The 106065-nt window shown below is 30.1% G+C and overlaps 4 protein-coding genes across 6 annotated transcripts; 2 read left to right on the forward strand and 2 right to left on the reverse strand.

The window, feature by feature from the left end:
* The first annotated feature begins 5584 nt into the window (after positions 1-5584).
* Positions 5585-12174, forward strand: LOC136973226 (protein toll-like). The gene is given in 3 exon segments (XM_067267930.1): positions 5585-5695; positions 8688-9630; positions 9633-12174. Coding segments are annotated over 2 exon segments (2580 nt in total). The 5' UTR covers positions 5585-5695; positions 8688-9372; the 3' UTR covers positions 11955-12174.
* A 2865-nt stretch (positions 12175-15039) lies between these two features.
* On the reverse strand, positions 15040-56263 carry Mms19 (MMS19 nucleotide excision repair protein). Its single transcript, XM_067267931.1, has 25 exons — positions 56159-56263; positions 51037-51088; positions 46764-46867; positions 46583-46668; positions 41796-41940; positions 41590-41715; positions 41428-41489; positions 41173-41334; positions 40408-40485; positions 39231-39320; positions 35958-36003; positions 35732-35886; positions 32316-32394; positions 30848-31055; positions 30658-30755; positions 28268-28384; positions 27946-28174; positions 27800-27869; positions 26441-26797; positions 26234-26314; positions 17688-17793; positions 17527-17609; positions 17284-17451; positions 15301-15461; positions 15040-15167 (listed from the first exon to the last, which is right to left on the reverse strand). Exons 1-25 carry the CDS (start codon positions 56226-56228, stop codon positions 15140-15142), a joined length of 2961 nt encoding a protein of 986 aa, XP_067124032.1. The 5' UTR covers positions 56229-56263; the 3' UTR covers positions 15040-15139.
* Positions 56264-57908: 1645 nt separating this feature from the next.
* Positions 57909-59615, forward strand: LOC136973230 (zinc finger BED domain-containing protein 5-like). Its single transcript, XM_067267935.1, has one exon. The coding sequence runs from the start codon at positions 57909-57911 to the stop codon at positions 59613-59615; it is 1707 nt and encodes a 568-aa protein (XP_067124036.1).
* Positions 59616-70502: 10887 nt separating this feature from the next.
* LOC136973231 (major centromere autoantigen B-like) lies at positions 70503-94743 on the reverse strand. 3 transcript variants are annotated; one of them, XM_067267936.1, is made up of 7 exons: positions 94151-94743; positions 83083-83139; positions 82928-83011; positions 82776-82838; positions 79818-79901; positions 71008-71075; positions 70504-70926 (listed from the first exon to the last, which is right to left on the reverse strand). In XM_067267936.1, the coding sequence occupies exons 1-7, from the start codon at positions 94615-94617 to the stop codon at positions 70676-70678; spliced, it is 1074 nt and encodes a 357-aa protein (XP_067124037.1). In that variant the 5' UTR covers positions 94618-94743; the 3' UTR covers positions 70504-70675. The 3 variants fall into 3 exon arrangements, with proteins under 3 accessions (XP_067124038.1, XP_067124037.1, XP_067124039.1); XM_067267937.1 differs by lacking the exon at positions 82776-82838 and having other exon boundaries at positions 70503-70926; XM_067267938.1 differs by lacking the exons at positions 82776-82838; positions 82928-83011 and having other exon boundaries at positions 70505-70926.
* Positions 94744-106065: the final 11322 nt, after the last annotated feature.

Below are 106065 nucleotides of genomic sequence, written 5' to 3' on the forward strand. Positions count from 1 at the left end.
TTCGCACGCCCCAATGCCCCGACAGATTGTTTTCGTGAACAGCCTTAATCACTTCCCTAGCAAGATCCTCCCCTACGCATAATTGGCTAACATACTTGTCACGGGACTTCAAGAGGCTTCTTCTATACAGGCATTCGCTTATTACTACATACTGGTGCATATAGCTCCCAATATTTCTATTCCCGGGGCTTCTCAGTAAATCCCTTTTTATGGGGCCAAAAGTTTCATCGCGATCCTGTGATAAACCAATCTCGTATCTATTAGGGATTACAGCCCTTGTAGATTCAACATCGAAGTGATGAACCCCGTTAACGTTCCTCGAAAGGAAGTCCGCTACTTTATTGTCAACGCCTTTCACATGTTGGACTTCTATATGGTAGTCCATAATCTCCATTATCCAACGAGTCAGACGCTTGCTCCCATTTTGAATGTTGCTAAGGAACACAAGGGGTTTATGGTCAGAGAGTATTATCGTTTTTTGGCCTAGAATTAAAAATTTGAAGTGTCTTAAGGCTAAAACAATTGCTAGACATTCTTTCTCAATTGTGGAATAATTGATTTCTGCCCCTTGAAATCTCCTACTAAAATAGCCTATCGGAGCCAGTCCCTTTTCGTGCCGTTGTTCGAGCACCGCAGCTGCCGCGTTGTCAGATGCGTCAGTGTGCAAATAGAATGGTCTATCAAAATCCGGGTGAGCTAGAATTGGTGGGCTTGCTATTGCCTCTTTTAACTTTTCAAAACCTCTCTGACATTCTGGGCTCCATAAAAATCTCTTCCCTTTCTTGGTGAGTTCTGTTAATGGAGCAGCGATATCGGAAAACGACGGGATAAAATTCCGAAAAAATCCAACCACACCGAGAAAACTGCGGACCTCTTTTACACTACGAGGTGTTTCCACTTTCTTGATCGACTCAACATTGTTGGGATCAGGTCGCACACCCTCGCTATTAATAATATGTCCTAAATATCTCACCTCCTTTGCTAATATTTGGCATTTACTCGGATTTAATTTTAGGCCCTCATCCCTTAATGTACTAATTACTCGATCGACAAGCTCAAGATGATCCTCCAAACTTTGTGAAAATAATACAATATCATCTTGAAACACAAAGCAGCTATTTCCGACAAATTTTGCTAAGATCTTCGTCATAATGTATTGGAAAAAACCTCCCACTATTCTTCCCACCCTGAGGCATCCTACAAAGTTGGTATTTTCCCCATGGTGTGGAGAACGCAAATATGTGTCTTACCTTGGGATCTAGAGGAATCTGGAAATACCCTGCTTTTAAGTCCAATACCGAGAAATATCTGTTCCCATTAAGTTGGGATAAGATGTCGTCTATTCGAGCCATCGGGAATATTTGGGGTTCTGTTATATCATTAATTTTTCGCAGGTCCAAAGTGATACGAATCTCACCAGAGCTTTTAGGAACAACATGTATAGGAGAGTTCCACTCCGATGAGCTCTCCTCACATATACCTGCTTTTATCAGCTCACTAACTTGCTTCTTAAGGCCAGGTAAGTAACTGTACGGAATTCGGTACTGTCTAACGTTGACCGGACGTTCCGACGTCAGGCTAACAGAGTGCATATGTCTGCTAGTGCCAGATAACTCGGCAATTTCGCTAGCAATAGCGTCCGGATACTTTCTCAAAATATTTATTATTTTCCTCTTAACCGGTTCATCTAGGTGATCCAATCTCCACACCTCTCTTTCTACCTCTGCCACCCCTACCTCACTATTTATATTAATACAAAATCTCCCTTCACGACCTTGCTTATCTGCCTTAACCACTGATTCGATCCCCACCAACAGCCCAGGGTGCTGGCAAATAATGTCCATCCCGATGATCATCTCGTAACCTGCCCTTTCAGGAAACCCAACACTTGGTGTTGTCGTGCATACCTTTTTCCCATCGTGGAAACAGCACTCGATTGCTACGGCCTCATCACTGTTTATGAGTGCTCCCGACATCCCACTAATACATGAATTGTTTGGGACCACCCAATTCCTATTTTCACGCCTGATATATTCAGTCAATTCATTCTTAATTACGGTCCTTTCTGCACCTGTATCTACTAGACCAGCAATTTCACGTCCTAGGATTACACCTCTTACAATCGGTAACCCCCGGTCTGACAAGTGGATCTTTCTGGTCAGTTCTAATTTAACTAACCGGTCATTCGCCTGACCTTTCAAATGACCTCTGACTAGTTTAAACCTCTTCTCTTGTTGCATTTTCTCGAAATATGGCCTATTTCACCACACGTGTAACAACGGCGCTCTTTTCCCCACCTCTCGCGGTTATTGTTCCCCTTCATGTGCTCGAGTAAAGATGCCATGGACTCGGTCAAACTCCTTATTTGAGTCTCCAACTCCTCTACACGCTTACCCAATTGTACTTCCCTTCTCTCCAACCCCCTTTCATGCTCAACATTTGCGCATACCTCACTTATCCCACCTCGTTTGTTGCAGGCCGATTCGATTTCCTCTTCTTCTTCGGCCTTTACTATCGCCTCATCCAAGGTGTCCGGCCGCCTCTGCATCACCTGCCTCCTAATCTCCGCTAGTAGTCCTTTTATAAAGCATTCCTTAACAGCATTGTCGCGAAGCGTCGCTAAATTAGAATTGCGCGTCACCGCTCGTGAAAACAACGACTTAATCCTAATCCCGTATTCGCAAACCCTCTCCCCTCTTCTCTGGGAGATCTTTAATACCTGATCAAACGGGTCCTGTTCTTTTTCTTTACGACCAAAGCACTTTATAAGAGCCCTCCTTATTTCATCATAGCTCATGACGCCCTGGTCCCTTAAATCGAAAAATAAAGACAAGGGCTCACCTTTTAGGCGGGCTTGAACTACGGTGACCTTCACAGTCTCATCCCAGCTTGCCAACGACGCGACGTTCTCGACGGTTTGGAAAAACCTACTCACATCTAAAATATCTCCGGGCAGGTTCGAAAAACATGGGATCATGCCCATAAATCCCGTTACAATAGGCACATTGCCCAATTCCCCTGCCCCTGAAGATCCGCTGGTAATTTGTTCATCCATAGTTTACCGAAACCTTTTGGTTTTACAATAATATAATTTACAATTCCAATGGCTATAATTACAGATATAAGCGGCAGTAGGATGAGGGGTTAATACAAGATGCACGTTTGGTCGGTCCTTTTACAACAAACAACCCGATCAATATCCTGTCGCGGACGCCAATGTTGATTATCCGATGGATCTAAGTCCACGGATGTAATAAGGATGTATGTTAAGGACTCAAGTAATGACCAATTACACGTGCACGAATTTGGCGAAACAACAGTAATTTATTCTAACAGTACAATAACCGCGAGATGCTTCCTAACCCTCAAGTTTACACGATACACGACTTAAAACTAACGAAATTTACAATACTCTATATACATATATACATACACATTTTCCTTCTATACAATAATTGCATATATTAGCCTTCGACGAATCACGGTATTATGTTAAGTAAATGCAACACGATCTCGAGTTCCAAGCGTTCCTTTTCTTTACGTTAATTCACAAAACTAATAGTTCTTTCCGATACCTGAACGTAATTTACGTCACCAGAAGTACGTCCCTCGTTGATACTTCTCAATTACACTACGATGGAAACGGATTGTGCTTCCCGACTGAAAGTGGTCGCCCTTTCTAGACTCCTGTTCTCCCGGTCTAACTCCGACGTCCTTGCTGACCCTTCCTCGGCAACCTTCCTCGACGAATCCAAAAGCAGCCAAAAAGTGTCCTCAATCGTGAGAGTCCCTCAATTTATATTTCCCGCTCTCCGGAAGTCCGCTTCACTTATTGTCCCACTCTGGACCAATCAGAAAGCTTCTCACGTATCCTAAGGTGACATCATAAGAAAATTCCACGCGACACGGTACAAACCAAGAAAACCCGATACATACAAAAAGGAAACCGAGAAAATAATTAATAATAATAATAATAACAATAATACATAGTTGCGTAGCACTACAACAATTACAATGGTATTGATTACTTCTGAAAATCCTGAAGAAGAGAGAAAAGCAATGGACATTAGACAGATTCTTTAACTACGACGTCGGAAGGCATCACTGTACTAATTACAGTGTCTTTAAATTTCAAAACATCTCTTTATAAAGCCTGTGAGACTAAATATAAGTACTGTTTTACACGTAACGGATAATTTAAAGAAGATTAAAAATTTCAGCCCAGCGTTGAGATGAATATTTGCTCTCCTGAATATTAATTATTTGTAAAATTGAATGTAATTAAATTATTCCTTTGTGAATAAAATATAAAATTACAAATTATTTATAATAATTTTAAGTTATTTTAATTTATTTTATAAAATTTTATTGGACTTACTTCATTATTTGCTTCAGTTTCCCGTCTGTTTCAGTATTTGAAGATATCTGGCCATAGGATGTTTTCTTTTTTTATGCATCTGTAAATATATTCTCATCTTTGACCGTAGCCAACTTCTAGACAAATAAAATTCAGTTAATTATTTTACAAACACTTAATAATTTGTCATATTTACTGGGAGCATCTCTACTTCAAGTAAGAAATTACACAATCTTAAATATGATACAAGTGAAATTAATTTATATAATACTTGCTGCTTGCAGATGCACTACAAATATTATTGTACAGCATTTTCTGTTAAGTTAATCTTATACAGCTTACCGATCAATAGCAGAAACACTTAACTAAAATCAGCAGAACGAAATTTTTAATATTTGCTAAGTTGGACACTTGGCAAATATTAAAAATTGACTGCTATAATTCGTGACGATCTTCGTACTTCATTGTGCAAAAATCTAACAAAATTATCATTTTTATCAGTCCATAAATCAGTTAATGATATAAAAGTTATTTTTTTAAAAATAAAAACTCATAATAGCCGGGAAAGTTATGCAACACGTTGCTTGACTTTTTATAATTGAGAAAATAAATTTTTTTCTTTATAAATCGGTATTTAGATAATTTATTTTATAAGTTTATTTTCTATATTTAAGAGATACAGGTCTGATACAAATATACAACATTTATGTATATTTATACATGTTTGAGCTATATCTATTATAATACAGTATGAATCTGCAAATTTGTTTATTATTATAATAAGGTATCCACGACTTTCATTTTTCTCTAATAGTCATTCCGTTAGTAGCCTATTTTGTATTGAAGATTTTAAAAATAAACTAAGAGACCCTAAGTTTATTTTTATTCGGTTTATCGGTAAATATAAATGTGAAATTTTTTCTGTCGTTTTTCAGAATCAGAATTCAGGATAAATTTCAAACGACTGATGAGAATGTTGGCATAATGGACCCCATTGACATTAGGATTTCTTTCAATTTTCACTTATCTTTTGCTCTTTTATTTATTTGGGTCAATTAAAAGATGAGACAATTTATATGATAAACAACTGAATTAGTTATTTACTATTTCACGGAACCGGAGATAATGGGAAAAATGATTTTTTTTTATAGGAAATCCTTTTTTAAACTAATGTAAACGCACTTTTCCCGGAAGTTTCTAACGGATGTTGCATTTCAGGGTAATTCCCACAACTTCGTAAATCCAAACTTCCTTCAAAATCTCGCGTCCAATTTCTGTTTGGATGCTGGAGGAAGCCATTTTAACATCTGCTTGAGGAAGATCTTGTTTTACAAAAAGGTAAATTTTCATAAATAACTATAAACCAGTAAAAAAAACAGTTATTCGGGAATGTTTGGGTTTCTTAGCAAGAGAATTACTCTGTATTTTGAAGACAGTCTTCATAAAGTAAACCATTTTTTATTTAAAATTTAATGAAGACAAATTCTTAATCTTGTGCACGTCGCTTCAATTTCTACGTTTAAAGTTCAAAATTTAAATGCATTTATTTCGTAAATAAAATCGATTTTGTTTATTTTTATGATTTAATAAAAATATATGTCCTACGAGATAATTTTTGTAAATTCTACGCATTTGATTTAAATATACAGTTGAACCTGTCTATCTTAAATACGTTTCATCTGGAAATTCTCTGTATCTTAAAATTTATTTTTCCCCCTGAATTTTCAGTCGAAATCCGATATATTTTCCTCGTTTATCTCAAATAATTTTCACCCATCTAAAATTATGGACTGAGGTGTCAATTACAAATTCAAAGCTCCGCGACTACATTTTTTATAGCATAAATTGTACTTGAAAAACATCTCTTTCGATACAATTGGCCTATATAGTTGCAAATTTCTCGAATTGGCTACGAATTTGGCTTGCATCTTATTGGTTGAAGAAAGTCAGGCATCCCTAACTTTTTCTGTTAAGGTATGTCAAAAAGGTTTTACTTATACCTAATACAGGTGTGTACTGCACTTACTATTTTATTTATAAAATACTATACCTACAATCAAAACCTATTACTATTCACTGTATAGGAACATCTATATCTGAAAACCTATCTCAAATTTTTTCCCTGGTGAGATTCGAGATAGACAGATTCAGTTGTATATAGTTTTTCATGGTTATTCATTTAATTTCTATCGTCGAACCATATTTTTTAAACCATGCCATTATATATTTTAATTATAAAAATTTATATAGGCCCATTCTTTAAATTTTTTTTATACTCATACCGAAAACGAATTTTTTATTTTTTATTTACAAACAGGAAAATAACTTTGCCAAACACTTTTAATGTATACAAAAATAAAAATGTTTTTAAAAAAAGAATTAAACAAATCCGGTACAAACTTCCATTTTGATCACAATTTATTTATTTATTTATTTAACAGAGGATCGATCACATTTAATTGAATTTTTATCAATTTCATCCGTAGATGTTGGGCGCATTAGTAAAGCGGCTTGAATACAGCTGGATAAGCAAGCTAATGACATTCTTCATTTTAAATGAAACGTTGTTTATCCAGCTGTATTAAAGCCTCTTTACAAGGAAATACAAGTTTGTTGCTTTACATATGTGTTATACAGAGATGCCACATTTCTGCAACTGGATTAAACCTCGATGATTCGCTCTTTATAAAATGAAATGGTTTGGATGATCGCATTATCAAATCAAACCAAGATTCGTCAAAATCGATGAAGAACATGGGTGTGGTATTCCTTTTAAGAGAACTTTTCCACCCATTGCGACGTCGGCCAGGCCGACAATGAAATGACTGGCAAAGACGGCCTACATAAAGACAAATATGATAAAGTATAGAGCTTCAAAACTTGGTAGCATATTATTTTAGTAGTTAAATCATCAAACTAGTACTGTTGGAAAATAATAATTGTATTGGTATCTGTTATATCCACAGAACGATCTATTTTAAACTCAAAATTGGCCCAGTGGTTCCATTCCCTGAACACTGGGAGTTCGGTCGTGGGTCGTGCCTCGCCAGGACGGGCTGGCCAAGTGGAGTTTTCCGGGTTTTCTCCAAGTCTGTAACGCCTGAATAAAGGTCAGTTACCCTCAAAAAAATCACCCGGAAGGCATCGCCCAAGTGTTGCGTTGCCGTAACTTAACTAAAGAAACAAAGTTAAAATTGATCAAGAAGTACCGCCAATCAACGATGTGCCAAGAGAGACTTTCGATCTTGTCCATTGAGAGAGATAATGCTGCACAACTAGACTATTCCTCTAATTGATTAATTCAGTACTGCTAAAAGCAGCTACAGCAGTTTTGTGGAATCTCCATTTCTATTAGTGATAGGTGTACTGTACAAACTGCTATAATTAATTGAACACTCAAATCAAACTTTATAATTTCTGTGAAATTAAATAATGAATTTAAATTAATAATGTAATTATATATGTGATAATGTATCATTGTTACTTCTTATTTGATAGTTATTGAATTTAAAATATATTGATACTGTCTATCCCTTCTAATCTTGGCCCGCTTTCATATGGAACGTATCAAAAGATATTTTTATTCATGTTTATGTAGAAATTTATACTTATCCTTGTTTACACTCAAGAACCAAAGAACATTTTTATGATGCATTCTGTGCAAAATAAAAAAATTAACTATTCAGTTGAGACTAGGCTAACAATATAAAATTATTATGGAAAGTAAATTCCAAAAAACAGGACATTGCCAATGAGTTTCAATAACATTAATTTCTTAAATTATTATTTTATTTCAATCTTTTATTATAAAAAGACATTAATTATTGCTTCTCCAGTTAAATTTTGGCAGAAATTCTTTCACATTTTGTAAAATACAGAAAATACCTGTCCTTGTTTTCCATACCCAATAGTAACTCTAGAAGGGATGGCCAGGGCAGTAAAGGAATCAACCTTGCTGCCCTTAGGAATCTGAATGTAAGTCTGGATCAAAAATCTCAGGAAGTTTTCATAAGTAGTCTGTCCTAGAAATGTTAAGCCCAATCTCTCAACCACCTTCATTGTATGCCTGACTTGATGGGTTTGATTAAAAAAAGCCATTTTACTGCCTTCAGGGTAGAAAGTCAAAATAAAAAGACAAGAACTATTCAATTCTAATTGAGAAGTTAATTTATTTTAATGACAAACATATACAGAAATACATTATGTCATTGTTTGTTGTTTGTTTCTGTTTTTATTATTTATTATATTATTTATATTGTCTTAAATGTAAATGTAATAACAGTTTACAATCTTTAATACATAATAAAATAATATAGAAAACTTGTTGCAGGTTAAAAAAAAATGAAATTCTCTTTGTTGATATTTTTACTTTCTACACTTCTACAATATGTTCAAGAGTGCAAATTTATAAATCTTGGTAAAAATTGCAAACTATTTTTAAAACTTTAATATAATGATGAAAATAATGCAAGGCCTTGACAAAATGCCAGTATTATTTTAGCTTATTTTTTTGCAAAGGGGATTCCAGAAGACACTGTGATACACAGTGATGTGCATTGTCTAGATATTGCAGACAGAAATATATACCAAACAAAATTAGAATCTAATATTATCAAAGTGCAGTATACTTTGTGGTGTAACTTTTATCATAAAGAATGGATTTTTCATTTGTTTAAAAATAATACATCATCATTTGATGTGCAATGTGTGAAAGATACAAGACTGTCAGAAGATGCTAGAATAATTAATCACTCTAATAACTGTTTTCTGCAAATTTTAGAGAATGTGTTTCAGTTTTTTCAACAAAAAATTAATTACAAAGCATCCATAATTAATTCAATAACAGTTTACTGTGATTTGATTCATGTATTACAGATTTCACCATCATTAAAAAATATTAAGACTTTAAATTTATCAGAAAATAAAATCTCTGAAATTACATGTGAAGCATTTGTTTTTTTCTAAATTTGACTCATCTATATTTAGGAAAAAATGCAGTTCATAAAATTTGCAATATGTCTTTGCATAAATTAGTTCAATTACAAGAAATAGATCTATCTTTTAATGTATTAGAATTCATTCCAGAACAATTATTTCAAAATAATAGTCTGATACGCAGCATTAATTTAAGTTACAATCTCATCAAAGAACTTTCTCCTTCTTTGTTGTTTTTTGCTTCCAATTTACAAGTGATAGATCTTAGTCATAATCATTTATCATTTATAAGTAAAAAGAGTTCTTTTCCAGGATCCCACAAGAGAAAACAATTAATTTAAGTTTTAATCAACTAAGATTTTTGGATGAGAATTTGTTTTCTAACAATCATCATTTAACTGTAATAAAGTTAAACAATAATTATCTGAACAAATTTGAGTTTAAGATGATTTCTGATCCACCTGAAATAACAATAGAAGAATTGTTTAAAGTCATTCCCTTGAAGAAAAGTGAGCAAGTCAATAGTATACTTAAAAATTACATTGAGTATAAAAATGTAACAAACTATAACAACCTAACAATAAAAAGTACAAGACTGACTCATATTGATGTAAGTCATAACAATATTAAACATATTTCACAAGATATATACGATTCGTCCATCCTTTTGGAATATTTTGATGCCAGCGAAAACCAAGGCTTGAAGGAGCTGAAAAGCTCACACCTGTTTCTTTTCTTGAAAGAATTTCATGTTTCAAAATGTGAAATTTTTCATATAGATGAGAGTTTTTTTAAAAAATCTAATAATTCCTCACATATTACTACTATAAATTTTGGATGGAATCAACTGACTATTATTCATGTAGGAACCTTTTCAAAATTAGTTTATTTGAAAAAACTATTGCTGAACAATAATAAACTGACATTTATCAATGCTAAAACATTTTTAAATTTAAACGAATTAAGACATCTAGATTTATCTTATAATCATCTAAAAAGCTTTCCGTTAAATATTTTAGCATTGAAATCTCTTCAGATTCTGAATCTTAGAGGAAATAAAATTGAAGATTTTGAAAATCCAGAACTTGTCCAGTTTCCACTGGAAAGTGCATTAGAACTATTGGATCTTTCCAGAAATTGTTTGACAAAGAAGAAACTTCTTAAAGGCAAACTTACTTTTGATAAGTTTCCAAACTTGAAATTTGTCAATCTTCAATATAATGCCCTTCAAGTGATACCTGAATTACCAATAAACAGGACAAATTTTACAATTCTTCTGGGATATAATGCTATAAAAAATGTCAATTTGCACAGAGAAAGGGATTTTAAGCAAAATCTCCATTTTATTTATAATTTTCAAATTGATTTATGTCCTAATCCAATTGAATTGATCTGCATAAATACCTGCATTCCTGCATCTAACATTGACAAGAACTTCAGTAACATAAAGATATCCTGCAAGAAAACTTATAATGTCATGTCCTGTCCATTTGTCAAGAAATGTTCTGATAAATTTTACAGAAAAGCATTATTTCTGGAAAAGTCAAGTCCTAAGCTATACACTTTCAAATGCCCAATAACTAAAGACTGTCCTTCTGCTTGCACTTGTTTTATAAAACTAATTCAGCAAAAAACAATAGTGAATTGTAGTCATACAGGTTTGACATCCCTTCCTACAACAGTTCCAGGAAACACCAGTATATTATATTTCAGAAATAATTTGTTAAAAGATCTTAAATCATTTTTCACTTACAACTGGACCAATCTGAAAGAATTATATTTAGAAAACAACAAGATAAGTTCTCTAGACAAATGGCAACCATCTGACAACTTGTCCAAAGTCTTTTTAAACAATAACAAGTTAACAAGATTCAATATCCGTTTCAATAAGAATTCATCGCTAGAAGTGAAACTAGGTGGAAACCCGTGGATCTGTGACTGTTCTACTTTATCTTTTAAATCAATGCTACAGTCATCAAACTTTGATGTGAAAGACATTCTTTGCCAATCTTCAGGGAAGCCCATTGTCAATACTCCAGACATTCATCTTTGCCATCCATTAATATCTAGTTACAGCTTTATTGGTTTAGCTATGGGAGCTTGCACTTTATGCATTATATTTTTCATATGCATTATGTTTATTTATAATAAGAAAGAAATGCTTATGATCTACACTTTCACTCATTTTCCAAAAGTATACTCTCTAATTTGGACTGAAGAAAACGAAGAGGAACATAAACAATTTGATGCATTTCTGTGCTACTGTTCCTCAGATAGGGATGTAATGCTGAAATTGAGTGAAGAACTGGAAGAGAAAGAACCAAGATTTACTCTGTGTATTCATGAGCGAGATTGGTTGGCAGGATATGAAATCTTATTTAACATTACTAATTCAGTGTCCAATAGTAGAAGAATAATTATCATAGTATCTGAAGACTTTTTACAAAGTATATGGTTTCCGGTGGAATTTAATCAGGCTTACTATCAAATGCTAGAGGATAAGGTGAATCGAATTATTCTGATTATTAAAGATAATCTTCCACCAACAGAAGATTTAGACAGAAAATTGCAGATGTTACTAAAAAGAAAGACCTATTTGATTTGGAATGAAAGATGGTTTTGGGAAAAACTAAGACATGCTCTTCCACATAAGTCTATCTAATTCAATATTAAAACAAAGGTTATTTTAAAGAAAAATATTAAAATATTCTTAGATAAATGAATAGAATTTTATTAACAAATATAAACTTGTCCTATTCTTATCTATTATTTATATGAAAAGCCAGTTTGTGTTTATAAGAAAATTGAATATTTGATGTTCTAACTGTAAAAAAAGCATAAGTAAAATTTACAAATAAAGTAACTGAAATATAATAACTTTTATCAAGAAAATAAATTGTAATTCTTGATTTATGCACTACACAGAAATTTAATCAACATTTTTTGAAGTTTGAATGCTAAATTTAGCCTATTTTAAAAATTCAAATTTCTAGTAAAGATGAATATTCAATTCAATTTTATATCAATATATTTTTCAAAGTGCTAAAAACAAAAATATTAACTCAAGAATAACATCCATAGAAAATATTTTAAAAATTTATAGTATTATTATTAGACAAAAAATGATTTTAGCATATTTAAATGTATATCATTTTGACTGCAAATTTATGTAAACTCTTTCATTAAGAAATTGAATGTACATTTTTAAAATTTTTTTTATACATTTCAATTAAAAATAAATAAATATGTACTGATTAGACAGCTGTTTAAACAGAAATGGTAGGAAGGAATGATAGGAATGCATATGAAGACATTAAATTTGTAAAAGTTTTATGGAGAGAAATTATTCTCACTGAGTTTAACTTTAATATTTAAGAACTGAACAGTATTTTTTTTTTATATTTACCATAATTACATGTGAAGACATTAAAGATTTTTCTTCTATTAAAATCATAAAAATCATGCTTATAATCATATGAAACTATTTATTTATTAACATGCAATATTATCACTAATATTGTTGCTGTGAATAAAATGATGGTCATTGTAAAAGTAAGTGAAACACATTTTTGGTAATGTGCACATAGTATAAAGGCCATTCTTCCACATATCCAGATATCTGACTTTATAGCCTAGGAGAAATAAATTTGGTTAACATGTTCAAATGCAATCTTCCAACAATTTGTCAGACCATGGATTTTTAAGGGGGAATTTTTAATGAAAGGAAACCTTTCTTTTTTTTTCATTGTTCGAAATTGTTGTAAACATCCCCCTTAAAAAAACTCTTTGCAGAGTATCAAAGCAGAGGTCTCCTCCAACTATCAACAGTTAGGTGGGAAAGTTGACACTTAGTTGTCAAGAATTACAAGGTATTGTCAACAACGGACTGATTTCCCACACTAATGCTAGAAAAGCACGAGCTACCGGAAGCTTGGTGCACATCTGCACTCTGAAGTTATTTCCATACTTGTGCCAGTCGATCTCTATGCAACGGACTTGGATCCCATCTGAGAAGACATTCAACGGCTACAGACTCTTCCATACCGTCGATGTCCGCCATACAACGAACTTTGATGTATACCGTCCATTCTCGCAGAGAGGTATTGTTTGTTAGTGATCTGTAAACTCTCGCTCCCCAGAAACAGGATTAGGCATAGCTAACAGCTTCCTTTTGTATAACTTCCATTTAACTGCATTTAATCGAGTATCCTTGTAAATAATCTTGTATGTTAACCCTAGATAACCAATAAATGTTTTATTTGTTAACCTGTCAACCTTTTTCCGGAAGGACACCCATTGACTTACTAATGCACTCCCCACTCGATTTGCCCTCCTAGCCATCTAATGACTCTGAGGTCGGGCTTTACCAGCCCGTGCAGATTAAGTGGTCAGAAGGGATTAATTAATATAATGTCATAATCATCATAATAATATAATATAATTATAATAATGATAAATAATAAAACCTAAAAACTAGTGATGAGACAATTAATTGGAACTGGAGTCACAAAAATCTTATCACAATTTACAATTCTTAAAATAATTCTTTGACATTTAATAAGAAAATTAATTATTTGTTTCAGTTTCAGAAATTTTTAAAATTACAATATTAAGTATTAGTGGAAAATTTCATGTTGACAAAACCAGAGTATGAGATGACCATGAACGAAGTGATGTTTGTCGTGGTGAACTTCTGTCTTTCATTTAATTAGTGCAATGAAAGATTACACTTAGTCAATACTAACTTTTCCATTTTAGAGGAGATAGGGTGACATGATAGGCTGTTTATGAGTTCTTTGAATAAAAGGAAATTAGCTGTAATTTCATTCAGGGTAGTGTTGCAATATTAACCTTATCAGACATAAGATTACAAATTTGTTTTTTAGTACATGAAAAAAGTAAGCATTTCTACAATTAAATGGAAAATTTTCAGGTTTCTTTTGAAAAATTGAATCTAGATTTCCCAATCATTTTCCATTCTTATGCTTGATGTTTGTTATTTAATGAATATACCATGCCCATAATGTAAATCATTTATTTTTCTAAACTAAACTAAACTTTAAAAAAGGTATTCAAAAGAATTAGAATCACATTGGAATTAGGAGTTTTCAGCAGAATCAGAATCAGGAGAAATTTTGGTATCGTCCCATCATTCTAGTTTCATAATCTTATTAAAAATTTAATTTTTGTATAATTATTAAAATAAGATGTATTGTAAAAAATTTCTTAATACTCAAACAAAAAATTTAGGCTATGGCTATGCAGATACAAGCAAGAAATTAAAGTGCAAAAGTGCAAATTGCATTGTTCTCATAAATAAAACTGCAAAATGAAATAAAATGAAAAGTAAAAACATTATTTTTACTTAACTATTCCAGTTTTATTTTATTATGAAAATTATAAAGCAATTCCTAATTATTCATGATATAACTGAATTTGACTTAAAACTAGACTAAGAGTAATATCATTTAGAGATTTTAATATGAACTAAGACTTTCTTCAACAGCAATACCGTGAAATCAATATTAATAATCTTTACTGGTGATAATATCATTCTGCAGTGGCATGTGATGTATCACTAACACAAATCAAGTAGCATTGGCTATCATCAATGATAGTTCAGAATAAAAAACCTCTTTACTCTTCTCTCAATTAAATGTTTTAGTTAATATTAATCTAAAATTGATTTATTCATAACCCGATATTTATGCTATGTTTATTTTTATGTAATTTAAATGTCCATAAAATTAATAAAAAATAATTTTATTGTGAAAACATAATTATCTTTTTATCCAGCAGTTAATTATATACATCTATATTTTACATTAAACCTTTATATTATCTTTCTTATTTCCCAGCTTGTCCTATCAGAAACCTGTTATAAAAATGAAAAAAATGTTATATACATTTTTAAATAATAATACAAGATTATTTAAAAATTTTAGAGTTTCTTATTGAGTTTATATTCTTATATTACAGTACATGTGTTCCACTGATATAAAATCTACCATTCGCATCTGGCTGCTACAGCTTCCTTTCGAACTAAACGTTTCTTATCATCTAGACATGGTGCTAATTTTTTAACAACCTCTTGTCGGAAAGGTAGGAGAATATGTTGAGGCAGAACTGTTGCTGCCTTTATACATCGTAAGGCCAGCATTCTTACTTTCTGAAAGATTAAATATATTGTATAAGAAAAATTTATTTTTATCGAGAATTTTTTCAATTATGAAATATATCATCCTCTTGGTTAATATTAACAAAAGTTATACAAATATACAAATTTCAGCTAAACAACCTGTGGAAAAAGTTTGGAATCACCACTCATGTTTTCTCTTATGTCATTACTGCAATTTTATGTATGCTTTATTACAGAAATCAACTGGTCACAAAATTACATTCCAATATTCAAATAAAAATTAAATGCAAAACAATAATTTACTTAAGACAAACATAGCAAACTCATCTTGGAAAAAAATTTGGAATCATATAAGACTGGAAATAAATAGGAATCACAAACATAAGGCTGATATTTAATAATTCGTATGGCCTCCTTTAGCTTCAATTACAGTTGTAACTCTTTTAAGTATTATTCCACAAGTTTTTTTTACAGGTTTCTGCACTGATGTTACTCCAAGCATGATTAAGAGCACTCTTCAGCCCTTCCTTGCTTGATGGATCATGAGAATTCACAGTGTTTCAATAAACATCATACATTTTCAATCGGATTTAAATGAATTTGGAAAGTAAGTTTATCCTTTCCAAATTCATTTAATTGAAAAATTCCAAATGACAAAATATCTTGGAAGATGATGTGTTCATTTCCAAACTGATCTTCAATTGTTGAGATAAACATCTCCACATAGACTTCTCATTTACACTGACATTAAGAATGCAGAGTTTTTAGATGCTCATACTGAGATAATGAGGAAACTTGACTTTGCATTTTGGTACTTATCTTGGCAGTCCTCACCTTTCCTTCACTATACAAATGAATGACCATCATCACCATAGTTGATGTTGATCTTTGACTCATGCTGAAGATGATAACTCTATTCTTCTACAGTTCAGATTTTCATTCTTTTGTCTACAATAGACATTTCTGTTGGTGAATTTTGGTTAACCTTTGCTTTGCCTTAATTTTCTTATTGGAATAGCCAAAGAAATGGGTATAAATTCTTACTGTTCTGTCAGAGACCAGTATTCTGCCTATCTCAAACAAGGTTGTTTGTAGCATACTGCTGCAAATTTGGCAGACGTACTATCTTGGCATCCAGAGATTAGCCATGGATTTCCTCTTCTGGACAGAATTTTTACAATTTTTGTTTTTGTATACTTCTTCCATATCTTACTTACAGTGGATTGTCATTTGAACAACACAAATATTGGGAATATCTATTCTTCAGTAACACAATGATATGAATTTTTACGTCTTCAGTTCAGCCACTGAAGTCAGTTCAAATGCCAATATCAGGAACCATTGATGGCAATTCAGGCACACCAAACAGGTTTGGATATTTAAGTTAGAAATTTTGAATTAGACATGCAATACCTAATTTGCACAAATTCTGCTTATTTTAAGTAGGTAAGCAGAAGATTCTATACTTATTTCTGCAGCCTTGTATAATTTCAAACTTTTTTCCAAGATGAGTTTGTTATGTTTGTCCTAAGTAAAGTTTTGTTTTGCATTTAATTGTAGTTTCTTTGTTTAGGATTTACATACTGGAACTTTGTCATCAAGTTGATTTCTGTAATTAAGCATATATGAAATTGCAGTAATGACACAAGAGAATTGTTTGTCAGAAATCATGAGTAGTGAATTCAAACTTTTTCTCAGGGGTACAACTATAACCAACTATCATCATAATTTAAGTATACTTAGAAAAAAAATATGAAACTCCTCTTTATATTATTTTTAAAAAAATGGTTAGAAAGTCAAATATTTTTAAGAATAATATATATATATTAAGAAAATAATTTTATTGACAAACCATTGAATCCATGAAAGATGACAAATACAATAATTTAGGAACTAAAGTCTGTACATAATTTTCAAACAAATGAGGTGATGCTTCCATAACATCCACAAGATTACTCAAAACTGAAACTAAGAGTAATGGATCTTCACAACACAGTGACCTCACAATGATTGGGAGTAACTGAAATAAATTTTAAATTAAATTTATATATTTTAATATTTTTAAAAATACAGTTTAAACAAAACAATGACTTACTGATGGTAATTCTGCAACAAGAACAGGTTTGGCTTGGAATTTCAACTGATGGCAGATTGCAGTCAAATAATGACATCGCTGATCTTTAATTTAATAATTTCATGTAAGTTTTTATATAAAATTTTTTAACAACATAATAAATAAATAAGTTTCATTTGTACCTTCAGATGAATTTTCAAATTTATTTAGTAGCTGAGGAAGTGTTAACATAAAGAATTTTTGCCTGTATAATAATTTCACTTTGGCGTGACACTCTGTAGTCAAAAGCTAGGAAAAAAAATCAGAAATATATTTTAATAAATTAAATGATAACTTACTTATCATTTATATTATTACTTTTGCATAACTTGTATTGATAATTTAGCTGTAATCATTTTGAAAACATAACTATAGCCAATAATTATCAATTATAGTTGTTTCATTCTTTACATATTCACTGTTTTAATCAACTTCTATTTAGTCAAAAAACATTGCATTATATTACGAAATGTCTATTTCATAATATTTTTGACATTTCTTTTTTAGGTCAGTATTTTACATTAAATCACAGAAAAGAAAACAATCAAACTTTATATTAATTATCATTAAACTCTACTTTCCATTTTGTTTAAAGAACACTAGCCTCATAGTAAAAGAATTTTCAGGAATATAATAAGAGAAATAAAGTACCTAATCCATAAAGTTAAAAACGAAGAAGAGACAGAATAATTGTTAAGAGAAAATATAATACATATAATATTAAATATGTGTAATTCTAATAATCCTCATTAATGAGTTGATATTAAATTTACAGAAAGATTATATTCAATTTCTTTATTTTATATTTTAACTTCAAATTATTTAAAATAAGTGAAAAATTTGAACTATTCAATGTTATTTTCCTGACTTGTTATATATATAACATGGGAAAGTATTGAAATCATGTCAAGTTTGACTCTCTAGGTTTTTGTAATTCCTAATATTTTTGAATCTCTAAACCAAAAAAAAAAAATCTGTGTGTATGTATGAGCATTTATTTTGTTTGATATCTCAGGATGAGGAAATGTTGAACCTTTTAGCAGTGGGATATTCAGGTATGGTGCTATCCCTTAGTTGTGGAGAATATACCTGGGAAATTTTTAAAGTATTTTTTCACACAATTTTTCTCATTACTGTTTTGGAAAAAGATTTTGTAAACAGTTATGTCTAGTAAAAAAAAGTCTTTTTTTATTGTTATGTAATTCATTTTTTATGTGAATTTTTTTCGTGGTAGTTTTTGGCGATACCCCCAAAAGAATTTAGCAGATATATACGTCCCTCACCACTACCACACGATCGCCCTCGATGTATATATATACGTCCCTCACTGTTGAGTGGTTAAGAACTGAAAGTTGGCATGGTAGCTTGTTGATGCTACTAAATTTTGGTGGTTAAAGCCCAAGAAGGTGAAGAGATAGAGGGGATGATGTATCATATCTCAAATGGGATTAGACTTAATGAAGATTTTACTTGTTATTAACATTTAAAATTTTTATAAAACTCAACTCTACCCTCAAAATTAAGCAATTTGCCATTTTATAATAATTAATAATATAAAAGTTATTTTTCAACAAAATCTCATAACAGATGATGTCACAGACAATTTTTATTTTGTGCTAATATATCTGAGTGTTCTTTGCCAGGAAAATTACACAACTTGTTGCTGGATTTTTTTTATTGTTTTTATAACACAACGATTTTTATTATTATTAAATTCCAAAATATTTAAAATGGCCCTGGCAGCTATTAAGATATTCTAAAAGGTCTACAGCAGTAATTCTCAAACTTTTTCGATCCACCGCCCCCTTTGTTCCATAAAGTTATACCCAATGCCCCCTAACTCATTTTCTCTTGTGTGAGAAAGGATTGGAAATATTCTTAGGAAAACTTTTTTATGAATCTCACACTTTGTGCCCTTACCGTACATTGTTCTCAACATCATATGGTTGCATTTTACCATTAAACGCAATGTTTCCTCTTATCCATTTAACAGAGGAAATGGAACAGCTGTCAGTGACCCCAACTTTTGCCTTTGGTCACCGTTCAGTAGCCTGCCTCCAGCGTTCCCCTAGATTCACTCACTGCCCACAAGGGGGCATTATCACCCACTTTGAGAAACACTGGTCTACAGCATTGATAAACAACCTTTTCTGAATATGGGTCATAAGTGAACTTCATAGGCTTCTGATGAGCCATATGCATTTTTTTCTTATGAAGTTGCAGCTTTTAACCTTGCTAAATATCAACATATTCCATAATTACTAATACACTAGGTTCTATAACGTAATACGTAATAATGATATGCAAAGTAATATCTAGTTTAATCTTATCATCTCATTGGTCAATTTTAGTTTGAATACTCCTCATTACAAATATTAGCTTAATTGGGATTGCATAATGGCACAAGGAACAAAACAGAAAAATAAAATTACTTTGACTAAGCCTTGGGGTACATATTAAGATCTCTTGCACTGTGAGTTGCTTATGACTGGTCTACAGTAATGTCAGTGAGAATAGTTACTTTTAAAGAACATTCAATCTTTAATTTAGTTAACAAAAAGAATCTATACCAGAGGTAAAAAATCCAGGTATGTATAAAATTCCACTTGCTAAAATGTTATTGGACAACAAACTTTATTATATATAAGCATCTCAATAACCCAATGTATTATTAATCATCCAACTATCAGCCAAATTAATCAGGCAATATTATGCTACAATTAAGAATTAGAAAATAATATTGCCTGATTAATTTGGCAGATAGTTGGATGATTAAACTTTATTATATAAGCGTTACATTTAGGTCACTGTGAATGAATTAAAAACAGGAATAATATAAGAAACAAAAACACTATATTTATTTGCAGAATATATTTAAGAGAAGAATTCAAAAATTGACTGAAAATAAGCATTAGGGGCCGTCCATAAATTACGTAAGGTATTTTGGGGTGGGTGGGGGTCAAGGATTTCTCACAATTTCTTATTCAGGGTTAGGGGTAATAGATCTCGTCTTACGTAATATTCTTATTTTTATTTTTTGATGTCGTTGAGTGGTGGAGTTTTGAATTTGGCTTTAATTTGGCAGTTTCTATTAAAAACGCTCGTTGTACTAACGCCATCAAGTGTGACATGATAGAATAATAACGCTAGCAGACATATTTTTTATCATGGGAGAAAGGCCGTGTAGTTGTTACTATCTCTCTCTCTCTGTTTTTTTTTTAATTTGAATAAGTGCACCATTCCTATGGGTGTATAACACTAAGTATACATAAACCGAAATACATGATACAAAGTAAACATAAAATTAGTACTCGGTTTTTAGTAAAAACTAAAATGTAAAACTAGAAATTAGAAATTATAAATAATCTTATCTTCCATATTTTTTGAACATAATTGTAAAAAGCATCAAACAGTGGCTTCTGAACAAGCTTATTGAGTGGATATGGCCACCTAAAACCAAGTGTAAAGATTTCTAATTTCAGAATAAGTCTATCTTGATCAGAATAAGTTGGAAAATAATAGATCATATGGTGGATGGTGTCTAGGTTTTCTGGAGAGCAAAAGCAAGAGGCAGTTTCTGTCCGGTTATACATGCTCAATAAGTAGTTGAGCAGTAGCAAATGTTAAATCTCTAAGTGGTGATGAGAACCTGCATTCAATGCTAGGAAAATAAAGTTTTGTTATTCTACCAGTTTTACTGCTCAACTATTATTGATTCCACTTTTGCATAGCATTGTCATAAATATAATTTTTAAGGTTGCTGCATGAGAGAAGGATGTAAGTGTAGTCCAAGTCAGTGTCCTTTGCAGTTGACTTAGCCTCAAAGTCAGCTTTTTCATTTCCTAGTATGTCAGTATGGCCACGAACAAACACAAAAGTTATCTTATTTACAAGATTTTTAATATGGTGCTGGATATATGTGATTTTATTGCTATTGTAATTGGGATTTAATAGAGCTTTTAGAACAGACTAAGAATAACTGTAAATGTTGGTAAACAGAGTTTTGTTTGGTAGTGAAGTGGCCCACTGAACAGCTTGGTAGACAGCATCTTCTTCAGCTTGATATGTGGAGGTATCAGTACCTTCTAACATATTTTAAGCAAAGTATGTTAGTTTGGAGGAAGATACAGATTCTTGAGCCAACATGAAGGGTGCTTTTGACCCATCTGTGTTGATATTAATGTCTGCATGGTTATTCCATGGAGGAAGCAGATGACACCAAATGTACAGTACCCTGGAGATAACCTTGTTTACAGGGTGATGATCAGAAATAGGGCAATTGCAATTTGGTAGCATTTGAACAGCCGTAGATAAGACTAGAGACTGTTGTTGAGCCTTGATGTTTATAGTTCTGATGTAGTAGTTCAGAACCTTTTCTACATTACTTAGTGGCAAAGGAAGGAGCTTTGCTAGAATCAGAGAGGCATTAGTAGAAACAGTTCTGCAGCACTTTGAAATTCTGATGGTAAACTGTCTTTGAAGAGAGAGTAATTTACTTGCTACTGAATTTTCACTAGTTACATGACTCCAGCTATGGGCCGCGTAAAGTAGCATTGGTTGTGTTGCCCCATTATATAGAGTTTTATAAGCTTTACGATTTAGTGCCCTGGTGCACCGAGCACATTTTAGCAGCATGTAGTTTATTTTCTTGGCTTAAGCCAAGATGTAACCAATATGGCAATGGAATGTGGTTTCTATTATCTCTTGTTTTATTTTGTATGAAGTTTCTGTTTACATGTGCAGTAGCTGGTCGATTTGTCAATGTTTTTTGCGTCGTTTTGTGAAAATTAAAATTAATATGAAAATGAATATTATGACGTTGATTAATGATAATAATAATAATAAGATTGTTAATAATGAAAAAATAAAGTTCTTAAAATAAATTGTTCATTTGAATTTATTAAATTTTTATATTTTTAAATTTGTTCACATAGTCTTTTATAAATAATAATGCAAGTACATATTAATTAACTAATTAATAATTATATATTTTGGACCTAAGATTTTTAGGGTTTCATTAAATAAATTTATTTTTGTTAAAATCTTTCTATAAAATTATGCCTAAATATTATGTAAGATAGAGAAGAGGAGGAGGATCAGAGAAAATATTACGGTTACACAGCGGTGGGTAGAGATCCAAAATGGCTAAAATCGCCCTTACGTAATTTAAGCATGGCCCCTTGGGGATATATTCTGTATGTACAGTTCTTCCTTCTAGAACAGCTGAAGAGTTGTTCATAATGAATAGCAGCAAAAAAATTAATTAATATATGGTCAGAGAATGCTACACTAAACACATGGCACTAAAACAAATTTAATTAGGCTTACACATAGAAAAGAGAAATATAGTCATATAATTCAAAAGTCAGACTCATAAATTGACCAAAAAAAAACCCCCAACTTATAAAATGTTCAAAAACCAATGTAACCATTGTTCATGTTTGATAAATATTGGATAAATTTCAAAAATTTCAATTTGGTTTTCAATTTGAAGATCTTAAAGACATTTGTCAAAATTAACAGATTTTAGTATGTGGCTATGACATCAGGATGTTTGTAATTAAAGTTTTCATTTCAAGAAGATGTAATTTGGAAACTAATCAACAGATTGACATTATATTTCACATGGAAACTTCTGTAGTCAAGGGATTTTATTTGTGAACAACAAAAAAAATACTTACAAAAGTGTTTACTAGAATAAATGGTGCTGCAACACCATAGTATTAGTTCAAATTGTCTCAAAAATTACAATACACATGGTACACTGCATAGTTACACAGCAGCATGATTGATATGCTGGCCTCCATTATTGGCAACATGCTGAAATTGCCAAATCATACATTCAACAACAACATTAAGAGCTTTGGAGGCCAGCATATCGAGCATGTTGTTGTATAAGAACACTGTTTACTGTAAGTATTGTTGGTTTTCAGATTATTTGAGTTATTCAGTATGGTGTTGCAGCACCATTTACCATCCTAATGAATGTTTTAGTAACTAACTTTTCTCATTTACAAATAAAATTCCATCATAACAGAAGTCTTCAATTGAAATATAATGATGTCATCCTGCTGGTTAGTTCCTGAGTTACATCTTTTTGAAATGTAAATTTTAACTATGACTTTCTCTGTGCATATACAGTAGTGGCCAAAAGTAGAGCTACCCTCAACATATGTTTTAAAAATGCCACCTCTATTTTCTTCACTACCTACTACATAATTAATATTGTGATAGTTGAAAAGAGTCGAAATACTCAATTGAATCAAACAGATTTTATTTTAAATCTGATTTATGAAAGAAAAAACAAAGTTTTTATATTTACACTGTGATAAAAGTAGAGCTACCAATGGAAGTATGCAAATTTGTGCAGTATTTTTAGGACAAAATATTAGTATTTTGTGGCATAACTCAGAGCTTCTAATCACTGCATCACATCTACGTTCCATTGAATCAACTAAGTTGTCTGGAGAAATACAATTATCAAATGACATCAAAGAAAGAATGGTAGATATGTGTTTGAAGGGAAAAAAGACCTTTATTGAAATTGGTTAAAATCTTTAATGTGCATAAACTGTTGTTGTGAAAGTGGTAAAGTGTTTTCAAATATATGGGATCATTGTTTCTGCCAAAAAGTCAGATAGACCATGAAAAACACCACCACAGTTGAATCGTTTGAACAGGTATACAAGTGCAGCCAATCCTTGTTCGACTGCTTCACATATTAAACGTGAAGTGGGTAACCCAGATATAAGCTTAAGAACTGTACAAAGACATTTGACTAGTTTTGGATTACGTGGGAGATGACCAGCAAAGAAACCACTCATCTCTGCAAAAAACAAAACGTTGGGATTAGAGTTTATACATGAACACTACTTGGACCAAACAAATATGGTCCAAGTGTTATGGAGTAATGAATCTAAATTCAATGTCTTCTCTAGTGATGGTGTATAATATGTCAGACAATCAGTGAACATGAAATATGACCTGAAATACATAGTTCCTATAATAAAGCATGGTGGTGGCTAACATAATGGTATGGGGATGTTTCTCTGCAAAGGGAATTGATCCAATTCATAGAATTAATTAATGGAATAATGGATCAAACCATTTATCAGGACATATGCAAAATCAAATGCTTCCTCATGCACATTGTTCAATGCCAAGGAAATAGATCTTCCAACAGTACAATGACCCAAAACACAAAGCAAATTTGATAAAGCAAATATGATAAAGAAATGGTTTTAACAGAAAAGGGTGAATCTTATGACATGGCCAGTCCAATTGCCAGACTTAAACCCCATAAAGAATCTTTGGGATGAAGTTGATATGCCAGCATACATATTTGAAACTGGATGAATTGTGGTCTACCATTCAAAAAGCATGGTATGAGACTCCCAAATCACTGCTTGACAACTTAATTGATTTAATGGAACATAGACGTGATGCAGTGATCAGAAGCTCTGGTTATGCCACAAAATACTAATATTTGTTCTAAAAATACTGCACAAATCTGCATACTTTTTTGGTAGCTCTACTTTTGTCACAGTGTAAAATACAAAATCTTTGTTTTTTCTTTTGTAAATCAAATTTAAAATAAAATCTGTTTGATTCAATTGAGTTTTTTTGACCCTTTTCAACTATCACAATATTAATTACAGTATGTAGTAGGTGGTGAACAAAATAGAGGTTGCATTTTTAAAACATATGTCAAGAGTAGCTCTACTTTTGGCCACTACAGTGTGTATATATATATATATATATATTTTAACTATATTCATCTATTATTTTTATATCAGAATTATTTAAATAATTCAATATATCATTTCTTGTTCCTTAAAAAGTACAGGGTTGTTGAAACAAAACTTACCCAACTAACAGGGCTCTGGAGAGTGTTCTACAATAAATGGTACATCATCTGAAGTATCCATTGTCCAAATGTTGTTTCATTTCAAGCAGTAGAACACCCTCCAGAACCCTCTAAGTTAGAGAAGTTTAATTTAAAATAATTTTCAATAAATATGCATATGATAAAATGTACTAAAATCCTTTCCCAAAATTTCTCTCATATAAATATAAAATTTTTTTATAGATTGTCAGAAACAGTAAATATTCTAATACATAAATCTTTTTAATTTATGTGATTTGAATTTTTGGCTGATAACTTCAAATTACATTCTGTGGTTGAGTTTAAATTGTCATCATATGAATCTATATTATTTATCAATGCAGACCAGAAGAACAATAACAGAATACTGAATTGTAAATTTTGAGATTCAACAATGAGATTCACCAGCTCAGAACATACATTCAGCAACCCTTCAATATTACTAAATGAATGTATATTCAATTATCAATATCTAAGAATTACATTTTAATTGCTAGAAATAATTTAAAATTTCAACATTCAGATGTAGAGTAAAAAATATGCAATATATAGTAAGTTAGTGTTCTGAATAAAAATCTATAGAAATAAAGTAATTATTTGGAAATGCAAATCACATTACACTAATCAGGATATATATATATTTTTTAAAATAACAATTGTGCTGTTAGTTGAAAACATTTAATCCACGTAAATAATGTTTTACAAAATACTATTTAACTGATTATGAATTTAAATAACCATACACATTTTGACTATATAAAAAACTCAAAATTAATTGAAAAAAAAAAATGTAATATTGTTTACCTCTGGAATTTCTTCTAAAATTGTTGAAAATCCATCAGCAATGATTTTTCCAATTATTTTGTGACCAAGCCATGATATTAACTATTAAAATACATAATGCAGATAAATTTTTACATTAGAATTGATAAACTTTTTGAAATTAAAATATTTTACATATCTAATCCAATTAAAATTGAATTTAAATTTTTACTTTTGTTTTTTACTTACATGTGAAATTAAATAATCAATTTGCAAATATCCTCTGAGAAGTAAAGCTTTGGTAGTCCAAATCCACATTACTGCTGCTTTGTCTTGATTAGAATTCCTCTCTTCATTTAAAATAGTTATTAAATTGGATGTTATTGACTTAGTCCATTCAGTTAACTGTGCTTCATCATCCATCTTATTTAATATAACAGCAATACACTGAGTGACTAGTAAATAAACTTTTTCATCTTGAATTTTCTCTGTTGCCATTAATAATGTCTGAAAATGACGTTCTGATATCCCAGTAATATTACAAGAGTTAGCAAACACTGCCCTCAACATTACTGCAACATTATATTGAAGTGATTCTGTCAAATGCTGTTATAAATAATTAAAAGATAACCATATATTTCTAAGAAACTTATTTGAATAAAATATGACTATATTCTACTAATATACAAGACCATATATTTAAAACAAATTCAAAACAATGTTTAAACAAAAATGATAAATATTTATTCATGCATCATAAACTGAAAACAGCAATTTATTAAATGAAAGTCAATGCACAAATCAGTAGAATGGAAGAACATACGAAAATTGCATACATTTATAAAAATAAATATTAAGTAAAATATTTTTATTAAAAATACTCAATAAAACATATTTGAAAATAATATCTGTAATCAAGATATGCACAGTGTCCAAGAAAGATCTTTATTATTATACAAATTCATAACACAAATACAAAGCAGTCTACTGAAATGCAGTTTGCAGTAAAAGAAAGAACAACTTAAAAAGTTCTTTTAGCACAAATGTTTATAATAGTGCAAAAAGCCTGCAGAATTAAAAATGATGACAATACAGGAAAAAGCACAATGTATATTGTGGTTAGCTGAAACAAAATCACTAAGTGTGCAAAGAAAGTATTGCATAAAGTATGAAAAAGGCACACTAAGTGTCCTTTTAATTTACACTTGGATGCAGAAATTTAAACACAGGAAGTGTTCAGCACTAAAAAAATTACAATCATCCTTTGACATCAGATGAATCTATGAAACAGATTAGAAAAGTTTTCTGTAAGAATCTATGGAATTCATGTTTATTGAATGTATACTAATAAAAAACGTTTAGATTTATTCTTCATTTACCACAAACCATATTTTAATAGATCATTTTGTTTTTGTGTTATGAATTTGTATAATAACAAAAATCTTTCTCAAATACTCTGTATTGTATATAAGAATTAACACTAACATTCCTTAATATCTATAATTAAAACAAAACAGTCTACATAAATAAAAAATATATATTTCTAATAAATTAATTTATTTACAGGAGAAAATATATTTATTAATTATATTTTGAAGTATAACTTACCTGAGAATCATAAGAATTCATTAAGAAAGAAAGATTCTTCAAAATATAAGACATTAAAATTTCTGTTGAACTGTATAAAATAAAAACATGTTAATTCAGATGATAAAAGATTAAAAATAATTGAAAGAGTAATTATTTATACACACCTTAAATCTAACTTTTGAATAACAATTTGTACAACTCTACCTAATATATCTGACACAGCAGAACTAAAACTTTCTTGCTTCATTTTATAAGTTGTAATTACTTTCTCTTGCAACATTTCAAAATAAGATTTATATAAATAATGAATTTCTTCTGGAGATTGTACAAGATTTTTAGTTATTTGTAATAATGAATTTGCAATACATTGCAATACATTTTCAGTATGAAGATCTGAAATTAATTTTTTTAATATCATAAATTTTATTTGAAATATATTCTAAAAATGTAAAATATTGCTGTAAAAAATATAAGATAAATTCTTACCTCTCAAATAAGTCAAAAATTTAGAAATGATTTCAGATGATGTAATGTGATGAATACTTGCAGCAGTAACAAATTCTAATAATGTCTGAAGTCTTGTAGTTTCAACCTCAGAAGTGACTATAAATTGAATGTAATTGATTTGAAAGAAAATACTTTAGAATATTAAAATTACTCACATCTAAATTACATTAAATTATCACTTATAAAATTGAGTTTTCTACTCTATTTTTGTCATCATAATTTGATAATTTTCTACATTTTCTTAGTTTAATTTATATAATTGATGGCTCAGATAGATATCAACAAAGGTTAATTAAAACATTAATACTGTAATGAATTTATTACCAAAAGTTATGTACAAACATGGTTACTTTTTGACATAATCACTGTGAAGATTGAGGCATTTGTCATATCTGTGGACAAGCTTTTTCATCCCCACATCATAGAATGTTGCTGCCAATGATTTGAGATGGGCCCTAACGTTGTTTTCAAGATATTCATTAGTCTCGAACCTCTGCCCTCCTAGCCACTTTTTCTGTTCAGGAAAGAGATAAAAGTTGCTCAATGCTAAATTGGGGCTATACACTGGGTGTTTAAAGGTGGTGAAGACTTCCACCCAGCTTAAAACTTTTCAACGTGTGAAGACTTCCACCTCTTTCCTGAACTGAAAATGTGGCTAGCAGGGCAGAGGTTTGAGACTAATGATGATCTTCAAAACAATGTTGTTAAGGCCCTCTCAATTCACTGACAGCAACATTCTATGACAAGGGGATGGAAAAGTTCGTCCACATATACGACAAATGCCTGAATCTTCAGTGATTATGTCAAAAGGTACACACATGGTTACTTAACTTTTAGTAATAAATTCATTTTTTTATTTACACTTGTCTTTGTTTTATGGACCATCATGGCTTGAAAAAACCACCCTCGTACTTTTAATTAATTTTAAACCATGTTTTCAGCTCATTTAATAACTTTTAAATTTTTAAGTTAATTTTTTGACATATAAAAATAATGTTTTAGTTAAATATATGTACTTGAAATTCTGTATTTGTATATCATTACTTAATAGTCATATCTATATCAGTTTTCATTATATTTGAACTTTTAAAAATTTCATTCAATTGTAATATTTTTAGTAATAAAATATATCAGAAAATTAATTTAAAATATGCAAATAAAACATCAAATGCTATACTATTAAACATTTTAAATGACAAAATATGCTCATGTTTTCCAAATATAGTATCAATTAATTACAATTAATCAAATATCATAGGAGGTTAACTTATTTATTTCTAACTATTACAATTTAAATAATCATTTTAATTATCTAATTTAGGGTACATTGATGAAGTCATATGAGTTAAACAAGAATAATGTTAATTAGAAACTTCTTGAGAATTCCATAATGCTACATCTGCAGGTGTATAGGAATGCATGTAATTCAATGATCCAAAACTTAGAGTTTAATTACATTTATTTGGTTGATTACACACACAACCACATGCATTTTTGGGTCAACTTACATTTTATGGCCTCTAATCAATAATTTGTATTGAATCAACTGTCTCCTTAAAAACAAAAGTACACAAACATGATATGAAACATAATTCACACTGATACATACAGAAAATAATAAGGACTGGTACTGTACAATACATTAGATGTTTTGTGCTATCATAATATGCCATTAGTCTTTAAAAGTGAACTTCATGTTGTGTTAAAGTGTAACTACCTTGTGTAAATTGAAATATAGCTAGTGATTCCAACAAGAAAATAAAAGAATAATGTTGTTGTTATGGTTTGTTTGCTGGACATTTTGTCCAGTTTGTGTACAAAATGGCTGGTGTCTAAGGATTGAAGCTGTGAATGTTATTAGTGCAGTCATATTTGAAATGTTTTTCTCTGATTGCTTCACAAGGGCAATTATTCGTGTTAGTTTGCCTTTTAATCCATATTTTGTACTTCTGAGTGAATTTAGAAATATCAATATTGTCAGATACCATTTTCTTCATGATAAAATTCACAAAAAAAAGAAGTTAGTTTATATTAAGGTTTCATTTGAAATGTCTTCAATACAGAACATGGGCAATGATGATAAGAAATATTTTATGACTGTGTCATCAGTAATTTGTTTGACTCATTCAACTTTATGAATATCCTAGTACAGTATTCAAATTAAATAGTTATTCTATATATTTGCATATTGGTTAACATACTAGTTACTGAAATGAAAGGTTTACTCCAAACCAAATTAATAGTAGCGAATTACCACTTCTCATTTAAACAGTTCATAGATGACTAAGCCCAATCTAATATTTACATTCAGCTTACACATAAAAATAATGCACATGGATATTCAGGTCTGACACAAGAATAGTTCTTACCTTTTGCAACTTCATGGAATAGATGAGGAAGAATGTTTTCTTTAACTTCAACTGGATAATAAGTTGAATAAACAGATAATAATTCAATACAGTTTGTCCTACAAGAAAGAAAATATTCTTAGAACACTTCTCATAACAATAATTTTTTAAAAATTATATATGCATACATACACACAAACACATATCTGACCTTGTTGTAGAAGGTTTATTAGAAATTGCAATTGTTAAAATGCATTCTGTAATGGGATTTAGATAATCTTTTCCAATCATATCTTTTATTGATAAAATTATTTTCAATCCTTTAATTGCTGATGATAATAATTGTTCATTATTCATATTAAGTGAGAAACAATATAATCCAACCAGAGACCCTTGATGCTTCTTATATGGATTATTTTCTGTTAAATAATAATCATTAATTATTTTTTATTAACAAATTTACATTATTAACAGTAATTAGCATTAAAGCCAAGATCAGTCGGTATATACCAAAACATTTACTATACAAAAAGAATTTAAGATTCACAAATTAAAATAAATTATATATTTATAATATATAATATATATTATATTAAATAATACTCTAAATTTCATTTTAGAAAATAATAATTAAAAAATTTTATTAGACAAAGTAAGTAATTTAAAATAAAATAATAATTAATTAAAGTTTGTTTTAGAAATCATTGGAAATATAAGTTTAAATAACTTAAATAGATACATCTAGAAACAAAAATTCAAAATATGACACTGTAAATAACATTAAAATCAGAGTGTAAAAGATAAATTGACTTCCCTCATTACAATCTCTCCTAAAATTTCCAAAATAGAAAGCTTATTAAAAAAATTTGTTTTTCAGATAAAAATGTTGTTAAAATGAAAGTAACTTGTAAAGTATATTAATTTTGAAATTTCTTGACAACTAGTTATTACTATACAAGTCCATCATATTGAAAAAATTATTATTATTTTGAAAGTGGAATAGAAAGAGAGTGAAACAAATCAATCACATTTTTAATTCATTTAATGTAAAGTGTATGCTCTCTACTTCAAATTAATAATGTCTTACTCCTGTATATCATACTCTTTCTGCTAGCAAAGAGTCGTGCTAATCTATCTAACTCCTTCCAGGGAAAATTGAATTGAAATAACGTGACTTCTGGTGCAAACCAGAAGTTCATATACAGTTAATCGGGGCTTCCTGCCCCTAAGCTTTACATATCTGGTTTCAATTTTTATCTATCTAACTCCATCTTGAGACTAAGAAAGAACAGGCAGGCAGATGGATGACAGTGGGAATTTATAGGTCTACAATTTTTCAAATTGCAGCCCAATTATCAGATATTTATCATATCAATAAAACATTTAAAAGAATTACTGCAAAGTATAATTTTTATTCTATCCTTAATAGTTTCAATTATTATCATTGCACAATAGATAAATGCTTTCTTTTAAATAGCAATGTATTATTATTATTATTTTTAAACAAACAATGAGTAATTACCACAAATTTTCATTAAAAAATTCTTAAATCAAAATCTAGAATAACAATTTATATTAAAAAAATGCTTTAAAATATCACAATTATTATTAGTTTTTTCTGTTTAAATAAAAACTCAGTTATTTAATAATCTAACAATCATGCAAATATTAATACATACCATCTTGAAAATCTGCATATTGTTTAGTGACACTCAAAAACTGTGTTAGAATTTCAAGAAAAAGTTGTTTCTCAGTTGTCTATAAAAAAAAAATAACAATGTCTATAAAAATTTTGCATGTTTAATTTTAAAACATCTTTTGGTACTATATATATTTAGTATTAAATAATTATTTACTGACATAATGCAACATAAAATTATGAAATTTTATTGACCTAGTAAATAAATTATATAACTAAAAACATTATTTTTATACTTGTTATTTGTAAATGCAATGAATACAGTAGACCCCCCCTATAACAGACGTTGATATAACATGGATTCCTATAACACGGCAAAAAAATTGTGATTGTGTTTGTATAACACGCTAAGAGAGACTCGTTTAACATGGTAAAACATCATCGCCGACTCGTGTCACGACAGGATTGGTCGAATCTGGACCAATAGCGGATTTTGTACAAACCATTTAGTTTAAACGAGCACTGGACCTACTAAAAACATTTATTATTCAACGACCATAAAAATTATATTTTTATTAATGATGTCTCCAAAGTTAAGTTATTTTTTTGCGAAAAATTCGCTGATCAGGAAACATGTGTCCGCCGTTTGATGAGCCGCTCAGCGACGAAAATGAGCTTAAGCAATGGCGTCGTCGAACAGTTCACACTCGGTAAGTAATCCTACAATTTTTTGTTTATAGCATAGTTTACATGGATTATTCTCAAAAACTTATACGTGATTTGGAAATGTTGAGTCAAATTAGTCTAGAATCGATTAATTTTATGGAAGAAAACCTTTCAAACAGCCATAGCCTTTAAACTGAACACATGCCAGGCTATGATTGGTTCATGTTTTTAAGTGACTTGTACAACACTGATTCATATAACACATTATAGGGGGGTCTACTATATTTATTATCAAAAATTCAAACTGAATGTAATGTATTATTAAGTAGTTTGTCAAGAAAGTAGGTAATATTTGTTAATTTGTAAATAATTTACAATTAAAATTCAGTTAAACAAATTTAAAAACATTACTGATTAATATTAATAATAAAAAATAATAAATATTAAAGAAAAACAAAACTAGGAAACATATTTACTATAAAATGCCAATAAAATTGTTCAGTTTCATTGTTAATGAGTAACGAAGAAAAATATATGTATTAACAATTATCAAATTTATCCTTTCCACATTCTCAAAGGATAGAACAACAGAAATAAATAGAATTATTAAACTTGCAAAAATACATGGTTTCTCAAAGGAAAAAGAAGAAGGAATTATAAAAAGCATTAAAGTTAACAAAAGAATACATAAAAGAAATACAACTAAAGTAGAGAAAAGAATTATTAAGGGTAAGGCCTTATCCAATATACTTAACCAAGTAACGAAAAATTTGCAATATTGCATTGTTAGCAAAAGGGATCCCATAGTTATGGATATGATTAGAAGAGATAAACACCCTACAGTAGAAATAAGTAAACCAGAAGTTTGTTGTAGGTCTGAAAGAGCGTATTAAGTCAGCCTCTTATATAGATTCCACATTGAAATCTGTAGCTATAAGAATTAAAGAGAATCTTAGAGCATTTAGAAATCCTAGAACATACTTATCTGCCTTCCACTATGCTCACATAGTAAAAGGCAAATAATTAATTAGAGCTAATGTTAAGATAAGTTGGAATAATGCTATATTGCTAAAAAACGAAATAAAGAGTCCCACTCAGATTGTTAGAACAGGTTCATATTTTAATTTTTAGTAAGTATAGAAGAGTTTTACAGTTGTATTTTAAATTATCTTGCATTCTTAGAACATTTTGGTGTTCTAAAATGAATCGTTCAAATGTAGATACTGAAGATAACCTAAATTAAAGTTGAAAATGTTTTAAAAATAGACACTAAACAATTTCTGAAGTAATAGTTGTTATTATTTGAATAAATATAAAACTTGATAATATTAAACTTTTCATGTTAGTGTGAGAATTTGGGAGTTGGGTTCTATAATTTTTAGTGAAAAGCTGAGTTACAAGAAGCTTTCCTTTGTTCCCATCCATTTCCCACAGAATTAGAAAACAGACAAGCACATGTTATTCTAATGGTAAACAATCGACTAGGGAACTCATGTTAAAAGGGGGTGTCTTTGACACAACAAATCCCATCCCCCTCTCAACAATCTGAGAAAGTTTTGAAATAAAGTTATAACAACTTATTATTGATGTGTGAGAAGGTAGAAAGTTAAACAATATGGTGATGAAAAGAAAACAATAAGTCTAATTCTCACTGCCCTAGCCAGCCCGTCGATGACACATTGAAGGTGTCATTGCTAGAAAATATACGGTCACAAGACCAAATTCCCACATCTGAGAGAGATATAATAGCCGTGCACCCAATCGTCAGGGTGGACATACCCAGAAGATGATGACATAGGTAGTTGCAAATCGTCCCGCCATAATCAAGGCGGACTTTACCATAGAACCAGTGACCACTAGCTCCCTTCATACTTCAGTCCAAAGGAATTTCTTTAACTTTGGGAATTGTGCAAGTGTCATCCCAAATGCCTCCCCGGTCTTCCAGGGATAATTTACTTCCAAGACAACAGCCAATATTGCAACGAGGTATGATTATTAACCTATTTATGTACGCTTTCTCTTTTGATCAACATAGACTTAAGTAAATAGTCCCCGTGTATCACTTGGGACCAAAGCTAGATTTAACATAACTGATATACTTTTCTCCATAGTCATAGTACCAGACGTTATATTACTGATGCATGTCTGTAATCTAATATCTATGTTTATTGTATGCTTTACGTTAGCTCATTAAATTGGTATTTAGTTGTTAACTTGATCCTATGTGTACTTACTATTTGATGAAGTCACCCTATCAATGGACTCATCACACCTCCCCACTCAATATAAAGCTCTCCGATAACTGCTAGAACATATGAGAATTGCGAATTAAGACGCATTATTTATTAACTGGTGTCAGTGATAAGGAATCTGATATAAGTTCTTTCCTTCTTACGTCAATATATGGAAAAAGCCATTGATGCGGTGAGTGGTCTTCACCAGACCATTGCTGACCAGAGGGGTTTAAAAATACTCTTTATTTTAAAATATAATATAAAGTTGTAATAATGATGATGATAATTCAATATATAATTCAAGATAAAATTTATTAGCTCTAACAAATCATCTCATTAAAAATTTAATAATTTTATAAAATCTTTAGTAAAATGTGCCCTGAAATGAAATAATACATAAACAGAATCAATAAATTGTCTCTCTTATAATTATCTATTACCAATAACATTAAAGTTTATTTGTAAGTCACAGGCATCCTATTGTACAATAACTTAATATCAGAAGAGTTCAGATAACTGATAATTGAATAATTTAACATAAATATACAGTACATACTTTTGTAGTAGCAGCAAACATATGAAGAAAATGAGGAAATATTTTAGAGAGAATCCAATTGCTACATTGTTGTGATGCAGCAGCTGTAGATTGGAGAACCTTCGGAGCATCATACAATTGTAATGACTGCAAATCTTGTATTAAGTGATCACATTCTAAATAAGAAACATTTTATAAATAAATTTTATCACTTTATTCTATACTTTTTAATTGAAATCAAACTTACCTTTCCAAATTTCATTCATTAATTCATTCACTACATCATCATCTAGCTAAATAATGTAAACTATTACTTCTATTGTATTAATAGCATAAATTTCTGCATTAAAAATAAAATAATAATAATAATGATAAAAACTTTCTATAAAACAATATATTCTTTTATAGTTACAAGCAGAACAGAAATGTTAAAAATATTAAATTTGGTCCATCAGGATTTGCACAGAAGCTACAGTATTACTGAGTGTTTACAGGTGAAGTTTGATCTAAATTTTAATTATTTTGTATGTATTACTTGTTAACTAAGTTATAACTTTATTTGATAAAATTTACTACAATGACTGATCAACACTGACCCAGCATTTGTAATATATTTCTAAAATAGTACATCTGCCTTGCTCCTATTGTCATATATTTTAGAGTGATATTTCCTACATATGACTAGATTGTAGTAAAGAACATCCAGTCATTTGCCTTTACTTCATTAGACACAGCGGCAAACTTGTCAGTGTGAAAGTGAAGTAGAGGTGTATCATGAAGATTTGTGCAATGAACATATCAAAACTGCCAAAATTCATCATCGATTGTCACATCAGTATGGAGAGAGCACAATTCAGACAATGTGTTCTCTCCTGAATTGGGCAAAAATTGAGAAAATTTAGAAGCTGATTTTGGAAAATCACCTTAACCAAGTAAATAAAAATCTTTACTTCTTTTTCAGCAAGAGATATTAATGTAGTGACAAATGTCTTTGGCCTAAAAATTAGGCCAAAGACATTTGTCCCTACATTAATATCTCTTGCAGGAAAAAAGTAAAGATTTGTTGATTTGGTTTTTCTGGTTTTGTTGTAATTTTTTAAAGCCATCTTATTACAGTGCGAGATGTTGCCATGAAACTGAATATCAGTTACAGTATGCACAAAGCATTAATCACAATCATCTATCTAAGAGATAAAACAGAATAACATTTGTTTTATTCATCTATTTATTTATTCTACTGTTTGTATTAGAATCATAAATATCATTTAAGCACAGTAAACACAGTAAGCACAGTAATTTTTAAATACTACATAAAGATTTATAACATAAATTTTGTTTCAAAAACTTTTTCCCATATGAATACAAATTTTTGAAGGAAACAATTGTTATATTATATAACAATAAACAAATTTATCAAAAAATATAATATATAAATTATCTTTCTAAATAAAATAAATTAATTTATATTGAATAGTTGAGCTAATTTATTTTACACTAGCAAATAAGACTAGCAATTCCCAGGTATAAAGTTTTCAAGGTTTTTTGTTAGGATTTAAAATATTTTCAAGGCATATATACTGTATATATAATCAAATTATAGGAACTGATAACAATCTTTATATTTACTCTCTATTCCAAAAAACATGCAATGATGTATATAACGAAGTGTTATTTAAAGCAAGTTTAAAAATTGTGGATCTATAAATTCTCACTGTCATCTGTTGTCTGTCTTTCCTTACTTTCAAAAACAGTATTAGGTAGATGAATGTTAAGACCAGATTTGGAAAGTGTAGGGGCAGAAGGCCCTGATTAAGTGTACAGAAACTTCTGGTTTGCACTGGAATTCACATCATTTAAATTTAAACATTTTTCCCTGAAAAGAGTTAGATAGATGACAGGCATGATTCTATTGCTAGCAGGAAAAGTATATGTACAGGGACAAGACATTTGTTTAATAATTTTCCTGAAAAAAAATACATTTCAAATATAAACATTCTGTTTCCTGCTTCTAAGAGAAAAGAATTTATTATCAATTTGCACTTTTCATTGTTTCACAGGAAATCTTCTCAGTAATTTATAACCTTCATGGTACTATATAAAGTCTTCAAAAAAATGGAATATGGATTATAAAAAAAACTATTATTACAACAATCAAAACAATGGATTTTATAAGCAATTATTTACATATTTTCTTATACAGTCAAACCTGTTTTTATGCAATGGATAGGGACTGCATAAAAAAAAAAAAAATCGCACGAAACTTCACGAGTGGCTATAAAAAATAGTTTTCGCAGCACAATTAAAAAAATATTTTTTTATGCAGTGAATAGGGACCACATAAAAAAGTCTCACGTAGAAAATAACTCGTTTTAAAATCGTAGTCTTAATTTCTAAGGAAATTACCTTCCTCTTTGCTTTGTTTTTGCCCTTATTTATTTTCAGGGATTATGTCTAAACATAAAATAAAAATCCTAAAATTTTATATCTAAATAGAAAAAATAATAGTACATTTACCTTCAATTTACGCTTTGAAATGAATCTTATCTTAATGGTCCAGGAATGTGAAAGCACTTTGAAGGTTTAATTAACGTAATTAAAACAGACGTAGAATTTATTGACAACAGATGTCAGCACTTGACTGCATCGTCTTGTCTATCGTCTGTTTTTATATTTTTGTCCAGGTGGTGTTTTGTTGACTTAAAAATAAATTATTTCATTTTTCGCATATTCATGCAATAATATTACTATAATAAATTTATTTAGCTATAATAAGTCAACGCCAGACATGACAAATCGCACGAGACTAGTCATCAACTATACCGCACAAATAATAAGTCAACGTCAGACATGACAAATCGCACGAGACTAGTCACAACTATACCGCACAAATAAAAAAATCGCATTAAAAAATCGCACAAAAAAAGACCGCATAAAAACAGGTTTGACTGTATTATGTAACAGCTAATTAAAGCTTAAGAAACAACTAAATCAAGTGATTTTACAACATATGTTTACATTCTGTCTCCAATAACATAGCAGGAAAGTGTTTCTATGTGGATCACATCTTTTTTTTTGAATAAATATTTTTAATTATCTACTTTTGAATATTTTGCCAATAGATGTCGCTATATATAAATTCAGCAAAGCCAATGTAAACAGAAATTAATTGCTATATAAAATCCAATCAATATTTTGGGATGGGATATATGACATTATCTAAGTTAGAAGCATGTTAATGTAACTGCCACATTTTATAGCAATTGGTGGAATGACCTAGCTATACATTGCTAGGTCATTCCACCAATTGCATCAAATTTTAAATTCCATTCCATCAATTTTTTTAAATATAGATCTAAAAATGAGAATGTTTGTTTGTTTGTTAGCTATACATTGCTAACAAACAAACAAACATTCTCATTTTTATATCTATATTTAAAAAATTTCAATCTAAACAAATTAAATAAAATTTGTATAAAATTTAATATAAATTTTAAAAAGTTTACATTTTAAAAATTCATACCTCCTCCTTTGATGATGAAGCTACTTGTAGTACATTAGTTAAGGTGTTAAATAATTTACTTTGAATTTCATTATTTTTTGTTATCAATGCCTAAAAGATCAAAATTTTTATAAACATTAATTTCACTTATTAATATATTAAAATAAATATTAATGAAACAATTAACTTAACTATGCTTTCATTAACAAATATAAACACAAAAATTTACATACATAAAACAATAAAGTGGAAAATATTGAAAAAATTTATATAAAATAAATTTTTTAATAATTTCAAATTTATATAAAATAAATTTTTTAATAATTTAATTCTACAAAATTAAAGACCAAAACAGTAGGATATATACTTCAAGCAAATTTTCATAAACAGTTATTATTATTTCCAAAAATTAAATTGAACTCAATTACATACAATATTTTATGTTTTGACTAATCCAAATAAATTGCTAACTTGAAAAATTTAATTTGGATTTGAATATATGAGCACTAAGTTTTGGCTCTATGGAGGACTTATCAAATACTATTGACATTGTCGGAGTAATCACACAGAAATGGGTGAACACAGTAAAAATTTAATTTATAAAGTAAACTGTTTCATGCATTTGTATTTGCACAACAACCTTCTGTAGACCAAAAAGAACTACATAAGGTTGGTGAATTTTATTTTGATGTCTTGTTATTAGAAGATTGATGTATTTGCACACAGTTAATTTTTTCTTAAACTTAGAAATCAGAATTTAATTAAGCTTATATGTGATATTCAAATAAATATAATAATTTCTTTTTATTTTTGTGTTTTATGTGCACATGGTCACAGTAGCCTTACAGTACACCCCAAACAATTCCTATTAAAATATATTAAGATCATAAGCTTTCCTGTCAAAATTCAGATTTGAATCCATAATCTGGCAAACTAATAACAATACTTTGACAATTTCTAAACCAAGTTTGGCATTATATTATATTTTATATACATTAAATAATTTACTTTGAATTTCATTTAATTTTTGGAAATTCAAAGTAAATTATTTATGTATATGTATGTATGGAAATTTTGACATATATATATATATATATATATATATATGTCAAAATTTCCATACATACATATATATAAGGAAATTTTTTGACATTTACTTAATAAATATAAAAATTATTAATTATGAAATTAAACTTACCTGTTTGCAGATGGCAGTAATAACAGGTAATAAAAATGGTTTTACAGATTCTGGTTTGTAGGTTTGACAACAAAGAGACTGAAAATTATGGAATTAAAAATGGTTTTAATAATATATATATATATATGTCACAGGGATATGATAAAAGTGGGGATTTGGTCAAATCCCTAAGGGAGATGATCAATTTACTGAAGATGTTAAAATGACAATTCTATAGAGTCATTTCCCTAAAAATATAAGTGATTTGATCAAATCCCTGTACTATTTTAGTGAAAAGATAAAATTAAAAAGTCTTTGAATAGCTACAACCACATTTACCGAAACCGTCCCACTGATAAAGCTAAGTTTGCGAGAAATTGCTGGAAAATTATCTTTTTTCGGAGGTCAAGGGTTTAAGAAATGTTCCTGTGAAAAATCCAAGGTACAATGAAAACAAATAGATGTGCCTGTAAAAAAATTAACGTCTTCTGTAACTCCAAGTGCCACAAATCTACAATGTGTTTCAATAAAAATAAATAAACTTGGCATTATCTCTATCTTTTCATATAAGTACTTCTTACTTTGTTGATTTGTTTTTTGTCATTTCACGAAACCAGTTTAGAGATTTGATCAAATCACTTCATTTAATTAGGGAAATGTCAATATCAAACCTTTATTTTAACATCTTCAGTAAATTGATCATCTCCCTTAGGGATGTGACCAAATCCCCACTTTTATCATATCACTGCAACATATATATATATTTATTTATTTATTATTACTTACTATAAGATTTAAAGAATCTATTTTTGAACTTATTAAGTCAGAGTCTAGTTTCTCCAGAAACAGTGGAAAAGAATGCTCAGAAAATTTGTATGTTGATAAAAAGCACTTCTGTAGAGCTGAACTTAAATCTTCTCGAGTAATTCCAATTTTATCATTTACAGGCTAAAATAATAATATTAGTTTTATTTTTATACTATCAATTTGATTTTTAAAATATTCTTTTTCTTCTGCTTAAACAAAAAATCAAAAACTTACAGGATTGAAATCAACAGGAAAATAGCAGGAAAACACTTCAAATAAATCTTCTATAAAAGCCCCTATAAATATAATTTATATTTGTAATTATTGATATTAGATTATACTGAAATAATAAAATGTTGTTATTTAAAATAAGTTAAAACTGTTTTATCAAATTACCTAAATCAAAATTAGTTATAATTATTGGTAAGGTATGAAGAGCTAGTAAAAGACATTTTGGATCTCTTTCACCATCCATAACTTGAATAAATTCAAAAACAAAATCACTACCCATAGTTTGCAATTCTGAAATTTTGTAATAAACAATATTAAAATATTTCAATAATGAAATAATCAAACTTAGAAATTAAGTTCATCTGTATTACCTTTCAAATGTTTTGTTAAAAGTGTATAGAGTATTGTATAAACACAATATCTATCATTATGAAAATGAGAAGGAACATGAACTTCACGAAATATTGCTTTTGTTACAGTTACAGTTTGTTCTTCAGGAAAATTTTCATTTGAAACCTGTAAGAATATTTTTATAAGCTTATTTCTTTATTAATAATAAAATAAATACTCAAAAACTAAATTTTCCAAACTAGTTTTATATATTCTAATTTAATTTCATGGGAGATTATGAAATGAAGTAATTTTTTATTAGCAAAAAAATCTAAATAGGCTCAAAAAAAATTTATTTTGGAATTATCTATACTTAATATGGATGAATGTTTGGAAATACAGCCAAGTCCGCATAAGTCGACACCCCAAGGGGAAGTGGAAATGTGTCGAGTTATCCGATATGATGACTAAAGCAAAGTTGGAAAAAAAACCACAAAACTACAATTAGGAAAATACAGTAGTGCATTATACAGTAGTATAGGCTTACAATACATTGTGTCTAGGGATTGCAATCCAGCAGTGTTTTGAATCCAGCTGGATTTTTGCTGGATTGAAATCATTCCAGCTGGATCCAGCACGGATCCAGCGTGGATGTATTTTTGGTGCAATAGTATTATCTGTCTATCTATCTATCCTTATGTTTTTTAATGAAATAAAACATTTTTTAAAAATACTTAAGAAGCTTTTATTATTTAGACTGGTCACTATAAATCAGTAAAACTTCTTACACATTTAGGTAGTAAACTTAACTTTGGTTCGGTTTGACACTTCAGATAGAGATAATTAACTTTAAATGTTTAGTTAGACTATAATTATAATGTAATCTTTAAGTTAAATAATAGCAAAGGTAATTCTACTGATTAATTTATATTAATATATTATAATAATGTAAGGACGGATAATCAGTGGCTAAGTGTCTATCAGTCTTACCAGTTTTCATATATAGGCTCTACATATTAGTCTGTAGTTATTTATAAGTATATAAAACTATGTACTGGAAGTAGAATAAGTTAAATAAACTACACCTTTATCAATCCAGCAAAATTTAATAAAATAATAACGTTTTCAATCGTTTTTAACGATCTTCCTCGGTTACAAAAAAATAGAACATTAAATATAAAACATAAAATGTGTTCAGAATAAATATAAAAATTAACGGAAAACGTCCAAACGAACAAAATATAGATAAATAAACAAAATAAATAGCGGAAAAAATACTGTATATACAGGGTGTTTTTTTTTAAACTGACGGTACTCAGAAACATCTGTAGAGCAATTTAACAGCCAGACTGTCACCAAATTTGGGAGAGTGACTAAGGATGACATGGAAAAGAGATTCCGTGAAGAAAAAAGTAGTACCTAAATTCGCCGGTAGAGGAGGATTTAGCGCTGTTGTAGCGAAAAAGCTATCAGCACTTCACAGAAAAAAGGGTCATCAGTCGCTTTTTTCCACTTGCATGGCCGCCTCGCTCCCCGATCTAACCCCATGTTACTTTTTCCTGTGGGGTTACTTAAAGTCCAAGGTCTATCTTGGTAGTGTCCCAAACTTGATGACTTTGAAGGACGACATTTCTCGAACTGTGATGAACATTCCTGCGGACATGTTACGTTCGGCCATAGAGAACACGGTGTTCAGGATGCAATGAGTTGTCCAGCAGGATGGTGATCACATTGAAGAAGAGAGAAGGTTATTTGCTGATTAATTAAACTTTCGTTATTACACTGAAACCTCTGTCTGATTATTCATTTGTGTGTTTGTTAATTGCAGCTAGATTTTATTCAGATTCTTAGCTGTTTCGCTACAACAGCGCCAAATCCACCCCTACCGGCAAATTTGGGTACTACTTTTTTCTTCGCGGAATCTCTTTCCCATGTCGTCCTTAGTCACTCTCCCAAATTTGGTGACAGTCTTGCTGTTAGATTGCTCTACAGATGTCTCTGAGTACCGTCAGTTTAAAAAAAAACACCCTGTACAGTAATACCTCGACTTACGCGAACCCGGAGTTACGCGATTTTCAAATCTCGACGATCCGTCTTTTGTTTGAGCGCCACGCAACCTTTGATTACTCACTCCCCCCAAACTATTGTTCAGCTTACAGGTTCGGACGTGTCGCGCGGAATTGACGCATAGCTAAAATTTATTTTGTCTTATTTATTTCTGTGTTTGTTATATCTACGGAGACTTGAGATTCTACTGTGTCATCCAAATGAAGTAGAACTGATTCTCCTGCATCAAACAAGAAAAGAAAAACTTCATCTTTAATAATGTTAACTTTACATTCCAAAGACTTCGATACAAAAACAAAAATTTGTAAATTGACAAAACTCGATCCCTTAGATCCAGTTCAATCAGATGATCGAATAACGGTTGGAAACTTGACAGAAGGCCTCAGTTTAATTAAAAAGAGGTTACGAATTTTAGAAAATATAGACTCCAACGAAGAGCGCATTTCTTCTACAAAACGAAAAATAAAAAAATTATTAGCATGCTACGAGGAAATTTTGCGGGAGAAAAAATCTTTGAGCCGTCAGACGAATTTGTTAGATTTTAGGAAGCCTTCTATAACAAAATAACTTCGATTTACGATTTTAATAATATAATTTGTTATACATATGTATTATCTAAGATTTTATTAAACATTTTTTTCTAAATTGTTTTCTTTAGTCTCAGGCCCCAATTAAAAATAATTTGTATGTATTTATATGCGAAGTTATACCCCGACTTACGCGAATTCGACTTACACGGTTATCGCTCGGTCCCACCTATCGTGTAAGTTTGGGGTATTACTGTATATAAGATATAACAACGAAACCAGCATTGTCCGTTAATAACATTAATTAATGTAAAAGGATCTCCACACGGTAGACAATGAGTCCGCATCTCTATGGTTTGTACAACCAGTTGTCATGTGCGCCTTGCAGATTTCCAATCTCTCAAGATGTTTGACCGTTTGCTTATTCGTCGTCGTTTTTATAATTGCCGCTTGATCCCATTGGACGTTAACATCCTTCTGTCTTGCGTATGATGTCAGTGCAGTGTTGTCAAGGTTCTTACTGATTGTATATTTGTGCTCTTGAACCTTTGTTTTAAACTGCGCATCGTTGCACCCACATAAACAAGCTTGGAATTGAAACGTTGGTTGTGTAAAGGCACCGAATATATACCAGTTGTTGAATTCCGATCCTCTTTCTTTTTATCGTTTCTTAAAAGTTTGAAAACAATGGGATTACGTCAGTATACAATACGAAAATTATCAGACCTGGCAGTACATCTACGTATCTTGTTTAAAAAAAATGGGATATAATTAAGCACTATTCTTTTTATATTTATTCGAAACACATTTTCTGTTCTATAGTTAATGTTGTATTTTTTTGTAACTGAGGAAAATCGTTAAAAGCAATTGAATACGTTATTATTTTATTAAATTTTGCTGGATTGATTAAGGTATAGTTTATTTATAAGTAATTTAATTATTAGTGTTAGTAAAGTAGTGAGTAAATAATTAGTAAGTAATTAGTAGCAGTCTAGTAGTTAGCAAAGCGGCAACGCGACAACGTAGACTTTTGCGCAATTATTTAGAAAGTTAATTGAGTATTTGTGGATCCGCAGCGCTGGATCCAGCACCAAGTGCTGGATCCAGCAGGCCGAAAAATGCGCTGGATCCAGCTGGATTGCTGGATGAGGGATCCAGCAATTGCAATCCCTAATTGTGTCCTCCATTTACAATTACTCTGTAGATGAAAAACTGAAAAATTTGTTCAGTGTTGTTTGTTTTGAGCACTTAACTGTCTCAACTTTCTTTTACAATGATCATGAATGCCTTGAAAACACCATCTTCACAATTGTCAATTGTTGGCAAGTAACGTCCAAGGATTCTTAATGTCTCTAGTGTGAAAAAATGCAAAATTGGATTCTGGTGTGATGTTGATGTAGATTGTATATTTTCCTTTTTGTTTATCTGTTATTATTTTATACATAAAATGTTAAGGCATTTTTATTAATATGTATATATATATATTAATAATATTAATATATTATTAAATATATTAATTATATATTAATAAATAAATTGACTCCCCCTCCTGAAAAAAAATGAGTTTGCACCAACATGCAGAGTGAATTCATTTTTTCAGGAGGGGGTGATGACTTATCAGAGTGTGGGACAGCAAAAGTATGTCGACTTAACCAGTAGTGATGAGTTAAACGGTGTCGAGTAAACCGGAGTTTTTTAACATTAATGCCTATGTAAGTCAGCCGGGACCACAGAAAATTGACTACTTAACCGATGGTGTCGAGTTATCCGGGTGATGACTTATGCAGAGTCAACTGTATGTATAAAAATCATCTTAAGTTAAGAAAATGATCAGACTTATTAAAATGCATTCTCACTTTACAATAATACTGTTTACAAAAAACATTATTATTCATATTAAAAAACTTGTAAAATTTTACAACTAAATATTATATTAGATTATGTATTTTTTTTAATATAGATGATATAAAATTACTTCAACTTTCTCATATAAAATTCGATTTAAACAAAGTCAAACAATGTATATTTTATTATATTAACTAAATTATAATAATGAAGACTTCTAAAACAAAAATAACATTTATAATTAGCATTGAAAATTTACTTAAAATTTAAGAATTATAAAGTATATCATCATCACGATTTTAATAATTAATAATGTTCAAATTTAAATAAGTACGAATTTTAGAATCATTCTTTTTAAGTTTTCTAAAAAAATTAATAAAAGTATTTACCAGATTTAAGATTCCTTTAAGGACATAAGGAATGATTGAATGATGATCTTTCAAGCGATCACAAAAAAATATTAATAAATGCTCCACTGTAAATAATGTAAATCTCAATATTAAATTCATAAAACAAATGATTTAATAATAAACTTCATTATTATTATTTTAATAGTATCAAACAACTCACCTTCATCTCTATTAGTTAGTTTTGGAGATATTTCAGATATAAAATTTGATAAAACAAATATGCCTTTTAATCTTTCATTATAACTTTTATTAGTCAAATAAGGTCTGGAAATTTTAAATATATTTATTTTAACAAACTTATTAAAAAAATAATAATTATATGATTCAAAGTAATATTCATAAACATTTATACATTTCAGTGAATTTTTATAATTATTTCTTACATTAACACTGGAAAAATCATCATTTGACTTAACTTACAAGGGTAAAATACTTAATTCAAAAGATGCTTTACTCAAAACTTTTTGACAAGTTATACAAAATTGAACAGAAAGTATCTGTTTACTTTTATCATATGAGAAACGTTTACATATTCAACTGCCCTATTGCTGAAGAGCAGATATATTATATCAATTCTTTCATTAATGAAAATATTATTATTATTAAAATATAAGAAAAATATATAAATTAAAGCAAATTGTTTATACATTATAGAAAGAAAGCTAATAAAAAAATTTTATTAAAACACCTAAATTAGATATTAATAGAATTTGGAAATCAACACAAGAAACACTTTTCTTTTGGGACTAAAGTAGGAAATTGAATAAATCTACTTCCGAAAATGTTAAAAAGAGAATTAAAAATATTAACAATAAATAACTAAAACATGCAGTAAATCAGTTTTAAATAGTAAAATTATAAATAGTATTGGATAAAAATCTATGTTGATTTATTTGTTGTATGCATCAATCTCATTTATATAAAACTAAAACTAATTTTCGTTGTTACATTTCTATTATATACTACTAAAAGTCTAAATTTGTTTGATTATAATTAAATTCAGAAAAAATTATGGAAAATACTACCACATTTTAATATGATTTTTAAATTTCAACTCTTTGACAATGGTTTTTATTGCAATTTTTGACTACAACTTTTTGTCTACAGCTTTACAAAATACTGTATTTTATTGGCTACATTTCTTCTTAAAGCCCGGCAACATTGATAGAAATTAGCACGTTGTCTCAGTGTTGCTATCTGTACAATAATTACCACGTTTGTATGATTATTTTGATTATGCCATATGATGTATGATAATAGAGTTTTGTATGGTAATTTCATAAATATGCCTTACTCAAAAATAACTGTTAATTTTTGAAAAAATCCAATTTGCAATCACTATTTTATACATATTGCCTTTTCATTGATATTTTATGTCTTTTTTCGTCACTAGAGAGCTACTAAATTTGCAAAAGTTTTTAGATTGGCTATTACCGTACATTTTAGATTATAAGGCACACCTTTGTCATACTTTTCAAGACTGCTAGCTGCTATACTTTTAGACCTACTGATAAAATGTTTGAATTAATGTGAAAAAAATTTGTGCAAATGCATGTCCTGTTGAAATGCCATTATGCTTCTACTTGTACAAAACATAATAAAATGTATTAATGTAGTGCCTGTAGAGTAGTTTCCATCTAGTGAACTGTCTAGAATTGAAACTTTTTTGGCATAGGGAGTCAAAAAGTGGACTAAAAATTTTAGATGATCACAAAAATTTGGAAAAACTAAGGTTTATGCATATAAGTTCAGAATACAAAGGAATGTGCTACATATTTGTTAATAATAATTTGTTAATGTTTGGTATGTTGAAATTGTATGAAAAAAATGTAAATTTTAGCTTACGCCCATTCAGAGGTTGTTTTGCATCATATATTATAAGGGAGAAATGTGTAAACTTCATTGCTAAATGGGGTCTAAAAACTTTTTTGTTGTAAGAAAGGATTGCAGATGAAAAGTTTATGAGATTCTGACATAGGGAGAACCTTGATAATATTTCTATGGATAAAGAGTGCAAGTATAAAAGATCAAGATGGATGTACAGTACAATAAATTTAAGTGAAATACAATGATTTTCTCCTGTAAGATTGGCAACACTGCGTTGTCTTGAGGTACGGGAGACCATGTCTGGACAAGTGAGAAAAGTCAGAACCCTTTATCACAAGAGAATAAACACATTTTGACAAAAATTTATAATTTCACTGACATTTTTGACACTTCTATCATCTTCAAGTGCAAAAAAGAAAAATCAATACATTAATTATTCTTCCCTAAAGAAAATAGAACAAATTTCAGTATTCTTAACAATTTTTTAAAATGTAGAATAAACAAACTTCCATGCACATGCTCCATATCATTTAGTACTACAGAAAGCCATCATATAAGTCTATCACTGAATAACACACGTTTCACAAGATAAACAATAAGAACATTGACATCATAAATTTCCCATATCAATAATTTTTTCCCTCAAGTCCTGCCAAAAATGATAGATTGAGAATCCAATGTATTTTAACATATAAAACATGCATCTATCTTTTCTATGCATATAAAACACTTACAACCCACTTCCAAATACACTAAAACACCTTAAATACAATAATACAGTACATAGAATAATAATAAAGTTATAATAAAAGTAGTCTTTACAGAAGCTCATTCTTAAGTACATGTTGTCTGCATGGTAAATGCTTTGGAATTTACCATAAGTTTACCTACATGTTCTATGAATATAAACTTGTAAAGTACTTAATTTTAGTATCTTAGGAAACCGACTATAATTGCGGTCGGTAAAACTTCCGTTAACCTAACGGGTACTTTACGCGGATTCGAGATTAGTTTGCCAGGCCTGGGCTTTTAAGCGTGCACCGAAAAATTAGTAATAATAACGATAAATATCAAGTCAGATCAAAAGTTCAAATATATTTAATTAGCAACTAGAATGTACTACGTACAAATGTCAATAATCCAAACAAAATTTATTAACGAAAATCAACAAGTCAACCCGACAATAAACTTAGCTACTTAGCTTAACTTAATAGTAATTCCCCTTTGAATTTCGACAAATCAAATACTTAGAAACTATGAACAAAATCTCTTACTAATTAAACGTCTATCCGTCACCTCACTATACGAAGAAACTATTTCCTCAATACTTTCGATATCATCAAATCGTCAATCGAACTCCTCTTTAACACCTTGGATCGTCCAATTATCAATCTGGACTTCTATCAGAAAATACTTCGCTTTCGAATTAACCTTGCTCTCACAGTCGCCTCGATTTGGAATTCACCTCAGTTTGGAAATCACCTCTCCTTCTTCGGTTAACGTGCGGGTTTTATACTGTGAGGTGACGTCACACTTGAGCTGGGTTACTCCCCTTATTTACATACTTAGTTGCTAACGTTAATTTTCTTTTCTGGCAGCTTTAAGTTTCCGACAAAGCTTATAAACCGTTTATAAAATATTTATCATAATTTTCTGGGATGTTTAAGACGGTTTATCAAGTATTTCTCTACTAGTGATTGTGGGGACTCCCCCCTCCATTTTTTTTCTGCGGACTGTTACTTCCGCCGGGCAGCGCAAGTGCGCAAGATTTTTCCTACGGCGCTTATTTCTCCATGAGTTGTTTTATCTTCATTTTTCATTACTAACAAGAGAGTGGTGGGGAACCTTCGTCCTAAATAAACATAAACCCCAAACAAAAGATAATAAAACAGAAATAATAATAAAATAAAAATAACGTTCGGACTCAGTTCCTTACAAACTTAGTCTCTTTAGTCATCCTTGCAACATCTTTTCAGCAATCTGACCATCAGTCAGAAGCAGAGGAAAATATCTTGGAGAATGATAGCATTGGTCAATGTAAGCAAAAAATTTTATATTAACATGGATATTATTCTCAGTGGTGTAATAGATAAAACTGTATGAAATATATTGAAGCCAAACAGTTGCTTAAATAACAAAGTAAGGTTATGTTTAAATTAATAAGTTCTGGAAGAGAGGATCAGCCTAAGGTCAGTGTAATGTAACTGGCAATGTGACTGTATGGTAAGCAGGAGTTGTGAGTTTGAGTCTCATTTCAGGCCAATTCTTTTCTTCCAGAACATTCTAGATTAATTATTAAAATATTAACTTAATTATAATTATTAAATTTAGAAAGAGCTGTATGAAAATTGCTCATTCATAACAAAAATAATGAATGACACGTTACATTCAAAACAAATTGGGCTTTTGAATTTGGTAAACTCTTAAATAATATTTTTTAAAAGACTTATTTCATTTATAATAAATAAAATATATTTTTTTACAGTTTTATTTATTTGATTTTCTCACATTATTAAACATAATCAAGCAATAAATAGCTATGAATGAAATATATTTATTAAAAAACTTTTTAAATATGTATAATCTTCTATGATAAATTAACTTACCCTAGTTCTTCAACAAAAGAATAAATTTTCAGATCATTATCAGCAGATACATCTAACATAAAAGAAGAGAAAAAAATTAAATATTTTAATAATTGAAACAAGTAAAAATTTGAAATCAATTTTTAATTATACTACCTTTCATACTTTATTATAGATTTAAAAAAATAACATTAATTTCCTTCAACTAGAGTTTCTCAAACAGGATCCCGGTTGTTTTTTTAACCTGGGAAATCCCACAAATTTCTTAAAAATTCACTTTTATCTTATTTTGTGTTAAGGTTAAAGAAATTTTGCCAATAGAAAGTATAATTAACTCATAAACTGTCAGAATACATTTGTATTTACTAATTTTAAACCTAGTTATTAGTTTTTAAAATTTTTGCTTGTTATGGCATGTCACAAATAGTCAATAACAAATACATGGCTTATTTGCGACAAGACTCTCAAAATTCTTTACTTGTCAGAGTAAATTTAAGTGAAATACAATAATTTCAAGGTAATATGAAATACAATGATTTTCTTCTGTAAGATTGGCAACACTGCATTGTCTTGAGGTAGGGGAGACCATGTCTGGACAAGTGAGAAAAGTCAGAACCCTTTTTCACAAGAGAAAATCTGGAAAATCTGGAATAATTGTGCTTATGCTGCCTTAATTTTTAACCATGCCCAGTAGCTTCAATAACTGCATTATGCCAGGTTATGCAAATTGGACAAGGATACAAATGAGTACGAAGTCTGCAAGTATGAAGTTTTTCTTCATAAACCTGATTACTAAAGACAAACAAACAGCCAAACTATTCGGCTATGATGTTTCTGTTAAAGCAGTCGAGGTAGACAAATCAAGAATACTAGAGAACAGAAGAAGTACTACAATCTTGAAACAAACTAGAAATCTTCCAGGCTACGGGTGAAAAACACATAACATCTGTCTTCTCTTAAATGCATTAATCACGATTCCAATCACATCAATTGAATCGGAAAGAGCATTCTTGGTAGCAAGACTTTTCATTACTAAAATAAGAATTAGATTGAGTGATTGGAGTATCGACCATCTTTGGTTTTCAAAATCTTGTAAAAATTTACAATAATATTTTGTATTATGTTTTATTTAAAAAATGAAAATTACTTTCTAACTTAGAAGTTTGATCTATGTTCATTTTATTATTTAAATTTTCAACTAAATTCAAAGCATTTTATTGCTGTTATTGTTTTATGGTTTCCAACAAACTTTAATAAATTTTTTCTATTTGTGAAAATTTCTATGTAATTCAAAGGTAATTTTTAATATATATCTTACATAGCATTATTAAATTACTTTAAAAAATGAAAAATAATTATATCATTTGATTTCAAGATATTTTGTATATCTTAAAAATAATTAATTCTATCCCAGAAAACAGTTCAGTTTTATCCCAGAATCCGGGACAAGCAAAAAACCGGAAAATGAGAAATTCTACCTTCAACTTAAACAAAACATATTTTTAAAATTAATTAACAAAATATTTTTAAAAAGTCCTATTGACTCAATTTAATTAACATTTAAATTCACACAAAAAATATTTGTTCAAGGCACACTATTTGTTCTACTTAAGAATATTGCATATTTTATATTTTAAAATGTTCAATGTTGATTTTTCAGTATTTTTTTAATGTGAATTTAAAATATTTAGTAAAATGTACAGAAATTCATAAAAAATATTCCATATATTTCTGTATATTAAAACTGTATGAGTACAGTACATGCATTGCTATACCTTGTTTTTTTAAATATTTTATTTGATTTTTTGATTCTTTTCCTTAGTATAAATATTCATTTCATTACAAGACATTCAATCTATTGATTTATAACTTTTGTTTACAAATATTATATCTGTTATTAATTTGTCTATTTTAATTTCTCCTTATTTCCTATTATTTCTTATTTACTTTTTATTTTGCAGTAATAAATCCATTGTATTTATTTTATACATTTATTAGGCTGCAATTTGTAAAAACTGTACCTATTTTATATGTATTTTTATACACATTGCAGTAATTAGTCTAAGAAAAGTTCTCAATGAGGGGACCTATTCTGAGTTGTATCGTTAAGCTAACAAATACAATAAAAACCACTTTTTATAGGAACCACGATTGGCATTTAATCAACTGTGAAAATGCTTTTCCGAGCCGGATGTTTCATTTTCAGTTCAGATAGCCACGTGCAATAACTAAACTTTTCTTATTGATCATTCTCAAGGTGATGTTAGAAATGTAACAAAAGCAAAAAGAACATGGCGACTTTAGGTATAAAGATGATATTACTTCACCAGCAACTGGAGAGAGAAAATTAGGGTCAAGTTTGAAGGAAGCTCAAAATTTCCGACAAAAAAGAAAATCAAATTTTGATATAAATTTTTTTTTTTTACAAATCAACAAACTATACTTTACTTTTTATTTTTTGTAGTATTTAATTATATTAATAACAAATATTGTTTATAATACATTTCTAGCGATTTCTTCTTTTTACTATAAAATTCATTTGATTTTTATAGGTAGCTTTTAGTAGCTTTTTTGCAATCAAAAGATGACAAACAAAATTTTTAGTGTTTTCCTTTTTAAATTGTACCTTATTTTATGATATGGTACAACTGGAGCTTCACATGTAAAAACATAATTCAATTAACAACTTAATTTCAAAATTATACATTTTTGAAGTCTGTTATAACTGGTCTAATTTTGATAACATATACAATAAACTTGGTAGAGTCATGTTGGCACTCATAATAACACTATAACTTATGTTTGGCACAACACTGCTGAAAGGTTGCAACCCCTGGCTCAAATATTGCAATATGAATCTGGATTCTCATCAAATAGGCCTACTCCTTTGCTCAAACTATTCATTTTACGGTAACCTTCTTATAATCTTGTAAATGTGAAGAAGGTTTGTAATGCCATCTGATATATCACCTATTTGATTTGTCTCCATGTATGCATGATATAATGAGGGGCTAGTGTAATTTATCATAATTCAATAAAATAATTTTACTATTTAATTATTTATTAAACTAGTTTTGAAATAAGTTAAACATTATTCAAATACAAATCTCGGATTAGATACATATCAGAAATTTTAAAAAATTGCCGTATCTTAAGGAGTCATTGAATTATTTACTATTTTCTAACAATTAAACAAATCAGACATTTAATTATTTTTAAAACTATGTGAATACATAAAATTAAATCCATTTTTCCTGTTTAGTAGCAATAAGTAAACGGTTAATGCTACCTATGGTTCCAAGATGGCAGCTCGTCTGTTTCCAGCAAGAAAACAGTGGGGACGTACGTTCTAACCTAACCTATTCTAATAATTTTGTTGGTAATAATTATGGTAATTTATTAGAATAGGTTAGGTTAGGTTAGAACGTGCGTCCCCACTGTTCCCCTCTTCTATTTGCTGGAATCAGAGACGAGCTGCCATCTTGGAACCATAAATAACATTAACCAAGTAAACTTTTATTCTTTAAAGAAATTATGGGGATACTATAGATTACCACCTATGGAATTTCAGGGTCTTTGGGTATATATCTGAACTCAAGAGACTGAGACGAGTTCAACGATACCCTACTTTTGGACCGGAGACAAAAAATAAAAAAGTTATCATACTTTTTTCCAGCGATCGCGATGTTTTTTTCCAGCAATCAGCAATCGCACGATGATTAGGTAGTCGCGTCACTCTCTCCGCCAAGTCAGCCTCGTTATCGCGATCGGGAGTCACATCACTTAAAATTGCCTTTAGTAGACGTTTCCCCTCTTTTTTTTACTTTGTTCAAAAATTACCGTGAATCAATAACTAGTGACGTTTAGCACATGGTGGCCTGCCAGCGGCTCCCTCCGGGAGGTCAGTCAGGAGCACAAACAGTGGGAACGGCCGCCATGTTTGCTGCCATTAACAAGTAACATTAACAGTAACAAGTAACATTAACCGAAATGGCGATCGCGCAGATGATCAGAAGTAGCGTCGCTCTCTCCACTCTAGTATTGCGTATTTAACCTTCCTGGAGATGACCGTAGTCCAACGTCATGGTTTGCAGACTTTACCGCAAGATGGCAGTACTAGCAACTATGGTGCCGTCTTCATGAGAGCATGAAAAAAGTATGATAACTTAAAAAGTATGATAACTTTTTATTTTTCGTCTCCAGTCCAAAAATAGGGTACCGTTGAATTCGTCTCGGTCCCCTGAGCAGGGCCGGATTTACATAAGGGCATTTGGGGCCTGTGCCCAGGGCCCCCACAAAACTAAAAAAAATTATGTTTAAACATAATTTTTTTTTCTATTACCGCGACATCCTAGTGTGGTCTAATCATGAGGGCAACAGGCAGAGAAAACCAAACCCGGGAAAAAACCTATGAAACATCGGAAAATTTCAGGAAAAAATTTCACATAGGTATTTTTCAGTTAAATTAAAATAATTAGTTTTACACAATAAAATATATGTATGTTTACAATAACCTTACTTTTAAATGAAATTTACAATTTCTAGTTCAAATCTAATTGAAAGTACAGTATTTTGTGTAAATTTTCTAAATCATCAAATTTGCCTACTCTTAAAGGGGGACCCCACCGAATTTGTGCCCAGGGCCCCTGGATTGGTAAATCCGGCCCTGCCCCTGAGTTCAAATATATAATCAAAGTCCTGAAAGTCCATAGGTGGTAATCTATAGTACACCCGAAATTATTATTAAATTAAATTCACATATCAATTATAAAATTAGTTGCAGCTAGCAATTTCAATTGTCAATATTTCTGTAGTACGTAAGGTAAGCAATTGTAAAATCTCAATCAACATAAATTAGTAATAACATAATATTTAGTTATGATTTAATGTAATAAATTTTTAAATATCCAAGTGTATAATTACTAGATAAATTTTATTTAAATTAATTAATAATTTTAATGTAAAATGCTCATTTCTCATATCTCAAAATATTTCTACAGTAACACGTGACTGCTGTTTACTTTACTTCACTGTAACTTCTAGGTGATATCATCAAATAAAATCCATCTTTATTTCTCATTTATATTTTCTAATAAGTAAAGCTAAATACGATAAATTAAAAATAACTATTGTAATGACTTACTTTTCCATTTATTAGCTAAAGCAGATAAACTTTCATCTAAATCAATTTCTTCTAACATGTCGGCTGCCATCTTTATAACGATTACACTGCCCTCTGTTTTATCAGAAAAAAATAACGGACTGAGCGAGCGTTAATGTCAATTTCTACCACACTGTGGCGCATATGCAGCGTCCGATCCGAAGAGTAAACCTTGCGCGTTTTTCATTGTTTATTGTACTGTCAACGTCGAAGAAGTCGTTATACGTTAAATAAAATGGAATGTAGTGTGTGCGGTTTAGAATATAATCACAGACAAAGTTTAAACAGGCGTTTTAAGGCAAGCAAGCATGTAAAGTATTGGCAAAAGTATTTACGTGCAGGTTGTTTACCTACGTATCACAAAAAAGAACAGTTTTTTTTTTTAATATCAAGCATCTGAACCTGAACTGTTTGTTTGGACTGACCAGAGATGGAGAAATGGCTGTTTATTATTCAGCAGGAAGTTTCATTATGTGGAGGTCGCAAAAACGCATAGAAATTGTGAATAACTAGTTAAGCAACGCTGCATCAGCGTGTAGTCGGAACGTAACTGCTCGCACCTTTATTTTCTAGATCAGTGTTTCCCAAAGTGGGGCGTACGCCCCACAGGGGGGCAATTTGCTGGTTGGAGGGGGGCAATTTGAGAATTGACATGACATAATTTACCCCCTTCGCTATGAGCATTTTTAACGCAACGCTTTAGGTGACTAATAATATGAAAAAGCAATTTTTTAAATAGAGGACTTTAATTATTTATAATAATTTTTAAGATGGTATCAAAACCTAAACTGTTATTAGAGTCCGCAAGTACAGTAGAGACTCGTAAATCGGAACCCCGGTAATAGGAATCGCCGGTAATCGGCACGATTTTCAGTCGTACTGTGTCGTGCTGAATCGAACATTTTTGATACTAAATTTACTTCTAAAGTATAATTTTCATGTTTTTATATTCTTCAATATATTTATTTTGTTTGTACAAAATGCAGAAATAATTTTTAACGATACGATAGCCTCGATTATTATTATAAAAATTTTCGTTAGGCTTAAAATCGACGAAAATTCAACACGAAGCGACACGCAACGGAGAAAAATTTAAACATCGGACAGGTTAATATATTTTTTCGTACATAAACCGTAATCGGAACAAATCCCTAATCTGAACAACCCCAGTCCCCAATTGATTCCGATTTTCGGTTCACTACTGTAACTTTTCAGCTTTTCTCTTTGCTGTATCTCTTGTCGCAGAAATCTTGTATCTTTTAAAGTCGCACAACGTTTTTGCAAAATTTTTCTAAGAATTTAACTCTATATTTTTAACACCTATATGTCGTAATATTTTTAATTGTCTGTCATTTATATGATTAAATGAATTTATTGATACATGTTGTATAAATATAATTTTTACGTATTGAATAATTTTTGTTTATTTTTTAAACATTTAACTTTTTATATAAGTTTTTAAAGTTTAAAACTATTGATAATATTTATAAACTAATAAATTGTGCTATTTTTGTTAGTTTGAATATCTCTAATAGGAGTGTCTTTGATAAAGGAGTCCATAAGAATTTAATTCCCGCAATCTAATCTTCTGGAATCTTCAGGGCTTGCGTTTATCCCTAGTATTACTTGCGGCAAAATGTATATCTACACAAAAACAATTTTTTCTTAATTTACGTTTACTCTGTCACATTGAATTATTTTTACAAAATTTTATTTTTTTAGCCCATAAAAAATGAGTGGAACAACAAAAAAGAAAGTTCGTCAATATTCAGAGGAATATCTGAAATATGGATTCATACCAGCAGTTAATGATGAGAGGATGCCGTTTTGCTTAATATGCCAGCAATGTTTGACAAACGAATCTATGAAATTGGGTCGGCTTGAAGCACATTTGAAGGCCAAACACAAGGACTATATTAATTCAGATTTAAGTTTCTTCAAAACATTGAAGGAAAAGTTCGAGAAAAGGACGACAATTACTTCAATATTCACGTCTAGAAATGTAACAAATAGTCGTATCCAAGAGGCTAGTTACCAAATCTCTTTGTTAATTGCTAAATCAGGGAAGAGCCACACAATAGGGGAGAATCTAATAAAGCCCTCTATTTCTGCTTTTATGAAAACCGTTTTAGAAAAAGATGACGAGGATGTAGTAGCAATGCCTCTTAGTAACAATACTGTCAGCCGAAGGATCGACGAGATGGGCGATGAGATTGAAAAACAACTTGTTTTGAAACTAAAAACCAGAAATTTTTCTGTGCAGATGGACGAGTCAACTCTAAGAGACAGTGAGGCCGTTCTTATCACTTATGTTAGATATATTGAACGTGGACAGTTTGCAGAAGAAATGCTATTTTGTAAACAATTAGAAAGCACTACCAAATCGAGAGACATTTACAACATATTCAAATGCTACTTGGATGACAATGAGATCCCCATGAAGAATGTTATTTCGTGTGCTGCAGATGGTGCCCCCAATATGATGGGCAAGAAAAATGGTTGTTTACAATTGATGAAAGCTGATAATCCAGAAATGACCCTTATTCACTGCGTTATTCATAAAGAAAACTTGGTGGCTAAAAACATGTCTCCTATCCTCCATGAAACACTAAATGCAGTTATCAAATGCATTAACTCGATAAAAGCCAGCGCTAAAACCGAGCGCTTATTTAAGCTATTTTGTGAGGAGCAAAATGAAGGCCATGTACGATTGTTACTACACACTGAAGTAAGGTGGCTATCAAAAGGGAATTGTTTAAAACGATTTATTGAGTTGTTTGATTCGCTTAAAAAGTTTTTAATTGATAAGCCTGAAATGAAGTTCTTATTGACAACAAATGGCAAAGCATATGTAAGTTACTTAGCCGATATTTTTGAGAAGCTAAATATATTGAACAAGCAATTACAAGGACCAAGCAAAACACTGGTCGATGCCAAAGCAAAAATATTTGGTTTTGTTAAAAATCTAGAATTAAGTCAGAAACACTTAAGTAACAGAAATTTTGAACAGTTTCATTGGCTCAACAAGTGTAATGTTTCTGACTCTGCAATACTTGAAATTGTTAATCATTTAAAAATTTTAATTACGGATTTTAAAGAGAGATTTGCTGATTTAAAAGAAATGAATTTTCCGACATGGATGGTGCAACCAGTTTTGGTGGATTTAGCTGATATATCCAATCTGCAATATCAAGAAGAACTCGCGGAGTTGCAAAGTAACGAATCTGTAATAACTCTATTTAATATTAAAGGTGCGATGGCATGGCTTTGCGATGAAACAGAAGCAAAATACCCCAATATCACAAAATGTGCAAGAAAACTCTTATTACCGTTTTCATCTTCATATCTAGCTGAATGTGGCTTTAGTGCTGTGAGTGATTTGTTGACTGAAAAAAAGAAATCGTCTGGATATAACACAACGTGGAGATTTGAGACTTAAGCTAACTAAGCTTGAGCCAGATATAAAATCGCTGTGTAAAAAGCATCAAGTCCACAAATCACATTAAATTAAGTTTTAAAAATATCTTATTTTTATTTATTAAAAGTTCGTTTCTTTGTTTTGACAACAGTTGTAAGAAATCGCTTTCAAAATTATCATTCGTATTACTAAAAAGAACAAAAATAAATTTTTAACTAAAATTATTATATGGGGGGACATGATGATTTTAGAAATGTTAAAGTGGGGCGTGGCCTAAAAAGTTTGGGAAACACTGTTCTAGATTATGAGGGGAAAAAGAAACAAAGAATCATTCGTTCTCAACAATATATTTGATTTCTATTGGATCGTTTAAAGGTACAAATATAAGGTCGGAATAAGCCATTAATTAATTGCTATGCCAACGTTTCACGAAATTCTGATTGTCACTAAGGGCCTTGGACTTACAGATTGACTCGTAGCGATCTTTATTGTAACTCTTTAAAAATATTGAGTCAGTTATTTTTTTCACTCGACTCAATGTAACATAGGTAAGACCGATAGCTGTCTCTTTTTTCCTATATCTATTTTGATTTTTGGAAGAGTTAATCCCTGTGATTTACAGTGGCGTGCCGTGACATTTGATGATAGGGAAGCTGTGTTTCTGTAAGAAGCCGACTTCCAGGGGCAATCAGTTAATTGCGCGTCAGTCTAGGGCAGTGGTTCTTAACCTTTTTATACTTGCAGCCCACCAAATATTTCATAATTTTTTGTGACCCTCATTTTTTAAAATAATAATTTATATTCGATAATTTATTTATAATAAATTGATTTTTTTTATTATTGCTTTACTTTTTTATAAAATAAATGTAAATCATAACTTTATTATTTCATTTTCTATTTAAATAACATTCAAACTTCACAATTAAACATAAAAACTCATTTATTTTTAACAAAAAATAAAATAAACAATTAAAAATTCACAGAAAAAACAAAAAATATTCGAAAATAATTTAACGAGATTTCTTGTGATTTTGTAATTCCTTGAACTTTTATTCTTACAAACCCATATTTGATATAATCGCGATCGTATTTTCTAATTTTAATGTTACTTAATTTTATATTTTTAGTTTAGGACTTGTGGTTTTTTTTCCGTTGCGTTTTTCACTGTATCATCGTCGGAACTTTCACTAGTATTTTCTTCAGTATATTTTCTTTTTGAAGGTCCCGGTCCGTGATTACTTACATTAAAAAAATTTTCTAATGTTCCTTTCTGTTTTTTGCTCATTTTTGTGGGTTAATTATAAATAATTAAAACTAAACACACAATATAAGAAAGAAATGCACTATTATTAGATCCAAAGCCGATGCTAAAACTAAACTAAAACACCCACAACTTGTCGTAAAGATTTTGCATAACTTTTGCAAAAATATTTAAATTTTCTAACCCTACTATTTTTGCATAATTATTTTTAAAATTCCAAGCATTAATAGTTTCTTAAAATTGCTTTGGAATAAAAGAAGTAAATACTGCGGTGTAAGTAGCATATTTGCATTTATTTCTTCTGTACTAACAAAGTTGTATGTAGGAACAAATAAAAAACAAATAAAAAAAACTAAATAGGAAAACTTTATCTTTCTTATTTCACTTTTCAATACGATATTCGGTTATACATTAATTTTCTTCTTATTATAATCTGAAGGAAATTTTGCATAATTTGGCGGCCCCCGGCAAACTTCTTACGGACCCCCAGGAGGCCGCGGCCCCCTGTTAAGAATCACTGGTCTAAGGTCCATTCGTATTCATTTGTTCGATAAGCCAGTAAAAACTGTAGACTTCTCTAAAAGTATTTTTAATATCACAATTACATTCTGAATCGCTAGCCACGATATAAGGGCTAAACTTAAAGATAAATTATAAAAACTTACTCGGTGAAATAAAATTGCGATGGATATACATACCTGGTACAATAAATTGTCAAATTGTATTAATATACTTTTAAAAAAAATTATAATTAAAATACAGCTTTGTAAAGAAACGTACATAAAAATAACATAAAATATTCTTTACTTTTTAAATTTTAAAACAATTCACTTAGTCAAATAGCTCGATACGAGTAGCTAATGGATGGAATCGGAGACGGTCCAGGTAGGTATGTAGTGTGTGCGTGCCAAATCCTGAAGGTGCCGATACCGGTCAATGTCAAATGCCTCTTTTGTCGCATCACTAGTATATCTTAAAGGACGCCACAGGGCTGTTGTAAATTTTAAACGTTTCTCACCATAGCTGTAAAAATCTAACTATGTTAAGAAGCATTTGATGTGCCACTCTTTGTTATCGTATTTTACACCGTTTGTAATTATTAGTTCGGTGCATCTGTTGCACCGAGTAGAAAACTGCTCGTTGCTTGGTGTAGAATAAATATAATTATTTATTGGAATTGTCGTATTCATGATATAATTGCCACAAAGATAGTTTTCATGGCAAAGAAAGCCTGTAAGAAAGATGAAATTTGACCTAATGTCTAATGATGTTAATAATGGCACTAAGTTAGCAATATTTTTACCTCCATGAATTTTTTCTTCATAATTGCAGTTTTTATCTGAAACAGTTTGAAAACAATTCGAGCAGTATATATTTTTTTCAGAAATATCTGCGAATGCGTTATGGCATTTAGCGCAGTTTAAGTATTTTCTGGGAAGACCCTGAAAGAAAATAATAGTGAAAACTTATATACATAAAGAATAAATCAGCAGTTTTGCGTACTCTCAAATCCCGAGTTAAATATCACTGATACAAATAATCGCAGAATTAGAGTTAAATAAATGAATCCTACCGCCATTTTTTTAATCTATTCTTAAACTTTGATTGTCTCTGAGTATTGTTGCTTGCAGTGTTGTTTGTTAATTGTTATATTGATACTACGACCAATGACGCGCTGAACAATAAAAAGTTCGAAATTCATTAAATTATAAAATTACATTTTAAAGTAAAACAATAAAAATCGTATTTATATTTTTATATATTTACTAGCTGTTACCCGCGGCTTTGCCCGCGAGGATTTTGCAATTTGATAGAAATAGCCCTCAGTTGAGCCCCGAATATATAAAATTTGTACTGATTGCTTGTTTTTTAATGGTCAAACCTTTTGACTATTTTAAGTATGACTTAAACAATCAAAGTAAAATCATTTAATTTTTTAAATTTTACATATGAGAAAAATTTTGGAATCAAATAAAACTGGGGGAGAATAATGCAATCAGTCAACAAATATATAATTTAATTATATTTTTGTTCCAGCATGAGCTTTCATGACAGTCTTAATTCTTTCAGGTATGGCTTACACTAATAAAAAAAAAATTTTTGCTATTGCAAATAGCAGTCAAGAGATCTGATTTGCAGAATGGAGGTTTGGACCAAATTAATTTTCCTGGACCAATTTAATTTTACCATGTTTTCTATTGGATTGTTTACTGGCTAGTCTATTGTGTTGATGCATTTAGCTAAAATTTTTAACATTTTGAGCTCTGACAAGATGCATTGACATCTTGAAAAATGACATCATCCCCACCAAACATATATTCAGTGAATGAAATAATAAAGTTCTTTAAAATCATTAACTGTTGATGTAATAATGGTCAGCTTGCCTGATCCTTTATCTGGCATGCAACCCTAAATAATAACTGATGTAGGAAGTTTTGTTGCTTTAGGAAGTCATCCTTATAAGCTTCATTAGAATAGTGCCAGATGAGAGTTCCAGCATCCCACTCCATGACCAATGCATATTCATGACTCATTAAATATTTTGTCATCTACATTCCAGAATTGCTTTGTTTTGGCTCATTGTAACCTTATTTTATTATGTTTTGGTGTCAGTACTGGTTTTTGTTTTACTTCTATATATGAAAATCCCATTTTTTTAAAACTGATTTTTTACTGTTCTGTTAGACACTAACACTTGTTCTTTCCACATTCTAGTAATTACTTCGTTGTACTGTACATTTTTTATTTTCAAGACACGCTGCTTTTAGTTTCCTAACCTGATTGATGCTTTGATGTCTTCTGTGGTCAACTAGTTTGTACTTGCACCAAATTTTAGACACAGACGATAAATGAAGCGTGAAATGCCATAATGTTGTAAATGCCAAAAAACAAACTTTTCAGGAGAGAGAAAAAACACTTTTTCTAATAAACAAACTTTAATCAAATGCTATAAAAATTGTTTTAACAATTTACACTTTGAAATAAAACATTGGGTTTAATTTCAAACACCTAAGTATGATAGTAAGGAAACAAAAAAAGTTTAAAAACAGAGTTAGAGCCATAACGTTGTAAATGCCAAAATTGTGCAAGTGCATAAAGTTGTAAATGCCAAAAACAATTGCAATCATAAAATTAATGTTTCTACAGCTGATAAACGGTTTTGAATACCAAAAACTTACATTTAAATTATTAAACACAATTTACAAATTCAATATCAATTTTAACATTAAAAACTGGCAATAATCTATTAGTGACTGCTTCCTGGCTTCAACAATGTTGGGCCCACAGTTTTGGTACTTGAACTGGGCTGTAATCTTTATCAATTGTAATATAATTATGATAAACAAAGGAAAATATAAACAATAAGGTATTAATTTAGTGTAATAAAAGTTAAAATGTATTTAAAAACTTCAAATTTGAAAGATTAATGGAAGTCCGAATATCATTTTGAAATATCAAATAATAAAATGATACAGGTTAACTATTAATAAACTGGCATTCAGTTATCCGGTTCTACGTAAAAAACTCACTGCAATACAAATTGGAATAACAAAATGATGTAAATGTAAACCGTAACATCTTACGCGCCAAAAGTCACGTGGCTTGCACTTTGGCACTTAAAACGTTATGGCTTGCACATAAATTCATCTTCAAAATATAGCCACTTAGAGCGCCACTATTGCCACAATATTTTTTTGTAGGAAAAAACGTTGCATTTAAAATTCATTTCTTCAATAAAACGTATTTTGAGAAAAATGGCATTTACAACCTTATGGCATTGCACGCTTCAAATATATTTTTATAAGTTTCAAAATGGATTATTATAGCTTAAATTTTGATTTGAATAAAACAAAACAGCTTCTTTCCTAATTTTTTGTGTTAACACGTGTTGGCTCTTGATTACGATTTCACTACGGTCCGTCTCAGTCAATCTGTTCCTGCAGCTAAAAGCTTGTCTTTTAATTAAGACCTTGGTAGTGTATTCTAGCTCTTTGGGTACAACAAACGTCTAGACCAGGGGTGGCCAACAGTTTTTGCCCCGGGCCGAACAAAATATTAAAATTAAATCATGTACAAATACGCTGACCCGGGCGCAGGTCAATTTGTTCGAATAGACGTTCCTCACGCAAAAGGCCGAAAAATTTAGTTTAGTTTGATGGGATATGAAAACGTAACACCGAACCTATCTGTCAAGGAAATGCCTCCCGGGAAGATTTTTAATAGGAAAATGGCCGCTATTTAGATGAGGAAACTCCCCCGGAAAACCAAAAGAAATTCAACTCACGATTGGTTCAATTGTTTTATCCATTCGGCCTCTCGTGGTTAGTGGCATTCGTAACTGCACTGATAAACATAAAATAAAATTTATAATTTTTAAGATCCTTTGTTATATTGTATATTTCACTATAAAAAAGGCGTGTTTGTAAATTATATAATAAAAAGCAAAACAAAAACAATTTATCCATTAAAAATTTTGATTTATTGAAATTTAGTTTGTAGCTGTAATTTTTGCTACACAATCACAAAAATAAAATCAAAATAAATTTAATTATTAATTTATATTGCCAAAAAAAATTTTAGCGCATTTCTCGCAAAGAATTTTTTCGGAAGCAATCCAAAATTTTCTTCCATTTACATCAATATTGCAGTTGTGGCATGCACTATATTCTGAAGTTAGAAAGTAAGTAGATTTTAAACTTCAGTTACAATAATTGTGATTATTAATAAACTAACAAGAATTCTAAAAACCAACCTGTAGTAGGTCTTTCGTGTCTAGCAGATGAATCTGCAGCATCTCTAATGTGATCGTTTAAACTTAATAGTCATTTGTTTTCTAACTAATTCGTTTTAATATCAGGTGTACACGGAAATCAGTTCCCCACTGTACTGAGCAAGTGATTGGTTCGGTCAAGCTTTTGTTTAAGTAAAATTCTGGCTCTTTCAACAGGGTTTTATTTATGTCCCCATTCCCTGATCTCTTAACTATTTAATTACTTCTTAAGTAGAAATAAGTCGAAACCAGTTACTTTGTACTTGAATATCTGTAGTCTTGGGAAAACATTGGAAAGACAAATTTTTATGACAACGGATACTTAGATCGTAAATTTAAGGAAAATAAATTCTAGAGCTTTTTTTGTACCTTGTACAAAATTTCTCATTCATTAAATTTGGTTGTAAATTATGCTGCCAAAGTAACAGTTAATTTTTTAACATTGTACAAGAATTGTACACGTTTTATCTGCATCCGCTTACAGATAGGACATACTAAATCGTAATATCACCGGTTTAACATAAGATGGGAGAGCAGAATAAACGCAGAATAAATATATCAAATATTTTAATGGATTTTTTAAAACTCCTGTCAACTATACAGAACTATCATAAAAACATGCCAGTAAACTCCTATCGGTTGGGTTAAGTTATAAATTTAGTCTACAGTGGGCAACCTTTTTTATAACATGGGCCAGAATAAATTTTACGTTTTTTTCCGCGGGCCGTAGTAGTTAATTGACGCCTTCTTGTGACTTGTAATTTTTTTAGTCTGCAAATATGAAATAAATAAATAAAAAGTTAATTACTACATTTATTTCTCTTATCGTTTTCGAAAATTACAAAGAATTAATTGGAAAAATAACTAATTAATAGTTATTTTTCCAATTTAATAATCTATTAAAGATCTCGCGGGCCGGATAGAAACTTTTCGCGAGCCGTAGCTGGCCAGCGGATCGGGGGTTGCCCGCCGTTGATTTAGTCTGCTCATAATTCACATAATCAGGCGAGGGTGGCCGAATATCTAGCAGGCGGCTAACAGCCCACAACCGCTCCGGGATATAAAGTTGGACGCTTTATGCGTGTGTTGCTTCTACCAGCTAAACTGGGTGAGGTTGGTGCTCTGTAAACCGCATGTGCTAATGCCTATATAATCTGGCTGATTAGAAACTGACCCAGTTTCGACATTCCTTCCGCCACCGAATTATTCGAATATACAATAGCAATCTTATCGTTTTTTTTTCACATGTAGTATAGAAATTTGTAAAAGATACATAATGCAGTTATAATAAAATATTAATTTTAATTAATTCAAAGTACGTTAAAATATGAAAATTTATATTTTATAAAATACAAGGGAAGGTCATTGGAAGGTGGAAGCGGTGCTTCCATCGCTTCCAATGACGGCACGCCACTGTTTTAGAGAAGTCTACAGTTTTTACTGGCTTATCGAACAAATGAATACGAATGGACCCTAGACCAGTGATTCTTAACAGGGGGCCGCGGCCCCTGGGGGTCCATAAGAAGTTTGCCGGGGGCCGCCAAATTATGCAAAATTTCCTTCAGAATATAATAAAAAGAAAATTAATGTATAACCGAATATCGTATTGAAAAGTGAAATAAGAAAGATAAAGTTTTCCTATTTAGTTTTTTTTTATTTGTTTTTTATTTGTTCCTACATACAACTTTGTTAGTACAGAAGAAATAAATGTAAATATGCTACTTACACCGCAGTATTTACTTCTTTTATTCCAAAGCAATTTTAAGAAACTATTAATGCTTGGAATTTTAAAAATAATTAGGAAAAATAGTAGGCTTTGAAAATTTAAATATTTTTGCAAAAGTTATGCAAAATCCTTACCACAAGTGGGCGTTTTAGTTTTAGTTTAGTTTTAGCATCGACATTGGATCGATTTATCGACATGTTTCTTATTTTATTTTCTGTTAAAAATTAATGAGTTTTCATGTTTAATTGTGAAGTTTGAATGTTATTTAAATAGATAATGAAATAATAAAGTTATGATTTACATTTATTATATAAAAATAAAGCAATAATAAAAAATCAATTTATTATAGATAAATTATCAAATATAAATTATTATTTAAAAATGGGGGTCACAAAAAAATTATGAAATATTTGGTGGGCGGCGAGTATAAAAAGGTTAAGAACCACTGCCCTAGACCATCACTGACGCGCAATTAACTGATTGCCCCTAGAAGTCGGCTTCTTACAGAAACACAGCTTCCCTGTCATCAAATGTCACGGCACGCCACTGATACAAACAGATTTAGATGACAACTATCAAGCTAATTTATTTTTGCATTTGATTACGTGCTTCATTGCCATGTAATTCAATATGAGTGAGCTCCAATAAAGCATATATTTTGTTGTTAAAATTGAAAAATTTTATTGTATTACCAGTAAAAATTTACATATTTGAAACTTATAAAGCATTATTAAATAAAAAATGAAATTCCAGTATAAAATAAGTCTTAATTCTTTTCATTCTTATAACGTTTACTAGATTTTAATAATAAACATTAAAAAATTACTCATATATATTTGCTTTATTACAAAAAATTAAAGCAGTTTTTGTTTTACCTTGTATATGTTAAATGTTCAATTTGTTTTAATCATTGTTTAAACATTAATACATTTTTAATGTTTATTATTAAAATCTTATATATAGATCTAGTATATAAAATCTATATATAAATATAGCTTATATACATAATGAGTAATCAAATGAGAGTAAACTTGTAATAGTATGACAAGTTGGTGATAGCATCAGTTGGCAGTGCAACAAGCATTGACAGCTTAACAAGTCTGACTTGTCCTTGTTCTACTTCTCATATCTTGATAATCTGGTATATTTATTTATTATTTGATATTTTTCAAGTAATATCCCAGCTTTGATACACTTTCTCTAACAATTTCTCCAATTCAGGAAGCATTTAGAAAAATTAGTCTATTCAGGAATTGCAAAATTTTCTTCAGTTCTTCCTGTATAAATTCTATTGATATAAATTATTTTTCTTTTAAATATTCTTTAACTTTGAGTAAAGAAAAAAATCATTAATAGTCAAATAAAAAAGAAGAATAAAATGACTGCAGAATAGCAGTTCTGTGTTTCATCAGATAGTTACTGGATTATAATGGCTGGCTACTTTTCCACTACATGATCATTATTGTGATTTTTTCAGTTTTGAATTACTTATGCTATTTATAATACAGTCAAACCTGTTTTTGTGCGGTCTTTTTCTGTGCGATTTTTATTTGTGCGGTATATGAAAATTTCAATCAAATTGGAACATAATTGACTCCTGTAAAATTTTTAAAAACTCCTATCGGTTGTTTTCTATGACATCAGCAGGTTTTTTCATTTTTTATTCAGTAAAATTTTTTTCTCATACGTTTATTTCGGTTCCCTCTTATTTTAATAGCATAAAAACCATAAATATTATGTTATATTTGAACAGATGCGGTAAGTTAGCTCCCCTCCAGCTTTAGACTGCAGGTGTGAAATTTCACGCCTTGTTAAATGAAATAACACTTCCTGCAGCTATATTTATCAAATAAAATCATTATTCAACGATTATTTTTAACTTTTTAATGTTAGATTCGTATTTAAGTGGAAATAATTAATTAATATAAAAATTAAAATTCTTAGAGGATTTTTTTCCCCATTAGGTGTTGCAGAAAAAGGCCCAAGGAGTTAAAAAAGCAATTCCTAGTTATTTCGTACGGTTTCGAGTTATTTTCTACGTGAGACTTTTTTTATGCGGTCCCTATTCACCGCATAAAAAAATATTTTTTTAATTGTGTTGCGAAAACTATTTTTTATAGCCACTCGTGAAGTTTCGCGCGATTTTTTTTTATGCATTTTCTTTTATGCGGTCTCTATCCCCCGCATAAAAACAAGTTTGACTGTATTTTGATTTTGATAAAGCTTCCTCCCTAAAAACTTTTATTTACTGAAAATAAAAAAATACTGAAAGAATTTTTTTGATATATGTTTGTCAGCTTTTTCTTTCTCTAATTTAACACAAATTTTATTGCATAATCTGTTCTAAACTTGAATGAAAATACCTATACCTATAAAGACCTATTACATACATGTGAGATAGTTCTGTGATTATCATCATGTGTAAATTACAGAAACTTGTATCTCTTTTTAACACCCCATTCCTGGAACTTTTTACACACACCGTGATATTAGGTGATAGCTTGGAAACAAGAATTGCTTTCAACACTAATCTTTATTTTTTATTCATATTTTAGAATATGATGCTGTTGGTTTCCTAACGAAGAAAACTTCATTAGGAAACCAACAGTTTCCTAATGGCTCATATTACTGAGATGTAAAAAGAATTAATAAAATAATGATAATGACTACAAATGAAAATTAATTAAAAAAAGAAAAATTAATATCATCATTAAAGAAAATAAAGTTAGAATCAAAGAATATCTCCTTTATAAAATCAATAATAAAATACTACATATTTATATTTAAAATTTTAATTTAATATTCAGATTTTTAAACAACACTTGCTATTTTCTTTGAGAAAAATATAAATAAATAAATTATGATGTATTTAATAAATTATATTCACAGGCTGAACAGTCTTGATATTAATACAGTAATTAAAAAGGAAATGAAATACAATGATAAGTTTGTTCTATACAAAGTTTTCATATCAGTGAATATTAAAATATTCTACAAATACTGATAATAAAAATTTGTATTATTATTGTATATACAATTCTAAAAATAAATAATACAATCAAACACATACGAAATAAAAATTATTTTCATATATCATTAATGAAACATAACAGATTTTCTAATATTTTATAAAAGAGATAAAAAATCAGAAAAAAATAAATAAATTTTTAACTTTTACATGAATTTCAATGTCATGATAACACTTGAAATGTTGATGTTGTTTTAAAATGTTAAAAGAATAAGAATATTCTCACTGATAAATCATTATTTGAAATGTATGACAACAATATTCAAATATTTGTGATTCATGTGTCTATTAAAGGTCATGAATTTTCTTCTACTGCTTCACGAACCATTCTTAATATTTTTTCTTGAAGACGAAGCCTGACAGAAAGAGACAGCTGTTCAACATAAGGCACTAAACTTGCAAAAAATGTCTCTGTAGCACTTAGCTGAGGGGGAAGTGCTAAACTTCTAGAATTTTCCATCAGTGTAGCTAGAAATTTTTCATCAATACTGGAAAGTTTTTCTCTATGCCTCAAAAGACATAAACTACTACTAATTTCAGGAACATCTGAAAAAAAAAAAAAAAATCAACATATACTTAATATAATCATAATTTCAACTAATTAATCAAATTTTATAATTTACTAACTATAACTTGATGTCTGATTAGAGCTGTCTGGTAATATTTCTTCTGGATCACTTAAGTCTTCCAAGGACCTTTATAAAAAATAATAAATGTCAATAATTATCTAAATTCACTTTTATAGAATAAATATTAAAATTATTTTTTGTAACATTACAAGTTCAAAACTTTGAGCTGATACTAAGCCAATTAGAAATATGCATTACGTATTAAAACTGCTGAATATTAATATTAAGAATTGTTTAGTTACAGTGACATTGTCACAATGCCAGGCTACAATTTTTAATCATATTTTAATTTAAAAAATTGTAAGATTTCCAGTCCAGACTGAAAATTTGTATACAGTTAATCCAATCTCTGGTCCCCCAAGCTTTCCATATCTGGTCTCAATTTTCATCTGTCTAACTCTGTTCTCAAGATTAAGCAAGGACATATGAATAACAGAAGGAATCTATAGGTCTGCAATTTGAAAATTACACCCAATAACAATATCGATCTACATTCTTTAGGAAAAATAAAAATAGATCCCCACTTTTATGAATTCATTGGTTCTTGAAAATCCATTATGTGAGCTTTTCTATCAGCTCATCATCATAAATTATGGTTTTGTTCTTGAAAATGTAAACTGAATTGTACAACTTTTAATTAAGATGACCAACAAAAAAAATATGACACTTTATATAATCATAACAAAACACATATATATATACACCTTATCATAAAAATAGGTGTCTATTATAATTCTTAAATTTTTCAAAATTTTTTTATATGAAAAATAATTGGTCCTACATAAAACAAACAAAACAGCACATTAAGTAACTGCAATTCTCTGTTTCTCTCTAATTACAAAGAAAACATTTAATTAAAAAAAAAAGCTATAAATTAACTTTAAAAAAGCACTTTTTCCAAAGCATTTAGGCTTCAGTTTTCAGGTTTTAAGAAACAAAAGAAAATTTTGATGAACACTGTTTAATTTTTAAAAATCAAACAACACATTACAGCAATTAAAAAATAACAGTAAAGCAAAATTTAGAGAAAACAAATAATTTAAGAGCATACAATAAAGACTAAATAATGCTAAAAAGCATAAGATGCATTCAAGTTTACCTACACAATAAATATTGCAATCATGAAATTAATAAAGCTTATTTGTTTTTCAAACTACTTCCAAATCAATAAAAGACTTTAATTTCAAAAAAATGGCACTTTTTGAAAGTTAAGTCCTTTGATAATTCATATATAATTTTACCTACAAGTAGTCTTAAATGAGTTACTCTTTACATATAAACCCAGCTTTACTAATACATATCCCTTAGATTATTTTTGATATGTAGATGACATACTTGTCTCATAGCTTGGAAAGGACATTTTAATTCTTTTGAACAGACTTTAGTTTCCATTAAAGCATATATTACTTTCTCCAACAAGAGAAAAACAAATTCCAATAAATTTCTTGAACTTGCTAATACAGGATACATTAACCACTTTCTCAAGATATTGATCTCTGCTATTCTGGTACCTACTATCATCTTATATTCAAACTCCATTAAATCACATTGTTCCATTCCTATTAGAAGTTACACTGATCTTGAATGTCAAACATGTTTGCTGTATATAACATCTCTTAAATCAAGCCTAGAGTAGGACATTTAATTACAGACATCATCTGTTTTCCAGATACATTTCTAATTTTTGCTTCTTCAGTGTAAGCCTTATTTAGATGCTACTATCTATTCCATTCTTAAAAGAGCATTCCTTTACACTTCAACAAAGCAACTACTAGAAATGAAGTTGAATATCATAAAAACAGCCTTGCTTGTATCCAGATACATATAAGCTAATATTTTTTGTAGGTTAATTAAAATAAATTCAGCATGCTTAATTTCCAAAAACTGGTCAATGATTCAAAGACATTTTCCAAAATATCTTCTACTTATAAATTGTTGTACTTAAATACAATTTAGATAGCTGCTTTGCCATCCTTACAAATAACTATAATAAAAAATAGATTCTTGGAGCTTATAAAATTCCTTTAGTCAGTGCTAACAAATGACTATTATATTGAAGCTAAAATGTTATTAATACAAATCAAATAGAATGGAGCATATAGGAGATATAAATGCAAAGAAAAATAATACCAAACTGACAATCCTTTCCTAACAAGATAATGTTAAAATGTATAGCAATTCCTAAAATACCATCTTTTTCTATAAGTAAGTCATCATATAAATTTATTATTCATGATATGAAATTAGCAGTTGTCAATTGTCTAAGGCAACCAAAATTTTATTTGGATTACCAAATATAGGCTACTATTGAAGTGGTCCTGCAGATAATCTCATTTTGTTTTCTTGTTCTCATTTTTTCTTAACTTTTTTCATACTTTTTCATATTTTATCTATTAAATAATAGTAAGTATTCTTTTAGAAATAATAATAATAATAATTTCCTTTTTCTCTGGTGAAACCATGTTTTATATTTTCTTTCTTGCATAGACACAATGTAGTGATGAACTTAAACACTAGGCAAATTTTAACTGAATAAACGACGAAAAATTTGCCTAGTGTTTAAATTCATCACTACATTGTGTCTGTGCAAGAAAGAAATAATAATAATAATAATAGCAACCACCAAAAATCTGTTTGAGACATCAAACTCTAGGATGGCAAATCTAACTAACAGCTGCCTAGAATACGAGAGCAGGAAGTATGTGAGATGGGAAAATAGGGACAATTTATGAATTAATAGTCATTTGCATGGGTATCTGCAGAACATTTTCCAGAGGGAGGGGCAAAGTTGGAGATAAATAATTACATCAATAAATTTTTATTTAATAATCTTAATAATTTTTGGGGGGATTTTTTCACAGGTAGATTATAGAATATACTATTGTATAAACACAAAAAGACAGATAAAGCATCCATGATCGAAGATTACATATCTCAATAATTTTTAAAATTATAATCTGTGGAATTTTTTACTTGATCCCAGAGAGAGGCAAGTGTTCTGTTTGCCATTTCTGAGACACTCATTTTCACTTGTATGATCTACAAAACACTGTTAAATTTAAAAGTCTTTAATAATTACTATTATTATTACAATAAAAATTCTCTAACTTGAAGCTCCAAGAGGCAGGAAAAAACTGAGTTACAGATGATTCAAGTTAGAGAACAATAGAGTGAAAAATGCCAATTCTGAATAATTTGTATTTTTACTTCTCTTGCTTTATATAAAAAATCTTTTAAACAGCCTTTCAACAAAATGATCAATGTAACTAATGGAATTGAACAGATTTGCAGGTACATCTTGTCATAAAGTGAGAGGTTCTCTTGGTTTTGACCGGAAGTTGTCTGCAAATGGGTGTTGGGCAATAGATACAATTAACTATCTGAAATTTCATAAAACTCTGATAATTAGGATTACTTTGAATAGAATAAATAATAAAATTTGAGTCTGGAAAGTTGAAGTAACACAAATCAATGTCAGGGGACTGTGAAAAGTTTTGACTTGGAGAAAATTCAAGTTAAGGAAAATCAAATTGAAGATGTTAAATCCCTATGCTATTCTGTTGAGAACTACCAAGTGATTTATTTTGTTCAAGTTAAAGAAATATTTGAGTTAGCAAAGTTTTACTGTATATTATCTATTATTCATTAATTTAATTCACTATTGCATTTAAATCTAAATTTGATTTTAATTTGATTAACCAAATTAAAATATTTTCTAAAACATGTTAACAAAATATTAAATAGCATTCTGATGACTAAATTTAAAATGTATCTTTAAGATTAATATTTTGTGATATTAAATTAATTTTGCTTTTTAAAAAATAAAACATACAAGAAATGGCTAATTTTTGCCATGACTGATACTTTTTCTGAAACAGACAAGTTTTCATTTTATTTATGTTCTAAACTAAATGTGTACTGTGTTTTAATTTAAATACAGAACAGAAAATCATAGATTTTTTAAATAACAGTTTCACATTAATGATTGAAATCAGGTACTAACACCTGATTAATAAATTGTTTAATTCATTTATCACATTCTTTGGAAGTATAGTCTATTTTACTATTTTATAGCAATTTTGTGCTTATTTTGTACAATGAAAATGCACTTGGGCTATTTGCCTCTCTTCAATCCTTATTGTACAAACTGATAAAACTGAAATGATATTTAAAAATGACTACTGGAATAACAAAGTATTTAAAACAAAGGGGTAAAACTGTAAAACTTAAAACTTGCTAAATAAGGTAGAAAAGCACAGAAAAACATTTCTAACCTCAGTTATTATAATCTTTATTGTACCTGCTTAATTAATATCTATATTTTCTATAATTTTTGGTTTCCTATTATTGAATTTACATATAACTACATTTTTTTTCTTTTTGTTTATAAATTTAGTTACTGTAACATACTGTTCAATGTTGAACTTTAAATAGCATTCTGATGAATGCTATTTAAATTCAAAACTTTATTTTTTGATGTTTAAAACCTAAATAAGCCTAAATGCTTAGGTAAAATTTTGTTAATTTAAATCATTTTATTAAACATTGTCTTTGTAATTAGAATTGTGATTACTTAACATACTTTACTAAATGTGAAGAAAAAATATTGCCATTACAGTAGACCCCCCTATAACAAGGTAGATAAGTTCCGTGTTATATGAATACGTGTTGTACGAGTCACTTAAATACATGAGCCAATCACTGCCCGTGTGCCGGGCAGTGATTGGCTCATGTATTTAAGTGACTCGTACAACACGTATTCATATAACACGGAACTTATCTACCATATTATAGGAGGTCTACTGTATGTTTTACTAAGAATTTGTAGTTGCATATATGAAAAATCATAATCATTAATCGTCTAATTAATACAGTATAACAAGTATTTTATGTACAATTCAGACTTAATCAGATGTTTTGGTTAAACATCAAAAAATGGATAACCAAATATTCATTGCATCTTTATATATATTTAAAATTACTTACTGTTTAGTATTTATTATTACTAAAGTATAAAGAAAAAAACACCGGAGTGAAACTAAATTAAATTGAACAACTGAAGTGCCTTTGACCGGTGTGCTTCTTCTCTCTCTCTCTCTCTGTAAATCGCAATACACACTGTATCAATTTTTAAAAAGAAAGTCAACTTATCATCAGCTTGGGAAGCCTTTCTTAACAGATCCCTGAAGTAGCACTATACTCTCATCGTGCAAGTCTAATATGACGACATTGGCTACACGCGACAGCGTTCCAGAATGCAGTTTTTTCTAAAGCAACGGTCAACTTCGACAGGATATTTAAATTTGTAGAACAGAATTCCGTTACACCTGAGGAAGAACCCAACGAGGTTCGAAAACGTTTGCAATTTACAGAGAGAGAGAGAGAAGAAGCACACCAGTCAAAAACACTTCAGTTGTTCAATTTAATTTATTACTACTATTTTTTGAGAAAAAAAACAGTATCATCTCTTCTACTTTCAACCAAATAATGGGGTTCATTTTCACTTCAAATAATGGTTCATAAATAATATTTCATTAATTTTCAATTCAATAGCAAATAAATTCTTTCATATTTTTTAATATACAGTAGAAGCTCCATATTCATAAGCATTTCTTGTTCATGCATTTCACACATTTGCAGTTTGGTATTTACAAGTATTTTCTATACTGGCAGAGTTAAAACCTTCTTATTCACAGAGGATTAGCAAAAGTAATGGAATAATAGATAAAGAAGCAATTAAACAATTTTTGATATTTTTATCTTAAGTATATTTTATTTGAATTCACTTTTTCAACATGCAATTTGTAGTTTCTGGAGTCAAGACACACACTTAATGGATAATAAATTTATATATTTCTAACACCAAATACTTAAACTGGACAATAGCTATGTATCATACATTTCAGTAACCTTATATCCAATCCAGCAGCATTAAAAAAAACCGTTCAAGCATTTTTGACCTACACCAAAGGCCTTCCTCAGGAACAACTGAGTTCTAAAATGGAATGCTAATGTAAACGGATCAAAAACTTTAAAAACTTGAACTGATGGAATTTGAAGACTGAATGCTATTATGTTGTCGAAATTAGCAACTTTCATTGGATACATATTGGCTCACATTGACAGTTTATAACAGGCTTGCCAAGCTCTGGAAACAAGTTTCTCGTGGCTTTAATTGATACAATTACCTTTGAATGTAACTTTAAAAATTTCAAGGCCTCCATATCTCCAATGTGTTTGACTCTTGCTGTCATCCTGAGAAGAGTGTCATGTTACAGCAAAGGAATCACTTCTTCATCCAAGGTGTAAACAGAGAGAGCAGAGATGGTTTTCCTGTGTGCTATGTCATACCTGTGTTTTTTAACCAGTTTCAATAATAACCTTTTTATTGAGCCAATTTATACTAAGTCCTTATCACACCTATTATTTAAAAATGCAAAAGATCCCACCAACACACACCACACAGAGCCCCTGGAGTGTACAAAATTTGCATATGGAATAAAAGGTGGGACTTAGAAAGGGACTTAGTACACATTGGCTCAACAAAAAGGTCATTATTGAAATAGGTTAAAAACATGGGTATGAAATAGCACATAAGAAAATCACCACTGCCCTCCTTGATTATACCTCAACATTTTTTAAAATAAAATATATAAATAATTTCTATCAAAATTCCAAAAACTTTTAAGTAAGCTCATTAGAAAAATTAAACAATTTCATACCCATATTCTCCATTGTGCTCAACAAGAACTAAAATTCTTCTCAGATGAAGAAGTGATTCCTTTGCTGCAACATGACACTCTTAGGATGACAGCAAGAGTCAAACACATTGGAGATATGAAGGCCTTAAAATTTTTAAAGTTACATTAAAGGGTAATTGTATCAATTACAAGCATGAGGAATCCATTTCCAGAGCTTGGCAGGCCTGTTATTATTCATCAATGTGAGTCAGTATGTATCCAATGAAAGTTGCTAATTTTGACAACATAATAGCATTCAATCTTCAAATTCCATCAATTCAAGTTTTTAAAGTTCTAAAAATACACCTCAGAAATTATTACAAAGATTGCTTTTAGTCCATGGTATAATTAAATAAAATAAAATATCTACTAACGTGAGGTAGATATTTGATTTAATTTAACACCTCAGAAGCTGGAAAAAAGATTTAAATACTCACAGAAACCTTCCACATTGGTTCTAGCAAATTGTTTTATTGTTTTTTACATTAAATCTAATGTTTTCGACCATTTTCAGAGATCTTTGTCAGGTTAATATATACTGCTCTATAAATCAAATGTTATTTGAGCAGCTTTTTTTAAAAAACTAAACATTCTATGTGCCACATGACAATATTCAAATTCAAAACATAAATGTGACGTATATAACAATGAAATATGATATAATAACAATTTTTTAAAAAATATGTGCATAACTTTCCATAATATGATTGGAGAGATAGACTAGACAAAACGTTTTAAACATCATAACACACTTATTAATGACTGGTGATTGTAGTGACAAAATTTACAACATTGTATTAATGTTTGCTACTGTAAGAGGGAACAAGACTGCTTGCCATACTTGCAATATTTTCTTTACTATTAATACAACTTTCCTTGAGTATTGCTTTATAAATTTCAATAGCGTCAGTTATTCTTATCTGTTGTATATTGAAGGTGATGTGGAGGGGCTTAGCCTCATCCCAACACAGAGACACCCAAGACACACTAGCAAATTGGACCAGAATCATATTAAATAAAAATTTTTAAAAAATTTTTACATAGTAAAATTTACTGAGTTACATCAAAATTTAATGAATTTTTACATAACTCAAAAGAAATAAAGTTTTTAACAAAAAAAGTTAAAATTTTAAGAATTTTTGCTTACATTGAATTATTTTGAATGTTATAATTCATTTGTGAGATGTCGTACACATGCTTGCTTATTCTGATCATTAATGATCTACTAGTTGTTAAACTTATGTAGACAAGGTTTCGATTGAACCTAGTATCTAGTAATGGAATTTTATATACACCTGGAACTACACAATATATAAAGACACTGAATACACCTTACACAGTTCTCCAGCAATTAATTTTTAATTAAAACTAATGTTTTTTGCCCTGATTAATAAGCCTTCATCAGGTTTTTAAACATGATGAAGGCTATTTATAAACTAATTAATCTGTGTAGTTCATTTTGCTTAAAGATATTAAGCAATTTCTCTGATTTTGACAGATTTTAATAATAAACAAAATAATATTTAATAAAATTGCTGCAAATTATGAAGAATATTGAAAAACATATTTCTTAAGTATAATTTCAAAATTTTAAGAAAATAATGCTTTACATAATGTAAGATTGTAGGTAGAGAGTCTTAAAATTTCAAGAGGAATAAAAGAATGAACATTAAGAACTGTTGTGATTTCTAAACAAAAGAAAAACCACAAATTAAAATTTTTAAGAATAAATAAGTAAGCTACAATAATCATTTTAATCTTTTAGTTTATAACAAAATAGAATTTGTTTTGTTTTTATGTGGAATTATGATTTACTTTCTATATCATCTATTTTTTCAATCTAACCGTACTGATTCAACATATTTTGCTTTGTCATATTTATGGTTTCAATATTCACAGCAGTTTTGAAGAACATAATCTCCATTGTCATTATATTAAATAAACATTTTAAAAGAATTTTACATAGTAAAATTTACTGAGTTACATCAAAATTTAATGAATTTTTACATAACTCAAAAGAAATAAAGTTTCTAACAAAAAAGTTAAAATTTTAAGAATTTTTGCTTACATTGAATTATTTTGAATGTTTAATAAAATATCAGGTTCACCATCTTCATCTGGTGAATTTTCTTGTTTTATTGGACTCGTGGATCTGAAAAAAATTGATTTTATTTTTTAATTAAATACTATTTTTTTTAAATTAAATTACTTAACTCAATAAAATAATTATCTCCATTAGCACAACTAAATTTATTAAAGAAGTAAAAAATGAGGTTTTGATGATGATCATAGTAGAAAGTTAGTATAATCAACTAAAAATAGGCTTTGAATTTAAAAAGACTATTCTAGCTATATTATTTATAGAATAACATTATATTTGTACAGTGATAGAAACTTATTCTCTTTCAAATAATTATCTCAGAATATCTATAGCATATTACGTCAAGAATATTTATGAATTAATTACAAATTTTGTGTTGTGTTTGCATAGAAAATTGCTATAAATTTTACTTTATTTAAATAAAAATCACTCAAATCTTTAAAGTAAACTTTTGTATAAATATAGGAAAAAAACTCAGGAACAATAGAGGAGCAGAGAAAATTTAATTAAATTACATAATGTTCATAATTATTGTTAATCAAATTAATTTTTATAATTTATTACTAAGTTAAATTAAATGTTTATGTTGTATTAAAGAGAGAATTATTCGTCAATAAATGAAGTTATGGATAAACTTTTGTTTTAGTAAACTTATTTAGAAGAGAGCATTGTAAAAATATTTTATTTAGTATTTTGGTTACAATTATCTATTATTGTAATTTAACATTATATAATTGTCTTTGATATTAAGAAAATCCAAAACTGATGCTATATAAATGTACAAAACAAAAATATTTATCAATTTTGCTTTCGAAATATATAAAAATGCTACTAAGGAAAACAGATGTGGCTAAACACCATTATTGTAATGTATAGTTTTAGTTAGTCTAACATATTTTATTGTATATTAGAATATATTTTCCTTCCTTCTTCCTAGTACTATTATCTTCCCTTCCTGGTATTTTCTCCTGACCGGTGCGTAACGGCTCAACAGCAAGTGGTCTCTTAGGACAATGGACGGTATGCGGCCCTCAGGTTAGAACGGGGACGAAGTGGTCATTCTTTGGCTAGAATCGAAGGAGAAAGGAGGCTCCAAGACTAGATCCCCACCACGTTTTTGGGACCATGTGGAGACAACAAAGAGACGAAGGAAAGGAGGAAAATTAGGACCGAAAAGAGAAAAGGAAGTTCAAGTGTATTTTTGTCCCTGTCTGTCAAGGAATTTACGTTCTAGTGGTAAAATTAACATTGTTCGTGATAGAGAAGAGATCCACCAAATATCGTATATATCGCACCGAAATACCCCCTTTCTTTTTCATTATATCCTCTACTTCATTCTTCTATATTTTTCCCATTATCCTAATTTAGTTATAATTAGTTATAAGTTTAGTTATAAGTTGTATATATGTATATATTTACTTGTCGGGGAGAGATTATTTTTGTGTTGCTGGCATCCTACAAGTTCCTGTATCTTATCACGCGAATTAAAGATTTTGTTTTTGAAAATCCCAGTTTCTTTGTACTCAGTATTCGCATAAATCACACAGACTTTTCTTTAATAGCATTTCAATATACACAACATAAATACTTCCAACAAGTTTATTACGTTTATCAAGATAACAATAAAAATGCCTAGCATTTGTTAAAAGAAAAATAGAAAGAAAACATAAAACTATTTAAATTATTATTGTATTTTTAAAAGAACATATAAAAACTAAAACAAAATCATATATAAAAATATAGAATAAAACAATAAGCAAACAGCACAAAATTACAAAATATTCTAATAACAATAAATCAGAATACTAATATATTAATATATAAATCTAATGCAAAAAAGCATAGATTTCCATTTATTTTGAAACAGACTGAAAACAATTTAAAAATTTAGCTGTTTTATATCTGATATAATAAGAAACGTATTCAGCAATAAGAGTGGAACATCTAATCATCTAATTTAAATAAATTTTGAAATGTACTTTCAATACTATCATTTGTCATGTAAAGCTTTGTGTAAATTAAACTGATAAACTTAGTTCCCAGAATAGAAACTTTCAGGAAAAAGCAAAATCAGATTTTTAGTAGAAACTGGCTATCTTAAAAATTGTTAGGTTTAAGATATAACCTATTACAAAAGGTGTTTATTTTGTCATATACAATCCATATAATGGCTCAGAGTACCTTTTATAATTTAAAAAAAACCTATTCTGTTCTGATAAAACCTGATGATTTTCAAGATCATCTAAGATCAGTAAAATTGTTCCATCTGTTCTATAAACTTGGTAATTAGTCCCATTTTCCTATCTCCAATGGTATTTGAGAAAAAAAAATGCCACCAGTAAATCACCCTGTTTATTAAATACTTTTTAATTTATAATACTCTATTATAGACTCCAATTTTATACTTTTATTATAATTTTATTTTATGATAGACAATTATATGTTTATCATTAAAAAAAGTTAATATACCATAGAATTATGTTTCTATTACTTGTCAAAAAATATCAAATTTATGCTATGAGTTAACAGTTTTGTTAAATAATGAAACTGCAGACAAATTTCTTAACTAAGAGAAAACAATTTATTCATCCCTTATATTAGAGGAGAATACAAAAAGAAATATCTAATATCAAATTTTTGTGAAAGAATAATCTAAAGAATTAACAAAATAACAAGAAGAATTTATATACAATTTGTTGAAAATATATTTAATTCAAGATAATGCGGAAATGATAATCCTATGATATACAATAGCTTGATCTAGTTCAACAATAAAATGTTCATATTAATACAGTATGAAATCTCAAATGTTTATGTACACCAAATTTAGTTCTGTTTTTATTAAATGACTTTATACTAATTATCATCAAAACAAATCTTAAGAATTTCTAATTAAACTCAAAGTATATTTATATTAAATCTTACATTATATTTTCTTCATTAGAGTCATTACAATTTGCATCTTGTTCTGACAGATTTATCACTGACCTAATTTATATTTCAAATAGAAATATATTAATTTCTTTACATAAATATTTTTTTTATTAAAACAAAACAATAAATAGTAAAATTCTTACATTGAATTACTCTGCAAATCAATAAAAATCTCTTGTTCATTTTGTTCTGCTTGCTCACTTTCTGGTTTTACTGTATTACTTAAACTAAAATAATTTTGTGTTTTTATTTTATAATTAACTTAGAAATCTGAAGTATTTAAAAATATTTATCTTACATTGACTTCATTATCTCTGTGTAATCAGTACAGTTAGGTTCCTCTACTTCTACAGATCTGAAAAATGCAATGAGAACTTCTATAACAATTAACTGCATCATATTAAAAGCATACTCATCTTTTAAATATTTATAATTAAATCATGAAAATAAAGCTTATTAGTAAAATTATTAATAATCATGTTTTATCATTTCTCTCTCTATATATATATATATATATATATATATATATCAGATGGTTATAAAATAAGTTTTCTTATTTCAGAGTCTCTGGAATAGAGTATCATTGTGAAAATCCATAGATACCGGTACTTATCTAAAAAATGCAGAAACAATTTAACAAAGAAAGTATTAGTTCAAATTTTTACCATATTGGCATTGCAAATACAAAATAGAAAGGCACAGATAAAACTTTCTGAATAATCTATCCATCACTAGAGATGACATATTGAAAACAAATGACTGCATAGGTCACAGTTTCTTGTAAATGTCATGTTAAATGTTTATCACTTCCCATATATTAACATGATTCCTGTTCTGCAGGAATAACAATGCATGGAAACCACAATGTTCATTCAAAACAGTGCCCTTCAAGTGAAATAACTTCTGTATACAATATTCAGAAAAATTTATTTTTTCTGAATAAAAATTCCTCCTTTCCAAAAATCGGCATACCAGTATAATAGTCCTATTAATATGATAAGTCCTTAGTTGACAATAATATAATAAAAAAGCACTTCAAAAGTAGTTTACAAAATTCCATTCCAGTGATTTGTTTTTAAAAGATGAAGAAAGATCAGACTGCTTCTCAGACTTTAATGACAACATTTTAAAGGTTCTGACTGAACAGAACTTGCAGCAAACAATGAGGGAGTTAGCAGAGAAGCTGCACACATCCCAATCAATCATCAATCATTACTCAAAAAACTAGGAAACGTGAGCAAGCTGGAAGTTTGGGTTCTGCATAACCTTAGTGAATGGAATAAAGCTGACAGAAGGTTGATAGCTGCTACCTTGTTTTCTTGGCATAAAGAGAAACCTTTTTTGCCTAAAATTGTTATGGGCAATGGAAAGTGGATCACTTACAAAAATGTCATTCAAAAAAGACAATGGGTTGACAAAGATGATTAGCCTCAACTGGACCCCAAGCCCAAGGTGCATGGAAGAAAAATTTTGTTATGTGCTATCAAGGAATTATCCATGTTGAGTTGTTGCCACAAAATGAAACTATTACTGTAAATGTATACATTCAACAGTTTCGAGCAGCTTCAGCTAAAATTTCGAGAAAACCATCCTGCACTTGTTAACAGGAAAAAAAAAGTCACCTTTTTGCATGACAATGCAGCAAAGATTACACAAGAAAAAATTTTGGAGTTTGGCTGGTCTGTTTTGCCTCATCCACCATATTCACCAGACCTGGCACGAACAGATTTTCATCTTTTCCAGGCACAGCACAATGCTTTACAAGGGCACTTCCAAAATGTTGACCAAGTTCAGGAGTTCAACCAGGAGTTTTTTGATTCAAAACTACCAGAATTTTATTCAAGAGGAATTGACAGGTTGCCCAGAAAAATGGCAAAAGTCATCAATAATGATGGTGGTTCCCAAAGTGGATACTACTGCTCCCCACGGGCAGTAAGTAAATCTAGTGAGGCAAAAAGAAGCAAGTGGGTGGCAAGGTACTGAACAGTGACCCATAGGCAAATATTGGGATCGCTGATAGCTTTTCCCTTTCCTCTGTAAAACAGGTAAAAAGAAACATTACATTTAATGGTTTCCAGATGCTGAGAACAACATATGGTAAGGACATAAAGTGTGAAGGTCACAGAAAAGTTTTCCTACGAATATTTCCAAGCCTTTCTCACACAAGAGAAAATGGGTTAGGGGGCATTGGAGTACACTTGGGGGAGTTAGATATAACTTTATGGAACAATGGGGCAGTGGATTGAAAAAGTTTGGGAATCACTGGTCTAGAGTCATGCATCTTATTTCTCTGTCACTAATTCCATTGCATCATTTTAATGATTTTATTAGAACAATTGATTTCTCTGAAATATTTACTGTTATGAATATTGATTCATAATAGTAAATATTTAAGAGATAAACTTGGCTCAATCTCATTAGCCTCTTACAGAAACACATTCAAATACTAGGATGAAAATCCCAATATGTTTATAATAACTTTACTGCTCAAATAAGCATTATATTTAAACAGTTCCAAATTCAAATTTAAATGATTTTAGACTCAGAATAGTCAATCAATTCTACATTTCTGAAAAAACTTAAAATGCAGAAAAATGTTCCATATTTTTTAGTAACTACAAACAGCAATTAGTAAAAAAGTCTTCTGAACAAAATATTACAGTTAAGTAATTAAATTCAAAAAATATAGTTTAATAGACAGACTTGATAAGTTTGATAAAAATAATTTTAATTTCTTTTCCACTAAATATTTAATTTTTCACATTTGATAGCCAATAATAATAATAATATCAAATAAATTTTAAAATTTGGTGAGGAGCCATCCATTAATTACATGTACGTACATGTAATTAATGGATGGCTCCTCACCAAAGCTTAAAGAAGAAGGGCGCTGTATATAGAGAGATATGACCTTAACAAGTTTTATTTGTGTCTAAAAATACACTACAAAAACATGGTGGCTGCCAGTTCAAATATTGCAGTTACAACCCTAAACATGGCAAGAAACAGTGACAACACTACTATACAGTAGAACCTTGATTATCCGGACTAATTGGGGATGAATATAGTCCAAATAAGGGAAAATCCGGATAATCGAAAAAAAATAATAATTGACAGTGAAAGACATATACATACAGCATGAATAATTTTTATTTGTCTAGATTTACATATAGCTTCAATACTAAATTATTTTTTATTAAGAAATTCGATTATCGATTTTTGTTTAAAGCTAGCTGTTCTTTTTGAAGCTGCTAAATCGCAAATACTTTTAAAATATGTAAGTTGTCCTGAGTTACATACACTCTTCTTGGCTCTCAAACCACTTCATGGCGACATCTAAACACTGAAAAGCTTCAGAATGTGTACGACCAATATCTCTTACTTTGCAAATCTCTTCTTCATCTTCTCGATCTTGTTCATCTGAGGCAGATATTTCTTTAATTATTTCCTCATCATTCAAAATTTGGAATCCAGGATAGTTCACATTGCAATTTAACCACTCGGATACATCTTCTTCGTCACATTCAGCACATATTGAAATTTGTGCTATTGCTTCTGGAATGCCTCCTATACCACTTTCTACTGTGTTACTGGAATTTACTAATGGTCTTTTCAAAATTTTGTTCCATGATTTTCTCAAAGTTGATACATTTATAGAATTCCAACTCTCTACTGCCATGTAGCAACAGTCTTTTAAATTTGTTTTCTTATGGAAGCTGATAACTGTTTCTTCGTTATTCTTGTCTGCTAGCAATAATCGACAAAGCATCTGTTTTCTATATAAGCATTTTACTGAATAAATAAAACTATACTTGCTTACTGAAGAGACAATATCATAAAATAAACAACCATTAAAACTTCAGCAAAAATTCTTTAATCTTAAGAACGTTCTTAAAATTAAAGAATTTTTGCTGAAGTTTGAATGGTTGTTTATTTTATGAAAAAGCATTTTACTGTTTCTATCATACCTTGATCCATCTGTTGTATTACTGATGTGACATTTGGTGGAAGAAATTCTACCATAAACATTTCATCAATCTGGTTTAAACATTCTATAGATGGGTGGGATGGTACATTGTCTAGTAGTAATAATGTTTTTCCTCTTTTATCTATGGAGTTTTGATACTTTTTCACTTCTAGAATAAATTGCTTCTAGAATAAATTGCTTAAAAATTTTTCCATTCATCCAGGCTTTTTTTTGATGGTCATATTCAACTGAAAAACTTCTGATATTTTTAAAGCATCTGGGGTTCTTTGATTTCAAGCAGTGGAGTCTGTGTCTGCCTGCTGCATTGGCACACACCATAATGGTGAGACGTTCTTTACTAGTTTTGTACCCTGGTGCAGTATTTTCATGCCTTGATGTTAAAGATTTGTTGGGTAGTTTCTTCCAATTTAAAATGGTCTCATCAACATTATAAATAAATTCTTCGTCGAATCCTTCCTTCTCAACGAACACCTTCAATGTGTCTATGAAAGTGTTTGCTGAAGGTATGTCAGCAGAAAGCTTTTCCCCGTGAACTTCAAGTTCCCTGATACCATGTCATTGTTTGAATTTTTCAAGCCAGCCCAAACTTGCTTTGAAGGTGGATCTCCATTTAATCTTGTATTGAAAAATATTGCTTTTTCACACAATAATGGAACAGATATTGGCTGTCCAGATGATCTTTGTATGAACCATATAAACATACACTCTTCAACTTCTTCATTTCCTGATTTTTTGTAACTTTATGCTCTGATGTTCCATCTTCTGACATTAAACAATTAGTAAACTTTATAATTTTTTCACTTTGTTTTTTTATATCTGGGATCGTTGACATTCCAACACCATATTTATTAGATAAAGAATGTCCAGACTCACTGTGTTTCAAAGCATTGATTATATCCAATTTGTCTTTTAATGATAATACAACACATTTTCTTTTCGATGACATATCACTAATACAGTATTAAAAATAAATATTTAAATTGTGATCAAATTTTCAAGAAACAAATGTTCATATTGAATTTGGACTATACTACTGACCAGCACTAACAGACTGCCTATTGTTTAAAGAATCTCAAGAAAGTATCACTTACACATGCATCGCCGCTCTCACACATGCTGCTCCAAATAGTTTGATTGATCCATAACCAGCGGTTCATGTAACAATGTGTGTTGTATCACCACAGAATGTCCAGACAGATCAGTGCCATAGACAGTAGCAGGGCAAAACCTAAATTTGATGTGGGCAAGGTACATTTCGCGAGGCCCTCTGGTGGTGCAAGAAGGTGGATTTTATAAAATATAAAGCAGTTGAAACTGTCAAATTTTTATTCATAAAAATGCAAACTATTTATCGTTTTATGACGAGTAAAATTTTTTCGTCGCATTCACGGCTTTTAAGTAATACGTAAACCTTCAAGGTGCGAGGCTCCTTGTGGATACATTAACCTCTCCTAAAAGACAAATAAGGAAATTTCACCTCATTTTTAATATCTTAAAAATGTTGTGCTAATAGGTGTAATCCTACAGTGTACAGGCTCTTAAGAAATGATAAGGGAAGATATAAACGTAATAGCCTGGCAGGAATATACTCTATACCAGGGGTGGCCAACAAGTCGATCGCGATCGACCAGTTGATTGCCCAAGCCAATTTTGGTCAATCGCTTGCGATGTCTTGACTTAATGTATTATATTTGTAACCGAACGCAACAGTATGCATGCAGTTATGATTCGACTCATAAGCAGTGAACCTCGTACTGAAACACAGTGTATAAATATAGTATTTCACACCTCCACCTCCCCACTTAGACTATGCCTATGACAAAAGTCGACCGCAACACATTTTTAAGATAAAAAGTAGATCTTATGTACACAGAAGTTGGCCATTCCTGCTCTATACCGTTAAAAGATCTTAGGTTTAACTCCAACCTGGTATACATAGGAGCAACTATGCGGAACTTGAAGAAAAGGGTTGATGAGCATAAATACTCAGTGAATAATAACATTGACAGTACAGTCCTCGCTGCGTTTGCCAAACAGAAGATATCACAGTCTCCTGGGATCAGGCAGCAATTATTAGGGCTACAAGATCCACGTGAGCGGTGAAACACCTGGAGAAAGTAGAAATTCACAAGGTGCAGATGACCACACGGTGCATAAATCATAGGGATGCTGACAGGTTGTCCTCGGCCTGGAAGTCTTTCTATGATAAATTGGCTTAACCTTTACATCTTCATGGACGGCATTTTTAATTAATTGCTATAATATTTACTTAGTGTATACTTTTAGTTAATTTTAATTAGTTTGTTTATACCTGTTATTTTATTTTTATATTTATTGTAATTTTGTTAAGAACGCATTTGCAAGTTACTGTTAAATGTATAGCCGCATTTTGAACTTTTGTTTTTCGTAAATTCAAATTTCTCGTTCGATTCATCGGTAGAATAACTGAAGAAGATCGCTTAAAATGATTGAAAATGTTTTTAAGGTATTAAACGTTGTGCTGGACTGTTGAAAGGTGTTGTTTTATGTTACTTTATTTAATTGGTTCCAGTAAGCATTTGTTTACTCAAAATTAATATTACTTGAAACAGACAAAGAATTTTGTTTCTTTCCCTTGTTAAAAAGGAAACATGAAAAAGAAAATATTCATGAGAGCAATCTTAATATGTTCAAAAGTTAGATTTTGTGCATTAAAAGTGAACTTGAAAGTCAATTTCAAATTCTTAAGAAGCACAGCGAAATGTTTACTTTTTTAATAAAGCCTGACAAAATAGAAAAAAATTGTTTTTGATTTGCAGTATTTTCAATATCTTAAAGTTGACAATCTTAGTTTAGAAATGATTGATTTTAGAAGTTCAGCATTATGGACAGATAGATTCAAGACATTGCAGAAAGATTTGGAAAAATCAGGAGCTTATGATCTTTTCATGATATCAACATGTTGGGAATCACTTCCTATGAAGTTTTCATCTCTGAAAAAATTGGCTTTGCCATTTTGTCTGCACTCAGTTCAACTTATAAATATTGTCGCGTAGACGAATGACAATCAGACGTGAGGATTTCAAAGAGATGTTTATTCACTTCGATAAACGTACAACCGCTGCCAGATGAAAATAACGCTGCTCAACCTGAGCACTTGCACTTATATTCGCGTAGATGACCTGGCGCGTGAGGACAGGAGTTCCGCGAGAAGTGAGTCGCGGCAATATGAGCAAATATTTCACACATGAAATTTATTTTAATAAGAACAGCAACAGCTTAAGTACCAAAAATTCAGATGTTTGTATTCATCTTAAGACAACTAACTATAAGCCAGACTTGACTAAATTGACATCATAAGTTCAGCATCAGGGGAGCCATTGATATTGAAGAGAAAAATAAAGTTCATTCAGTTATGTTTGTTTTTATAATAATTATAATTATAATTTTGAATTATAAATATGAATTATAAATTTAGAATTACAATTTTAATTTCTATGTTTAAAGTTTAAAGTGTATTGTAATTACTTTCTCAATAAAATTTATCTTATTATTTACCAAAAAAAAACTGTTTTAAAATGAAAATACTACTGACCCGAAACGTCTTCTTAATACACACATTTTGATTGATTTTGACTCGCAACCATAAAAGATTGCCGACTCCTGCACTAGACCATAGGTTAAAATATGGTTTAGCTGTATATCTACCATAGCTCTACACAAAGGGCTAGTAGAAGCAATTGTTACCAGAATCACAGTAGCCATAGCTGGTTTACTTTTCTTCTTTTTACATACTCTAGAAAAGTGTCTTCTCTTTCTGCATTTGTTACAATTTTCATTTCAAACAGGACACCTATTGCAAAGATAATTCATATAACCACTTCCATTCAGTAGCAGCCAAATGTGTACAGGGACAAAGTAATATGTTCAAGATTGTTTAGATCATATTGCACAGGCTCTTTTTGAGTGGAAATCCTAATAGCATTTACCATGCTAGTATTAGAGACAAAAGTTTCCAACTGAATATAAGAAGATACTTGGATACATGCAGATTCAAAACTGCAGGCATGTGATAAGACTTCTTCAAATTTTAGATTATGACTTTCTAAAAGATGCTGATAAATCTAAGGGAATTTAATGGCATCTTCAAATCCTGAGCACTCTGTTATATAGGAGTCGACTAGGAAGCCAACAAAATTAAAAAGAAAAATAAATTTCCTCATGCTGTCTATTTCTGTTGACAATACGAAATTCTCAAAAGTTCAATGCTAACGAGACCATTGTTGAGAAGTACTGCTAATGTTTGGGCTAGTATTAAAGTGTTCAGGTTTAAGTAAATCATCCATCCTATGTAAATTCTAGACACAAATTTTCATATATAGAAAGATGTGACTTTAATAAAAGGTTTTATTCCTGTTTAAAAATGCATTATAAGAATATGATGGCTGCCAGTTCAAATATCATAGTTTTAACTCTAAACATGGTAGGGAACATATGGCCACACTGTGACAAACTACAACAGGTCACAAAAAATACATCATAATACACAATGGGGAGGAAGAGAATTAAGCATTACTACTACATCTATGTGAACTTTTTTAGTAGTATTAGAGGCATACAAATTTGTTCTTATGAGCCTACTTACTAGTCATGTGAATAAATTATTGATTAATAATTCTGCAAATATTTTCTAAAGTCATTTCTTTAATGTTAGGGGGATTCTGTGAACTATTGTACACATAATTAAAAAAAGAGAAGTTTGCCAAAAGTACATTGTACACAACGGGAGAGAGATCATCAAAATTGGCTGAAAAACACTGTACATCTAGTTAATGGATAGCCCAAGTAAATGAATATCTGCAAACCACACTGGGGTAATGATAATACCATGCACACAAACCAATAACCGGTGATAACGTTAAACAACACACATTTTCTTAACTCCTTCCAAGTTCTTCCTCAGATGTTTAACCTTATTTTGCACCAGTTATTGATTTTTGTGCAGGGTATTACCAAGTAAATGAATATATCATTTAAGATCTATATTGAGAATGAATGTATCCTTATTTGAAGATAAATAAGCATATGACAGTGTTTCATGTAAAATAGACATTTAATCAACTATATAAATCTAATATTTGTATTCTATTATTGAATTCATCTATTAATACACAAAATATATTGTATGTGAAAATATTGCAAAAAATTTAAAAACAATTTATTTTTGGTTATATCAGTATAATTAAAACTAGCACCCAATTTCTTTGTCATACAGTAAATCCAAGAACCAGATTGTTTACAGGCTATTATTATGTATTACAGGCTATAAGTGAACTAATTATTAAATAATTAGCTTAATTACAGCTCATAAATAATCTGGCTTCTAGACACTTTCAATTATGATGAATTCTAAGAATACAGCTCTTTCTAAATATTAACCGATACATGGAAATCAAATGCCAATTTTTTTCTTTGCTAGAAGTCATAGTTTGATACGATAATTAACTGAACATAATTCTATTGTTTCTATTAATTGAAAAAGTTAAAATTCAAAAAATAAACCACAAAATTCTTAGTATATTACCAAGAAATATACAGAAAAATAGAAAAGATAAAAAAAAATTATAAGGTAAAATAAAAATTTTTACTTATTGTTATTCACACTACTTTTTTATTTCAGCTATCTTGTTTTAGGGGTTGTTTTGTTTAAAAAAGAAATCCCAATAGCTCTCTCAATGCATCCCAAGTTTACTTGCTCATATGAATAATCAAATTGATGAAGTTACTAGAATTGCATTCCATAAAAATTATTTTTAGTCCTAATTTCAATTAATAAATAAATAAGGAGGTGTTCTCCCATAATAAGTTACTATGATAAGTTTTTCAGTAACATATTTACAAGTTGTAAAACATTATGTAAATTAGCATGAGGTAATAGGTAATAAAAGCTGATTCTAAGAAAGACACAGAGTATACCCTTAACTGACTAACCAATAGAGTAAAAAAAAAAAAAAAAAAAAAAAAAAAAAAAAAAAAAAGAGAGAGAGCTGAAGCTGTATTGTAATTACTTATTATTATGGATTTTGGTGACATGTTGTTTTTCTCTGATTGGGTTAACATTAGTTACAAGTTTGATGTTCTAACTAGTTATGTTATAATAATTTTGATTAATAATGTGTGCAAAATACTAATATTTTTGTAGAAAATCAGGCCAGTATTTGCATTTACTTTTAATAGAATTTCTTTCACAAAGACTTCCAGTAATTTTGGTTAATATCAAAGTATTTCCAAACATGTTTTTCTTTTTAACCTTGGAATATAATGTGATTTTTATTTTATTTTGACTGTTGAATTATAGGTTTATTTTTGTAATTATTTTTGCACTTATTGAAGTTAACACTTTATGGTTTGCATTTATTTTTGGAAGCTTGTGTGTATATATATATATTTTTAGTTAACGTTACCCTATGGTAGCAAACGTGGTGACTCGTCTCTGAAACAGTGGGGATGCACGTTCTAACCTAACCTAACCTATTCTAATAAATTACCATAATTATTGCCAACCAAATTATTAGAATAAGGGTAATTTATTAGAATAGGTTAGGTTAGAACATGCGTCCCCACTGTTTCAGAGACGAGCCACCATGCTCGCTACCATAGGTAATATTAATCTTTTTTTTTTTTTTTTTTTTGAAATTATTAAAAATTTACATATAAAAAAAGTTATATATAAATCAAAGTTTTTTTATTAAAAGAATTTAATAAGGAATTATAAATTTAAATGATATGTTTATGATTATATTTACTCTGAATTAAAGATTCTTCAAAAGCTGAAACTTTTCTTTGCTATAAGAAAGACCACTTTCCTTCCTTTCTCAGCAAAAGATTTTTATTATAACACAATACTGTAAAACAACAATTTTTATTGCAAATGTTGAGGTGAAAGTAATGATTAAGGTGTTTATTTTTCAAATTTTATTCTGTACATTGACAGGAATATTCTGAAAGTGTTTTTCTGCCCTTACTTTTAGTTTTATTTTTAATGTTACATGATATGAGAGTTGTCTAGAATATCTATAAATTTTTTTATTTCCTCAATAAAAACTTAACTCAAAAATTTAAAATCACAAAATCAATGATTCAACAAGAAATTTTATTTCTAATATTTTAATTTATTTATTGTATTTCTGACAAGTAACATTAAATGATACTAAAAGTATTATAGATTATTTTAGATATGTAAATCTAAATCAAATAATAAATCATATATAAAAGTTTTTGCAACAAATAATTGTCTGTAGCATTCTTATTTTTCTAACAGTCATCAAGCATGAAATTAGTCCTTATTGATTATAATTTTACAAGTGTGAAGTAAAGCGTGGAAACAATAAAAACTTACCCAGCAACGGATGCAGATCCAGATGTTGTGACGTCATCATGACGATTCTTCTTGATCAAGGATGCATAAAGAGCATTGCGCTGCTTAAAACGATCTATCCAGCCGTTAGAAGCTTTAAAGTCGTTCATTCCCAGTTTGGTGGCTATATCTAAAGCCTTCTCCTTTAAAAGATTGCTATTCATGGGAAGACGATGCTCCTTGGCTTCTTTAAGCCATTCCGTCAGCACGTTCTCCAGCTCTTCATAAGGAGTCGATTTCATCTTCTTTCTCTTCTTAGCGTATGGACCACATTTAGCGGCATTTTCTTCGATAAACTTTCTCTTTTTAATGATAGTATTTAAAGTGGAAGGTGGTAAACCCAAACGATTGGCCAAACAAATTTTTGGACCCAAATTCGCATCCACCTGAGCCAGAATTTCTAGTTTATCAGTCAGAGTTAAGATTTTTCTCTTTTTTTTGCTCTCCATGCCGGACGAAGCAGCATAAAACTGTTCGCTTCTATTCTCTGTTGCAATTAAAATGATGCGAATCGTTTACTTTACGTCATTGCAAAACCGGGAAAGAGCGCACGACACCTCGATTTTGCAACTCTCGACAACGCCATCTTTAATATGGCTACGTTCGTTAGCAAAAGTCTCATCTCCGAAACTAAAGCAAATTTTTAAGTAAAAATACTGTATAGAAATATCATTACATAATATGTTATCTGCGTAAAAATGAGCGAAAGCAAGATCATTAAACTATAGTTTCTGATCCCGTTATAATGATTACGTTTTTTTAAACTGTTTTTCTCCTGTAGACGCTAAGAGGGCCTGTATTTTTTTTTTTTTTTTTTTTTTTTTTTATCAAGTTCGTCGCAGGTTCGACTAAGCACAGAATAGGGCGACCAGGTGGTGAAGTACAGACCACCCCTAAGAAATTCATGAGATTTTTTACCTGACGGGAGTTCATTAATATTAGGCCGGATCGCCGATTGGTCAAGGTGGCAGCCTACCGCTCTGGGGAACCAGGGATCGAATCCGGATGGGTCGAAAAAGCTCCAGGAATTTTGCAGCTGATGGTTCGTCTGGATATGTCAGGCCCCATTCATCATTACTCGGCCGTCCTTGACCGAACCCATAATGGGCTTGCTAAAAGAGGCCCTCTTAGTGTCCACAGGGCGGAAAGAGATAAAAAAAAAATTGATAATATTTTTTTCCAGATCCACCAGCGCGTTTGACACCTTAACTGCTCGGCCATTGGACCATCAAGTAATGATCATGCTGTAAAAATATACGATTAACTTTAACTGTCCACAAAAAAGTTAGAATGTATACAACTATTAAATTGCAAAAGGATAATTCACATATAAGATATAAAGTCAACAATTTTCTATTTAGGAAAGAAATACGAAAGAGAAGATAAACACAGGAAGGTAATGTTCGCTAAAAGAAGAGAACTGATGAAACGAAAATATTTATGGGGACTATGAGAGGTTTAGAGAAAACAATAGAATTGAATAAATTAGTATACACTGAAAATAGGAATATAAGTGAAAGAAATACTACAGAATAAAACTAAACTAAATAGGTCATCGAAGAAAGACATCAATATCAAAATGGATATAAAAATAATATAGATAAATAACAAGCAGAAATTTCAATAATTTACTTTAAACGAGTGAATACATTTAATCGCTTTAAAGCAGGTGTCGGCAACCTTTTTGTTACTAAGTGCACAATAAAAAATTTAAAAACCATCGAAGGTGCATAGTTTAATTTTTGAAAGAAAAATCGCAATGTTGTAAAAAGTACACAAAATAATTACGTTTTGAAATATGTATATTTATACAAAATGATTATACATGCATGTAATAACTAAAAAATGAAAATTAAAAGTAAGTACTGTACTGTATACATAAAATAACACAAAATCAAATTAATAATAATACTATAAATTATCATTATTATTATATTTGTTTTATTGTAATCAATGTAACATAATTGGTTAGTAATTAAATCAATGTAAATATTTCTTTATTTCTTATGTTTTTTTTTTATAGAAGATATAGTTTGTCATTCAACACCATTTCTTAAATACCGTATTTACTCGGGTATAAGATGATCTCGCATATAGGACGAGGTGTTTAAAGATCAAAATAAAGAAAATTAAACATATTAATAGATTTCTAATTTTATTTCGTTTAATTACAAATAAAATGTTATCAAATGCACGTATTGCCCCGCAAAAATTATTAGCATTTTAAACTTTAAGGAAAAATCTTGTAAAATAAACAATATAATTTGTTCATGTAAAATCAGGAACCATTTTTGCCAATTCTTAACAGTTTAATCCAAGGGCGTCGCCAGGGGGAGGGGCAGTTGCCCTCCCCTAGAAATTCGAAAAAGTTATTTAAATGCTAAGTTTTAATTAAAATAATCTTCTTAAGCTTGTAAGTTAAAGAAAATGTTTTATTTGAGATATTTCTTTTCCGGTACATAGTAAATGATTAAAACTTTATGAATCGTTTCTATTTTACCTACATACAATTCATATCCTCTATCAATTTACATCATCTTGCCCCCCCTTACCCATTGGCTGGCGTCGTCCTTGGTTTAATCCACTCTCTGTCGATTACACTTATGAGTTTTTCTGAATTCTGGTTTCCGAATAATCATCTGTTTTCAAGTTGGAATAGATTAAAACTTATACTGGGCTCCCGTGTAATTTTGGAATTTCATTTGTTTGCTTTGTTAAGTTACGGCAACGCAACACTTTGGCGATCAGCCTCGGATCATGCCTTCCGGGTGGTCTTTTTAAGGGTAACTGGCCCCTATTTAGGCATTACAAATGTGGTAAAAACGCAGAAAACTCCACATGTGTGAAACTTCGGAAGTGGGCCTACTATTTGTGCAAATAAGAAAATTTTTTCTAATTTTTGTATAGAAGAAAATAATAATAATAATAATTATTATTATTATTATTATAAATTAACGTTGTAAAAAGAAACCGTCAAACAAGAAAAAATAGTAAAAACAAAAAATGAATATTGCATGTCCATAAAAGGACATGTCAGTAGAAATTTCCGAAAAAGTCGGACTTCTCAGGTTGAAACAATAGATGAATTTGAGTACTTAGATCGAACATCTTCGATAGGAATTAGTGATGTAACGAATATTCGGCTACTACCCAGTATTCAGCCTATTCGGCCTATTCGGCCTATTTTTCGCTATTCGGCCGAATACCGAATACCTAAAAACAGGAGTAAGAAATAAAAAAAATACAGTAAATTAATCATTTTGGAAACTTTTATTAATGCTAAACATTAAATTATGAATATTAAAGTTAATAAGAAGTAGCGTCTAACTCTAGTAAATTATTTTGTAATTAAAATAATATTATAGCCTTTATCTAGCCCGATATCTTATGGCATTGATGGCATGTAGGTTAGAATGTATCGGGCATTAGTGTTATTGTTTAATTAATTATGTTATATTCGTATTCTTGTATATTTTAATATTTTTTTTACGATATTTTAAAATGATTTACGAAACGTTTTATTGAAACTTATCGTATTTAATGAAAGAATTATTTATTTCTAGAAGATGAGTAACTAATATATAATTTATTTTATATATAAAGCAAAGAATGAGCATTTCTCATTATATGCAAAAGATAACATTTGAAATCATGTTAATTTTAAAAATATTGACAAAAACAATAACAACAAAATATCACAAAACTTTACAAATAGAAACCCCCCCAATAATATATTTGAACTGTTCCACAACTGGGGAGAAACTAGACCAGTGGTGGGCAAACTTTTTTAATGGGGGGCCACAAAGTTTAAGAAATTCTAGAGGAGGGCCAGAATTATAGAAAAAATGCATTTTGTGTTAAAGCTTTTAATGCATCTATTATTCTACTAAGTAGAATCTACTTTATACTTCTCGACCGTCAAAACGTAATTATAGCGGGCTATATACCATCCATGTCGATGGACCCTCGGCGGGCCGGATTAAATACTTTCGCGGGCCGGAGTTAGCCCGCGGGCCGTACTTTGCCCATCACTGAACTAGACCATATGTCCCCACTAAAGTATATATCCTTAGGGTACTATTCAGTCTACAAATACGTAGTAAAAATAAAATTTTATTGCTTAATTAAAGAGTTAAAAAGATCGATTGCAAATAAAATAACTTATAAGTTATAACTTACATCTAAATACCAACAACTGCCAAATCATATCGGGCTATTTACGGCTATTACATAAATTATAAACCAATTTGGCACTAGAGGTAGACGTTAGGCTCCATCTCATATTAACTTTAATAATTATAATTTAATTAATAAATTTAAATAATTTAGACCTACTGGAAGAAAAAATCGTAATGACATCGGGCCAATAGAGAGCGGGGTGCGCGATCCTTGCATAATGAGGTTTGCGCGCTAATTTTTATATGTGCGTTAATCAAGCCGAATAGTTTGGCCGAATATTCGGCCATTCGGCCACGCTCCTGGCCGAATATTCGGTATTCGGTCACGCTCCTGCCGAATATACTATTCGTTACATCACTAATAGGAATCGAATTGTCCGTCGATGTTGACTCATCCAACGACCTGGGTTCCGATCTCGTTACAATTCGTAACGAAGGGGGGACCAATTGGAGAGCGAGGCAAGTCGGCATCGACCTATCGGAATGTCCGATCTGGGACACAAAAGAAAGTTATAAAAACCGTCAAAATAAAGGATGTGACGTTCCCTCAGTTCTCTCGGTTCTTGGTTCTTGGAGCTTTGGTTCGCGATCTTACGACTGTGTGTGTTTCCGTGATCTTCGGCAGTTGGATTACGTCTCTTTTAGAATGTCACCCGCTCCCCTGGATTTGTCACCTGTTATCTGAATCGTCCCTGCATCAGGAACTCTCCCTCGAGAAACTGAACAGTGCACCCCGAGGCCATCATACTCCTGCGAAAACATCGGAGAACTTTTCTTGTGGACCTTCGCATTCGAAAAAGGGCCCAGAAGACTCGAACGGCGCCGCTGATAAGTGTATCGTAGTTGTAAGCACCTTTTGTTATATAAACGAGTTACGAATGAAAGTCTGTCTCTGAGAGTTTCTTCACTCCCACACGTTAATCGTGACCGCGCGACATTCTGACTAACGCAGTCGTTTGGCAAACCTCACACATGGCCAGCTCGTCCTGGCGAGGTACGAACCCATAACCGAACTCCCGTTGTTCAGGGAACAGAACCACTGGTAAGCCGATTTTGGAATTCCAAATTAAATTCACCTTTTATTCAACTTTAATTAATATTCACCTTTACTCCTGACAATACACAAGAACGATTCAAACGACCCAGATAAAACAGTTTTGTTTTTAAATACCAGAGAGCGTACGTCCAGTAAAAAATGCGAAGACGATTGACAAAAATTATTGAAAAAACGCAAATAATTCGCTCCCGCGTATAGGACGACCTAAGTTTTTGAAGCAGTGAAAAATGAATAAAAACCTCGTCTTATGTGCGAGTAAATACGGTAAGTATACAGTAGAGAGTCGTTTATCCGAATCAATTGGGGACTGGGTTGTTCGGATAACCGATTATGTACGAAAAACTATGAGTACGTTCGTTAAGTCGAACGTGTTAAACGCGTTAGTAACAAATCGTTCGAAAAATAGTAGTCTCGCTCAGTGCGCATGCTCCGCGGTCAACGCGGTATCGAACGAAACCCTAACGAAGCTCACGAAGGAAAGAGTTAGTTTACTTTGTTAAGAAAATGGCGCCCGACGATATCGATGTTTCTAGATCTACTCGAGTGTTTAAATTGTGGATTAAAAAGTGAAATGATTGAAATAACTGTCCATCCGAAGCAACCTAAGAAAAATATTTTGGATAAGGCTGCACTAGTAACATTCATATCTTCGATTTTAGAAACAGCCATTTAGTTATAACGAATCGTTCGAAAAGTCTAACGAAACAAGAATAACGATGACGTCATTCTCGTTTAACTCGTTTGACTTAACGAACGTACCCTACATTAACCTGTCCGATGTTGAAATTTTTCTCCGTTGCGTGTCGCTTCGTGTTGAATTTTCGTCGATTTTAAGCCTAACGAAAATTTTTATAATAATAATCGAGGCTATTGTATCGTAAAAATTATTTATTTAGTTTGTACAAACAAAATAAATATATTGAAAAATATAAAAACATAAAAATTATACTTTAGAAGTAAATCTAGTATCAAAAAAGTTTGATTCAGCACGACACAGTCCGACTGGAAAGCGTTAGGATAACTGGTGTTCGGATAACGACTCTCTACTGTAATTCAACCCTTATTTTGATGTTATTAAAAATGAATTTTAAAGCCCAATTTAAAGATTCTTAATCTAACAAAAAATATACTTCCTATTGAACTTCAATAAGCCCTAGGTCCCGAAAAACCTAGATTCGCCCCATAAAAAAGACGTAATGGAATCAAGTCTGGCGAACGTGGAGGCTAGTGTTGCCACCTTTACAAAATCGCTGACCCGGACGGCAGGTCAGGGCCGTGTTCAGTAGTTGTTACATAATGTTCAACTTCCCAATCTCTGTAATGGTTACAAATTACAGCTATGCGTGACAATATCATTGAAGCTATAATTCTCACTGGGCCAGCAACTAGGAAAATTGCATTTATTCCTAGAATCCCAATCATTCCTACCGATCTACCATTTCAATTTAAGAGTTTACAATTTCCAATAAAAGTTTCTTTTGCTATAACAATTAACAAATCGCAAGGCCAAACATTCCAACACATTGGAGTGGATCTTTATACGGAGAGTTTCTCCCATGGCCAATTGTATGTAGGGCTTCCCAGAACTGGAAATCATAACAATCAAATAATTTTGATACCAACGGGTGAAAAAACTCGAAATATAAATTATTCAGAAGTATTATGATTTTATATTTTGCAATACTCTATTGCAGCGTTTCTCAACCTGGGCGTCGCGGTGATATTAAAGGGGGGTCGCGACCTCCAGCACGTACACATCAAGTTGGAACTTGTAAATTGCTCATGTATGTACACGTCATAAATGCATGTTCATACCCGTGGCTATATACGCAGCGACATAAAATAATACGAATAGTTGTATTACATTTTTTTTATACTGTCGGGATTTTCTTAATGTATAAAATTAGTGCAATGAAATTATATAATATTTTAAAAAATTTACATTTATAATTATAGTCAAAATTCAATTAGTAATAGTAAGACTTATTGTTATTATTCCTTTGGGTGGGGGTTGGCGAAATATTAATTTTATTTATATTTACTGTTTGGGGGTCGCGGAGCTAAGAAGGTTGAGAATCGCTGCTCTATTGCAATACTACACAGTGATCACCCAAAAATAATTAACGAACAATTACTTCAAATTTTAGAAGTTCTATACGTATATAAGAGCGGGCAAGGCCGAGACAGAGGATGCTAGTTTATTATTATTTAGTTATTTTTGCTTGCATTTTTTAAAAATCTGTAATTACAATATTTTTAATTAATTGCAACTCAATTATCTTTTGCGACGTAATTGTAGAAATTGTTTGTGTTCTTTCGCACAAAAGGTAATAAAATTTAAATTTATTTTAATTTTTTTAGTAATTTCATTAATTTTTGTTTTATAAATTTACCCGTTTTTTAAAATTATTTTTAAATTTTAAGATTCATTGAACTATAGGGCTACTTAGTATTGTTAAATAGATAATACGTAAAATAAATATACAAAACTTTAAAACTAATTTCATGGACATTTACATCATTCAATACTTTAATAAGACGGCCGGATGGCCGAGCGGTAAAGGTGGCAGCCTACCGCTCTGGGGGACCCAGAATCGAATCCGAACGGGTCGATTAATCCCCAGGAATTTTTTGGGGGTGGTCCGTTCGATATGTCGGGCCCCGTCTTTCACCACCCGGTCGCCCCATTGTGGGCCTGGCCGAACCCATAATGGGCCTACTAAAAGAGGCCCTCTTAGTGCCCACAGGGCAGAAAGAGTTAAAAAAAAAAGAATACTTTAATAAAACAAGAATTTCTAAGATTTGTTTTATGCAATTTTAGACTCAGTATTAATCATTTTGCAATGATTAATACTGAGTCTAAAATTGCATAAAACAAATCTTAGAAATTCTTGTTTTATTAAAGTATTCTTTTTTTTTTTAACTCTTCTTAACACACACACATCATCGCAAAATTTCGGTGCATCCTCGAACTTTCTAATTGTACAAATTCGGGTATTAAAACGTTAGTATATAAATTTAATTTTAATAATGAAATTTCTATTACAAGAATTTTTTACAAAATGTATTTAATCTAACTATAATAATAACTTGCGGAATATTTTTTTTTTCCCACCCTGCGCGTCCTCACGGTTCGATCGTTCCTAGAGTTCACTATTCGTTGATTGTATGGCATACATGCGCATGTTTTATCAGTGTTACTTCTCAAAACAATTACTTTTGAGAAATTAAAAATTCACATAAAAGACATAAAGATGTAAATGAAACAGAGAATTTCATGTGTTTACATTGAGTGCACGAATATAGATATTTGATCTATACTTCTATGAAACAGGTCTAAATACTTGTGTCGTTAGTAAGGAGGGTTGGATGCAGTTTCGAAGTGCATTTGTTCTTGTCAAGTACTCCTGTTAGTTCAATTAAAGTCGAGAATACCGAATGAAAACTACTGACTGCCTGTAAACAGTATAAAGAAATATTTTACTACAAATTTTCTATAATTATTTAAGACATTATAATATTTGTATATGGTATTTTATATCAAGCAATAAACTGGTTTTGCCTAGACAACTGAGATCTTACCCGAATTAAGAAGTTCTTTTTCACGAAGAAAAATCCTCCAATGGATATTCCAATGGGCATTCCTCCAAATATCTTCATGAAGCAAACGACCTAACATCAATAATTTGAATTAAAATATAAATGAATAAATGACGTAAAATAAAATTTAAAGTATGATATAATACTTTTAACTTATATGTCAACGTTAGAGCAGACGAGAAATATTTTTCCACGGAGATGAAATTGTCGTATATCTGAAAGAATATTATTAGATTCTTATAAATAAAAAAAAAATAGACTAAGTAATTTATATTAATTTTTACTTACAATTGATGTTAAATGCGATGCTCCCCAGCAGACTAATAAACTAAATCTTAATAATATTAACGCAAGTGTAGCCATGATTAAGCGAATGAAAAGATTCATCTTGGCAAACAAGGTTCCATACAAAAGAAAGCAAGTTTCGTATACAAAATGGATGTAAATGAGAGGCAAAAGCAGCTCCCACTTTTCGTTCATTTGTTGAAAAAATTCCCACAGCTCTATAAATTTTTCCATTACATCTTGGAGATAATATGTTGTCGCTTTATTTACGGTTTGTAATTCCGAAGAGATTTTATATAATCTATTCGATACGAGTAACAGGTTGAAGATTGTTATGATAAAAGTACAAGCGAGATGAATAAACATAACCATAAACCAGATTTGAATGCTGACCATACATGCAATTTGTCTCATTTTGTACTTTTTTCCACTATCAACATATGAATGACCAATCAATGGTACTAAAGTGGCAATCGATGACATTAAAAAAACAACATGCAAAAACAAATTCCGTAAATATGGTTGAACTTCATCAAGACATTTTTCTTCCCCTTTATAACTACTTTTGGTCATGGAATGTAATTTGAACTTTTTCCTTCTTATAATGCTGAATTGCAACGCAACATACAAAGAACAAGTTAACGGCAAGAATTTGGCATAGAAAGCGTGTTCTTCAAACAAATGAAATATTCTAGCGCATGGAATATCGACTACAAGAATTACGGCAATAAATATTACAGAGATCCATAGAAATATTTCGATTATTCTTTCGTAAGTTGAGAAAAGAGAAGCGGATATTTTACTTTTTCGACATTTACATGATTCTATAATTCTCAAACCGAAAATTTCAGATACAGAAATAAGAGGATCTAATAGACCAACCATGCAAATATTACTAGAATAAGATTTCCTGATTTTCCATATTTTTGCTAGGAATAATTCAAAAATATTTATAAGAACAAAAGAAAGTTTTATCAACGATTCAAAAATTATTCTGTGAATATCAAATCTCACCTTGCTCTACAAATTCCGAATGAAAGTTTTGTTGTGAAATTAAAATTGAAGGTAATTACGTTTAAAGAAGTACATGAAAAGTGTCTTCTCGTTTATTATCTATTATAGTTCTGTCATCTTCTACAATTAGTCTTACTAAACGAAGTCGTAAACAGAAAACAAAAAAATTATCTAACAAGATAATATTTTATCTTCCAACTTTCATGTTTAACGTCCATCGTCTGTAGAGCTTTTTATTGTCTTTAATTCTTTGTACTGGCTACTAATACACGAACGATTTCTTTGTCGGAATGTCAATGTTTACTTTTTAAATCTATCGTACATGAAATGGGATTCTTGTGTTCAGGTATTTGAATGTAATAGAAAGAATTTAGCCTATTTAGATCAATAGGAATAAATCAAACGAATTTCCTATGATGTATAAAATGAGCCTAACAAATAATTTTATTATATCGTATTTATTTAAGATATAAAGGCCTATTGCAGATAGTTATCGATTTAAGAGAAAATAAATAAAAGTTTATTTTGAATATATATATATATATATATATTCCTTTATATATATACATATTCCTTATTAAACAAAGTGTATATATATATATATATATATATATATATATATATATATACTTTGTTTAATAAGGAATGCATTTTTGTCACGCGTGAGCAAGTATCCAATCAAATCAGACTACAATGGATTCCTATTGTCAAATACTATAAACTGTTAAACAGAGTTCCCAGATGAAATTTTGTGTTCCCTAGATTTTCGTCCAGAAATCCCTAGATTTCCCTAGACCAGTGGTTCTCAAACTTTTTACTTACGGCACATTTTAGAAGTAAAACTATTTTGGCGTATTTTGTACATAAATACATTGAAAAGTTGTTTTAATATGTATCGTGGTCATTGCGTAAAACTAGAACTATGGATAATTTAAAATAAAAAGAAATTGTGTGAACTTGTTTCTTTATTTAAGAAATGAATAAAAGTTATCAACGAGAAATATGCACGTGATGTTATTGACGACGTTTTCCAGGTTGGAACTTAATTGCGAAAGACAAATCTAATTTTTTTTTTTTCGATGCAGAGTAGTTTCTGTTATTTTGCTTTTGATGCTATTGGAAGTTGAAAATCCTAACACAAAGATTAAACTGCATCAGAACGGATAAAGCTTTTTTATCTTCTGCGGGGTATTCTTCTTTAATAGCAATCCAAAATGTATGAATGGGTAATCCGCATGCTTGACTTTAAGTCCACGATATAGATGACAATTCTTCTTCACATAATGTCAGATCAGTATTAGATGAAATTTCTATAGATTTCGAACCTAATCATACATTTGTGTGTTCAAAATGACGGAAAATAAAAGTTAATTTTTTCTTTCAGAGTTGCTAAATGTACTAAGTAGAGTTTCTCATTTCCCGGTCTTTTGCTTGTCCCGGGATTTTGGTTAAAAAGTGAACTGGGATATAATCAATTACTATTAAGATATAAAACAAATCTTAAAATCGAATGATATAATTATTTTTCATTTTTTAAATAACTTAATACGTCCTGTAACCTCCAAAATAAGAATAATAATAATAATGCTGTGTAAAATATGTATTAAAAATTACCTTTGAATTACGTAGAACTTTTCACAAATAGAAAAAATTTATTAAAGTTTGTTGGCAACTGCTTACAGCAAATAAAAAAAAACCTTTTGAATTGAGTTTAAAATTTAAAGAAAAAAAATGAACTTGGATTAAAATTGTAACTCACAAGT

The sequence above is a fragment of the Centruroides vittatus genome, unplaced genomic scaffold (assembly GCF_030686945.1).
Source record: "Centruroides vittatus isolate TY-2023 unplaced genomic scaffold, ASM3068694v2 contig_3119, whole genome shotgun sequence".
NCBI classification, from domain to species: domain Eukaryota; kingdom Metazoa; phylum Arthropoda; class Arachnida; order Scorpiones; family Buthidae; genus Centruroides; species Centruroides vittatus.

What these genes read in the sequence shown, in the direction of transcription:
- Mms19 (XM_067267931.1), bottom strand. Translation starts at nt 56,228, where the DNA reads ATGGCAGCCGACATGTTAGAAGAAATTGATTTAGATGAAAGTTTATCT. An exon ending in TTTAGCTAATAAATGGAAAA is followed by an intron (nt 51,089 to 56,158) that starts GTAAGTCATTAC and finishes CTTTTATGTTAG; the next exon opens with ATGTATCTGCTGATAATGAT. An exon ending in AATGAATGAAATTTGGAAAG is followed by an intron (nt 35,887 to 35,957) that starts GTAAGTTTGATT and finishes TTTCTTATTTAG; the next exon opens with AATGTGATCACTTAATACAA.
- LOC136973231 (XM_067267936.1), bottom strand. Translation starts at nt 94,617, where the DNA reads ATGGAGAGCAAAAAAAAGAGAAAAATCTTAACTCTGACTGATAAACTA. An exon ending in GATTTGCAGAGTAATTCAAT is followed by an intron (nt 82,839 to 82,927) that starts GTAAGAATTTTA and finishes AATATAAATTAG; the next exon opens with GTCAGTGATAAATCTGTCAG. An exon ending in TAATCAGACATCAAGTTATA is followed by an intron (nt 70,927 to 71,007) that starts GTTAGTAAATTA and finishes TTTTTTTTTCAG; the next exon opens with ATGTTCCTGAAATTAGTAGT.
- LOC136973230 (XM_067267935.1), top strand. Translation starts at nt 57,909, where the DNA reads ATGAGTGGAACAACAAAAAAGAAAGTTCGTCAATATTCAGAGGAATAT.